At 40.2% G+C, this 121,896-nt stretch overlaps 3 long non-coding RNA genes across 5 annotated transcripts; 2 read left to right on the top strand and 1 right to left on the bottom strand.

Moving 5' to 3' along the window:
* Positions 1–1,244: 1,244 nt before the first annotated feature.
* On the bottom strand, positions 1,245–5,100 carry LOC148049179 (uncharacterized). The gene is made up of 2 exons (XR_015695632.1): positions 4,917–5,100; positions 1,245–1,668 (listed from the first exon to the last, which is right to left on the bottom strand). It is a non-coding gene; the product is annotated as an uncharacterized LOC148049179 (long non-coding RNA).
* Positions 4,410–42,500, top strand: LOC106540922 (uncharacterized). Of its 3 annotated transcripts, none has more exons than XR_001312926.2 (5): positions 4,410–4,559; positions 20,351–20,462; positions 20,541–20,589; positions 23,155–23,307; positions 42,462–42,500. It is a non-coding gene; the product is annotated as an uncharacterized LOC106540922 (long non-coding RNA). The 3 variants fall into 3 exon arrangements; XR_015695630.1 differs by lacking the exon at positions 42,462–42,500 and adding an exon at positions 32,052–35,350; XR_015695631.1 differs by lacking the exon at positions 4,410–4,559 and adding an exon at positions 18,985–19,621.
* Positions 42,501–42,503: 3 nt separating this feature from the next.
* On the top strand, positions 42,504–93,051 carry LOC148049178 (uncharacterized). Its single transcript, XR_015695629.1, has 2 exons — positions 42,504–42,541; positions 92,836–93,051. It is a non-coding gene; the product is annotated as an uncharacterized LOC148049178 (long non-coding RNA).
* The last annotated feature ends 28,845 nt before the right edge of the window (positions 93,052–121,896 follow it).

Here is a 121,896-nt window from a genome sequence, read left to right as displayed (position 1 = left end):
TAAGAAATTATTCACTCCGAACCAGCATCTGGCTCATTGGCAGACCCCAAAGGCAGTTGTGAAATTCCCAATGAGTCTGTGCAGTTGCCTATGGTAACACTGCAGATGGGATCTGTCCCTTTTTTCTCCCCTCTTCTCTTGCTTACTATGTTCCCCTCCATTCACTTTCATTTCTCCACAAGGCTTAGGCACGTTCAGTCAGTATTCCCACTTTACAAAATGTTATAGAATCCTCCAATATAAAAAAGAAAGGCAATTTTAGAAGCCTCTTTAAATGTTCTTCATAGGCAAGAAAAAATAAAATGACCTAAAAGAATACTTTATACTTTAGGCAGACCTTTCAGAGAAAAAGAGGCACTTCTTTGTTTCCGCATTGTTGATATTATCACCTTAGCTTTTAGAAAAAGATGTTCTTAAATCACCCATCTCCTAGAGTTTTAAGCATACCCTTTTTCTCCTGATGGATTTTTCCAGCACCCATACTTTTCCAGCAAACTATGTCCCCTTAAGTAAGTTATCAAACACAAAAATATATTTAATACATTTATATTCATTTTTTGTCCCAAAAAGTCCAGTTTAGCTTTAAATATTCTTTGCAAGTATATTAAGGACTAAAAGCAAATGAATATACTACAAATCAAAACACCACAACCACCCACAAACCTTGTATTCCTGTTTAGTGTAACTTCTCAGCTTCAAATATCTCATCTGAATATAGCATTATCTACTTGAGCTGTTTTTTCTATCCCAGAATAGTAAAAAGATGTATTTGCTGGCACTGTTTTTCCACTCTTATTTTTTAAAATCTTTTCTTGGAACTAGGGATACTCAAACATTTGATTTTCTTCCTTTTTTTAAAAAAATGTATTTTTTTGTTCCTCTTGGACTGTACATACTGAATGTGGTGTACATTCAGAAAACTGCTGCATTTCACAGTTCTTTAAATTCTGTGATACAGCTCAAATTATTATTTTTAAAACCACCTACACAAGTCCATGCTTAGTATAAAACATTGCTAAAATGCCTCCTTTGTGTGAAAATCTATTAAACATAGTTTTAATATGAATTTGTATATGAATTTGGCAGCTTACAAGAAAATTGGGATAGTACAGATGTATGAATAAAGGGATTAGAAATAGATACAAGCTAGAAATAGATTGATCCAGCCCTCTCTACAGAAAAATATTCATTTTTTCTGTAGAGATTGTTAGATAGGATTCAACAGATCAAATAAAACAAATGGATCTGGTAGACAGAACAAATTCTTTTTTACTTCCCACTATGTTGAAAGACTTACAACAGCATAGTACACTATCATTTGAATCTGACAATATGTCTTTCTTGTGAAGTTTAGCTTCAAGTCATTAAACGTTCACACATACTGGGCCATCTTCACACATTACTATTTTTCCTACAAGGAGAGTATTTTTCAAAATGGAATGGGTGAAGCAGCCTGTACTATGTTGACTAGGATTCAAACAGATGGCTTGAGTAAGTCCATCTGTCCTCTCCAGGATTCCTATGAGTAGCTATAGGTTATCTCATTTCAAAGAGATCAGAGTCACACCTTAGAATACTATACAAAACTTCCTTCTTGGGTTTCCTGTTATTGTTACAAATAAAGTTGAGTAGCAGTTAGCTGCAGTCTCAAAATGGGGCTCTTCAGTCCTGCCAAAGAAGATAGAAACATAATCTTAGCCACATTCTGAAAAAAAGGTACTTCAAAATTCAGGTCAGAAAACAACAACTAATTTATGAAGGATGAATATTATTCATAAATACAGTGATGGACATGAAATAAAAATATACGTAAGCTAATTCCATAGAGTATAACTGGACAAGAATGTTTGTTTATTTGTCTAATATATTGTGTTTAAAAAACCACCCATCTACCTCACAGAGAGACTCTGGACTGTGTACAATAAATATAAAATTTGTAAATCAGGAATATCAAACCTGATTTCATTGAGGACCACATCAGTGTTGTGTTTTACCTCAGGGGGATGAAGACAGGGGGGCATGGCCATCTTGACATCCCTCATGTTGGGGGCACCTGTGGTGACCAAGTGCTAAGGCAGGACTTCCCTCACACCCTCCCTCACTCTCATTATAATCTCCTTCCTTCCTTCCTTCCTTCCTTCCTTCCTTCCTTCCTTCCTTCCTTCCTTCTCTTCTCTTCTTTTTCCTTCCCTCTTCATTCTCCTTTCTTCTTCCTTCCCCTCTTTCCTTATTTTTCATTCCTTGCTCTCTTCCCATCTTTCCTTCTTTTTCTTTGTATTTCCTCTTTCCCTTTCTCCCTTCTTGTCCCTTCTTTCATGCTCAAATGCAAAAGAGGAAAAAACTCCTTTTGTTTTGTTTTGGTAGTCCTCTGCCAACAAAAACGGAGCCTGAGAGGGGCATGCACCCCACCATGCTCCATTTTCACTGGCAGAAGCACCATGGGCCTGTCCTTTGCTGTTTACAGGGGAGATCTAAGCATCCCATGGGCCAAATCCAGCCTGCGGGCCTTAAGTTTGACACCCTTGGTATAAATGATAACATATTATATGAATTATCAATGTGTGGTATGTAAACATTGTGGCAAATAAAGTTAGAAATAAATTTAGTTTAAATTGTTGTAATTTACCTTTAGTTCTAATTCTCTTTGAGGTTTTCCAACTATTTAAAAGTTTATTATAACTTTCACCTTTAGATCAATGAATGAAATAAAATGGTATATGTAATCTACCACAGAGATTTGAGGTTTTGAAAATTCAGACAAATGTAGGTATTGGGCATTTTTTTAAAAATCCAGCAAGAAATTGATGGTAAAATAGAAGGAAAGGAGAGAAAACATTTAAAAGGTAAGATAATTAAGGTAAAATTAAAATAATGAATTCACTAACTTCACCAAAGAGAAAATGAAATGTAATGGACAGAAAAAAATATCAAATTAGGAAAAAAATGAAATAGAAAAGATAAAAGAAGGACAATCCTACTGGGTACATATTAAAACTGTACTGACATTAATTCTTCCTGCCTCTTCACTGCCCTTTTCCCTATGCCCGTTTGTCTAGCCAAAAATAGTTTCCAGTTGTTATTGAAAACTATATTTTCAAAAGGAATGCCAGGCATTGAAAATTCTCCTGCAAATCAGCAACTACATATCATAATTTATATTTGATGTAATATAATATTTCAAACAAAAATTGAAAATGTTTCATTATGGCTCTCTTTTTTTGGGTTTCCAACTTCAAAAATTTTCAGAAACAGAGCCACGTCTGAAATATACGGCTCTTCCACATTGTAACTGTAAACGGCTGTACTCCCTTGTGTAAACCAGTTGAAAATAAAACTGGCTTAAAAAATAGCTTTCTGGATTTCATCCCATCCTCCACTTTGGCCACAATGATTGATGTTCTGCCCAAACCATGATTACCACAGCTCTTGTTTGGTGGATTTCCCTGATTCTTTACCCCTCCTGGACCAGTCAATTAAAAAAAAAAGAAACACCTTAATTTTGTTCTTTCTGCTATCACCAAGGCTAGAAGGGGAATGAAGAAGAATTTTTGTCAATTTCACTTATTAAAAAAAGAAATGTTCCATTTGTAAAAATCTGAACATTTTTTTAAACAAACCCTGTTTTTTACTTTTCCACATATGCAGTCGTAAAAAATATGATGATACAAATGGATCTGGCCAATGGACAAGATTGCTTTCTGCCTGTCCCTCTTCCACATTTATCATCTGCAAGTTGTACTGCATCAAAGGCACAGCTGAATTTCCTCCCCCTGCTTTTCCAGCTAGTTGTTTGATTTAGCAATCATATTCTAATAGACAGAACACTAATAGAATAAACACTTCCTTACTCAACAGCTATTTAACTGGCAAAACTAAGATGGCACATGTAAGGACTTAAACTCCAGCTTTTACTATCAGACATCTTCTGCGTTTCCATTTCAGGAACCTAGCTGGGATTTGGCTATATCCACCCTCATTTCTTCAGAAAGATATTGAAACGTATATTGAGCCCTAGGATATTGGTAGGAGCCTTAGCCTGAAAAATGCCACTTATTGACTGGCCTCAGGTCACCCAGGCTCTAGTCCACTCTTAGCCATGAAAGCTCATTGGGTGGCCTTAATTTTCTCTTGGCCCAGCTGTGAGAAACAGACTCACCAGTCAGAAATTTGACAGAATCATAAAATGAAGCAGCAAGCAGTTTATTGCATGTAAAATACGTTTGTCAGGTTTCTAAAAGATGCTCTAATTGAGTCATGACTCTGGAGCCAAGTTTCAAAAGAAAACTAGTCATTTATTAGGAGCACCATTTGGCAAGACCTTATGCAGTCAGATCTGAGCCTTATTTGAATTATAGCTGAACTTTACCCCTGTTCCTTCTCTCCCCTCAGTCTGTGTCATAAATCACAATCCCCAATGAGATACATCCCTCCCAAACCTTCTGCAGTAATCTGAGATCCAATTCTAGCTGAAACTATGCATAGAATGAGTTCCCCCCACTTTCCTCACCAAGGCAACTTTATGAGTTGACAACATTCTTGCAAGAGCAGGTGGCTAACAGGTAGGCATATCAAGGAATACATTTCTTCAACTTTTTATTCCCTCCATCTAAATCACAAATCCTTCCCTGCAGCTCCCTTTGACAATCTTTCCAGAACGCCTGTTTCTCATGAATTTCCCCATGCTTGAACTGTTTTCCGATGCTTAACCTGTTTCCCCATGCTTAACCTTTTGCTCTTTCCCCCTTTTTTCCATACTACCTTTTGTCCTTTTTTTAATTTCTTCACCTATATTTCTTGTTCCCTTACAATCCTTGCAGCATAAGTGGTTGAGGCAAGTGGTTAATTAATTTCTCCACTGTATTACTAGACTGTGTAGTTAAAACTGTAAACTAATCTGCTTGACCAAGCTGACTCACTTATTTAGAATAACAGTCTCTTCCTGTTTTCCAGTGTTGGAAGAAATGTCCATCTGGGTTCAGTTCCAAGTGGGGGGAAAACACTGGAAACATGGAGACTGCTTGGAAAGATGGTTTAATGGTCAGCAGGATCACATGGGTTGAGATCCTTGGCAAAGAAAAAAAAAGGGCAGAGATGCTGAGAGTGCCTAGGTTTTATGCCTTCTCTGGGCTTTTGAATTTGAGCTTGCATTCTGATTGGTTGTCACACTTCCATGGAGCCATGCAGGGGTAACTTTGTAGGTTGTTTTTTGAGTCCCAAGATTGGTTGAGCCTGGGTAATGAAAGGGCTTTGGACAATTCCTATTATGGCTCTTCCTGAAGAAGGTACATCTTTGTTATGTGGAATAGACTTACCCAGGCCTTAATGGCCCATTGACAAAGGTGGGGGGGGCTGAGTTTCTGCCTCCCTTTTAGGGGAAATATTCTGCCCTTTTAATATTTCCTAAAATTTCTCATTTTCCTAGGAGAAGGGTGGGTGCTAACTTCCTACACCAGTCTTGAATGTTTATCTTTAATGTCCCAATGTCCTACTGAAATTTTAAACCCACATCTCTCAAAAAAAAAATTTTTTTTTTTTTTGCAAAAACAACACTATCTTCATTAGGCTCTTACACAGCCAACATCAAAGCACTGTTGATATGGCAAAAGCAAATAGAAGGGGATACTCCATATATGTCTCCTTGAGTTCCTGAATGAAAAGTCAGGATATTAATCCAACAAACAAATGATTGCTTAATGATGAATTGGAAAGATGCTTAACTGTGGCCCTGTAATCCAGACAGGCCACTTAGTAGGTGGTTATGGATCCAAGAACAAAGATTCCACATCTCTGATTCAGAGCTTCATGACTATTATAACTTCCCACTAATTTCCCATCAGTTTGGGGCCAAATTTTCTTAATTTGTTGCTGAATTATGGGTTACTTGAAATCCTTCAAAGGATTTCTGTTTTTCCCAGATTCCATTTGCACTATTCTATCTGCTTGAATGCCAAGATCTGTAAAGTCATAATTTATAAAATTATGCTGGCAGTACTAATGGTGTTCCTCTCCAAGAATGTATTTGCTGATGCATGAAGTGTTAGGACAAGCCTGTTTAATGACACAGATATATAAATAATAAAAGATTTCAGAAATTGATAGGAACCAATCAATAAGCAAAATTGAGCCAGGAGAAAAGAAAGGGTCATTTTGATTCTGCTTCATTGCCAAAAGAACTGCTGACTTTCATAAGGAAAGTACAAATAAGATAAATATGAGATATAGAAGTCATTTTTTTCATTTTTATAAGATATATAAATAGAAATCCATGCATAACTTTAATAAATGTATTGCCGACACAGCAAATGGAGTGTAAAATACAGAAGAGCTACTTTGTAATAATATTCATTAATACTTCAGTTAAATCAACAGACTATGAAGGAAGGAGAAAGCAGGGGAAATATAAAATGTAAGTATTTGGGAATATTTAAAAAATTCCCATATTTCTTAGCACTAGCATTTGATTTTTCCACAGTTATGAGTCAGGCATAAGGAGAACTACATCATGTTAACAGCTGAGCTAGAAAGGACCACAGGGTGCACCCTTTTAGTTTCAAGCGAGAGCAGAACTGTCATTCTTGCTTTGTGTCTTCTGCTGTTTTAAGAGCCCCAGTGAACATAGTGTTTGTATCCACCCCCTCAGAGCACTTAATTTTCACAGGTTATTTTGCTCTCTCACCAACTTTCACTTCCTTATTAAAAACAAAAATAATATGAAGCTAAAGGCATGCATCTAGATCTTTATGTCTGGTCAAAGAGTTGGAACAAATATTCTCTTATTTCTCCTGGAAATAATTAATTTCACCAAGAGAGTGTGTATACTCTCTGTTTCACTACCTTTGTCCTGATATCTCATTGGTTACATTAGCTTCCCAGATTTTGGGAGTTTCAGGTGATTATTTAAATTCCAGTATATCATCTGCATAATTTTAAGGCCAGGACAACTGATATCTTCCGCATATGCTGAGTTCAGAAGTGGAAAGTTCACACTATCAATAGAGTCAGATAATCATGCTATAACAGCTGTTTACAAACTCATCAGATTTCCATGTGATCACAGTTGTCTTCCCAAGAAGCCAGGATGTGTCAGCAGCCAGTCAGGAACATGGAGTTGTGATAGTAAAATATGTTATTTAGCTCTTGGCCAGATTCTATTAAAAGCAGATGGCAAACTGATATCATCATAGAACTCAAGGTCACCCAATGGAACTGATTGGCAGTTCAGAACACACAGAATAAAACACTTCCTCACCCAAAGCATAGCCATGGCCATGAGATCTAGCAATAACAATTTCCAGGCAGTTTTAAAATGGATTTATCCAGGGCATGTTGGGTAGGACTATGAATAGTTGCTAGAAAGGCTGATTAAACAGAGCCTCCATGATCTAAATATTAGTTGCTGGAGGGATAATGGCAGAATGGTGTTTATGCCTGACTTGTGGACTTCTAGAGGTTTATTATGAGGAACAAGATATTGGAGCAGATGGGACCTGGGTGTAATGAAATACAGTACTTCATTATCGGGAGCCAGGCTTTGAAGACTACATTGATTTGCCAGATGGTGGACCACTATGTACACATGTGCATATATGCATCTATACACAAAGGCTTTGCCCATCATGCTCCCTGACAATTTTTAAATCCAATTCTCCAATTTGATAAAGATGCTTACCCAGCAATCTTGCTACCAGAAGCAAGAATAGTAGCAGTACCTGAAATAAACTGCACAGATCCAGGTCTTATAGCAACACATTTCATTTAATTAAAATGATGCAAAGATCTAATGGTTGCAGTTAAAGGGAGAGGAACTTTGATTCATTCTGCTGCCCATCTCTTTGTGATTCTAGCTTGAGACAGATAACCATATTTTAACGGGGTGGAATAGGTTCAGCCCAACCCCTCAAGCACAAATGCTATCCAGATGTAATACAATTCATAAAAAGGAAGATAGGTGGAAGTAAATTCATGGAAACTTCACTCCATTTCATACATAACTAAAATTAGTTGCCTGCCATGTACTGTTAATATGGGCAGATTGAATATTATTCTTTTCATTTTTGTTTGCCACCCATCTTTTTTGAAGGATTTTGGCAATAAGGAGTGAAATGGATACTTGAAGCATCCATTTTCATTTCAATTTTACCCAAAATGGCTGCTTTTGCCATGGAGAAGGGAGACTATGGGGAAATCAAAAGTGTAAGCCTATGCAAAGTGTAAGGCATGCATTTCTCATTATTCCTCCCAAATCTTCCCAAACACAAGCGGGAAAATATCCACTCTAATAAAATCATGACATCACTAACTTGGCCCTTGTGTCCTCTGAAGGAATCATCCCCCCCCCTTTTAAATAACAATCCTTGGCCACAAAAAATACCTACTATTCTGGTCCTTGGCATATTTGGTAGGAGGGCTTTCCAGACACAAAGGAACTCAGTGAGTTGAGAATAGTAAACACCCAAAATTTATAATACATACCTGAATCCTCCACAAAGTAAATTTTCACAGTAAAGGATCATTGACTCAAGATATGGGAAAGTGGTAGAAAGCCAACAATGGATAAGGGATTGAGAACTCATGTTTATCTACTCCCTTTTTCTCAGATGGCACCAGGAGTGAAGAAGCTATTCCAAAATGAGCTGTTCCCATTCTAATTTTTCAAATCGTTGCACTGAATATTCAGTATTAATAATTGTGCTTTATTTGCCATTACATTTTCAAGTTAGTTTTTGCCAGATGAGCTAATGTGAAATGTTTCCCACCACCCCCATCACTTTTTGGCTGAGGGCTGATTATGTTTCAAGCATAAAATTAGTATGAAAAATATTTCTTCGATATATGTTCCACTAAGCTTTGTGGACCTTCTGAATAAATGTGGGGCAGTCCTGCATATCTTCCAAATTCTAGATTCAGGATTGTCCAAAGTTTATGGTTTAAAAAGAAAATCAAGGTGATGACCACAACAGGGCATTCGAAGTTCTTCATGGTTTAAGTTGTAATTAATAAAAAAAAATCAGAGGGAACTTCAATTGCATCATCATGAGTTCCATCTTGATTTTTTTAAATCACTTGCAGACAATGAAAATAAAGTGGCAAGGGAATACTCTTCTGTGTTTGTGACATACACCACAATATAGTACAGCCATATTTGCATCAGCAGTCACCTGTACTTTGACAAAAATGGCATTTAGAGGTGGAAAAACCAGATGATAAGTTCATTCTTTGCCTGTGGGTGAAGAATTTCACATTGTGAAATGTCTCTGAAATTTTGTATACAATATTTCATTTTGCATCACCAGTTTACCTAATCCTAGTCTCTTCATTGATCAGTGAAGATATATTGCAATAATCTGATAGAAAGTAAAGAAAAAAAGACTGCTTAAAATTTCCACCCACTTTTTCAAAGAATCCTTTATCTTTAATTGGTTTAGACCCCCAAAATGAAAGATTCAGCTAAGAAGAAAACTAAATTTGATTTGATTTCATTTACATTTAATTATAATTCAGTATAGTTAATATAATTATTTAACCTTTTCCTCTCCTGTTTCATTAAAATTATATTTTGGTATTAACTACTACAGGATTTTGAGAACAGTACTTATTTTATTTTTTAATTCAAAACATTTATATAGCCACCCATTTTACTGTATATCGACAAGAGTAGCCAAGGATCTTAAGACTCACAAGATTCACTCAGACTTAATTTAAATATTTTAGAATTATGGATTATATTCTGTTTTTGGTGTCTATTAAAAGTGCTTCTTCTTCTGGGGGAACTGTGCACATAAATTTTTATCAATCCTTTCTGTCTAAGTAAATTAATAGCCAATATTCCATACCATGCTGTAATTTCTTCCCACTTTCCTGATTAAATATATACAGGAGGGGCAGGGATGCTGTAGTCAGTTCTCCATAGCAAGCAGGGAAAATCAATGCCTGCGTTGCATGTCTGCAAAACCACTACTGGATATGACTCAGTCTGCTTCTGAGATTTGTTTAACATAATGTTAACACTTTTCCTGTATATAACATCTTCCCATCCCACCACTTTACATTTTCATCCAAATACTTGGACCACAAAACAAGACAGTCAGATTGTATGGCTATGAAATAGATGGATGTTTAAAAACCCTCTGAAGTGGCTCTTTTCTACAGCACCAATAAGTGTTCCTTGCCAGAACTCAGCAGCAGGTTCAGTGAACAACTGAGAATATTCAAGCAAACATTCACTTCTCTCAGGCTTCCTTTGATGCTGGATCAGATTCTCTCTTGGACTTCAAGATCCTAGCACCTCTTCTGCTATCAGCTCCAACTGATGATGAGCTACATCTGGCCTGTGAAATGAAAACAGCAAAACCTTTGATTCCATCCAAGTGAAGTAGATCTTCAGCATCTGCTCAGTCAACATTTGCCAGGATAGATGATACCCTGTCAAAACTTTGATCATTTCAGAAGTAGAATTCCATTTTTTTAGACTACACTTTCAATATGTTGAAAATATGAGAATATCTACCACTTTACATAAGGAATATCCCAGCTTCTTTTTATGTATATTCTTAAGCTTAACAAATGTAAAGGAGAAAGAGTACAAATTGTTTAGTTGAAAAATCTGGAGAAACCATTATTTATTTGTAAGAATTACCCTCTCTAGAATCTCCCCTTGCCTTCTTTCACCTAACCTCCATGCATGCTTATCTTTATCCTTTTGTCACTTCTCTTGTGCCTGTAGCCTCTTCTTCTGCAATCCTTCCTTTTTGCGCAGCCTAACTTTCTGTCTTCCATGACCCAATGTATTTTGTATGCTCAGGATCTTTCAATATATCTGCTGCTTGCCTCTCTCTTTCATTCACCCACCCACTGTATATTCTTAATCTCTGCCTGTTCCACTCAAACTAAATATTACATGCCTCTAGAACAACTATTACATTTCCCTCACCCACCAAACGTCTTGCACAAATTATTCTTATAGTCATGGTGGGATTCCAATTTTTTTTACTACTGGTTCTGTGGGCGTTATTCCATAGAATCCATCCCAAGGACTTGGGATAGGCAGATGTTATTGTTTGATATTATTAAAGGTATTATTACAAGATGTAAGTTCTTTTAAGTAAAATTGCCTTTTGTAATTGAGTGATGATGATTTTGTCAATGCTGATGATATTCTAGTGGTATTCCATTTGGGGGGGGGATTGCACCCAAGGCACCTATTACTATTTGTATTATTTTTGCTTTCTTTTGCCACAGTCATTTGACTTTTATTGTTATAATTATGACTGTGATTAGTTGCATAATCTATCAGTTTAAACTTCTTATTATTTATTTAAATGTATATGCCACCCAATTCCTAGCAACCCTGGGCTCTGCATTATACTCTATATGGACCTGGACTAGAAATTGAAAGATCAGTGATGCACTAGAACTGGCTTATACCACTTGTGAGAGCCAATTGTTACATTTCCTGGAATTTTAAAAAGCTTGGGTATAGCAGAGTTGAGCCTCAGTACCTGGAGCATCAATCAGCTAATCCACATCTAATGGCATAGTAGCAGCAGTAGGAATCAGCAGGAATCAGTTCTTAAACATTACCGGTACCAACACTGGCAGAGGCCCAGATTCTAATTCTCCCTTAGGCTTGGAAACTGAACGGGTGATTGTAAGCCCTTTCTTTTAGGCCTACTCTAGAAAATTAAAAGATCTTTTTCTACCGAATCCTTCAGAACCAGTTTATAGATTACAGTCCAAAACCTTCAGAAAAGGGACCTTCATCCAGCAATGTTTTGATATGCACACATGGTTTGATACGTACAGAGCAAAACAAACCAGGAATGGAATGGAGTGGAGTAGCATGGAATGGAACAGCATGGAATATAATATCCTAACTGGAATTCTAAATTATTATTCAAATATTTAGTGTTTAATTTTCAATTTGTTGGTATTATTTCTAATTTGCATTATGTTTACCAAACGTCAGAGTCTGGTTGGCTGGAGGTTACAATCTCTGTGCATCTCCCCACAACTTGTCCTTCCAATTCAGGATTGAGGTCATTGGCAGAGTAAACCGAGAAAGGGAGCATCTGTTTCAAAAATACCTGGCCTGTGTATTGATTCAGTAACACACTTTTGGTTGCTGCCAATTTCACAACCTTCATGGGCACAAACACAAACCAAACCAGAAAAGAAATCAAACATGCACAAAGGTTTGGTTTAAAACAAACATTCAGTTCAGCTCTGGCTCCTGCCAAATAAGATTCAGGCCAAGAAAAGATAAAGGAAAGAATGCCCATTTATACTGAAAACATTCAAGGACAACTGGGGGCAGCAGCTCTATAGAAGGACAATATGATCTTTCCCTTTTAATTGTAGTGAAGACAAAGTACAGTTTTTCCATTGGTCTGGCCTCTTTCCTAAATAAAGATATTTTATTTTCATTTGCACCTCTATGAGATTTCTTAACATCCTGGAAGAGAAAATTAATTGTGTTGCTCTCTTTAAAATACTAGCCTGGAATTGTGTTCCATATAATCTACCACTCATACAGAAGTTTTGTCTATATATGTTCAATATACAACTTTCACTGCCTGGGAAGCTGTTGTCCCTTGACAGCAAATGATTATCCCAAAGGATTGCAAGGCTCTGGAGAGGCTGCTTCTCTTGGGCTACCTGTTTTGGCTTGCCTAAGCAACATTGATAGCCATATGTCAAGCTGTAGGAAAACAGATGCTGTTTTTCCATTTGTGAAATCAAGTTGTTGGAAACTAGTCAGATTCCCGATATATGAATGGCTCATCTAATCAACCTCCATGGAGATAGTGTGAGTTCTTTTCCAGAAATATTTGACAACATTTCCTACTTGTGGCAAGTAGGACAATATACAAGTGAGATGGAGGCGGATGGTAACTATTTTATTCCAACCATCACATTTTAAAAAAAACAACAACCCAGCAAATGACATTCTTAACCTTCACAAAAAAGATCTGTGGCTTGGTTTCTCATTGCCAAGATCGCTTCGGGTAATAATCTCTACAAGTGCTTTAAATTTAATGAAAACATCTTGATTGTTAGATAATAGCCTCTCGTATTACATTTCTCCTCATTCCTTGGCACAATATGTTGATTAAAATACAAATCACACACACAATTAGACAAAAGAAGATGTATTTTTTTTCTTGTCTTACATTTTAATGTTTTTTAAAAAATATAGGTTGTTGAAAAAATATGTTTATGCGTGTTTGAATGGGAATCTGTTTTTAGATTAAGACAGAGAAAACCACAATGAATAATAATCATTTTTCCTATATCTTTACCTACCCACCCCTTAAGTACAAGAAACCATTAAATTAATATTTTCCTTTACTTAAGCTGCTGATACATACAGTAGCATTTATTTATGTAAAACACTTATGTGGCTTCCCATCTTATACACAATAATACTGGATGGCTCACAACAATATTAGTAAAACAAAAAATATATATAAAAGAGCAATACACAATATGAAAAACACATTACATCCCCTCAATAACAATGCTTTCATCAAACAGTTCTTGTTTTGACCTAGGCTTCACCAAATCATGAAACAGACTCCTTGTCCCCCCCAAAAAACCCTTTTTATTTGGCCAATGTGAATTCCTAGCATTCACATTCGCATTCTCATTCTCATTCACAAAGTCCCTGCAAACAGTCTTTCAAGGGTGAATTGCAAACACAGACCTTATCAGTCCTTGGATAGTTGCCAGGTCAATAGCTTTCAGACTCAGACTGTACAGACTGTAGAAGGAAATACTTGGCTAGGAGTCTCTCAGATAAGCAAATCTTCACACTAATGAACTAATTGTCTCCTGCAAACACCACTCCCCTTTTCCTCCTATTTATTTCCTTTGGGAGGGCCATTCAGCTTCCCCTTGTGCCTTTATTCCCAAATCGACCTCTGTTCCTTAATTGTTCCCTTCTCCTGACAGGTCTGTGCAAGTGCGCATTGGGAACAGGCTCCAACTGTTCTTCAGCCCCACTTATCTCTGACTCCAAAAGTAGCTGATAACTGTCAAACAACCCTAGCCACATCTCTGCCTCCGGTGCAGAGCACTCATCAGAGCCTTTCCCTGACTCCAGGACTTGCCCATGTTCCTCCTCAACCTCCTCACTGCTCCTCTGGCCACTGGAGCCACAGCAGTTATATCCTATGTTTGCTGGATTCTATGCATACCTTAACACAAAGCCTGGGGGAAGATCCAACTTTTTGTGGCATTGCAGAAGACTTCAGTATTGAGATCTTCTCAACCTTAGCCAAGAGGCTTTCCACAGGACAGGGAAAGGTACAGAAAAGGCACACCTCTTGGTACCACCATATAGCAACATTTAAGGGGGGGAAACAAGAAGTACACCCATCCCACCAGGTCTGCCTGGAAGGCAGACACCCCAATGACGAAATAGTCCTGCAATTAATCTGATTCTGTGCCATGTAGGGTTTAAACATGATAACCAGCAACTTGAATTGTACTTGAAAAAAGTCTGGGATCTAGAGCAACTCACACAGCAGTTGTAATCTGGACAAGCAACAGGGTACCCAGAACTCTGCTCATTAGTGCGTTCTGGAACAGTTATAGCATCTGGATGGTCTTCAAGGAAAACCTCTGTACAATGCATTACAGTAACCCAACAAGGAAGTGAACAGAATGTGATTGACTATGAGTAATAGGTAATTGGTGCACAAGATAAATTTGTACAAAGACCCCACTAGCACAGTGCCATCAGGTCTTCAAGCAAGAGCTGCAAGTCCAGGACGTAAGTCCTATAGTTTCAAATTACATGCTATCTTTGCTTGAGGAAATGCTACTCCATCAAAAGTCTAAGATAATATTTTTCCAGATATAGAAATTCCAAAACCACAAAGCCACTCTTGATAGGATTGAGTCAGGATTGGTTTCTCCCCATCCATGCCCTCATAACCTCTAGATACTGACTAAGCACATAAATGACATTGCCTGACCAGTCAGAGGTGAATATATATAGCTGGATATCATTACTGTACAGCTTTTCATGGAGATGTTAAAGAGAAATGGAGGGTGACTAAAGTCCTGAGGCACAGCCCATATAAACAGCCTAGGGCTAGATTTCTCTCTCCCCACAAACACCAAATGGAACTGGCCATGGAGGGGGGAAAAAGAAATGCTTCAAAGCAATACCCTCCATTCCCAACCCCTGAAACCCAGAAGGATACTATGATCAATGGCATTAAAAGCCACTGAAAGGATAATTAGAGGCTTACATGTAAGTAGTTAACATTGACCAAAAATATTCACAAGAGCCCATTCACTTATTTTCCAATATCTTACTGAAAACAAATGATTGTACAATGCCAAACATATACTTAGTTTATAAACTTAATGATATTATAATATTAGTATGGCAAGTAGTCATTGTCAGCATTCACATATCACATTAAGATATAATGTGCTTTGTGTATTTTTAAACCCAGTCATTCCCATTTTAAAATCATAATTACGGTAATGGCTTAAAATTATATATGAACTTTTGCCGATTGTGTTTATTCATCAAGCCATACATTATTGCTTGTGTAAAACCAGACACTATTAATATTTTAGTATTCTTTCTATTATTCAATGTCATAGCACAGAATTAAGATTACTTAGATGCTTCTTTATGTAATTTTTAAGTATTGCCAAAGCTAGGATTAAGGACTTTGTAATGAATCCTTATAGTTTTAATCTATTGTAGCAAAATGGTTCAAGGTTCCAGTAATATTTATGAGATCCAAAGATCTGCATAGAAATCATACCATATAATATAGATAGACAAAGCACCTTTACAAAACATTTGCATAGACAGCTGAGTGAACACAATGAACATGTAATCAAAATGTAATCATATTATTAGACTCAATGAAGAAAGTGTAAAAACCCAACACTACAAGGCTAAGCATTGGAAATTATATGATTACAATACTTATTCAACCAAGAGTATTTCCATATGGCACCATTTTCATACCCCAATGATCACCTTCCCCCCAGAATTTTGTAGTTGACTATGTAATCTTCTTTATTCCAGCCAACTTTAGCTGAAGACAGGCAGAGAACACAATAAACTAATCTGAGCAACCTTCAACCAAGCAATACAAGACTGCAAAAACCTTTGTTTGGTCAAAATCATATGCCATGAGATATGGCAATTCTTGGAGTAGCAAAACCAACACAAAGGGAAACTTTGGCATACATTCTGTCTCATTAGTTTGCAAAACAAGACAAAAAGATGAACCCTTTATATTGATATAAAGAGAAAAGTGCATGGCCATCAAGACATCATTTTTTCTTGCAGATAAAATCCTACAGATAGTTTGGCTGATGGCAAGACATTTTCAGGAAGTGCAAGACCCTGATTCAAGTTCTAGAATTCCTAGCTACCAGGAAAGTTGGTTAAGCAATCAGGGTGAAAATGCAACAGATCAAAGGCACTGAACTATGCCACTTGCTTAACTCTCCAGCTTGTGCATTCTTGCACAACTGCATGACATTCTGTTAATTTGTCAATGCAAAAGATTCTGGAGAATTTTTCTTCATCAAGTACATGTAAAAAAGTGCCAAGGCACTTTTTTTCTTTTTTGAAGAAATTTTATTAGATTTTTTTTTGTTTTAGTTATAATTATAGAGAAGCAGATTTGTACCTGCTATTCTTAATTGAAAAACTTATTGAAGAAGTTATTTCTCTGCAGGAATACTTAATTTGCTCCACTTACAATTTTGAGTTCTGAGTTTTCTTCTCACCATTTCTGCAGCCTTGTAAAAGGTCATTGATGCTCTAAACCATTAGACTAGGTGCAGTTCCAGTAAACTAAACTTTTTGTATTTTGAAGAATCAGTATATTCTATGTAATAAAACACAATTGGAATTTCAATTAAATAAGTTTATTTATAGTTTTATAGTTTTATTAGAATTTGTAGGCCGCCCTTTTCCCTGAGGGGACTCAGGGCGGCTCACATAAAACTGGGGAGGGGGGAACACAAACATCAAGATAGAAGACATATAATAAAATAGTAGGCAACATACATTCATCATTCGGGAGGGGTAACTATCCTTATCCCCAGGCCTGACGGGCGAGCCAGTTCTTCAAGGCTATGCGGAAGGCTTGGACGGTGGAGAGGGTACGAATCTCCACGGGGAGCTCGTTCCAAAGGGCCGGGGCTACTGCTGAGAAGGCCCTCCTCCTTGTGGTTGCCAGCCGACACTGGCTGGCCGATGGGATACGGAGGAGGCCTAGTCTATGGGATCTTATTGGTCGCAGGGAGGTAATTGGCAGAAGGCGGTCTCTCAAGTATCCAGATCCACTGCCATGTAGGGCTTTATGGGTGATTAATAGCACCTTGAAGCGCATCCGGAGATCGACAGGCAGCCAGCGCAGCTCGCGGAGGATGGGTGTTATGCGGGTGAATCGAGGTGCACCCGCGATCACTCGCACGGCTGCGTTCTGCACTAGCTGAAGCCGCCGGATGCTCTTCAAGGGCAGCCCCATGTAGAGCACATTGCAGTATTCCAGCCTAGAGATCACAAGGGCCCGAGTGACTGTTGTGAGAGCCTCCCGATTCAGGTAGGGTCGCAACTGGCGCACCAGGCGAACCTGGGCGAATGCCCCCCTGGTCACAGCCGTTAGGTGGTGGTCAAATGACAGCTGTGGATCCAGGAGGACTCCCAAGTTGCGAACCCTCTCTGAGGGGTGCAAAATTTGACCCCCCAGCCTGAGTGTTGGAATAGTAGTCAAATCTTTGGGAGGAAAACACAACAGCCACTCGGTCTTTTCTGGGTTGAGCACAAGCTTGTTAACCCTCATCCAGTCCATAACGGCCTCAAGACCCCGGCTCATCACATCTGCCGCTTCATTGAGTTGGCACGGGGCGGACAGATACAATTGAGTATCATCCGCATATTGATGGTATCTAATCCCGTGCCTGCGGATGATCTCTCCCAGCGGTTTCATGTAGATGTTAAATAGCAGGGGGGATAAGACCGAGCCCTGAGGCACCCCATAATTTAGGGGCCTAGGGGACGATCTCTGCCCCCCCACTAACACCGACTGCGACCTGTCCGAGAGGTAGGAGGAGAACCACCGTAGCACGGTGCCTCCCACTCCCACCCCCCGCAGTCGTCGCAGAAGGATACCATGGTCGATGGTATCGAAAGCCGCTGAGAGGTCAAGGAGGACCAGGATGGAGGAATGTCCTTCATCTCTGGCTCTCCAGAGATCATCAATCAATGCGACCAAAGCGGTTTCTGTGCTGTAACCGGGTCTGAAGCCTGACTGGAAGGGGTCTAGGTAGTTTGCTTCCTCCAAGGACCGTTGGAGCTGAAAGGCCACCACCTTCTCAACAACCTTCCCCAAGAAGGGAAGGTTGGAGACAGGACGATAGCTATTAAGAACAGCTGGATCCAAAGATGGTTTCTTCAGGAGGGGTCTCACCACCGCCGCTTTCAGTGCGGCGGGGAAGTTCCCCTCCCGAAGGGAGGCGGTCGCGACCGCCTGGATCCAGCCTCGTGTCACCTCACTGCAGTTCGTAACCAGCCATGAGGGACACGGATCCAGAACACAGGTGGAGGTACTTACAGCTCTCATGGCCTTGTCCACATCCCCGGGGGTAACGTCCTGAAACTCAACCCAGAGCTGTTCTACTTGGTCCCCTTGTGCCTCGGCTGGAACTGCGGGGGTGGAGTCCAAGTCCGACCGAAACCGAGCAATTTTGTCCGCTAAGAATTGGGCATACTCTTCAGCCTTGCCCTGCAAGGGTTCCCCCGCCTCCCTTTTGTTCAATAGGGAGCGGGTTATCCTAAACAGGGCGGCTGGACGGGACTCAGCGGATGCAACCAGGGTGGCTATGTGCGCTCTTTTTGCTGCCCTAAGTGCTCTGGTGTATTCCCTGGTGCAGGTGGTTACCATTGCTCGGTTCGATTCGGATAAGCAGCATATTGACCAAGATACTTTTGCAGCAGTGGTGGGTTGCAAGCGATACGCCGCAGTACGGGCATACCGGTGCCTGCTCGGAGTACTGGGTCCCGTTCTGTTGCTGAAAGCTTCTGCGGGTAGAAGAATTTGCTATTTCTTTTATGAAAGTCCAGTTGCCTCATGAAAAAGCAGCTTTGGGACAACCATGACCTGGATGACTGAGAATCTCCATAGACAATTTTTTATGAGTTTGAGGACTAAAATGTTTCCCCAGACTGCATCATTAAAGGTAGAAGTATATCCACCAAAGAAGAGAACATAGATTTACAAATAATATGCATATAGTAACCATTAAATTATTTAAGATTTAACAGCTTATATAAAATATGCCATTAAATTAGTATTTATACAGAAATAACATATTTTTCTGGCATCTCATTTCCTTGACTAGATGTATATTGCAAATGATTAAATTCCAGATTCCTTTTTCTCATTTTATTATTAGGTAAAGGTAAAGGTTCCCCTCACACATATATGCTAGTCGTTCCCGACTCTAGTGGGTGGTGCTCATCTCTGTTTCAAAGCTGAAGTGCCAGCGCTGTCCAGAGACATCTTCGTGATCATGTGGCCCAACATAACTAAAGGCCAAAGACACACGGAACATTGTTACCTTCCCACCAAAGGTGGTCCCTTTTTTTCTACTTGCATTTTTATGTGCTTTCAAACTGCTACATTGGCAGAAGCTGGGACAAGTAACAGGAGCTCATCCCATTATGCGGCACTAGGGATTTGAACCGCTGAATTGCCGTTCTTCTGATCGACAAGCTCAGCATCTTAGCCACTGAGCCTTATTTTATTATTAGTATATAATATAAAATACAAACTCCTGAGCAGACTTTAACTGATGTCCCCCCAAATAGAGGATCCAAACTTATTTTTGTAGGTCCATTTTATGTATTTTTATTAAATTTGTTTGCTACTCATTTCACTTTGAAGTGAGTCTGGATGGCTTACAACATTAAAAACAATAGAATTACAATCCAAGTGAAGTTGCAGTTAACAGATGGGGAAGAAGGCAGCAGGACGTTGAGTCATGGCAACTGGACATCAATCACCTCCATTGTGATGCTCCCCTATTGGAGCTCCAAGCATCTGTCAAATTCAGGTCTTCAGCCCTTACAGAAGATCAAAATGGTGGAAGCCCATCTCATCTCAGGGACATAAGATGTTTCAAAAAGCAGGATTCATGGCAGAAAAGACTTTTCTCCTGGACCCTGGCAGCCAAATTTTCCTGACAAGGCCTGCAGCATGCCCTCTCTGCTGGTGTGGGTGGGACAGGCCGGTGCCATTGGGGTGTTGTTAATTGCAAAGTCTTCCAACCCATCGTGACCTCATGGACAATATTTCCCCAGGCCTTCCTGACCTCTACCATCTTCTGGAGTCCATTTAATCTCACGCCTACTGCTTCGGTGACTCCATCCAACCACCTCATTCTCTGTCGTCTCATTTTCTGTCACCATTGGGGTAAGACAGTTTCTTTCACCTCTACCACTAGAAAACTGCAATGTGATTTTTCTAAATATTTTCTTTCCCTTCTTCCAGAAATGCAGTATGGTCATAAACGGTTTACTATGCACTTCAGACTGATTAGGTAATTCAGCTTTTATATGCAAAACTTTTCATTTTATGGATATTACATTAGATTGCATTACATATCAAGGAATTGCATATCAAACAGGAATTAAGATTCCCCCAAGTGCTTTGTGTTGACTATTTCATTTTGACCTGTAGTTTGAATACACAAAACAAAATTAATCAATTAATTGTGGTTGCTGCTGTTATAATTAGTATTACTGCTACAACTACTACTTCTACCACTACCACTGCACAATGATTTGGTAATGTCAACATTCTGCATCCATTTTGTGTTTAGGAGTATATTGTTTATAAAACAACAATCCTGTTTTTTAAATAAGACAGATATAGATGTACAGTCTCTGTCTCTAAGATGTAAAATATGGCATCATTTTTATTTTGATGGGGGGAGAAAAGCTAATGAATTTGAGTGTTGTCTCCTGTCGAGGGTCATTGGTTAATTAAAAGTCTGATGTATATATACAGCTGATACTTCTCACCCTAATGAAGAACATTAATTCTAGAACATGTGTGGCTACAATCACATTGCTACAAATTACTACAGTCTTTCCTTTATCTGTTTCCAAGAAAGCCTCCCCTGGTTAGTTAAAAAGAAAAAAATGGGGGAAAAGAAAGAGGGGAAATATGAGCCCTTAGCTCTAAGCAGCATAAATTACATGTATCAATCAGAAGAAGCTTAAATTAAAATACACATTTGGCAAACAGATATGAATATGTTGATCTCATCTGTGAATCAAAATGATTTAATGCCAGGATTGAACCCCCCCCCCCACTGATCAACATGAAGGTCACTGGAAACTGATTGATTTTCATTGAGAAATGTTGTTCTGTCTGTTAAAAGTGCAATTTTATAATGTGTAGCTAACCAGTCATTCTAATGTTTGGCACTCTGATTTATTTTTACAAAAGAAAATGGGATTCATTGCTTTATTTATGTAATGCAAAACAGATAGCTAAATTAAAAAGTGGGAGAAAAGAAGAAAATGGTTTATGGTTCCCAGCTGAGGGCTTTCCCATGTGTTCATAATATTTTCCAATCCAGAAAACTACTATTTGATAAATAGAATGTTACACCTTTCAGGTATGGAAGGACCATAAATCAGTTTCTCCTTATCGTCCCCTACATGCTTCCTGAAGATGAGAATAACTACATGAGCATCATACATTATTAGACAATCCCTTCTAGTCTTTGTATCATGATAACATATTCTGGAAGATTTCTAGCAGTTAAGTGGGTAAGACCAAGATTCTGTTAAAATTGACCTGAGGTTTTGAGTTGTATCATTTGTGTGTCCTATCACCAAAGAATTTGGTTTGGTTGGTTGGTTGGTACAGATACAGACTCGTCCAAGCATAGATCAGCCACATAAAAATGCATTCTTAAGCAAAAGTCAGTGTTCAAACAATATATATATTGTTTGATATATATTATTGTATTTGTGCTGATATATATATATATCAGCACAAATACAACAAAAATGTAACAAAAGGCAACAGTAAAAATATTGGGTTTCTGCCTGGATGGTCTCTTGTGACGAGCCGAAGGACAGAGAATGGAAGTAGTGATCTTCCTCCCATATAGCAATAGCAATAGCAATAGCAGTAGACTTATATACCGCTTCATAGGCCTTTCAGGCCTCTCTAAGCGGTTTACAGAGAGTCAGCATATTGCCCCCAACAATCTGGGTCCTCATTTTACCCACCTCGGAAGGATGGAAGGCTGAGTCAACCCTGAGCCGGTGAGATTTGAACCGCTGACCTGCTGATCTAGCAGTAGCCTGCAGTGCTGCATTTAACCACTGTGCCACCTTGGCTCAGTGGGCATACCGGGGGTTGTGACTTTAAGTATATATATATATATATATATATATATATATATATATATATATATATATGTATGTATGTATGTATGTATGTATGTATGTATGTATGTATGTATGTATGTATGTATGTATGTATGTATGTATGTATATATATATATATATATATATATATATATATATATATATATATATATGTGTGTGTGTATGTATGTATGTATGTATGTATGTATGTATGTATGTTATATATACATATGTGTGTGTGTGTGTGTGTGTGTGCGCGCGTCCCTTCAATATATATTGAACCTGATTGAACCTTACTGCAAGGTTCTGTGCCTTTGTCTTTCTCTAATAATGTACTCAACCCACAAACAGTTAAGCATGTCCAAGATCAGCCTTTGAATGATTCCTCTATGTTTGGGTTTTAACATCCCATATTTTACTATGAAGGTGATGTGAACCATTCAAAAAGCCTCACACCATGAAAGGGAAATATATGCTAACTCTCACCTATTTTATTCTAGGTTATAAATATGTTATGACTCATAATCATTCCTGAAAGGAAGATAACAAGAGTGAGTAGTGCATAAATGGCTCTTTTTCAATAAAATCCTTAATCCAGTCAATCATTAATTGACTGGATCAAGTTAAGTATACTTATCAGTGTTTCTTCCAGCAATGGAGAACTAGGTCAACAGCCATAACCTTGAGAGTACTAAGGTCATGTACTTATTTTCCAGAAAATTTCTAATATCCAGGAGAATATTAGGAATTGCACCAGGGAAATATTGGCCAAGTTGCATGGTATCAGCAGGCCTACGATCAGCCACCCAGCAGTGAGAATGAAAGAGAAAGACAGAAGACCAAAAAGAATATTGATGAAAGATTGACATGTAAGACCCAATTTTCCAGTTTATTTATGTCTTCCCTTCTAGCAAAGCCCTTCTTCAAAGCCTCCATCACACATCTCCTTACATTCATGATCTGTTACTTTCCATTCCCCAATATGGCCAATGAGGATCAAAACCAAGCTTCTTGCAGGGTGAGGGGCATCTAGACATAAAAATGTGAAATGGGGAAAGGAGACTTGACAAATGCCATATATATTCTGCCTGGAGTAGGCCTAAGTGGTCTCATGGCATTACTAATATGTTGAAAATCAACTGCAAATCTTCTGAAAACTGCTTTTAAGGAATTGGGGAATGGAAGTAGAATGTTTTAACTTTGAAGAGGTAACTCCACACAAATTCATTATAATGCAGTGAAACATATTTAAGAGAATGAGAAAGACTTCAATGTACAAAGAGCTCATATGTTTTGGAGATAATTATGTTATTATCGTAAGTATACAAAAAGCTTTTAACAGATTCAAGTTTTGCTGATTTTTTTTCTCACATATGTACTGTTTGATACATGATCTGTCAAAAGTATAGGTGTATCCTGCTTCACATCTGATAATCTCTGAGATAGAACTTCAGGTATCAAAATTAATCTGAATGATATAGTATTTGAGGAAGAAGGAAGGAAAGAAGGAAGGGAGGGAGGGAATCATTCTTTCTTTTCACCTATGTTCCTCTGAAATGTAAAAATATCCATGGAAATAAAAAGGAGGGTATTCTTTCAGGGCTTCCCATGGCAAATCTAAACAAAGGCCACAGTCCAGCAGAAACTTAAGAATGTTTAAACTCATAAATCAATTATGATTTAACAGTTCTAATTCTGTGCAGGATTGTAGCAGTAGCTCCTTTTCCTCTCCTCAAAATCACAATAAGGTCGACAAAAGAATTATCTTTCATCCCTCCAATTCCATTCACTGCAGTGGGCAGTGCAGAATGTCCCCTGCTGTGTCAGCTGCAGCAAGTTTGGTCAAAAATATCTGGGCACAGATGGTAGGTAGGAAGACACACTTTGTCACTTGGAAAGGAAAATAATTGTGAGTGTGAAAATGTGTATTCAGGTTATCAACAACTTAAAAAAGGCAAATGTGGTGTAAATACTTCATTCAGGCAGTCAATCCAGTATTGGAAAGTTGTTTCTTGATTTTTCTTAAGCAGATTGTAAAATGTTTCCAAAACTAAAGGACAGATGCTATGTAATGCTAACTTAGCATATTATAAATTTAGCACAAGTGTCACAGTGGCAGGACAAAGTTCAGATAATAGGAAAGATCATAATCTTTAATGATTCAAATGTACTAGTCTAATAACGGAAAAAGTAAGATAATCTTACTTAACAACATACAGGCACATAAATGCCAGTCACACCTCTCCCAATGTTTGAATAAGAGGTGTTATGGCCCTGTTTGATATGTTTTTCAAGGAAAAGGAGGAGCCAAAGCCATAGACCTGAAGGGATAATAAATCTGGAAGTGGGTGAATCTAGCAGTGATTAAACATATGACTCCCCTCTGACTAAAGCAGAACAGCAACCCCAGGACTCTGTGCTCATACCCACTGACAGCCTCTCAGACTCTAAAGTCCAACCATTCAGTCCAGTGGTGGGATTCAAACATTTTTACTACTGGTTCTGTGGGCGTGGCTTGATAGGCGTGTCATGGCACGGCTTGGTGGACGTGGATTGGTGGGTGTGGCAGGGGAAGGATACTGTAAAATCTCCATTTCCTCCCCACTGCTGTGGAAGTTTGCTGCAAAATCCTCATTTCCTCCCAATCAGCTGGGACTCAGGACACAGAGAATAGATGGGGCAGTGCCAATCAGAGGTGGTATTTACCGGTTCTCTGAACTACTCAGAATCTTCACTACCAGTTGTCCAGAAGGTCAGAACCTGCTGAATACCACGTCTGATTCAGTCCCAAGCAGCCATACTTTATAGACCCAATTACAGAAGCCTGAACTTCATAGGTGAGATAGCCTGGCCAAGAAATTGGCCAGCAAGAGAATAGAATCTAATAAGTAAGATGCTTCAACTGTACATTTAGGAGGTGACTCAGACTAATTTCTTTGTTGGCCTTCTTTCCTGAGGGAAAATGGGGAGAACAATTTTTCAAGTTGAAGTTGTGAACTATGGGTTCCATTTCATGTAACTTATTTTTTGCCTAAGATTTGTTGTTTGTTTATTGGATTCCTGGTCTTGACCTATGTTAATTTTTTGGCCCCATTGTTCTAAGTTGTAGGTAATAAGATTATTTGTTTCTAAAAGTTCTGCCCGAGTTTGGCTATCTCTCAAGTGTGGCAGGCTTGCTGCCTTGTTGGCATGCAGTGAGAAATTCCAGCACAGAAAACTTGGTCTAGAATTATGATTTGACAGATCTAATTCTGTGCTGGATTGTAGCAGTAGCTCTTCTCCTCCCTACCTAAAAGGGAAAAAGGGCTAAAAGTGACTGAATTTTAGGAGGATGATAAATAAAATGAATAGTTCCTTCATAGTTGATCTTAAAATTTGGAAATGTTGATAGTTGATGCCCATCAAGTAAGTTGGAAATATACTGTATAAGGAAGGACCGATAATGGAACAAGTACTTTAAAATGGAAACGGAAATATTCAAGAATTCCAGTACAATCGATGTAGTATCAATACAAAAAATCCAATAACCCTCATTCTACTTCAATTTAAATGTATTGAATTTCTTCAGAGGCAGCTCCATTCAGAGTTTATGAACTGACTGTTACTACTGTAGGGATAAGTAAGACAGGGACCATGTTGTCCAAAAAAGGATCACATCAAAAGCCAGCTGAAAATGTCTGCATCGGTCTTCCTTACCAAAACAGGTGATCCTTGTTTAAAAAAATCACTGTTCGGGGACTGTTCAAACTTACAATAATACTGAACAGCAAGGCTAGTTAGGGCTAGTTATGGCTTGTCCTCAGAATCCTGGATGTTGCAGTGTTCCTACTATCATATGATTTGCTTTCCTGCTATCTTCCGACAAGCAAAGTCAATGGGGAAGTCAACATGTAGTACGTAGCAAGTTGTGGTCTTATTAGGTCCTTATTTAATGCATACTCTTCTTGCTCAACGAAACCTGGGACTACCAGAATTAAGTGGGTGTTGCTTAATAATGGAATGTCAAGCCCCAATTAGTGACATTGCTTAATTAGTGACCACAATAACACTTCCAAGACTATCTGAATTAGGTTGTAAATATCTAGATGACCACTGGAGGACAACAAAGAGCTAAAAGTCTTCCCATCTCCATATTCGTGTGTGTTTGGATTTTTAATCCTATTCATTTTGTCAAGCTTAATTTCCTTTTATTCACCTTCATGATGGTATTAATAATCACCTAGCCATGTGATAGTTTTGATCTAGATTTTCCTCAGGCTTCTTTTAAAAGGCCCAAAACCAAAAGAATAAGCTAATGAGCCACTAGAAGAAACCTAAAAGAGTGCTCAATAGAGTTATAGTTTATCAACTGTTTAGGATGCTACATAGTATTAGATAAATCAGGCATCTTGAGCCATGGTGACACAATAGTTAGAGCCCAGTACTGCAGGCTACTGTCTGCTGACTGCTGGCTTCCTGCAATTTGGCAACTCACCAGGCTCAAGTTTGATTTAACCTTCCATCCTTCCTAGATGGGTAAAATGAAGACCCAGATTGTTGGAGGCAATATGCTGACTCTGTAAACCACTTAGAGAGGGCTGTAAAGCACTGTGAAGCGGTATATATGGTAGGTCTAAAGTGCTATTGCTATCTTTTTGCAGATTTCCTCACAAGTAGTTCCTAAAGATTTTTCACCACCAACTTCACCTATTACAACAATTCTATCATGGTGTGTGGGTCTTTATCGCTACCACTATTAACACGATTAACAAGTATAACCAAGAAAACAGTGAAAGAGGTTCTCCCTTTGTTGAGTCACTCTTCAGTTGAATCCCTTTTCTGCCAATAAATGTCCAAAAAGAAGATGATGCAGTTTGACAAAAGTCATGAATAGACATGCTAAGGCCCCAGGGAGGGCTAGATGTGGTCACGTTAATACCCCCAAAATAATTTTAATAACCCAGAAAGATATTTTAAAAATATAAACTAACTGCCTTTAAATTAGATTGAGGTTTTTCTCCAGGGCCTATCTCCTTGTAGTTCAACTGGCATATCATTCAAAGGCCAAGTGAGAACCAAGTTGTAATTGTTTGTGACTGAACAACAAAGAGGCTATTAGTGATGATTAACATGATTTGATTTTATTGCTATTTTACGATGAGAAAAAATGTTTTGAATTCTCCAGTGAACAACGTCAAACATGCAATGTCTATGTTCCAAAGGTATTTTTTTCAAGAGACCACTGGACTTTCTGGTGTTTCTTTCTTACCAGAAAGTCCAACTGCCTCTTGAAAAAAGTACCTTTGGGACAATCATGACTGGATGACTGAGAATCTCTACAGACATTAAGCAATGTCTATGGCACAGTAAATGGAACATCCATTCTTTCTCTTTCCTTCTTCCCAAAAGCTGCAGAGCAGGGACAAATTAATTTATATCAAAGGCCTGAACAACGTTCTTGTATCATAGTTATTAGTCCCAGAGTACACGTGAGCATAGAGCTGCAAGTTGCCTCTGCTCTGTTGCTCCTCCCTTTCCTCCATCCATGAATCATGACTTTTCTGTAGAGCGAAATGAAAGGATAGGTGGACAATGTGATTAGCTTGCATAGAGAAAACAGTATAAATACATCCATGAAATTCTTTGTGTAGAGGCACAAAGCTTCCTCTTGTAGGGGTTTTCCCCCCTTCTTTTTATGCTTCTCTGTGTTACCCTCACTATTTTAATTATCAGTTTTCTTTTTTAAAAAAAACATGTTTAATTAGAAGACTTTAAATCCCTCATTAGTACATATTCTCATGCAGAACTTGAAATGGGAGTGATTATGAACTGTTCTAAAAAAACAGATTTCTCCTCTTAAAAGATTGGAATTATTGTTTATATCAATATGCATATTAGTTTATCTCAAGATGTGTTAGATTACATTCATTAATTTCACATCTGCAAGAGCCAACATTAACTATTTGTGTGAACCTAAGACTTCTGAATTTTTCAGTGCATACTATAATTCAGGGACGTGCAGTCACTAGAGGCAAGGGAGGCGGGGCCTCACCAGTCTCCTCAGGGAAAAGAAAGGATTTTAAATAATTTTCTTAAAATAATTAAAGCCAGGGTAGTTGCTACCAGATTTCAAGTCACAGTGGCTTGGTGTCTGCTCTCAGTATTAACTAGGAGGAGGCCAGAGAACTAGGGGCCTCTTTTGCATAAGGAATTTTTCACCTTTTAAGAGTTAAGCAAGGGTTAACAAGCAAAGAATTCCTTATGCAAATGAGGCACATATTCTCTCACCTCCAGTAGAGGACATTTTTAGAGGCTTTTTAGAGTTCTCTGGGAGCAACTAGCTCAGTCTGACAGAGCTCTGGCCTTTAATGAGGGCAGGGCAGGGCAGGGCAGGGCAGGGAGAAGCAGAATTGAAATCTCTCTGAAAGAGCTGGAAAAGGTGTGGGGGGGGAGGGGGGAGGAATTCAAAAAGTTTGATCGGAAGGCAGCAGGGGAAGTGGGGGGGGTATGGCAGAGGAGCTGCTTTCAAGCCTTTGGAAAATATATCCAATCCAACTTCTGTGTTTGTGTTTGAGAGTGAGTGAATGAGAGAGGGATCGAAGTTCTCTGTGTGCGTGTGTCTGTTTGAGAGAGGGGGGAGGGAGGGAGAGAGGGAGGAAGGAGGGTGAGGGAGAAGAAAAAGAATGGGAAAACTTATTTTGCAAGGGGGAAAAATGCTGTCGCTTTAAATCGGAACTGAGCATGCCTGGCTGTGGAATTCTGGGAGTTGAAGTCCACAAGTCTAAAAAGTGCCTCACCAGGGCTAAAGCTGACCGCACGTCACTGCTATAATTTATCGGTTGTTTTCTTTAGCTTTAAACTCGGGAAATGATCCAGTCAAATGACATATCTATATAGACTCCGTAGCCATGAAAGCTAAACATTGGTTATAAGACAACAAGAATTGATTTCAGGGCCAAACAAGATTTTATGTTAAATATATCAAGCATATCATGTCAAAGTTTCATTTCATTAATATCGGGGGAAAGGACTGGTAGATTTTATTGGAATTGTACTACCTGCATAGAGAAAACATCATTTCCTCCTTTTTTTTAGTCATAATGAAAATCAATCCTGCAATCATGATGACAATGAACAGGAAAAAATAGCTAAATGTTTTCTATCTATGTGCTACAATACCAGTGAAACTCCCATTTCCATATAACCATTACTTAAATTAGCAGAAAGCGATGGTTTTCCCAGTTGCAATGTACGACTGTGAAAGTTGGACCATAAGTAAGGCTGAGCACCAAAGAATTGAGGCCTTTGAACTATGGTTGTGGAGAAGACTCCTGCGAGGGTCTTGGACTGCAAGGCAATCAAACCAGTCAGTCCTAGAGGAGATCAACCCTGACTGCTCTTTAGAAAGCCAGATCCTAAGAGGAAACTTAAATACTTTGGCCACCAAATGAGAAGGAAGGAAGGACTCACTGGAGATGACTCACTAATGCTGGGAAATATTGAGGGCAAAAGAAGAAGGGGATTACATAAAATGAGGTGGCTGCAGAGGTAGGTTCCTACCGGTTTGGCCGAACTGGTAGTGGTATGGTGGCTTGGGTCAGGGGAACTGGCAGCACCCCAGGCTTTCCATGCTCTGAACCAGTTCTGGATGGATGCTGTGCACTCATGCACAGTTCAATTAAAATTGTTCTGTGCATGCTCAGAACTCAAAAACAAGATGGTGGCAACGGGGGCAACTGCATTCTAACCACTGTGCCACCAAGGCTCCTTTAAGCTACAGGAGGGCAGGTTCCAGCTACATATTAAGGGGGAGGGGAATCCTCCAACAGTAATTGATTGTGGAACCAATTATCCTGAGAAGTGGTAGTCTCCTCTTAACTGGATTTGTTTATGCAAAAACTAGATCACACTCTGCTTAAGTTGTATTCATTTGGATTCTTGCACTAAGAAGGAGGTTCCATTTAATAACCTAAATGATTCATCCCAACCCTGTGGTTCATTCCCAGATATCCAATGGTCAGGCTAATCTTACAGGAGGAAAACTTTTAATTTTTTAACATTACTACTTCTGATTGAGAAAATTGTAAAAAAGTACTAGATCTGTTTTCTCAGAACATCCTCAGAGTTCTATAAGAGGAACACTGCCCCAAGACCATTCAGAATAAAGATATTAATGATTTAACAAAAGCTTAATGTTTGTAAGTGCTGTGTAGACTGGGTAGAAGGAAACATTGATAATTTATTATAAAAGATATATATTTTAATACTATTCAGTATGTTAGCATTTCTCCTTGAATCCTGGCTGTTAGACCAGTAGTATGTAATAAGCATTCAAGCATCCCTAGGAAAGTACAAGGACAGCTGAAATTACTGAGGACTTTTTAATGGACCTTGAACATAGTTCCAAAACTTGTTCATACATTCAACACAGATAAACTAGTTTTATTCTTAATGTTAAATTACACCCACTGTTAGTTTCTTATTGTTATATTATAAATCTCATTGTGCAACTATTCCATCAATTATCTAAATCAATTAAAACATTGGTGAATCTGGGTCTTTTTACTTTTGATTTTTTTTCTTTTTACTGATTAAATTTGCTTTGAGTTTTCCATCAGTTTGTAACTTTAACCAATAAAGAAATAATGAATCCACTCAAAAATTGGTGTTCTTTACAATGTACTTAATCTTTAGACTTTTGGCATTCCATTCAGGGATTTTTTTTTTCTGATAATACTTATTTGCATTGATGTGTACGTGCAGTATACGCAGACCTTTTTTATCTAATATATATTTTGTAAGTATTTTGGGAATTCAATATTGCTTGGCAAAGTTTTGAAAACCTTAGATTTTAGCGTACACATGCATTCTGGTTCAATATCATAAATAAAATGACAAAATGTTATTTTAATAAATTCATATAAAAATAAACTTCACATCCTCAAAAAAAAAACAACCCTGCATAATGCCACAGTAAGTAACTAACATACAGGAAAAGGTAAAAGAAATAGGGAAAAAATACCTTTTTCATATATACCATATTATTCTCATTTTTGGATCAAAACCAGAATATTATTTTTCTGTTCATGATTATTACCATCTACACCTGAGTTATCAAAATCTTAAAAGTTAATTTATAAAAATCCAGTATTAAATGAAAATGTCATGAGAACAGTAGGTAGTACAAATTATATCTTAATGGCTTATGCACTGTTGTGGTGATTTGAACAACTTGTCTAATATTTTTAGCATTTCATTGAACTGAACTAGGTTTCAAATCTAACACCCCCTTAAGAGGAACAGCAGAAATTCACACCTCAACTGATGCAGTCTGTTGGAAATCAGAGCATTTTTATATAGGGTTTTTAAAAACCAAAAATATAGTCTACACATGCACAAGCAGAGAATTTGATAAAATTAATAGAGCATTCTTTGTTGTTTTATTTCTTAGGAGAGTAATTTGACTGCTAATTATATTCTTTTCTTAATTGTCAAATACCTTTAGTCAATTTAATTTAAAGTGAATAAGTATGCACTTTACAAAATGCTGCTGAAATAATACTTTGGGATCTATTCTAAATAACATTTGACTTATACTATAGAACAATGTTTCATAAACTTTTTTTCTTCTCAGGACCCCTTCTCACTTTTAACAATTATGAAGGACTCCATAAGAGCTTTTTTATGGTTTGTATTTATTTATCATATTAAAAATTAAAATTTGTGCACTTGCTGCCTCTACTGCTTCCCACAACCGTTTGATGGAATTTTAATATTGCATTATTTTTCAATGTAACTGGCAAGTAATTTTGAATTACTGAAGAGGGACCCATGTGGGGGAGGGCCCTCCACAAAAGGTCCTGGATTACACCTGGGGAATACTGTTCTGGACAATATTTTTCAAATAAGCTCACACTGGATATGTTGGAACTGGAGTGCCCTTTGAATGCTGGGGACATTCCAGGAAGTTTTTGATGAAGAACCCTATAACATTCTAATTATCAGTATAATTAAATATAACCTAAATATTATGTTTATCATGTGGAGTTACATCTATCTTGGAAACAATCCTCAGAAAAGATTCATTGGATGGATCATCTTCACTGTGGATAAAGATATTGGTGGCATACCATAAGTCTCAGTCATGGGTTCAGGACCCTTCAACATTTTAATGAAATTATTTGCTTAGGAATCAATCATGAAATGCATAAATAACAGGGAAGAGAGGACCAGGGAAGAGAGAGCAATTTTGGAGGTGTGGTTTATCAACAGCCAAATATGAAGCAACAGATTGACACTCCATCTTAAAATGCAAATGCAATCTTGGTCTACAACTGGGTACTTGAGAGACCGCCTACTGCCAATTACCTCCAATAGACCAATCAGATCCCACAGATTAGGCCTCCTCTGAATTCCATCCGCCGGCCAATGCCGACTGGCGACTACCCGGAGGAGAGCCTTCTCTGTGGCTGCTCCGACCCTCTGGAACAAGATTCGAACCCTCACCACCCTCCAGGCCTTCCGCAAAGCCCTTAAAACCTGGCTGTTCCGACAGGCCTGGGGCTAAAGAGTTTTTGCCCCCCTTCTCGAATGGTATGGTTGTTGTGTGTTTTTTAAATTTTGTATTGTTATGTCTCGTATTTTTTATTCCCTTGTCTGTACCCCCTTCCCTGATTGAATTGTGAGCCGCCAGGAGTCCCCTTCGGGGAAAAGGGCGGCATACAAATGTAATCAATCAATCAATCAATCAATCAACTATTGAAGTCTTTTCAAAGTATAGAAAGTAATTATTCCATTATGTTCTGTATTGGCCAGATCTGGCTTAGAAACAAAATTTAGTTCTAGACATAATGTTTTAAGAGAAATTAACAGAAAAAAATCAGATACAAAGGAAAGTGATGTGGATAATCAGAAGATTAGGAACTAAGATCTGATGGGAAAAGATTGATGGAAATAGCCTTAAGAAATAAAACTTAGAGCACATTGAAGCAGTTGTCAAGTACTTGAAGGGATGTCACATAGAAACAGGTCAAAATCTCTTCTTTCATATCCTAGAGAAGCATTATAGTATACTTCTCCCTAAAAAAAAAAAAATCTCATAACAATAAGAGCAGATCAACAGCAAAAACAACAGACCCATTTTGCTGAATTTGTTCTAATAAAGATTAGATTTTTGGGGATGCTTCAATTTGTATTCCTGAACAGGAGTAGGATGTTGGAGTCAATAGTTTAAATGCCAGTTCTGTGATTCTATCAGTTGTCCAAACTAGCGAAAAGTGATTTGCCTATTAATGTCCCATTTTTTCTTACGGATAGCTCAGGGTTGTCTCATGTTACTGTCACAGGGAATCATCCTACAATCCATAGATACTCATTTAGAAGGGTAACTTTGTAGTGAATAATATATGCATGACCTTTCAACATTAACCCACTATCATAATGAATCAAGAAGTTAAAAATAAGTTTTATTTTCATTTTTATGTAATGCTAATAAAGATGTTTGCATAGACCTTAGTTCACTAGTCCGTGAATATGTCATACCTCCAAGGGGTGGAAAATGCTATTATAGTTGACAATATAGTGCTTATCTATAGCATCACCCAATTTTACCTCCTAATTCATGTAAAACTAACCAATCTAATCTTAGCATTGTGCTAATATACAGAAACCAAAGAAATTTTTCACTTTGCATGCTAATTCTTCATCATCAATTTTCTTAAAATGTTTTGAGGAGATGGCTGGTTGTTTGGGGATAGAAGGAGTATCTTTCATAAGAACGATCACCTTCAATAACAGAAACAAAGCAGAAAATTGAACAGAAAATCCAGCTACTTTTATTGCTCATAGGCATTATTCATTTCCCTGACACATTATGTTTTTAATTAAAATTGCACATGAATTAATTAAAATGTTCATTCAGCCACTTTTCTCCCCTTATGAATGCTTTGTTACCCTCCCTGTATTTGAGTAAAACACATTTTAACAAACGGCTGCCTTTATCAGCCTAGACTTCAGCTGACAGACTGTCATGTTCTCTACACCTTTATCTTTACATATTCTTTGTTTTTTTCCCCCAAATATGGATCCCTCTGTATAATTTTTATTCTTCTGCCACCAGCACCCTCCACTGGTTATCCAAGCTAAGAGTTTATTAAATAGACATTGTCAGCAACTGACAAAACTGCTTCACAAGAGGAAAGGCAAATAGATTGATTATATTTCTCAATTCATATCTTGAAAGGCATGTGATGGTACATCAAGGTGTAGATTAACTTTCTTTCTTTCGGAGCGAAAGAAAGGGTGTCTGGAGGGTCGAAGAGGTACATTGGGTCTCTATTTTGGGGGGTATTCTTGACAAGAGGAATGGCTGTGTTTATTGTTTAATGTTATATGGCCCCAGTTATGCACAGTATATATGTGACTGTACCAAAATGAAAATGGAAAATAAAAACACATTTACAGAAAAAAAAAGGTGTAGATTAACTTGTAGATAACCTGTAAAGGTTAGTATCCAATCTTCTGCTAAGCAGTAGGAATCTGCAGAGCTTTGAAGGATTGCCTTGATTCAATTATATTTCAATTCAAGCTTCAGTTCAACAGTAAAAGAGACTGGAAAAATCAGATTCCCTTTGAATGCTGCCCTGGTTCGAACTGGGCTCCCCTTGAAGTCTGCTACTTCCACCAGATCAGGATCATTTACTTCCATTCAACACCTGGGAAATAGTCAATCAATTTTACAGATCCAGCTAAAGATGGCACCTCATGACAAAGCAGAGCCATTTTCAATAGGGCCATCAAATTGACACGATCATTATATTGTTGAAGTAGGTATGAGACTGTTAATAGGCAATTACAGATATCATCCACTTTTCAATAATGTTTGAAAAATCATTTTAAATTCTTGGCAACTATTTATTATAATATTTGTAACTACCAACTCCATGCGGATTCTTGGTATTTCATAAATCATTCATCAGTTGGATATAAAGGCAAATAGGTGCTTTGAAGTGCAGGAGTCTGCAACTCCTTAAAGTAGCTGTGTCTTTTCCTAGCTGCCCTTAGCATTTATAAGGGAACTTCAAAACTAAATTCATTGTTAAGAGGTTTTAGATAGATGTTAAATGAAAGACCAGACACACTTCAAAAACTCTTTTACCCTTTAAATATAAAGTGAAACACAGCAATACCATCTAATATGCTTATTCTATATCTGTCCATGACCTATAAGTGACAGGCAAAGGGAAATAATATGTATGAAACATTTCTAAATCCTAGTACAGTTTATAAAGATTGTAAAGCAATATGTCTGAAAAACAATAAGTTAAACATCAGTCTTGTTGATGTCATTGTAAAAGCTAAACTGCACACAATATAATGAAGCAGTCCTTGATCCTATATGAAATATCCTTATAACATGGTCAAATTTCAAATTGGATTATATTTGAAAATGAGCAAAGGTTTCTTTACTTCTTACATGTTTTACAGTTGTTATACATAGCAACATATATTTTAACCTTTTCAAAGTCTAACCCGGGGTGGCAAACTCAATTTCATTGACGGCAACATCAGGGTTGTGTTTGACCTCTGGAGACCTGGGAAACATGGCCACGGTGGGCATGGATATCTTGACATCACTGGGGTCAGGGGCATCTATGGTGGCCCAAGTGCTCTGCCATAAAAAATGGGCACATAAACTCTGTTTTTGGTCACAACAGCCTCCTGCTGCCCTCTGCCTCCGTAAATGGAGTGGGGGGGGCTGCAGCTCTCCTGAGCTCCATTTTCACTGACAGAGGCATCATGGGGCAGTCCTTCATTTTTTTTACGGCAGCCCTGTGGGCCAGATCAAGCCTGCGAGCCTTGAGTCTAACCAGTGGATTTATCTGCAGAATTAATGAAGATATTTATACGACAGCTATAGTAGTATATTCCTGAATGGGCATTACAATACCCATTTGCTGAGAGCAATCATCTGTAGGGGCTTTAAAATAGATAGGGGAAAACAGCTGAATTAGTAAGAACAATATTTTGTATTCAAGTTTGCCATATATATATATATATACGATTACATTTTTATGTCCTATTTACTAACTGATGGACTGTTGACCAACTTAGTGATAGAAATATATTCAATGTCAGGATGTAATAAAACCCATAAGTTAACAAATTCTCTGTTGTATTTTCCAATAATAGAGGAAATAACAACTTGAATTAACGGAGCAAAGAGGAATCAGAAATAATTTTCACAATGAAAGTGCTTCTATTATTTGTATAATTAGAAATGTTCAAGGTTGAAATATTCCAACCATGAAACACCCAATTCAGTTACCATTTTAAAGTCTACTATCCTTGAAATAAACAGCCACTCTTCAAAATGCATTTTGGAAATCTAGGTAATGAAGACAGATTATATGGAGACATCTATGAAAAATTTAGTCCTTTGCCACAGTCTTACAGCTTCCCCACTAATTCAGTTAAGTCAGTTTAAATTAATATAAGTCAAGGCTGTTAAAATCCAAACACTTTGCCTCAAATTTTCTCATATTATTTAACTAAAGCAGAACTATTTTATTTGTGCCTGTTCATAATCAGTGTAAATAGGTGTGTGTGTGTGTGTGTGTGTGTGTGTGTGTGTGTGTGTGTTATATGCTGGTCTTGTTATATTTGGGTCTTTTCCCATGTAAATTGAGATTGTCTTGGCAACGTTTCAGAGAAGTCTCACTCGCCATCTTCAGGCTGGGTTTTGGCTTAAAGCGTGGCCGGAGCTGCCGTCTTTCTGTAAATCTTGGTGGGGTGTGTGTGGAGTGCTGGCGTTGTTTCAGTAAGTGGAATGATTGATTGTGTGGTTGTATCATGATTGGTAGATTGCTGCTTCCATCTAGAAAACCAAGGAATTTACGAAATACCATGCAAAATCTGCCCTGCAACATACGTAGGACAAATGAACAGGAGAATAAATGCACGCATCGCAGAACACAAAACGCAGTTAGAAAAAAAGAAAAAAACTTCTCCCCTTTTCCAGCACCTTAAAGCAACAGGACATGAAATTGATTTTGAAGGAACCAGGTTAATCTCCAAAACTGAACACTTCAACAAGACAATAATTATGGAAACCATAGAAATAGAGAAACACTCCCACAACATGAATAAACGTGACAGTGGGTACGGTTCGTTTGTTGACTAGGGCTGGTTTCCAAATGTCTGGTAGGCAGAAGGTATCATCACATTTATTCATGTTGTGGAGGTGTTTCTCTATTTCGATGGCTTCCATAATTATTCTCTTGTTGAAGTGTTCTGTTTTGGAGATTAATTTGGTTCCTTCAAAATTAATTTCATGTCCTGTAGCTTTAAGGTGCTGGAAAAGGGAGGACGTTTTTTTCTTTTTTTCTGACTGCGTTCTTGTGTTCTGCGATGCGTGCATTTATTCTCCTAGTTAGTTTGTCCAATGTATGTTGCAGGGCAGATTTTGCATGATATTTCATATTTGGTTTTCTAGCTTGATCTTGTATTTGGGGTTTCTTAAGATGTTGCCTATTTTTTGGTCGGTGCTTAAGGCTGTGTTGATATTGTGCTTGTGGAGAATTTTGCTGATTTTATCTGTGGAGGGCAATGCTGTTGTCCTGTTCTGTGCCTCGGTTCTTGGGGGGGGGTGTCTCCCTTTGGATTAGGTTGGTAATTGTTTTTCTTTGGAATCCATTGGAGATTAATACGTTTGTGAGAGTGTGTAATTCAGTTTTCAGGTGGTCTTTGTTGGCTAGGCGTTTGGTTCTGGAGATGACGTCTTGACTACAAAATTGATCTGTGCAGGGTGGTGATGGGATTGTGCATTTAAGTAGCGGTTGGGGTGTGTTTTTTCCAGTAGGTGGTGTGTCCTAGGGAACCATTGGTTTTTTGTTTTTTTTTTGTAGATTAGGACATCCAAGAAGGGAAGTTGGTTGTTTGCTTCTATTTCCATGGTGAATTGTATTTTGGGGTGTAGGCGGTTGAGATTTATGAGGAAGCTGTCCAGTTTTTCTTTCCCGTGTGGCCAAATCATGAAAGTTTCATCATCATATCTAAGCCAGAGTTTGTGTTCGTGTTCAGATTTATATAAGGCATTAGTTTCAAAATGTTACATGTAGAAGTTTGCAATGATGGGTGAGAGGGGTGATCCCATGGGAGCTCCTTCTATCTGTTCGTATCTTTGTCCATTATGGATGAAGTATGTGTTGGTTAGGCAGTTGTTGGTCAGGTCCAGGATGTGTTTAGGGGGGGTTGTGTTTGTTCTGGATAAGTCTTCTTTATAGGAACTTGGGTGAAGAGGAATATGACATCGAAGCTCACAAGTAGGTCACTGGGTTCTTTATTGTTTCTATGAAGTGGACTGAGTTTTGTACGTGTGAGGTGATGGATTCTGTGTAGGGTTGAAGTTGTTTGGCGAGGAATTTGGCAAGATTCTGTAGAGGTGAGCCTATGGAGCTGACTATGGGTCTGAGTGGTGTTTCTTCTTTGTATATCTTGGGGAGGCCATAGAGTTTGGGGCATCTGGATGATTTCTCTCTAGGGATGATTCTTTGCTGTATCTCTTCACTGATGGGATAAGCTTTTATTTTGGATTTGGTGGTTTTTTCCAGTTGGTGGTAGGATCTGTGTTTAGAGGTTTGTAAGTGGGAAGCCATCGAAATAGAGAAACACCCCCACAACATGAATAAACGTGATGATACCTCCCACCTACCAGACATCTGGAAACCAGCCCTAGTCAACAAATGAACTCCACCCACCATCCAGGTTGTTACAACACAAAAGAACAACAGACACACAGCCAGCACTTCAGCCACACAGGAAAATATGAAACAGCCGACCAATCTACAAACATCAACTCCATCTACCAATCAGGATGTAACTACAGAGCCAATCAACCCATTTACACCAACAAAGCCAGCACTTCACCCCCACCAAGATTTATAGAAAGACGACAGCTCTGACCACGCCTTACCCGCACAAGCACAAAGCCGAAAACATCAGCCTGAAGATGGCGAGTGGGACCTCACCGAAACGTTGCCAAGACAATCTCAATCTTACATGGGAAAATATCTCAATCACCTGGAGTAGCAATGTCATTTATACTCTCCTAAACTATTCTAATTTCTATACATAAAAAATAAAATAAAATGGAAACTTACTTATGAATAAATGCATCCTTAAAAGAACAGGCATTTCTGCAACTTAACATTTTCATGCTAGCTTTCTTAAGGAGTGCAGTACCTCCCTACTTTGTTAAGCATAGTCATCCAGAATTTGTAAACATGATATAGTTTGAGCAGATATACATTTAGCACAAAAGTTCTTAACTAAAATTTAAACTGTTTAATAAGGCTTTATGCCCAGGTGGATTGTTGTTTCATAAAAAATATGTGGGATTATTCAATAAAGGACCAAACTGTGCACTTTTATAGATGCAGAAATTTAATAGTTTGAACTGTTAGGAATCATTTCCATGTCAGTAATTTATAATGCTATCCTGACATAATTATGACAATATAAAGTGTATCTTCTTCATTAGTGATATATCACCATAATAATAGCTGGACAATGCAATTAACTGCAATTAATAATTTTTATTTTATTTTATTGCTTTTCCGGAGTGGGGTCTCTCACAGCAACTTACCTACAGTATGATTGAAGCAGCTTATATTAATTTACAATGGAAGATTATCAAAAATTTTAATCACTGAAATCATCAAACTAAACAATCAAAACCCATCTGGTCATGAAACCTATTGAAGATCATGTTTCCTAATCCCACCAAGAAAGGCTGAGTACCGGACAAACTCTTCAACCTCTGATCATTTAGGATTTGACTTCATTTTTTGAAGTAAATCCTGATTAAACTCTAATTTTTAAAAATCAACAGCTAAATTCATAAAAAGCTAGAAAAAGTTTTAAGCTACAGCTTGTTCTTTTGCTTTTCCTGAAAAACAAAAGCACACATATTTTTGAAAAGTCTAACTGAAAATACAAATGCACACCTCTCTCATTCACTCACTAGTTCACGTTCTACAACTCTTCAACAACAATTTAAAAAAATGAATAAAGCAACTTACTCCATTTTGAGCTTGACCAAAAATAAAAGCTAGCATTTTTTAAATAATTCCTATGTGTTAACTACAAGTCTGCACAGACAGACCCTCATAATGATTGCAGGCATGCCCAAAACACGCCCTGCAAAAGGAGCTTATTAAATGTCTGGACATGTCCCCATGCAGGGCCTGGATTGTGGGAATGTATCTGCGTTCAGTCACAGACCTGAAGCACATCCATATGGGTGTGCACTAAGGGTATCTTGCAAAAGATGTTTAGTTACATGTCAATGCATGGCCTGATTAATCTAGGCATATGTAGAGAGCATGTTGGCAAGGCAGTGGTGGGTTTCCATTTTTTTTTATTATCGGTTCACTTGTGCACTCACACCAGTGGTGGGTTTCAATTTTTTTTAGAACCTATTCTGTAGATGTGGCCTGCTTTGTGGGAGTGGCTTGCTGGTCATGTGACCGGGTGGGAGTGGCTTGCCAGCCATGTGACTGGGTGAGCGTGGCCAACTTGTAAAATGTGGTGGAAGTCACTTTAACAACACTCTTGCTTAGCAACCAAAATGTTGGCTCAGAAACTGGCATTTGAAGCATGCAAGTCTTAAAGCTGTCAAGTTACAATATCCTTGCACTCCCAGCCTTTTAGAAAAAAAAAACCCAGGAGTATTCAAACTTGAAAGCTTTAAGACTTGTGGACTTCAACTCCCAGAATTCCTCCTCTCTCTCCATCTTGATAACGGGCGGATGGGCGGGGGGAGGGAGCTGGAACCAGTTCTAAACGGCACTGTAGATTTGTGGAACCTCTTCTATAGAAGAGGTGAGAACTGGCAGGAACCCATCCCTGACTCACACGTGCGCTCGTGTGCACAAGACACTTCTGCGCATGCACAGAAGCATCCAGGTGAGTGGATGAAGCCTCCCACCGCCGCCACTACCAGTTCACCCGATCTGGCCTGAACCGGGAGCAACCCACCTCTGATGCAAGGTATACATATCGTATTTCACTTAGCAAAGGGGGCATTGGTTACATGTCCTGTATATTTGTATGTTTTTATCCAGAGATGTTATGTAAGAAAGCAAAAAATGGGAGACAGAGGATTTCCTGAGGCTTACTGCAGCAATACAAGTTCCACAGAGAAATCTATGTCAGAAGGCATAAGTTCATTAAAAAAAAGCTCCATGCAACAATCAGAGAGCCCAAACTCAACAGACACACAAACTCTGGTGGAGGTATACTTGGAACAGATACAGACATAGAAGAGAATTATCTGGAATTACAGTGCAGTGAAATACTAGCACACTATAGATGTGTAAATCTTAATGTATCTGTTCATTCGCCCATGCCATAGGTGTCATTCATAATGAGATACAGAATCTCTTCAAGAGACATTGATGCAAGCCATTTTGTACAGGGTGGATGCAAATAGATTGAATCACATTCTCTTTTCTGTTAGGAATCATTGAGTGATTTAAATACTGATGAGTTCCTGGACCATGTTGAAAGCATGTTACTGAAATGTGTTGTAGAACGGTGATTTACAGTTTGTGGTCAGCATTGTTCTACAGGACAGTCTTAGGAAGATAGGCAACATGCTGTTCAGCCAAATCCTAAGGAAAAAAGTAGATATTGTGAGACAGATTTCAGTGTCATGAATGATGTATCTGTATCTATTAGATATTAGGTTATTTGCAAAATAAAAGAATTGTTATTACAGGCAGAGATTATAACTGGAGACTATTTCAACAGAAAAATGGTTTACCTGTCTTTGAAAAAAAATACCCATATTTGAAGAACAGTATGATACAATCATCAGAGTTTTGTTTTATAAGCAAAGGTTTGGGTGTTTTCTTCACAAGTAGGCCTAAATAGGTAAAATTGTTGGTTTTATTGTTCAGGACAAAAGCATCAAGGAATTAATGGGAAAATGTAACTTCCAATAATTTTGTCACCCACTCTATTGTCATAAATTCATCCACAGCTGCTGTATCACTGTTGGATGTTTCTGAAGTAAGAGTGCTTCAGTGTATCATGAAATGGATACGGATTGGACAAAATGTGGTAAGTGCACATTCTTTTGTCATTCTAAATCCTACCACCAAAATCATACTCCACTGGCAAAGAAGAGAAAAGAATATTAGGATAAGGAATTTGTAGTTTTTCCTTCAGCCCCCCCCCCCCTAAAAGTAAAATAAGGTGTAGTCAGTGCTTTATAAAACTTGAAAGCATGGAAAACAGTTTATATTTTCTGAATAAGTTTCAACTATATATGTATGTTTATCATGAACAATGATAAACAACTTTTCATTGTTTATGATTTTGAACATTGTCAAGTAACATGTCAAATTATGCCCATGCTATGATACCGATCAGCTGTGTGACAATCAGCTGTGCTGCACGATTTATATTTGCTAGAAAGCAGGAAATCCTGCTTTGCATACTCAGAAAGGGTTTTTTAACCCTCCTTTTTCAGCAGTAGCGCCTGTGGTGTGCATGCCCATGTGGTATGCATGTGTGCGAAGCAAACCTGTAGCAAAGTGAACTGGTAGCAGACTTCAGAGTATTTCACCCCTGGTTAAGATGCTGGGCTTGTTGGCTGGGCTTGTTGGCTTGCCAGCAATGTTCCCTCTAATTTTTTTTCAGTGTGAGCGGAAAAGTACAGTGTTTGAGCTGCACAGTTTCATGCCTGAGCACCTAAGAGAGCAACAGTTTGAACTGCTGTCACGTCTGCTGGACATTTGCGCAACATTCCAAGCGTCAAGCGCCGATTGCGAGCGAGGTTTCAGCCTGATGAATGCCAGGCATGAAAAGTGCCACTCAAACACTATTCTTTTCTGCTCACCCTGAAAAAAAAGGCTCTCTGCTCAGCTTTTAGATTGTTAGACTGGCTAGAGAGAGACATGGCACCAACAGCCTGGGTCCTGGCATTTTGCAGGCAACCTGTCCTCTCACATTCCTTTGGAATGCAACCCATCACATTTAAATTAGATTTTGCCAATTCTGCTATTAAAAGATAATCCTATTATTCTAAAATATGACTAACTCGATATTAAAAATGTAAATATTTAATGCTGATAAATAATAGCAGTAATTGTTATTTAGTATGATTAAAATCAGTATTGATATATCAATATAATATCTATCAAAATTGACAATAAACACTAAAATAACAATACAAATATATAATGTGGAATATAAATGTAATAAATATAATATATAAATGCAACATAAATGTAATAAAATAATTTATCATGAAACTCTCCCCCTTTAAAGTAGTAAGATCAATTAAATAGTCTAGCAAGTTTGGACAATATGCTATACGTTATGTTACTTAAGAATATATATACCTCAGAATCAGATACAACATCCACATCATTTCCAACTGAGTCAATAAAATCATATGCCATGCCAAAACTATTTTAAATAAAGATATGAAATTAATCAAGTATTGCATTTATTTTTCAAAATGAATGTACAATTTTTTTTATTATTTAAGTTTTGTACCCTATCTTTTCTAACTAATGTTAACTTTAAAAAGATGTTACATCAGACTACAATACAAGTAATTAAATGAAGACTAAAATAAGTGTTTTGGCATATTGAGCTTTTTATATTTCTTTCTTATATTACTTCCTTAGTTGAGAACTTGCTCCTCAGCTTACTTTCGCATTAACTGTTTGTTGCTTTTATGGTTTATTCATTCACTGCTCCATCTTCCGTTTTTTTCACAGGGGGCAGGGCTTCCTTCCTTCCCTCCCTCCACTCCTTTGTCCACCAATTTTGATCCAATTCTCTCACACACAAACACACACACACACACACACACACACACGTTCTTTGGGGGGGTGAATTACTCCACCTCACTGTGCAAAGTCGGCTCAGCATGTGTTCGGCCCCCGCTTACACCGAATCAAATCTGCAGCCGGCGGGACCAGGGGGTTGCATTTCAAAGCCGCCAGTCCTCTTGCTTCTTCTCCTTCACCGGCAAAGCTCCCGCTGGCGCCCCCACCCATGGCAGTGGCGGTGGTGCCTCCCCCTCCGCTCGGAGCACCTCAGCTGGGCTCTGGGTTACCCCTGCCGCCTCCGCCGCTTTCCTACTAGCTCCCGCAGCCTCAAAAGCACGGCAGAGGAGGAAGGGGGAGGGATAACGCGGGGGTCAGCTCAGGTGCTCCACGTGGAGGGGGAGGCAGCACTGCCATGGGCGGCTCATCAAAACAAGTCTGGGGAGGTCCTTTGCGGGCGGCCAGTTCTAGCCGCCTGCAAAGGACTTCCCCACGTTTGCTTTGGTAGAAATCTCTGTGCGGCAGTTAGAAACTGCTGCGCGGGGGTTTCTTTCCACGTGCGCGGCCGCGCAGCCGCGCACCTTAGAGGGAACAGTGCTTGCCAGTAACCCAGGTTCAAGATCAGAGCACCACTCACAGGTGAGCACCTTTTCTAGCCCTAGCTTCTGCCAAGTTAGTAGTTTGAAAGCATGCAAATGTGAGTAGATAAATAGGTATCACTTTGGTGGGAAGGTAACAGAGCTCTGTGAGGTCATTCTGGCCAAATGACTGCAGAAATGTCTTTGGTGAGCGCTGGAATGGAGATGAGCACTGCCTCCTACAGTCGGCAACGACTAACGGAGTAAAATCCAAATGGACTTTGTTATCTTTTTTTAATAGATTCATTGTTTCTAGATCGCACCTGTTAAAAGTGTGTAATTGAAACTTTTACAAAAAAAAATCACCATTTATTGCTTTATATACCCAGATATTTCTATTACAGTTACCTGTAGACCTATATTAATATAGATTTACATTAATAAAGCTATACAAACTTTATTTGTGTCCATTTGAATTGAACTTGGACAGTTAATGGAGACATACTGTAAGTGCAGAGTTTACACACCAAGCTTTAGAGTCTTTGCAGTTTTTATTTGGGGCCAATGGTAACATACCATGAAATCTATCAGAATAAAAAATGGAAACATGATCATTTCAATTATCATATATTGTATAACACACAACCTCTTAAAAAAAATTGCTTTTCCACCCAGAAACACTTATTCCATTTCCCTACTTTGAATAGAATAGAATAGAATAGAGTAGAGTAGAGTAGAGTAGAGTAGAGTAGAGTAGAGTAGAGTAGAGTAGAGTAGAGTAGAATAGAATAGAATAGAATAGAATTCTTTATCGGCGAAGTGTGATTGGAAACACAAGGAATTTGTTGCATTTGTTCTCAGTGTATGTAAAAAAAGACATTCATCAAGAATCATAAGTTGCAACACTTTGTGATAGTCATAGGATACTAAATAAGCAATCAAATCATACTAGAAAACTAAATAAAAGAATATAAATTGTAAAGATACAAGCAACAAGGTTATAGTAATAACTGTGAGGAGATAGGTAATAGGAAGGATGAGAAGAATAATAGTAATACAGTTTTAGTAAATAGTTTGACAGTTTTGTTGGAATTAGTTGTTTAGCAGAGTGATGCCATGGGGAGAGGGGGAAGTGTCCTTGTGTTTAGTTGTTCTGGTATGCAATCTTTATAGTGTTGAAACAATTTATGTGTGGGGTCTGTAAATATTTTCACGGCCCTCTTTTTAACTCGTGCAATATACGGATCTGCAATCGAAGGCAGGTTGGTAGCAATTGTTTTTTTATGCAGTTCTTATTATCCATTGTGTCTGTCTTGTTTGGGTTGCAGAGCCAAACCAGACAGTTATAGTTGTGCAGATGACAGACTCAATAATTCTTCTCTAGAGGAAGAGACACAGACAGACAGACAGACAGACAGACAGACAGACAGACAGACAGACAGACAGACAGAGGGATAACCAGCATCAATAGCTTAATTTCAAAGCCCAAACCAAGAAATGAGTGAAAGTTATCTGAGTCAATTTTATATCCTAACAAAATATAAAATAGCATTTAAACTTAAACTTATTTAAACTCATGTCAGGCATTTAGATCCCATTCCAATGTGTGAGACATAGGGTGAGAACTTTCAAGTTCTTTTTCTTTAGCACTTGTTTCAAAATGATTACAGTAAAAAAAAAACCCTTCACTAGAAATCAAAGGAAAGAGACTTTGCCGCATTTTTAACTGTTGCATATGCTCAATAGGACATAAAGTCACTTTCTTTCTCCTGTAGAAATTTCAACACTCAGTTCATTGAACTTACCAAACATTACAACAACATTTGAGGCAAAAGCCAAGCAGTTCTCTGAAATGAGTCCTGAGTTACACAGACATTTTTCGAAGGCCTTGCAATTTCTCAGAATCTGTACTGTTATGTATTGAATATACAAGTTGTGTTATAAGCCCTGCTATAGTGAAGCTAATCTTTAGATGACCCTAACTTAAGGTGACCAGATTTTCAGATTGGTAAAGAGGGACACCATTGACCGGGGGGGGGGGGGTCTTGATTAAAAATTTTATATTTTGTCAAAAGGTCACACAAGGCGATTATATGACACCAGGACACTGAAAGCATCATAAATATGAATCTGTTGCCAAATATCAAAATTTTGATCACGTGACCATGAGGATGCTTCAACGGTCGCTAAGTGTGAAAAATGGTCGCTAAGTGTGAAAAATGGTCATCAGTCACTTTTTTCAATGCCATTGTAACTTTGGTCACTAAATGAACTGTTTGAAAGCTAAAGCTAGCTTGCATTATGCTAGCTTACATTTTCAAGAGAGAGAAGCTAAACTCCTTATTAGAATTGAAATAAAAATGAGTAGAGTAGAGTAGAATAGTTTATTACCCAAGTGTGATTGGACACACAAGGAATTTGTCTTCAGTGTACATAAATAAAATAAAATACAATACATTCATCAAGAATCATAAGCTACAACACAGTGATAGTCTCTCTCTCTCTCTCACACACACACACACACAGACACACACACACACACACATACACAAACACACACACACACACACAATACACAAACACGCCTCCTCTGGATTCAATGGGGTTTAGGAAATCCCCCCACCTCACAGACTCCCTCTTTCTTTCTCTCTTCCCTCCTCTGGATTCAATGGGATTTTTAGAAAATCCCCACTCCTGTGCACACACTCCCTTTCTTTCTTTCTTTCTCTCTTCCCTCCTATGGATTCAATGGGGTTTAGGAAATCCCCCCAAATCCTTTCTTTCTCTCTTCCCTCCTCTGGATTCAATGGGACTTTTAGAAAATCCCCACTCCTGTGCACACACTCCCTTTCTTTCTTTCTCTCTTCCCTCCTATGGATTCAATGGGACTTTTAGAAAATCCCCACTCCTGTGCACACATTCCCTCTTTCTTTCTCTCTTCCCTCCTCTGGATTCAATGGGGTTTAGGAAATCCCCCACCCTCACACATTCCCTCTTTCTTTCTCTCTTCCCTCCTATGGATTCAATGGGGTTTAGGAAATCCCCCCACCTCCTTTCTTTCTCTCTTCCCTCCTCTGGATTCAATGGGACTTTTAGAAAATCCCCACTCCTGTGCACACACTCCCTTTCTTTCTTTCTCTCTTCCCTCCTATGGATTCAATGGGACTTTTAGAAAATCCCCACTCCTGTGCACACACTCCCTTTCTTTCTTTCTCTCTTCCCTCCTCTGGATTCAATGGGGTTTAGGAAATCCCCCACCCTCACACATTCCCTCTTTCTTTCTCTCTTCCCTCCTCTGGATTCAATGGGGTTTAGGAAATCCCCCCAAATCCTTTCTTTCTCTCTTCCCTCCTCTGGATTCAATGGGACTTTTAGAAAATCCCCACTCCTGTGCACACACTCCCTCTTTCTTTCTCTCTTCCCTCCTCTGGATTCAATGGGACTTTTAGAAAATCCCCACTCCTGTGCACACACTCCCTTTCTTTCTTTCTCTCTTCCCTCCTCTGGATTCAATGGGACTTTTAGAAAATCCCTACTCCTGTGCACACAGTCCCCCTTTCTCTCTCTCTCTCTGTCCCTCCCTCCCTCTCCCTCTCTCTTTCCTTAAATTCTGAAGCCTGAAGAGGGAAGGGGGCTTGAAAATAGTAAAGATCCTCAAGGATAAATTCTTCTGCTTTTGATTTGCATTACTACAGCACATTTCTACTAAGCTCCTGTAAATCTATGCTTTTGATACACATACTGCTGCATAGCATTCACTAAAGGATTCTATGTGTTATCATTTTTCCTAGCTGGGTCTTTGGTCCAATAAGTAAAAGAATTTGCAAGCATGTAGGTATGACATATGGTGAGCTCATGTAACTTGAGGCTGCCATTTGTTCCTCTGAAGCCATAGCCATTTCTTCCTCTGAAATCTCTTCTCTTCAAATCAAAGTCCTTTAAACATTATGCCAAGCAAATTGGGGTTCTTCAATTCAGATCCTGTTTCAATCATGATAATTGGCAAAAAAAAATTTACTACAACGTGCTCTGCATATTTCATTATCTGGAACGTCATTGGAGGGATCAGGATGGGTCTTCAGCATTTTAAAAACAGGGATGCTGGAGCTAAAAACCTCAGTGTAAAATACTTAGAGCTGGAGAGAAAGAGTTGGAGAGACCCGTGCTGTTTGTGAGCTTGGAAAGCGGGGGATTATGCCGTCTTGGCCAGCCGATCCCCACCCCCACCTCCATCCCTGTGCCTCAAACCCTGTTCCTCCCCTCCACTCCAAAACTCCTCGGGGCAGAAGGAGGGGTGGAGGTAGAAGCGTTCAGTTTTAAAAAAAAGACTGGGGACAAAAAGAATTGAATTGAAAACAGTAACGAGAGTGACAAAAATCAGAGTATCAAAAAAACCCCCAACCCAACGCTTTTTTTGTGCTTTTTTGCGCTTTGCTCCAGGATCCAGATGAGGTAGGCTACGGCCATTCCCAAAATTTTTCCCCTCTCCCTCTTTCTCTCTCTTTCCCCCCCACAAAAAGCAGGATGTAATAGAGCTGTTTCGAGTCCCGATCATTCGGGATCCATTCAGAATCCTCTCGCCACCAAACTCTTAAAAGCTTTATCAACTCTACAACAAACCCCTTTTTCTCCCCTCTTCTCCCCTCCTTTTCTTCTCTTTTTTTCCTTTCTTTCCTTTTCCTTACTTTCCTTTTCTTTCTCCCGCAGACACACGCCCCAAATTTTTGCTGATTCTTAACCGCCATTGGGGGGAATGGAAAAAGTGGAAAAGGCAATATTCTATCCTATCTGGAATAACACGGGGGATTCTCAGTCATCCTGGAGCTCCCTGGACATCGCAGCAGCCCCAAGTGCGTGGGATTTCAGCGTTTTTCGCATCGGGGCGTGTTGCAAGAAGAGGGAGTGAGCTTAACATCTCAGCTTTTCTGCCCAGCACTGGCAGAGAGGGTGGCTCCCCCCCTACTCAGAGCACCTGAGCTGGGCACCGCGTTACCCCTGCCCTGCCTACTCAGACCAGCTGAGCCTCCCTGGACATCGCAGCAGCCCCAAGTGCGCGGGATCTCAGCATCGGGGCGTGCTGCAGGAAGAGGGAGTGAGCTTAACATTTCAGGCTTTGCTGCCTAGCACTGGCAGAGGGGAATCCCGTCTCGGCCTCGGGTGGCTGCAGCAGAAGCAGCGAGCTTTCCCCACTGCATAGGGATGTGGGGGAAGGGCTCGGGCGCGGGGAGGGGGAAACGGGCATCTGTCAAAACCCCGAATCCCGTCTCAGCCTCGGGTGGCTGCGGCAGAAGCAGCGAGCGTGGGGGCGACACTTCACTGGGAGTGACCTCTCTTTCCCCGCTGCATAGGGATGTGGGAAAAGAGCTCGGGCACCCAGTTTTCTCTCCCCCCTTCTTTCCTTCTCTCTCTCTGCTCTGGGAAAGGAGCAGCGTTCTGGCGAGCCCCGAGACATTCCCCCGTTCTCTCTCTCTCTCTCGCTCGCTCGCTCGCTCGCTCTCCCGGCTCTTCCAAGCCGAGGCGGCGGGGGCGGGAAGAGGAGTCCATGAGGGAGGGAGGAAGGGGAGGTGGCTGCGGCGGCTGGGCGATGGCCAACAGCAGCCGAAGCAGGGGGAGGGAGAGCTAGATTTTGGCAAGGCGGCCGCGGGAAGGACCGAGGGAGGAGGAGAGGACGGGGCTGCTTGGGAACGGAGAGGCAGGAGAGCGAGGCGGCTGCCGGCCGTTTCACCTCGCGCAGAGAACTTCCAGTCGTTCCGCCGCCGCAGGAGAACCACAGGGGAGGGTGGCGGGATGCTACCACGCCTCGCGGACTCGCGGTGTGGTCGCTGGGAACCGCGCAGCACAGGTGCCGCCACACCGGCAGAAGCTCCGTGAGTCCGGCGGGGGCTGTTTCACTCGTGCAGAGAAATTCCACTCGGGTTCCGGAGCTTCTGCCGCCCGTGGCGGCGCAGCACAGGGGCTGGCTGTGACGCGAGGAGGTGAAATGAACTCCGCAAAGGGGGAGAAGGAGGAGAGGAGGGCTGTCTCCTCCCCCCAGTGCCTCCCGATTCCCACCGGTACCAATTCATAACATGATTACTCACCAGTGAGTAACCGCAGCTGCAACCCCAAAAGATGAAATGAAATGGAGACTCACGCAGGCGTGCTCAGCAAAGCGGAGTCCAGCCAATCAGTGAGCTGGTTGGGATGGAAAATTTTCAGCATGTGGCGTGCTGAAAATTTTCCATCCCAGCCAGCTCACTGATTGGCTGGAGTCCAGGCCAATCCAATCAGTGAGCGGCAGGCTGGGCTGGCTTAAATTTGTAGGATAGAATGGAATGATGAGCCAGCCCAGCGAGCTAGCAGCTGATGGGCGGGGGAGCGAGGGAGCTGCAAGCGCCAAAAAAAGCGTGTGTTTTTAAGAAGCGTGCGGGACGCGGGAAAATTTATGAAAAGGCGGGGCTATCCCGCCAAAAGCGGGACGTCTGGTCACCCTACCCTAACTGTTAACTTCAACTGTTTTGGAGGGAAACTTAAAACATTCATATTTGGGTGGGCTTTTTAAAGGGTTATAATTGGTTAACATCCTGTGGGCCCAGAATATAAATTACAGGGATTTGCCTGCAGTTCCTCAGTTCCAGTTTTGAGCCAATAAATGCTGTTGTACGTATGTATGCTGGTCTGTTCTTGCCTACTGAAGCCCACTACACAATATGTACTTTACTGTTAGCATATCTAGAACACATGTTTGAACTGAAAATCTTCAAAGTTGACAAGTTACCAGGAATAACTTGTCCTCCTTGTCATAACTGCCATCTGTACTTAGTGAAAAACCACCACTACTTTATGTTCCCTGTTTAGAATAGCACCTATGCTTTTTTTTTCCATGCAGTGAATAAATCATCTGACTTTTTATCTTCAAACTTATTTGTTTGTTACATCAGTTTCTGGAAATATCCTGGCTGCCAATTCATTGCCACTGTCATACCAAATAGCTACTTTCACTATTAGCACACAAACCAATGAACAACCTGGAAAAGTGTTCTGTTCATGCTATCCGTTGGATTAAGACCTCATTTCCGCTTAAGAGAATTATAAACTTTTGGCTTTCTGCATTTGTCCCTTGCCTCGTTGTATCTGTTCCATTTTGTTTTATTAACTCTGTCACAAGATATTCAAAGTCCAAAACAAATGCTACAAAAACAATATGGATATTGCTTTTGGAGGCAGATTTATAAATGCTTTTGCCCTTTGAAAAATTTGAGAAAGTAAATGCAATTTCTAAGGGTTTTTTTTTTCTAGAATTTCCACTTTAGAATAATGAAAGGATGTTTCTGAAAAATAGTGTTCTGGATAGCAATTCAATTCAATCTCTAAGCAGTCATGTAAAGTCTACCCATCCCATTTAAAAAACTAGGTTTTAGAGGTGTAACAAAAACCAGACCAACTAAAATCACTTCAGAATATTTTTCATCTTTAATATAACGTATCAGCTGTGAAATTTAATTGAAAAACAAATTGAAATCTTTTAGGAGGAAAATGAACCACAAAAAAAATTAACAACATGGTTGCCTAAGTGTGCAAACCCTCTTATAGGTAGGGATTTTGTAGTGTTCACAATTAACCAATCACATTCAAACCTATGTTAAATAGTAGTTAGTACACATCTGCCATCAATTCAAGTGACTCTTATCACACCTATATAAAATTCAGTTGTTCTAGTAAGATTTTTCTGACATCTACTCAGTTGCCTTCTACAGTAAAAACCATGGTCTGCAAAGAGCTTACAAAGTATCAAAGGGGTCTCATTGTTGGAAGATGTCAGTGTAGAAAAAAAATCCAGCACTTTAGATATACCATGGAAAACAGTGAGACAGTTATCAACAAGTGGAGAAAATATTGCATACCAATGACATTACTAAGAACTGATTATCCTTCCAAAATTGATGAAAAAAGAAAAAGAAAACTCATCCAGGAGACTGCCAAGAGACCTATAGCAAATTTAAGCAGCTGCAAGAACTGGTTGTACACTACATGTGACAACAATCGACTGTATTCTTCATATGTTTGGACTCTGAGGGTTTGGTGCCAAATGAACCTTTTTATTACACAGAAAAACTTCCAGTCCCAGCAGAGATGTGCAGTCAGGGGAGGCAGGGGAGGCAGAGCCTCACCACTGTCATCATGAAAAGAAAAAAAATGTAAAAGGAGAAGGCTGAGCTAGTTCCTGCCAGAGTCATAGTGGATGACTCTGCTTAGTGCTTAACTGTTTAAAAAAGCCTCTAAAAATCACCCTCTACAGGAGGAGGCAGGAGAACCACGTGCCTCATCTAGTCTCATTTTATGATCACTCGAGCAGAGTTAAGCAAGGGTTAAAAGCCAAAAAATTCCTGATGTAGATGAGGCACATGGTTCTCTTGCTTCCTCCTGTAGAGGGCATTTTTTTAAGAGGCTTTTTTAAAGAGTTAAGCAGAGTCATCCATAGCGACTCTGGCAGCAACTAGCCCAGCCTGACCTCAGCTCTTGCCTTTTTCATTTTACATTTTTACATTTTCATAAGGCAGGCAAGAGCAGAGTTGAAATCCTCTGTGAAACAGCTTGAAAAGAAAAGGTACATTTATGTGTGGGTCGGAGGGAGGGGGAGGTATTCAACTTAATCCTCCTGGTGCAACTTTGTGTCTGTGTGTGTGTGTTTGTTTGTTTGAGATGAGTGAAGAGAGGGAAGGGAGTAGGAGAGGCAGGGAGGGCAGCCCGCCAGCTCAGGCGGTTGAAATTCACTTTGTTTCGGCCGCCTCTGTGTCCGCAGCAGCCCGCCAGCTGAGAAGGGTCTTTCGCCTGCCTCTGCTAGCGGGCTGCCACGGACACAGAGGCAGGTGAAAGAAAGTGACTTTCACCGTCCTGTGCTGGTGGGCTGTCAGAGCTCAGGCAGGTGAAAGAAAGAAAGCGCTTTAGACAGTGGGATGTCGGGGGAGAGGACTGCCTCACCAGTCATAAACCTCACCGCACGTCACTGAGTCCCAGCTACATTTTGCAAAAACCTACATCAAGTCTGACAAAAGCATGTGGGAAAATGTGCTTTGATCTGATGAGATGAAGGTTGAATTTTTTGGCTATAATTCCAAAAAAGTATGTTTGACACAAAAACAACACTGTATAAAGGCACACCATATTTACAGTGAAGTTTGATGATGGCAACATTATGCTTTGAGGTTACTTTTTTTTCAACTGGAAGAAATGTTTTAGACAAGATGATAAAAATTGTGAATATTTCCAAATATCAATTTTGAAACAAAACCTCCAGGCCTCTGCTAAAGTGCTGAAGATGAAAAAGAATTTCATATTTCAATACAACAACAACCCAAAGTATATCACTAAATCAACAAAATAATGGCTTCACCAGAAGAAGATCAAAATTCTGGAATATTCCAGCCAGACCCCAGACCTAAATCGACTGAAAATCTGTGGGATGACCTGAAGAATCTGTGCACAGAAGATGTTCTTACAATCTGACAGATTCGGAGTGGGCAGAATTCCCAAGGCAAAATGTGTCATGCTGATAGGCTCCTACCCCAAAAGACTGGGTTCTGTTATAAAATCAAAAAGTACTTCAATAAAGTATTATTTTAAGGGCGTGCACACTTATGCAAACATGTTATTGTAAGTTATTCATTTTTATTTTTACCCCTAAAAGATTTGTTTGCTTTTCAATTGAATCATACAGCTTACATATGTTACATTAAAGGTGAAAAAATTCTGAAGTGATTTACCGTGGGACCTCGGGTCACGAATGGTTCTAATCATGACCAAATCGGGTGCCAACCAAAAAATCTGCTAAATGTTTCACTCTGTTCACGAACACACCTTCGGATGGCGATCAAACAGCCGCAGCTATTTTCCCTGTCACAGCGATTTCTCCTTCCGCGCCTTTTTGTGTGTGTGTGCACGCACATGAGCAGTCAGTCTTGCTTCTGGTCACAACCAAATCTGGTGTCGACTGAAATCCTGGAACGGATTACAGTCGTGACCCGAAGTCCCATTGTATTGTGGTCTGATATTTTTACATCTCAAAAAATGGCATTTTAATAAGGGAGGGTAGACTTTCTAGATCTACTGTACATGACTACACATATGGTTAAAATAAAATAGTAATCAAGTAAATGACTTTACTGGCTTCATTAACTGTCAACACCCTGCAAAAGGGTTTTCTGCTTATCAAACAATATCTGAGGCTTTGATCACACCACAACTTTGGCTACCCCAGCAGCTGCAATTTCTTTAATGTCTTATCCTGGTGTTCTGCCTCCCCTCCCCTTTATAACTGCAAGTCATGTGACAAGAGAGTTCCTTACATGATATCCATATTTGCAGTATTTTCAGGGAAGGTGTTCAGTCAATTATATTTCATGCATTTCTTCTCTTTTTGTCCCTTATGCCCTTCCCTCTCTGAGACATGTTGGACAAATGAAGGATTAGCTAGGGCAAACATTTGCTCTGAAGTGTTATTTGCTCAAAGAGGTTGTTCTAGGGCACTTGGAAGATAAAGGTTGCTGGAATTGGATATGTCTATTTTAATCAAAAGAAGGACTAGGAGAGACATGATAGCAGTGTTCCAGCATCAAAGGGGTTGCCACAAAGAAGAGGGATTCAAGCTATTCCCCAAAGGACCTGAAGGCAGGACAAGAAGCAATGGGAGGAAACTAATCAAGGAGAGAAGCAGTGACGTGCGGTGACGGTTACCGTTGGTGAGGCAAGACCGCAGCAGCGGCGAGAAGCAACGTCCCCAGCACTGTGTCCGACAGGCGTCTCGCATTTATGGCGGACATAAACGCAAGATGCCTGTCGGACACAGTGGCGGGGGTGTTGCTTCTCGCCGCTGTCGCGCTCCACCGCCTTGCCCCCCCCCCCGCCTCCTCCGACAAACAATCCTGATGCCCCGGCCTGCAGCCAGCCCAGCACCGAGCCTGGACTCACCGCTCTTCTCCTCCTCCTCCTCCACGTCCCCGCTCGGTGCTGGGCTGGCTGCAGGCCGGGGCATCAGGATTGTTTGTCAGAGGAGGCGGGGGCGGGGGCAAGGCGGTGGAGCGCGACGGCGGCGAGAAGCATCTCAGATGGAGCCAGGACACCCGGAAGACAAGCCAGCACTTAAAGGCATGCCGAAGTGCCGGCTTGTCTTCCAGGTGTCCCGGCTCCATCTGAGATGCTTCTCACCACCGTCGCGCTCCATCGCCTTGCCCCTGCCCCCCACCTCCTCATACAGACAGTCACAATCCTGCTGCCCCAGCCTGCAGCCAGCCCGCCCGACCTGCTCCCTGCCTGGACTCACCGCTCTCCTCCTCCCCGCTTGGTGCTGGGCTTTAAAGGGGTCTCCCCTAAGGTGACCAGACGTCCCGCTTTTGGCGGGACACCCCCGCTTTTCAATGCATTTTCCCGCGTCCCGCCCGCCTTTTTAAAAGGCACGCTTTTTTTGGCGCTCGCAGCTCCCGCCCATCAGCTGCTAGCTTGCTGGGCTGGCTCATCGTTTTGTTCTCTATCCTACCGATGAGCCAGCCCAGCAAGCTAGCAGCTGATGGGCGGGAGCTGCGAGCGCCAAAAAAAGTGTGCTTTTACCTACCTACAAATTTAAGCCAGCCCAGCCTGCCCGCTCACTGATTGGATTGGCCTGGACTCCAGCCAATCAGTGAGCTGGCTGGGATTGGAAATTTTCAGCACGCCTGCGCAAGTCTCCATTTCCTTTCACCAAAAGACGAAAGAGGTTGCAGCTGCGCTGACTGGTGAGTATTAAGAGCCGCGAGCGGATGGTGTGAGATCGCCGCCTGGTAGCCGCCAGAAGCCGCTCCCGGCCGCGGGCCCCTGCCCTGCCCTGTCCAGCGTGTCTTCAACAGCAAGCGGGTTGCCCGCCCGCCTAGCTGCGTTGCCCACATGCGCGGGGATTCAAGAAATCCGGCTGGATACTTTGAATCCCCGCGCATGTGGGCAACGCAGCTATGCGGGGGAGGGGAGCTTCGCTTGAGATGACCATGCTATGCCCTCCATAGCCTGGTCCTCCCAAGCAGAGCCCGCCTAGCTGCGTTGCCCACACACGCGGGGATTCAAGAAATCCGGCTGGATACTTTGAATCCCCGCGCGTGTGGGCAACGCAGCTATGCGGGGGAGGGGAGCTTCGCTTGAGATGACCATGCTATGCCCTCCATAGCCTGGTCCTCCCAAGCAGAGCCCGCCTAGCTGCGTTGCCCACACACGCGGGGATTCAAGAAATCCGGCTGGAAACTTTGAATCCCCGCGCGTGTGGGCAATGCAGCTATGCGGGGGAGGGGAGCTTCGCTTGAGATGACCATGCTATGCCCTCCATAGCCTGGTCCTCCCAAGCAGAGCCTGCCTAGCTGCGTTGCCCACACACGCGGGGATTCAAGAAATCCGGCTGGAAACTTTGAATCCCCGCGCGTGTGGGCAATGCAGCTATGCGGGGGAGGGGAGCTTCGCTTGAGATGACCATGCTATGCCCTCCATAGCCTGGTCCTCCCAAGCAGAGCCTGCCTAGCTGCGTTGCCCACACACGCGGGGATTCAAGAAATCCGGCTGGATACTTTGAATCCCCGCGCGTGTGGGCAATGCAGCTATGCGGGGGAGGGGAGCTTCGCTTGAGATGACCATGCTATGCCCTCCATAGCCTGGTCCTCCCAAGCAGAGCCTGCCTAGCTGCGTTGCCCACACACGCAGGGATTCAAGAAATCCGGCTGGAAACTTTTAATCCCCGCGCGTGTGGGCAATGCAGCTATGCGGGGGAGGGGCGCTTCGCTTGAGATGACCATGCTATGCCCTCCATAGCCTGGTCCTCCCAAGCAGAGCCTGCCTAGCTGCGTTTCCCACACACGCGGGGATTCAAGAAATACGGCTGGAAACTTTGAATCCCCGCGCGTGTGGGCAATGCAGCTATGCAGGGGAGGGGAGCTTCGCTTGAGATGACCATGCTATGCCCTCCATAGCCTGGTCCTCCCAAGCAGAGCCTGCCTAGCTGCGTTGCCCACACACGCGGGGATTCAAGAAATCCGGCTGGAAACTTTGAATCCCCGCGCATGTGGGCAATGCAGCTATGCGGGGGAGGGGCGCTTCGGTTGAGATGACCATGCTATGCCCTCCATAGCCTGGTCCTCCCAAGCAGAGCCTGCCTAGCTTCGTTGCCCACACGCGCGGGGATTCAAGAAATCCGGCTGGATACTTTGAATCCCCGCGCGTGTGGGCAATGCAGCTATGCGGGGGAGGGGAGCTTCGCTTGAGATGACCATGCTATGCCCTCCATAGCCTGGTCCTCCCAAGCAGAGCCTGCCTAGCTGCGTTGCCCACACACGCGGGGATTCAAGAAATCCGGCTGGATACTAGTCTCCGTGGAGAGCTTGGCAGGCAGCTGGCTGGACTTCTAAGAGGTGGGGGGGAGGAGCGGCAGCTCCTTGAAATGGAAAAAGGCTTGCTTCCTCCCCCTCCCCCAAATGAGACCGGGCTCCCAGCAGCGATTTGCCATTTGAGAGAGAGAGGGAGGGAGGGAGGGAGGGAGGGAGGGAGGGGGAGAACGCGAGTGTGTGTATCCCTCCTTCCTTCAGCCCAACACTCTAGCTCGGCTTGGCTCCCGCTTTGTCTCTCCTGCCTCTTCGCTTCTCTGTTTGATTGTTGAAAGTGGGAGCCAAACCGGGTCATTCCTTCCAAGAGGCAAGTTTCCCATTGATTGAATGACTCGCTGCCCTAGACCCTCTGCAGTCCCTCTCGTCTGGCCAGAATGCCAGCAAGAGTGTTGGGCTGAAGGAAGGAGGGATACACACACTCATGTTCTCCCCCTCCCTCCCTCCCTCCCTCCCTCCCTCCCTCCCTCCTTCCCCAGCCAGTCCCATGCCTTCTCCCAACCCCCGCCCCGTTCTCTTAGCTGCCCAGTTCTCTTAGCTACGTTCTGCCTTGTGATTGCTGTCTCCAGGCTCTCCTCTCCTATTATCGTGGAAGGTATCTCATTTGGGGGAGGGGGGGCAGGCCTTTCTCCATTCAACAGATCCAATATACAGAGTTTTATTTTTTGGCCCTAAAAATATTGTCACTGAGGATGAGAGAAATTTCTTCATCATTGCTATTGGCCTCAAGTAGCAAATAATTAAACGTGGTTTTTAGTGTACTTAGTTAGTGATCTGCTTTTTAACATTACATGGTATCAGTTTCAAGAATGCATGCAATCCTGAAAATTTGTAACAAACTTGTTGAAGGGCCTATGAAATATTTTCTAGTTTAGTGTAGAATAAGTATTCTTAATAAAAGAAAAAGTCATTTTTATTTAATCAATTGCATTCCTGTTTATAATGGCATTAATTAACTAAACTGGAAATAAATCTATGTTTTGCTAGAGTTTTAAAATTAAAAAAACCTTACATTTTGTTGCTATTATTTTAATCAGAGTTTTGCCAAGTGAAATTATATAATGGTTCCTCATGTCTCTGTAATTTTCTAAATCTCATCCAGAAGTACCACAGAATCTGGCATTTTCAGCAGAATGATGCTGATGCTAATAAAACATCCTGATTTTTGGTGAAAGGATGGAAAGAGGAAGGAAGGAGGAAGAGAGATCTAAAGTGCAGAAAGACAGAAGGCAGATAGGCAAGAGGAAGGAAGGAAGGAGAAAGAATGGAAAGGAAGGCTAGAAGGAAGAAAGAGGGAGGGAGGGAGGGAGGGAGGGAAGGAAGGTGAAAGGAGGAAGGAAGGAAGGAAGGGTACTTCCACTTGTAGGCCTGGGACTGAATGCAGGAGGAGTCTCTCCATAGGATCAGCTGCTCCTCTGATCATGGTCTATGAAAATGTTACTGCCTGCCTGATGCAAATTTAGACAGATGGTGCTTTGGGCTGCCCCTCAAATCCCCCCTTTACTCCTCCCCCTGTAGAATTCAGCCCCCTGAGTTTTGCCTTTGAGGGGCATGTGTGGTTATGGCGGATGGCAGAGTCAGCTGGAGGTTGAGAGGGGATTGGGGCTTTTGTCCGCCTGTGGAGTTCTCCCCATGGACAGGATGGGATGTTGGCATGAAAGGGATCCAGGCACAATCTCACCTGTTCCAAGTAAAGTTGCCTTTTGCAATTGGCTACCGGTAATCCTCGACTTACGACCAGGATTGATCCCCCAATTTCTGTTGCTAAGGGAGACATTTGTTAAATGATTTTTGCCTCATTTTGCGACCTTTTATTGCCACGTTAAGTGAATCATGGTGGTTGTTAAGTCAGGAACATGGCTGTTTAGTGACCAAAATTACAATGGCATTGAAAAAAGTGACTGATGACCATTTTTCACACTTAGCGACCATTTTCACACTTAGCGACCGTTGTGGCATCCTCATGGTTACGCGATCAAAATGTTGATGTTTGGCAACAGATTCGTATTTCTGATGATAGTTTGAAATGGTGACAGTATAAATTATTGCTGGTGTAATACTTAACAATGGTTTTTAAGGATTTCTTTTATTTATAGAATACCTTTTTTATTATTTTGGGGGGATTTTTACTTTTAAATTGTTTATAAAATGTATTTACTACAAGAAATGTTCCTTTTTGCAAATGTGATCTTTGCAAATCTTTGTGATGCAATATGTTCAGACCAGGTTTGTGTGTCTCAAAGTGGCTGCTATTCTATGGGCAGGCCAGGTTGGTGCAAGGCAGCTTTGCCAGATTTGGTGTGTTTCACCCTCATTGAATTTTATATCGTATAAAGAATGGAAGGAGGAAGGAAGAGAAAAAAGGAGGAAGGGAGTGAGTGAGGAAAGAAGAGGATGGAAGGAGGGAGGAAGGAAGGAAGAGAGGGAAAGAGCAGAAGACAGATAAGGTGAAGGTAGATAAGCAAGAGGAATGAAGGAAGAAGTGAGGAGTCTCGAGGAGGGGGAAAACATTTAGTGACCAAAGTTACAATGGCATTGAAAAAAGTGACTGATGACCATTTTTCACACTTAGCGACCGTTGCGACCATTTTTCACACTTAGCGACCGTTGCAGCATCCTCATGATCACGTGATCAAAATTTTGTTTGGCAACAGATTCGTATTTATGCTGGTTTCAGTGTCCTGGGGTGACCTTTTGACAAAAAAAATTTTTTTAATCAAGCCCCCCCCCCCGGTCAAGGGTGTCCCTCTTTTCCAATCTGAAAATCTGGTCACCTTAGTCTCCCCTCCCCAGCCAGCCAGCCCACCCAGCCAATTCCTCCCACCACCACCACTGTGTCCAACAGGCCAGGTGTCTCGCATTTATGGCGGACATAAATGCGAGATGCCTGGCCTGTTGAAACACAGCGGCGAGAACGTCCCTGCCGCTTCCGTGCTCTGCCGCCTCGCCCCCCTGCCTCCTCCGACCCCACTGCTGTGAAGAAAGAAAAAAACACACACACAAAACTCACAATAAAAAATTAAATTTTTTATTAAATTACAAATTACAAATTAAATTACAATAAATTTGAACCCCCCCTTCCCTCTGTCTGATCCACCTTTTCCAGCTGTGGAAACTCTCTCAACTCTCCTCTTGTCCGCCCAACGTAAGCGTGCTAACATAAGCTCATAAGGCATGATTCGCTGCTCCCCGATCAGGAGGGGGGAGAATCAGTGCCTCTTTTGCATATGAAAGTGTTCGCTTGTTAACTCCTCCTTAACTTTTAAAAGGCGAACAATTCCTTAGGCAAAAGAGGCCCTGAGTTCTCTGGCCTCCTCCCATAGTTAACACTGAGAGCAGACACCAAGCCACTGTGACTTTGAATCTGGTAGCAACTACCCTGGCTTTAATTATTTAAAAAAATTATTTAAAATTCTTCCTTTCCCTCAGGAGACTGGTGAGGCCCCGCCTCCCCTGCCTCTAGTGACTGCACGTCCCTGGAGAGAAGCAACCTAGAACTAAGGAGAAATTTCCTGATAGTTAGAACAATTAATCAGTGGAATAACTTGCCTCCAGAGGTTGTGGGTGCTCCAATACTGGAATTTTTCAAGAAGAGATTGGATAACCATTTGTCTGAAATGGTATAGGGTTTTCCTGCCTGACTATGGTGTTAGACTCGAACACAGGTGTCAAACTCACAACATCACATCATCACATGACATATTGTGACTTTTTGCTAAACCAAGGGTGGGCATGACGAGCACAGGACGTATCGAGCACAATGGCCACAAGTTGACACCCCTAGACTAGAAGACCTCTAAGGTCCCTTCCAAGTCTGTTCTATTCTATTTTAAATATGGTAAAAAAGCTATATAAAATTCTAATGCAAAAAAGCCAATGGCCTACTGCTGATGTCACTGCCCTAAATTCCTCTTTCTACCCGCAAATAGTGCTTTAAAACAACACATACCTCGCTGCCCCCAATACAGCCCTTTTCTTTTCTTCATTCAGTTAAATTGAGAATTCACTAACCAAACCACAATTTATCAGAAAAAAATAAGAGAAATTAGGGAGCCTACAGATTATTATAGGAGCTCCACCAATACTGGGCAGCTTACCAGAGAAAGAGAGTCATACTAAGAATGAGGAACTCTTTTCTACCTGGGATTCAGTTTTACGATATAAAATTGAATTTTGAACTGACCTAATTTGCAGAGCTAATCTCTGAAAAATAGTTGTCTATTGAAATGTGCACCATATTCCACCAAACACACCACCACCCCTTCCCAACATAACACTTCCCCTCTCAAAAAGTCATCCATATGACTGCACCTACTTTGCTCTGTTCTTTTCATAACAGAAACTTGGACAATGTGTGAAGTGCATGGATTTTTTAAATATACAAACTTGGAAGATTTAGTTGAAAACAGCTTTGCTCCTATTTAAAGACACTTGCTCTTTTGCATAGGGCTCTGCATTCACTATGGTTTCCATGGTTAAATGTAGCAGATTTACATATTGGCTTGCCAATTGTCTCTTTACAACCATAGTAAGTCAATGACATCATTTATTAGAGAGATAAATGAGAGCAATTAAGCATCATGACTCTAGCTACTGAAAGTTTCTGGAATGAGAGTGTTATTAAAATGACAAAGTGCCCAGCAGAATCTTGTGAAGACATGTTATTTAATTCCTCAATTCTTAGCTGGTTGGATGACCTCTGATAGCCTTTTGAAAGGTATGTTGTTTACACACATAAGTATGAAATGGCAGGCAGGAGTGACTAATGAATTATTTGATGTTAAAAGAGCTGTAATTTTAAAGACAGGCAGAATACATAAGAAAAAATATATTTCATTCAAGTATGTATAGAGTATGCTTAAAACTCATTCAAAGACATACAAATTATATGATCAGAAATAAATAGTGGGCTGCCTATTATACCCTAAGGTTGCTCCTGCCTGTGATTACTTTTGCTTTTTGTAAGTTTTAGGCTGTTACAGCAGAAAGTGGAGGAGAAAACAAATCTGTTTTGACTGCATTGAAATTCCCATAAAAACTTTTATCATGAGAGCCAGTGCGAAATTCTGTTGAAGTCTACCCATCTTAGAAGGGCTGAAGTTGAGAAATATTGATATTAGTCTTCAGAATGATAAATAGATGCAAGGGAACATGTATAGCAGTGTTGGTGAACCTTTTCATACCAAGTGACAAAATGGGACCGCGCATATGTGTGCCGGAAACCAAAAGAGCAGCCACCCGGTGAACATGCACGTGCCGGGAAGATTATCTTCTGGATTCCAGAGTGTGCATGTGCACTGACCATCTGGTCTTCTGGTTTCTGGCATGCATGCACACGCAAAGACCAGCTCATGCACACCAGACAGCTGGTCTTCTGGTTTCCAGCACTCTCATGCATGTGAAGACCAGTTGGCCAGCATGCCAGAACCCGGAAGAGGAACGGGTGACAGCTCACGTGCCTGAAGAGATGGCTCTGTGTGCCATTTCCGGCACACATGCCATAAGTTCGCCCTCATGGAGGTATAGCATCTAAACATGAAAATGTGTGCTCTGATAAGGAGCAAAAGAAATGTTCAAGTATTTGGAGCAATAGAAACAAGTTCCCTACTGAGCATTTTGTCTCTTTTCAGTGGCACTGTAATCTAAGGCCTTTATTCTTTTAATATTAAACAAGAAAATGGCTTTGTTCCATTGCATTCTGGAATGTAATGTTCTACACAAACTTTACCTAGCTAAAAATACACAATACACAATTCCATGAGATCCTGATTGACTTTATAGAAAATAGCTCTTTATTTGATTTAGATTTTGTTAGATATCAGTTCTAACTACAGTGGTTTCCACCAAGGTCCTTTGTTCCGGTGGGAACAGAGGTGTAATCATAATCATATTGGTCAAAGGGTCTGACAGCTCCCTATAAAAGGGCTGCTGTCAGACTCAACCTTCACTGGATTGTTCTCACTTGTAGTCAATAAAGAGCTGTTGTTACCGTTAAGCCTGTTTGTGCCTATCCATTACCCAATCCAACACTGCCGACGAGGGTGGGATTGGAAGGCAACTAGGTGAACCAAAAAGAGTGTAGCAATCCAGCAAATACATCCAGCCTGGAGCTTAGCAGGCTTCAAGCAGCCATTTTTGAGCAGCAAACTCAAATTGCCCTCTGTACACAAAATGGCTATGCATGCCCCACCGACTCTGTATGACCCAGTCACTGAGCACTGGGAATCGTACATGCTACGATTTGACTGCTTCCTCGAGGCAAACAACCTCATGGGCCTTCCTGAAGGCTGCAAGAAGAACATGTTCCTCGGATATTGTGGCCTGGAAGTGTTCGAGGCAGTGAAAAACCTTTCTGAGCACACAGAGCTTCAAGCAGTCACCTGGTCCGTGCTGCAGCAGACACTAAGGACCCATTATGCATCCAATCCATCCAAGCACGTTCGCCAGCATGAGTTTAATATCAGAAACCAGAAAGAGGACGAGTCGATTAATGAGTACGTTGTGGCGCTTCACAAGGCTGCAGCTTACTGCAAATTCCGAGACCTGGACGAGCTGATTCTGGACCACATAATTTGCAGCGTGTGGAACATTACCCTGCAGAGGAGGTTATTCACTAAATCTAACCTCACTCTGCAGATTGCCTTGGATGAGGCCAGGGTGTCCGAATCAGCCGCCAAATCTACTGAGACTCTGCAGCACCAAAATATTCCACAAGACGCGTGAAAGAGTACACATGTACATCGTGAGGCAGCAGAGCCCTAGAGCTCAGAAGGCGAGGAAGATGACAGCTGCTGCATGCGCAGTAGCCACTCCCAGCCAGCATGCAAATTCAAATCACCTCTCCCACCTTGCGCTAGCTGCGGAGACCATGTCAGATCGGCTTGCCATTTCGGTGACGCAACCTGCCAGCACTGCGAGTGACAGGGGCACATTGCCAAGGTGTGCTGGAGCGAATTCCCTGCCACTACCTGGCAGCCTAGAACACACAAGCTCCAACAGAGGCCTAACCCAGGGGCCTGGCAGAAGCAACCATGGTGCTCAGAGGGAGACAATAGAGTCACCTACCATATGTCAATCGGCCAAGTCTGCACCAGGTGGCCCAAAAAGCTGAAGGTCACAGTCCTTATCGAGGACTCTCCATGTGAGATGGAGATCGACACTGGGTCATCGCTGACCATCATGCCATGGTCTACCCTTAAGCAGGCTATCCCTAGCCCACAGAAGCAGCAACTACACACCCCTGACATCTGCCTACGCGATTACCAGGGAAACCGGGTCCCCATTGTGGGCCAGGGCACCTTTCAGGTGAAATTCAAGCAGTTCAGTGGGAAACTCCCAGTGACAGTGGTCAGCGGCAACCTGCAGAGCCTCCTAGGGCTAGATTGGTTCTAAGCCCTGGGCCTAGAAGTGACTGGTATCAACGCCTTGAAGGATGACGGTGCTGAGGCCATCTTTAAGGAGTTCGAGGACGTCTTCGGCACCGGTCTGTTTAAGTATGTGGGGACTCCAATTTCTTTTAGTTTGGACCCTAACATAGCCCCAGTTAGGCTAAACATGGACAGGGAGATCAAAGAATGGGTGGCCACTTGCAGACCGTGCCAAGAGTCCAGACTAGCTCCCCCAGAGGCGCCCACTAAGGAGTGGGAGCAACTCAAGCACCATGGTCTAGGGTGCACATTGACTTTGCTGGCCCAGTTCATCGCCAGACATTTCTCATAGTTGTGGACGCCTACTCAAAATGGTTAGAGGTAGTCCTGATGACCTCCACTACGGCAAAAGCGGTCATCAAGGTTCTATGGAGACTTTTCTCCACGCACGGCCTGCCCGACGTCTTGGTCTCAGACAACGGGCCCCAATTCACGGCCATGCAATTTGATACCTTCCTAGCCAGCTCAGGGAATCAGGCATGCCCTGGTCACGCCATTCCATTTGGCCTCCAATGGTCAGGCGGAGAGAATGGTGAGATCTGGAAAAGAGGCCCTCTCTAGGATGGGCCCGGGAGATTGGCAAACATGGGTTGATCACTATTTGCTAATTCAGCACATCACACCCAGTGCCACTACAGGGAGAAGCCCCTCCAAGCTTCTCCTGGGTCCCCGGGCTAAGGTCCCACTTAGACCGGCTACACCCCAATTATTCTTCCTCATCGCCCCCAGACTCCACAAGCAAGATTTGGACATTTAGCATAGGGGATTTGGTATACGCCCACAACTACACCAGGGGAACTCTGTGGATTCCTGTCACAGTGATAGGCATCACCGGCCCTTGCTCTTACCTCTTAGAGCTTGAAGACAGTAGGAATTGGAGAAGGCATATTGACTAACTCCGTGGCCGCCTCTCCAACTCCACTCTTAGACAACCAGAGGTAACTCCTGCCTGAGTTAGCCAAACGAAGCAAACACTCACTCCTTCCACAGCTAGCTCAAGTCCAAGAGTACCGAGAAACTTATCTGGTTTTGTTGCAGGCCCACAGTGAGCTCTGAGTGAACCGGCTCTAGAAGCTCCAGCTGTGGCCTGTGAAAGGTTCCAGGAGCTTCCACCAAACGGAGCTGTGAAGCAAACAGATCTGTCCGACCTGTCCAAGGAAACATCTCCTACTGAACTGTGCAGGTCAGGCAGAGCTACCCAAAAGCCCACCTGCCTGCGTGACTACGTTACAAGTAGGATTGTTCCATCCAAGAGAGGAGGGGTGTTAGATATCAATTCTAACTACAGAGGTTTCGACCAAGGTCCTCTGTTCCGGTGGGAACAGAGGTGTAATCCTATTGGTCGAAGTGTCTGACATCTCCCTATATCAGACTCAACCTTCACTGGATTGTTCTCACTTGTTGTACTCAATAAAGAGCTGTTGTTACTGTTAAGCCTGTGTGTGCCTATCCATTACCCAATCCAGCAGATTTAGAATAACTTTATTGTCACTTTGAATGTACACTAATTGGCATACATTAAAATAAAATTCCGTTTCATTAGCTGTCAAGGGTCTCCACCTCCAATATACACTACATAAACATGACTAAATAAATCAATATGCATAAACCCATATATATTATATGACACGGAGAAACAACGGTATAGTTTGGATGTGTACATGTACATGGCGAGTAAAATGAATCTTTTGAGTTTACCAGATGGATGGCATAGTGAACAAAGCTGTTACAGAATCTGGTAGTCCCGCTAGAATTTGGGTATGAAGAGTTGTCATATCCAAAAATAAGAACTGTAGAGAAATAAAAGTTTAATTCCTCAATATTATTTAGTTTCATGATATGACACTAACAGTCATAGGTCATTTTCCACATGACGGTGGGGATCATAGGTCATTTTCCACATGATGGACAGATATATTGTACCTTTATTTAAGAAATTATATAAATTTCTGAATATGTACTCATATAAATCAGCACTATAACTTGCATTAATTTTTATGTACTGCTATTCCCTTTGTGCTTTTTTTTCTTTGCTTGTTGGCAATCCAACACGCCTTCATGGGAACAGGAACAGCTCTTTTAAATAAGGATAACATCAAATATATTTGTACACCAAGAAATCCTGCTGCTGTCCTAAACATTCAGGATACAGTGAGCTGGAGATAAACATAGTATGCACGTTCTTTCTATTTTAAAACTAAATGTTCGTATTTTCCAATGAAAATAAGGAGGTGAACACACATATGTTGCCTATCACCTTCATCTCACCTTTGTGCAATTCTGATATAATATGGCAGAATGATTGCTACTATTTAATTAAACAGAAATCTGGATTAACTCCAGCTGCAAACCTTGTAATCTGTCATAGTGTGTTTGGGGAAAGGGGGTGTCCCCCCCGGCCCATATTTCATTTCAAGATGGAAATCTGTTCTGTCTCCAATTGATCTGCATGCTGCAATATGGCTTCTTTGTCATTTGAATGACTTTTTTCAAGTCTTCTTTGGAGTATCAGTTAAACTCTATCTTCAGCTTCCTTTGTTTTTTTATAGAAATGCACAAATACCCAGCCAATCATTTTAAAACCTCAACCATTCAGCCAAGGTCTGTTATTGAACCCAATCATCCAGAGAAATTCTTATAATACAGTCCTGTTCATGCAGAATTAGGTCCCATTGAATTCAGTGCGCATTATTTCCAGGGAAGAGAGATGAGGACTGTATAGTAAGTTATAAACATGATAGTTCTATGGATCTTTATTGGGAAATAAACCCTGCTGAATTCAACTCCTATCAGATAAGCATGCATAGAATTGCAGTTTATGTTTCAATTTACAATAAGGTGACCAGATTTTCAGATTGGTAAAGAGGGACACCATTGACCGGGGGGGGGGGGGGGGGCTTGATTAAAAATTTTATTTTTTGTCAAAAGGTCACCCCAGGACACTGAAACCAGCATAAATACAAGTCTGTTGCCAAAGAAAATTTTGATCACGTGACCATGAGGATGCTGCAACGGTCGCTAAGTGTGAAGCCTCTTGCTTATCTACCTTCACCTTATCCGTCTTCTGCTCTTTCCCTCTCTTCCTTCCTTTCTCCTTCCATCATTTCCTTTCCTCACTCACTCCCTTCCTCCTTTTTTCTCTTCCTTCCTCCTTCCATTCTTTCAGCTTCATTTCTTTTGCCTATCTACCTTCTCTGTCTTTCTGCTCTTTCCATTTCTCCCTTCCTCTTCGCTTCTGTTCCTTTCTCCTTCCCTCCTTTCCTATTTCTTGCTTCTTCCTTCCTTCTGCCTATCTACCTTCACCTTCTCTGTCTTTCTGCTCTTTCCCTGTCTTCCCCTTTCCTCCCTCCTTCCCTTCTTTCCTTTCTAGTTCCATCCTTTCTTCTTTCCTCTCTCCCTCTTTTTTTCCCTTCCTTCCCCCTTCCTCTTGCCTATCAACTTCATCCTCTTTGTTTTTCTGCTCTTTCCCTCTCTTCCCCTTTTCTTCCTACCTCCTTCCTTCTCCCTCCCTTCTTCTTTTTCTTCCTTTCTTCTTCCATCTTCCTCCTTCTCCTTCCATTCTTTCTCCTTCCATCCATCTTTTCTCCTTCCATCTTCTCCCCCCTCCCTTCTTCTTTTCCTCCCCCCTCCCTCCTTCCTTCCTCTCCTTCCCTTTCTCGCACACAGGAAGGGGAGGGGGGGCTATCTAGTCACTTTCACAGCATAATTTCTTTATCTAACTTTTAAAAAACAGTGTGCAAATCAAACGAGATTTTCGTAACCTGCGAAGCACCAAGTTATATTATGTTGTTACAAATTCGCAGGTACTCCATTCTTTCTGATAGGGAACTACATTTCCCAAGATGCCTCAGGTCCTCAAAGCGCTGAACGCAGTTTTGCAATTGACTCCAGCGAGGCCCGGTAGCCGCCGGCTGGGGTGGTTGTCAGGGCGCTGCGGAGCGGACGCGCCGTTTGTTACTGCTTCCAGCAATCAAGACGGACAAGGGAAGCGACTGAAACCGACGCTGGCCGCAGGAGAGCGAGGCTGCTGCCAGCCGTTTCACCTCGCGCAGAGAATTTCCACTGGGTCCCGGGCGGCACAAGCCCGGGAAGCGAATGGAAGTTTTCTGCGCGACTGAAACAGAAGCCGCGGCAGGAGAGCAAGGCTGCTGCCGGCGGTTTCACCTCGCGCAGAGAATTTCCACTGGGTCCCGGGGCTTCTGCCGGGCGGCACAAGCCCGGGAAGCGAATGGAAGTTTTCTGCGCGACTGAAACAGAAGCCGCGGCAGGAGAGCGAGGCTGCTGCCGGCCGTTTCACCTCGCGCAGCAAATTTCCACTGGGTCCCGGGGCTTCTGCCGGGCGGCACAAGCCCGGGAAGCGAATGGAAGTTTTCTGCGCGACTGAAACAGAAGCCGCGGCAGGAGAGCCAGGCTGCTGCCGGCGGTTTCACCTCGCGCAGAGAATTTCCACTGGGTCCCGGGGCTTCTGCCGGGCGGCACAAGCCCGGGAAGCGAATGGAAGTTTTCTGCGCGACTGAAACAGAAGCTGCGGCAGGAGAGCGAGGCTGCTGCTGACTGTTTCACCTCGCGCAGCGAATTTCCACTGGGTCCCGGGGCTTCTGCCGGGCGGCACAAGCCCGGGAAGCGAGTAGAAGTTATCTTGACGACTGAAATGGACTCCAAACGGACTCCACGGCAGGAGAGCGAGGGAGCAGCCGCCCGAGAACTTCCACGTGGTTCAGGGGCTTCTGCCGGGCGGCGGGAGCCCCGGAAGCGAGTGGAAGTTATCTTGATGACTGAAACGGACTCCAAACGGACTCCACAGCAGGAGAGCGAGGGAGCAGCCGCCCGAGAACTTCCACTCGGTTCCAGAGCTTTGCTGCCCATGCCAGCGCAGCACAGGGGCTGGCTGTGAACTCCGCAAAGGGGGAGAAGGAGGAGACGAGGGCTGTTTCCTCCCCCCAGCACCTCCCGATTCCCACTGGTACCAAATCATAACATGAACATGATTTACTCACCAGTGAGTAAGCGCAGCTGCAATCCCAAAACAAAGACGAAATGAAATGGGAGACTCGCGCAGGCGTGCTCAGCTAAGGAGTCCAGCCAATCAGTGAGCTGGTTGGGATGGAAAATTTTCCGCACGTGGCGTGCTGAAAATTTTCCATCCCAGCCAGCTCACTGATTGGCTGGAGTCCAGGCCAATCCAATCAGTGAGCGGCAGGCTGGGCTGGCTTAAATTTGTAGGAGGTAAAAGGCTAAAAGCACGCTTTTTTTGGCGCTCGCCGCTCCCGCCCATCAGCTGCTAGCTTGCTGGGCTGGCTCATCTGGTAGGATAGAGAACAGAACGATGAGCCAGCCCAGCAAGCTAGCAGCTGATGGGCGGGAGCGGCGAGCGCCAAAAAAAGCGTGCTTTTTTAAAAAGCGTGCGGGACGCGGGAAAATGCATTGGAAAGCGGGGGTGTCCCGCCAAAAGCGGGACGTCTGGTCACCTTAATTTACAATCACTCAGGGGAAAAAAAGGTGTATGGTAATAATTCAGCCCTTGTATTTTTACATGGGCTTCTTAGAAAGAAATGTTTGTATATGCAAGGTAATTGTGAGTTATATGAATTCTCACTCAGTTCAATTGCCTTTGACAACTGAATTTGTCAAAGGCAAATTTGATTTTATTGACACTCCTTACAAATTCCACTGCAAGAAACTTCCAGGAAAAATAATTTAAACGTTTGGGTTTAGCACGACTTAAGGTTCCTTTCCAATTCTCATTTACTAAAAACAACAAGTAATAAAAAGCGCTCTGTTCTTAGTGGATCTAAGCCAATATGGATTGATTATTCCCTCTGCTATCACTGTCTCATTTGTTTCTTTGTTTCAGACCAAAACATAGAGGAAATCATTAAAGTGTAAAGATTCTTTGCTCCCAAACAAATATTTAATTTTAAATTAGCAGTTTTTCATAGAAACTAGCAAAAAGCAAATTATATTCTTTTAAGTGGGATTTGCAACGTCACAATACCATCCAGTCATGCCAATTTCATTTCTGGAAAACTCTATTCCATAATTTCTCCTTCATTTTCTAGCCTTTCCTTTTCTTCAGAAAAAAACATGATTAATTCCTCCTTTTCCCCCTAAACTCTCTCTGGATTTCTGTAATTCTGATTTACCACTTCCCCTATGTGTTAGCATCTCCCTCTTCTTAATACATGGTACTTCCCCATCCCCGGAAGATCCACACTCAGAGAATGAGTTTATGATCAGCAGGTGTAACATAAAATGACATCTTAAGCACTGAAATTTCCACTAACAGCAGCTGAGTGCTTTACATAGGCATTTCATTTTCAAGAGGGTTAGAAATGCATCCAGACATATTCAAACATCTGTTTATTTCTTTGTTCATCTCATATAAACATTGTCACATTCCTGGGTGTACACAGGTTCATGCGCCAGCCATAGGGAGACCATTGAGTTGGGAAATTAATTCCCTTTCTAGACAACAGATATTAAAAAATAATGTCAGATGGGAACAAGTAGACCTTAAGTTTTGTTAAGCAGCAATGGATGTTTTTAAAGGAAGTTTTATCTCAGGTTGGGGACAGCACAATTAAGGTAGTATATTAGTAAATCAGAGACAGCTAAATGTCCCCATACAGAGATCCCCTGGGCCAAATGGAAAGTTTTTACTGGCCACAGGTTCCCTACCTGCCTTCTAATTACTTCACAAGACTAACTCTGAACATGCTTTTCAATGTAGTCAGCTGAAATGTGAAATTGTGAGTCATCAAATAGCAATAGCACTTAGACTTATATGTTGCTCCATAGTGCTTTACAGCACTCTCTGAATAGTTTACAATGTCAGCATACTGCCCCCAACAATCTGGATCCTCATTTTAGTCATTGGCTGTGGGCAGAATTAGCCTGCAATACTGCATTCTAACCAGTGTGCCACCACAGTTCTTGTTTAATGTTAATAAATTCATTAGTCATCATGCAATTCTGTACAGAGAAAGTAGATATTTTTTTAAAAAATGACAAACCATGAAATGAATTCTATTTGACAGTTGTAATTAAAGGCCTGCATGAACAGTCTGTATAATAGGGCTTCTAGGGGAGTCCCTCTGCTACATCTCACAGAATGTGGATAATTAGAGGGTCCATATGATATGATCTTCTCATGGCTTTCTCTGCCATTCTAGGAAGAAAAGATAGGATGGCGGCATTTTGAGTCATGATTGAGTGTACTGGGAGACATTTCCCTGAAAGCTTTTTGGTTAGAGAAAGTAAATTACACCAAGAATAGAACAAGAGGAAGAGCTGTGAGTTACATTTATATGCTTTTAAAATTAACTGTAAAAGAGGGATATATTTTGAACCTCCGTTTCTTTGAACTTTCATAGATTGAAAAATGAAGAAGGATGAAAACATAATTGCAGTTGGATAGAAAATCCAGTTTACAAGCACTAAAGTGACAAATTTCCCACTAAAAGCAGTAAACAAATCAGAGGTGGTATTCAGCAGGTTCTGATCAGTTCTGGAGAACCAGTTGTGGACATTTTGAATAGTTCAGAGAACCTGTAAATACCACCTCTGACTGGCCTCATCCCCATCTATGGTCTTGCCTCCCGAGTCCCAGTTGATCGGGAGGGAATGGAGATTTTGCAGTAACCTTCCCCTGGAGTGGGGAGGGAATGGAGATTTTGCAATAACCTTCCTGTGCCACACCCACTAAGCCATGTCCACCAAGCCACGCCCACAGAACTGGTCGTAAAAAAAAATTGAATCCCACCGCTGAAACAAGTTCATTAATTTTCCCAATTTCCTGCAAAATAGATATCTTTAGTTTTATTGTCTTGAAGGATTAAGATTATCCAAAAAAATCCTCATAGTTTGTCTAGAGAGCATCAACAGCCACATCAACAGCAGAAGATTGAAGGGGTCTCTAAATGAGTAATGATACCCTAACTAAAAAAAAGATTCCAACCAATTATGAAAATGACTGAAAATAGCTCTAATCAGTTATGAAAATGATTACACAAAGGTGAATAATGAAAAAAAATGAAAGGTTCAATTGTTCAAAATATATTACATTATTTTATTATATTCTTCATATTATATTCATCCTAAATGTTTTCATTTCATCTAGCAGCGAATTTCAGCCTGCAGGTATTTCTAACCAAACTCCTAAATTAAGCTCGTTGTCAAATACACAGATTCACTGTTAGATCGGGTAAAGGAGGCACAAAAGGCTTCAGTAAACAACAGCTCTTTATTGCAAGTCAAGTAAATATCCAGCTGGAGATCTGTCAGCTCTCTTAACCAATGAGATTCAACCTATGTTCCCACTGGAACAGAGGACCTTGGTGGAAACCTCTTGCAGTCTGTAAGTGGGGGGGGGATATCTAACACCCTCCCCTCTAGGATGGAACAATGTAACTAGTGACATAGTCACGCAGGTAGGCGAGCTTTTGCATAGTTCTGCCTGACCTGCGCAGTTCAGTCCTGGTGTTTCCTTCGCACAAGTCGGACGGACCTGTTGCTCCTGCAGATCCGTGGAACCTCCTGGAACTTTTCACAGGCTGAGGCTGGAGCTTCTGGTGTTGAATCACTAAGAGCTCGCTGTGGGCCTGCATTGAAGTCAGATAAGTCATCCAACATTCTCGGGTTTTCCTCAGGACTTTATTTTGTGTGTAGCTTCTTTCGGTTTGTGCAGGAGTTATGTTTGGCTGTCTAAGCATTGAGTTAGACAGGTGGATATGGAGTTGGTCGATATACCTTCTCCAGTTTCTACCATCCTCGAGTTTTACTGTGTACAATCGAGGACCGGTAATGCCAATTATAGTTGTGGAAATCCTTAACATTCCCCCAGTATAATTGTGTGCATATACCGAATTTCCTATGTTGGAGGACCTGACTTTGCTAGTGGAGTCAGGGGGTGTTGAGGTGGAATAATTTGGGTGTAGCCAGTCTAGGTGAGACTTAAGGCGGCGGCCCATGAGTTTAGCTGGGCTTCTTCCAGTGGTCGCACTGGGTGCGATGTGTTGTATGAGTAAGTAGTGATCAATTTATGTCTGCCAATTGGCTGGGCCCATCCTATTTAGAGCTTCCTTTGTGGATCTTACCATTCGTTCTGCCTGGCCATTGGAGGCCAGATGGAACAGCGAAACCTGGGCATGTCTGATTCCCTGAGCTGCTAAGAATGTTTCGAATATCATGGCCGTGAACTGGGGCCCATTGTCGGAGACTAATACATCGGCAAAACCATGCGTGGCAAATAGTTTCTGAAGTACCTTGATGACTGATTCCGCTGTAATGGAACTCATCAAGACTATTTCTAACCATTTAGAAAATGCACCCACGACTATGAAGAAGGTTTGATCATGGACTGGTCCAGCGAAATCAATGTGTATTCTGGACCAAGGTGCTTGCGGGCACTCCCATTCCTTGGCGGGTGCTTCTGGGGGAGCCAGTCTGGACTCAACAGGGTGTGCATGTGGCTACCCATTCTTGTATGTCCCTGTCTATGTTAGGCCACCAAACATAACTCCTTGCTAGAGACTTCATTTTAACGATCCCCGGGTGCCCTACTTGCACTGCTTCTAGGACTGCTATGTGCAATTGTTTGGAATGACTACCCTGTCCCCCCACAACAAACAACCATTAATAACCGACAATTCATCCCGCTTGGAAAGATACATTTTGAATTCAGTCCCAACAGGCCCCTTGGGCCACCACTCCACCCCTAGTTCAAAATTTGTTTTATTATGGGGTCCTTTGCCGAGTGGCGTGCAACGTCACTGGATGAGACAGGTCCGGTTTCCAGGGAGACGATGAGGAGGACCAATGTCTCGGGGGTGGGGTCATCAAGAACTTCAGGCAATGGGCAATGGCTCAAGGCATCTGCGTGCCCTAATGTGGTGCCCGGTCGGTGGATGAGGTGGTAGGAATAGGCTGGCAGAAATATTGTCCATCTGGTTATCCGGGGAGATAGTGATACCGGGGTGGGGTGGTCCCCAACCAGCAAACCTAGCAATGGCTTGTGGTCTGTGATCAATTCAAAATCCCAGCCATAGAGGTACTCGTGGAATCTTTTTACTCTTGCTACTGCAGCCAAAGCCTCGCGGTCCAGTTGGCTGTAGTTCCACTCAGCAGCGGATAGTGTCCTGGAGTAAAATGCAATGGGGGCTTCAGCACCATTTGGCATGCGGTGGCTAAGGACTGCGCTGACACCAAAAGGGAAAGCGTCACAGGTCAACACCAAAGGCAGGGTCTGGTTGTATTGTACTAGGAATGAGTCTACTGATAAGAGTCTTTTTATGGTGGTGAATGCAATGGCCTTGTTTTTGCCCCAGGACCATTTCGCGTTCTTGGCTAGGAGGCGATGTAGTGGTTCAGCAACTGTCTCTTTCTGTTTGAGAAAGATGCTGTAGAAGTTAAGGAGCCCGAGGGACGCCTGTAGTTCAGTCTGATTTCGAGGTGTGGGGGCTTCCTTAATGGCTTTAATTTTTTGTGAGGTCGGGTAAATCCCAGATGTATTGATCATGTACCCTAGAAATTCAACTTTTGGTACATTGATTTTACATTTTTCTTTTTTAAGGTGGAGGGCCTTGTCCCTGATTCTAGCCAAAACTGTTTGTATGCATTTTAAAAGTTGTGCTTCGTTTGCAGCTGATACTGAAATGTCATCAAAATAGGGGATGACTCCTAGAATCCCCTGCAAAAGTTGTTCCATTACGCTTTGGAACAGTCCGGGAGCGACACTAACACTGAATTGCAGGCGGTTGCATTTGACTGCACCTCTTTGTGTCACAATGGTTTGGACCTCCGCGGTAGTGCCATCTACTGGCAATTGTTGGTATGCCTGTGCCATATCTAATTTTGCAAAGATTTTTCCCGGACCGAGGGAATGCAATAGGTGTTGTACAACAGATACAGGGTAAGCGCTTTGTTGTAGCGCTTTATTAATTGTGCATTTATAGTCTGCGCAGATGTGTACAGACCCATCAGCTTTGACAGATGTCACAATTGGCATCTCCCAGCGTGCATGATTGACTGGTTCTAAAATGCCCTGGCTCACAAGCTTATCGATTTCTTTGTCAAAGGTACTCTCCTGGGCTTAAGCCTGATTGGGGCTATTGTGGGGTCTAAGCTAAAGGAAATGGGGGTTCCTTTGTACTCACCCAGATCGGTGCTGAAGACGTCCTCTAACTCCTTAAAAATGGCTTCAACAGCAGCTTCAGCGGCGGTTTCAGCATTGTCCTCCTGCACAGAGTTGACTCCGGTCACTTCCATTCCCAGAGCTTGGAACCAATCAATCCCCAGCAGGCTCTAAAAGTCGTCTCTGACCACCATCATGGGGAGTTTTTTGCAGAATTTCTTGTGGCTTACCCAGAAGGTGCCTTGGCCCACGATGGGGACTTGGTTCCCCTGGTAGTCACGTAGACGAACATTGGGGCTTCTGAGGTGTCTCTTTTGTATCTTGGGGATCATTTGCTTCAGGACTGACCATTAAATTATGGTCAGTGACAACCCGGTGTCAATCTCCATTTCGCATGAAGAGTCCTTGATGAGGACAGTGACTTTCAGCTTTTTGGGGCACCCAGGGCGGCTTTGTATGGCAGAAGTGAGGTTGGCAATTCTATCGTCTCCCTCTGAACCCCTTGAGTACTTTTGCCAAGCCCCTGATTTGGGTTGCTGTTTGTGGTTTTGGCTCCCTATTGGTTGTCCTGCGGTCGCATGATAAGCACTGTGGTACACCTTGTCAATGTGCCCTTTCTGCTCACATAGCTGTAAAATGGTGTTGCAGAAATGGCAGGATGATCGGACATGGTCTCTTCCATAGCTGGCACAGGGCGAATTTGGGGAATTGAATTTCCGCGCCGGCTTTGTTTGGCTACTGCGTATGCGGTAGCTGTCTTCCTACTCGCTCTCAGAACTCTCGGGCTCTGTGGTCTCTCAGTGGATGCGGGTTCTTTTCCATGCGTCTGGAGGTGCGCTGTGGTGCTGGAGGGTCCCCACTGATTGGGTTGTGGACTCAGATGCTCTCACTTCATCTAGTGCGATCTGCAGAGAGAGGTTGGATCTTGCCAGGAGCCTTCTTTGCAGATTGAGATCTCGCACCCCCAAAATTATGCGATCTAGAATTAAGTCATCCAGTTCACAGAACTCACAGTGGGCTGTGGCTTTTTGGAGAGCCATCACGTATTCGATTCGTCCTCCTTCTGGTTCCGTATATTGAATTGGTACCAGCGAACATATTTAGATGGCTTTGGTGGGTAGTGGGTCTTCAACGTTTGTTGTAGTGCAGACCAGGATACTGCTTGTAGAGGGGTTGGCTCTCAAAGGTTTTTTGCCATCTTGAATACCTCCCAGCCGCAGTATCCTAAGAACAAGTTCTTTTTCCAGGCTTCTGGAACGCCGTGAGATTATTCGCTTCTAGGAAACACTCGAATCGTAGCATGTACGATTCCCAGTATTCTATATGGAGTTGGTGGGGCATGCATGGTCATTCTGGTTCTCTCTGGGTGTTCAGCGATGGCTAGCTTGATGCCTCACGGAATCCTCCGGGATGTACTTGCAAGGCTTCGCTCTCTTTGTTTGCAAGGCTTCGCTCTCTTTGTTTGCCTAATTGCCTTCCAATCCCATCCTCGTCGCCAGTGTTAGATCCGGTAAAAGAGGCACAAAAGGCTTCAGTAAACAACAGCTCTTTATTGCAAGTCAAGTAAACATCCGACTGGAGAATGGTCGGGCAGCATCCCCTTTTAAAGGGATCTGTCAGACCTCTTAACCAATGACATTCACTCCCTAGAGATAATTTTTATTGTTGTTTTCCCTCATTATCATAGTGATGTAGTTCTATACTTCTGAAATAGCGGTTCTAGCTTCTATGAAGGACAGAATGAAAACTGGAAAAGGGATAAAACTAGTCCTTGTGCTTAAAGCTTGCAGATAAAATTTTATCAATGTTCCTGTTATAAACTGACAAACAGAGAGCTCAGTAAGGTCAAGTTGTACATGCTTGAACTGACATGCCAATCTGCCAGCAGTCATATGGTTTTCATATGGCACCACTCCACAGATGCCAGGAAAAATGTGAGAACTTTCTGGCTCATTTCATTTCCTTTTTCTGAGTACCAAGTTTTCCTGTGTAATATATGTACATATGTGTATGTGTGTATCTATGTGTATGACTATTACACACACAATACCAATAAAGAGAGATACAGAAAGATATGCATATCCATATGCAGTTTTTATTTGGAGTTTAAAATGAACAATTCCTTTCTTTGAAACAATGAGACATTTATAAAAGTGATCAAAATACACCCATGATCATATTTTGCTTGTACTGAGACTTGGAAACATCACAGGCATTTTATTGTGTCTGTTTAAAGAGGGGGAGGAATCAAAACAAAACCCTGTTGACCCTCCAATAAGGAAATTTAGAAATATCTGCCAGATTGAGAATTTATTAACATTTCAGGAACTGACCAATGTGTAGACGCAACACCACAGTTGTTACTTTCATCAACAAGTCAACAATGTCACAGCTCCATTTCACAGAACAACGTGATCCAATTGCATTTGTTAAATAGACCATAATGATTTACTAAAACTCAAAATTCAGAAATTATTAAGAAATATGTATTGCTACAGTTGATCGGCTAAAGAGCTGTTAAAATCTTTTGTGTCACATCCAATGCACTTCACATTTGTTTGCTTCCTTCTCTTTAAAGAATAAAAAAGAACATATACATACATTATTATTATTTTTCAAAATAAGATTTAATCCTATAAACTAAGCAGGTGCTTTAATATAATGCCCATGTTGTCATTAAAAGTACCTTTTTATAAGGTGATTAAATAAAAGACAAAACATCCTTACACCTCTTTATAAGTGTTTAAGTATTTGGACATTTTTTTCTAAGAAGATAACTGGCTTTCAGGGACACAATGAAGATTATTTTTTTCTGAGCCAATATTACTGTACAATGCCTAGAAAAATGCTATGAAAGATTCAAGTAGAATTAGTCCAAATAGGTTCTCTACAGTGATGTGCAGTCAGGTGAGGCAAGTGGGGCACAGCCCCACCTCTCATCATGAAAAGAAAAAAAACATAAAAGGAAAAAATAAATTTACCATTGAACTAGTCAGGCGAGAGCTTGCAGTGAGGCTTTAGCCAGCTCAGCCTCTCAGGCGACAGCTGAGGTGAGGCTGAACTAGCTGCTGAGGACTCTGCTTAACTGTTAAAAAAGCCCCTAAAAAAGCACCCTCTACTATGAGGCAGGAGAACTGCATGCCTCACTTAGACTGACTTTTTAGGCGTTTTATGATCGCTATGTGTGGAACGTGTTTCTTGTGCTGAGCGATCATAAAACACCTAAAAATTCAGACTAGGTGAGGAAAGCAGTTCTCCTGCCTCATCGTAGAGGGTGTTCCTTCTTCCTGTGACTCAGCGGCAGCAGGGTAAGTGACAGCAACATAGCGCAACTCATTCTGGATTGCTGATGGTGGAGGTTTGGGCTCCCAGCTGCTTTTGCTGCTTCCTAGAGTGCCGAGAACCTTTGCATGTGTGAATGAAGGAGACTGCAGGGCAGGCTCATTTGCTTCGGCTATCTCCTTTTGTTCTCCATCTGCCTCACGAAACAAGATAGCCTAGCCGAGGCAAATGAGTCTGCCCTGCAGCCTCCTTCATTCCTTCCTTCTATCAGCACCCACCAAAGTGTTCCCAAAGCATTCTCATGTCCCAGATTAGGAGATCCCAGGTGATTGCAGACAGAATGAAGAAGAAGAGAAATAAATTCCCCCCTGCAATCTCTTGGATGTAACTCTAAGCTATTGTCCATGTGACTGGCTTGATTGGCCAGTGGGATGAGTGGATTCCAAAAGTAATCTGTTCATCCATTTAGACCCTGGACAGATAAGATTTATCCCTAAGCAGACATAGTTTTCATAGGGTTAAAACAATCCCCTTAGTTAGTTGTATCAAGGGGACTTTTGACCATGGAGTTAATTAATCAGTTTTCTGTCCCAAGACGACATTGAAATTGCAGAGAAGCCAAGTAGAAATGAAGCCACTACGGCTGTTCTTTTCCACCTCCCCCCCCCCAACTATATGAGCATATGACAAAATGAGCAAAATCAAATCTACCTTAGACTGGGAAAAGGATTATTAAGCATAGCAAACATCAGCATGGATAGCTGGGGAGATATATAGGATATGCTTTATTGCAGCTTACTATTCTCTATGATGTGATGGTAAGATATGTGAGATATCACATTTTGGCAAAGCGTTTCCCCTGCTCGTCTGCCATCACTGTCGCCACACCCTCTCTGCATGCTCGCCCGGTGCCCAGGCATCGGCCTGAGTGGTAGCAAGCGATGACGGTGGCAGCTACTGCTCCTGGGCTATCCATGGGTCTGCCCTGCTCAGCGGGCAGCGACCCGACTCCCCCGCCACTGCCGCCGCAGCACCTCTCACTCGTAGAACTGAGACGGGGAAGAAGATCATGAGATGTAAAGCCACAGACTCTCATTCCCAATTTCATTGGTGAGCCTAAATATTATGTGTGTGAATTTCACTGAAACCTGCCTTTTAAAAAAGTAATTTATTCATTTATTTAAAACTATTCATCATTTTTACCACTTAAACAATACCAAAATATGTTTTTAACTCGTAGGATAAAATAGTAAATAATAAAAATTATTTATTCATTTTTATTTATACTCTGCCCTACCCTCAGAATACTCAAGGTGGTTTCTAACAACATCTGCTCACACACAAACACAAAACAGTTTCAACTGGCACAGAGCAGGACATATGTGTGTAGAGTAGACCTAGGAGCATATAAGGGAACATGGAGGTAATCTAGTCCAACCGCTTCTCAAGCCAGGAGTCCTTCCTTCTCTTTGAGAGCTGTCAGTGGCAGTCTGGCAGACATGAGGGAAATGGTGTGTTTGTGTGTGTGGTGTGTGTGAGAGAGAGAGGGAATGAAAGAATAAGAAAGAAAGTTGAGAGAGAGAGAGAGATAAGAAAGAAGGAAGGAAGGAAGGAAGGAAGGAAGAGAAAGGAAATAAATTGAGGAGAGAAATACAAGAAGAAAAGAAGGAAGGAAGTAAAGAAAGAAAGAGGGAGGGAGGGAGGGAGGAAGGAAGAAAGAAAGAAAGGGAGAAAGGAAGGAAAAAAGGAAGAAAGAAAGAAAGAAAGAAAGAAAGAAAGAAAGAAAGAAAGAAAAGAAAAGGAAAAAGCCCCAAATTTTGGTTGCTAAGCAAGAGTGTTGTTAAGTGAATCTCACCAGGTTTTCCACCCCACCCAGTCACATGGCTGGTAAGCCACTCCTACCCGGTCACATGGTCGGCAAGCCACTCCCACAAAGCAGGCTACACCTACAGAAGAGGCTCTAAAAAATTTTGAAACCCACCACAGTGTCAATGCCTCACCAGCCATAAACCTCACCGCACATCACTGGTTCTCTAGAATTTGAAGATGTCTGTTTTGTAGATAGATGGCTCTTATATTCAACCTTTTTCATTTTAAGCACGCGTAAATGACCAGAATTCCTTTGCATCTATTGTCTGCTCAAAAAGAATACATAAATGTTAGAATCTGTGTTTAGGTGTCTATAACATATTAATTTGATATTTTGAATCTCTGCTTTCTCTTCTACTTTTCTGTTCTACTGAGATTAAGTATTTTTTCTAAATAATCTTGGATGTTGTCTGATATTATGCCTCTGAGTAATTTAAGCATTGTAGACAAGTATATACTTCTATCAACATAGCAATCAATCACATCAGACCATCTCAAGCCCCTTTCCACAACAATAAAGTTCCATGGAGGGGACAATTTGTTTAAAAGTTAAAGTTACTACTAGTAGTAATACTACAACTATTACTATTATTATTGTTGTGGTGGTGGTTGTTATTATTATTATTATTATTATCACAATTGTTTCACAGCGGTCAGTTATTTCGCCGGATTTGGCATTGATTACTAGTCGGGCCCCACCCAGGGGCCTAGGACGTCATAACGTATTTTCATAATATGCGTGCGGATCCAAGCAGTGCAGTTTTTGCATTTTACTGATGGTGATTTTGTCAATTTTTAACTGTTTTAAATGTAATTCCAGTGCTTTTGGAATAGCACCCAGTGTGCCGATAATAATAATAATAATAATAATAATAATAATAATAATAATAATAATAATAATAACAACAACAACAACAACAACAACAACAAACAACAACAACAACAACAACTCCGCCATTGCCGGTCCCAAGCCCGGATGAGAAAGGAGGAGGGTTGGGATCAGTTTGGCAACTGGCCCCATAAAAAAACCCCGCCAACCCATACAATATGGTGAAAGAAACAAATAAAAATTTTATACTGCATCGGTCGTCCCGCGGGTTAACAAGGGCCGCGGCGGATGTTAGGGTCCCTGAACATCCATCGACAAGTGGGCTACAAGTGGACCAGCCAACAAAACGACAAAAATATAGTGCAGATGAAAACCGTGCCATAATGGCCTGTTACTACAACTCAGAGCCAGAAAAAAGAGGTTATTTAAAGCGAATGTATGAATTATGGAAAGAACAATATCCAGATTCAAATGTTAGTGAACAACGACTAGCAGATCAAAGGCAATTTATTATACAGAATAAAGTGTTTAGTGAAGTTGAACTTGAGGAAATTCAGGCAAATTGCAAAAGCAAAAAAACAATATCACAAGCAGAAATAACTGATATTCAAGACACAACTAAAGACATTATAGTAGAACTCCCAGAAGAAGCTCTCGGGGAGGAAATAACACCACCACCACTAGAACCAGTTATCACTGAACCAACTGATGAACTAACTCAAAAACAAAAAGAATTGAAGGATACAGTTGCAGTTGCAGTTGCAGTTGCAGTTGCAGTTGCAGTTGAGTTTATTTATAGGCCGCCCTTTTCCCTGAGGGGACTCAGGGCGGCTAACAACTTGTATGGGAGGGGGAGACATACAATAACATAAAAACACAATATATAATTAAAACCAAGCAACATTCATACAACATTCGGGTGGGGGCGGACTATGGTCTTACCCCCAGGCCTGGCGGGATAGCCAGATCTTGAGGGCTGTGCGGAAGGTCTGAAGGGTGGTGAGGGTACGAATCTCCACGGGGAGATCGTTCCAGATCATGGAGCATTTTCTGCTTAATGAGGAAAGACAACGTTTACCATCACTAAAAACTGTGCCTAAGAAAATTTTGGCCCCTATCATGAAAATGGTTAATGCAGTGTTTTCAACAATTGAATTGGGATCCATCTTGGAAACGAAACAGTTAATGTACAGCGCAGCTGTAATAGTCACTAATGAACTAGGCATTAAAATCAAAGTACCTAGTCACACAACAGAAAAAGCATCAAAGCCAAAGTGGAAAATCCAATTAGAACAAAAAGTCAAAAAATTAAGGGCAGATGCTAGTAACTTAAAGAACATGCATGAGCAACGGCTTAAAAAGAACAAAACCATAGATCAGCTAATCAGAAGATATAGATTGGATACAAGAAACATCAATGAAGCTGTAGAGATTGTAAAACAGCGGATAACAGCAACAGTTAGAAAAATTGAAAGATATGAGGCACGAATCATCCAATATAAACAAAATCAGAAATTTCGATCAGACCAACGGCGTTTTTATCAAAGTCTTAATGTGAATGGTGACACCAAAAGTGAAAAACCAGAAAAGCAGGCTACAGTTGAATTCTGGAAAGAATTGTGGGAAAATGCAAAAGACTACAATAAGGAAGCAAAGTGGATACATGTCTTTGAGAAAAGCATTGGCAACAAACAAATGCAAGTATTAGAAATAACAACTGAGATGGTCAAAAATCGAGTAAAAAAGGTAAAGAATTGGACATCACCTGGAAAGGACCAATTACATGGTTTCTGGCTCAAATATCTGACCAGTTTACATGCAATATTGGCCAGGCAACTGAATGACATTTTACAAAAGGGCCAAATTGATGAATGGTTGACAACTGGAAAAACATACTTGATTCAGAAAGATGCAACTAAAGGAACAACACCTGAAAACTACAGACCAATAACATGCTTGCCAACAACCTTCAAATTACTCACAGGCATTATTGCAGATAACATGATGGATTATTTAGAAACAAACAACATCTTGCCAGTAGAGCAAAAAGGCAACAAAAGAAGGAGCAGGGGCACAAAAGATCAGCTCCTAATTGATAAAACGATATTAGAAAATTGTAAGAACAGAAATAAAAACTTGAATATGGTCTGGATTGATTACAAAAAGGCATTTGACTCACTGACACATAGTTGGATCATAAAATGCTTAGAAACAACTGGCATTAGCAAAAATATTACATCCTTTACTGAAAAGGCGATGAAACAATGGAGAACTGAGTTGGCAGTAGGGAATGAGATCTACAGAATGGTTAATATCGAGCGAGGAATTTTCCAGGGTAATTCACTTTCACCTCTTCTCTTCCTCATCGCAATGATCCCACTATCAGGAACTTAAAAAAAATGAAATTAGGCTACCAAACAGCCAAAGAAGCTGAAAAAATTTCGCATTTACTATATATGGATGATTTGAAACTCTGTGGAAAGTCAGAAATAGAAATCCAATCATTGACAAACACAGTCCGAGTATTCAGCACCGATATTTCAATGCAGTTTGGCATGGAAAAATGCACCACTGTATCCATAAAAAGAGGCAAAATCACTGCATGTGAGGGAATTGAAATGCCCAATGGCCAACTAATTAAATGCAACGAAAATGAAGCCTACAAATACTTAGGCATTCTGCAGTTGGATAACATCAAGCATGGAGAAGTAAAAACTATTGTCCGGCGAGAGTACACCAACAGAGTTAGGAAAATTTTGAAATCTAAATTGAATGGTGGAAATACAATCAAGGCCATAAATACCTGGGCAATACCAGTTATAAGATACACAGCTGGTATAGTTAACTGGACACAAGCTGATTTGGACATTTTGGACCGAAAAACCAGGAAACTAATGACAATGCACTACAGTTTACATCCATGTGGTGATACTGATAGACTTTACCTGCCCCGAAAATCAGGTGGCAGAGGATTATTACAAGTGAAGCAAACAGTTGAAGAAGAAAAACATGCACTGGCTGATCATTTAAAAGAAAGTCAAGAAGATCTATTAATTGAAGTAAAGAACAAAAAACTACTGAAGGCCCAACAGACGAAACAAGAATACAGAAAAGATGTGATAAAATCAAGAATGGAGAGTTGGCAGAACAAAGCACTGCATGGCCAATTTCTGGAAAAATAAAAGATAAAGTGGACAGTGAACAAACTTGGTTATGGTTAACAACAGGTACATTAAAGAAAGAAACAGAGTCACTAATCCTGGCTGCGCAAGAACAAGCTATCCGCACAAATGCCATTAAGGCCAAAATCGAAAAATCCTCTGATGATGCCAAATGCAGACTTTGCAAAGAAGCTGATGAAACTGTTGATCACATACTCAGCTGCTGTAAAAAAATCGCGCAGACTGATTATAAATTGCGGCACAATTCAGTAGCACAAATAATCCATTGGAATTTGTGCAAAAATTATAATCTTAAAACAGCAACAAACTGGTGGGAACATCAGCCTGAAAAAGTCACCGAAAATCAGATGGTCAAGATCTTGTGGGATTTCCGTATACAAACCGACAAAATACTGGCGCATAATACACCAGACATCACACTGGTTGAGAAAAATAAGGTCACAATCATAGACATTGCAATACCAGGTGATAGCAGGGTCGCCGAGAAGGAATATGAAAAAATCGCAAAATACCAGGACTTAAAAATCGAAATTCAATGACTATGGCACAAACCAGCAGTGGTAATTCCAGTGGTAATTGGCACACTGGGTGCTATTCCAAAAGCACTGGAATTACATTTAAAACAGTTAAAATTTGACAAAATCACCATCAGTCAAATGCAAAAAGCCGCACTGCTTGGATCTACACGCATATTACAAAAATACGTTACGACATCCTAGGCCCCTGGGTGGGGCCCTACTAGTAACCAATGCCAAATCCGGCAAAACAACTGGCCGCTGTGATACAATTGTATAATAATAATAGATTTAATCTTCAATTTAATTCACAGTCTGGGACTGGTAAAAACTTAACAGTTCAAGTACTAACCAAGGACCTAAGAGCTGTTAAGGTAATGTCTGGCTAGTTCCAAGTAAGGTGGGTTTTTGCAAAGTCAAAATATTCAGGTCTGATAAGTTCAAAGTTTCCATGTATCTAAGCAGCCCTATGTATTGCCCAAAGGGCTCTTATTACTATTGAAACAACCATTGATTTCTTCCTCCATGATCGCTCAACTTCAATTTGCAGATCGTGGTATTTCATTATTTTTTTCTAGTTGTTTCTCTTCAATTCATCTATCACCTGGTATTGCAATATCAATGAACCAGACTTTTTCTTTTCCAGAATAGTGATGTCAGGCATGTTGGGCTGTTTGTCTGTCTGTTTGGATTCAAAAGTCTCACAAGATCTTGACCTATTAATTTTGAAGAACTTTGGCGTTCCCAATAATTGGGCTTCATTCAAACCCAAATTTCTGGCAAAGCTTCCCTTATATGATTTTGGCAACTTGATCATGACATTGTAGTTTGTGAGGTTTTTGCTGCCGCCACTGATAAGGTGATGCATTGTTTCATCTTTCTCATTGCAAAAGCGACATTTTTTGTTGTCACTGACTTGTTGAATTTTCGCTTTCATGGAATTGGTCTGCAGGGCTTGTTCTTGGACAGCCAAAATGAAGCCTTCAATTTATTTCTTCAGCACCCCTGTTTCAACCATCTCCATGTTAGCTTTGTATCTACCTTCCCTTCAATGTCCTTCAGGTATAGACTGGCATAGGCTTCTTTTTCCAGTTAGAAACTCACCCAATTTTTCCTTTCAAAATCTCATTGTTTTACATTTGTCCACCTCCTTCAGAGCAAAGGCTCTTTTGCTTTTTTTTACGTAGTCATTTAAACTGTGTTTTTCCTCTTCCATAGATTGTTTCACTTTCCTATTTTCTTATTTGTATTTTATACAATAAAAGATAAAATAAAAATGTTTTAAAAATTATTAATATTGATCATCGCACAGTCGGCCAGATGTTCAGACTGATTTTGCATTTTTGTCTACCTACTGAGTCCTTACCAAGGACATACGATAGGCAGATCTGGATGTTTGAATGGTGTTACAGATATAGTTGCAGGAAGGAAGTTGTCCCCAATAAAACTGCCTTTTGCAATTGACTGATGGTGAATTTGTCAATGCCAATGATGTTCAAGTGGTGGTCCAGTCACTTTGGAATTTTGCCCAAGGTGGCTATTAGTATTGGTACTACACTTGCTTGCCTTTGCCACAGTCATTCTATTTCTAATTGAAGGTGTTTGTACTTTGTTATCTTCTACAATTCTTTCTCTTCTACTTTCTCCAGATACCACCATATCCATTATCCAGACTTTTTTATCTTTCTTATAAACAAGACTTATCAGTCTGGGATCTTATGTGGCAGGTGCCTGTCTATTTGAATTCTAAAGTCCCAGAGCTATTTAACTTCTTCATTTTCTATGACTTTCTCTATTTTATGGTCCCACCAGTTCTTGCTTGTAGGCAAATGACATTTCTTGTAGATCTTCCAAAGCACCATTGTTGCTACTTTGTCAGGCCACTGCTTGTAGTCAGTCTGGGTGATCTTTTTGTAGCACCTTACCAGGTGGTCCAATATTTCTTCAGCTTCTTTGCATAGACAGCACTTACTGTCTGTTGCCATCTTCTCAATTTTGACTTTGTATGCATTTGTCCTTAAGGCTGGGTCTTGTGCAAGTCTTGTCCTGAGACTTGGTTTACGTCTCTTTCTTCAATTGTTCTGCTCTTAGCCATTGCCAGATCTTGATGTTACCAGTTTTCATTGTTGATGTTGTTGTTATCATTATCTGTAATACAAAATGATACACTCTAACTCTCAAATCCAACACAGAATCATTATTGTTTCTTTATTAAGTCATTATTCAAAGGATCTATTCATGGAACCCCCTTCTTAATATTACAGAAGAGTGGAGTTGCATGTTACATTTGCTTAAATATGAATTACAGATATGGTCCTTAGACTACCTAATGACAATTCCATTCCCTAGAATTTATATAAATCTAAATGTTCTTATTGTTATTTCCATAGCTGATGGCACTGCAAATGTTTTTATGGTTAAGTGTGTCTTCTAGAATATTTGTATTCAAACCAAGTGTGACACAAAGCAGTCTATGAAATATGAGAGTTCAGTAATTTTGCTGGCATAGATTCTAAATGGCCCAATGCACAAAAGGCAGGAAAGAGCAAACATTTTCCCCCACTGGGCTCTGCACAGTGAATCTGTAATGTTAACCATCATTGCTGATATTTTTCCACTGAGTGCAATAGAGAAGCCTAGAGGTTTGGGATGGACAAAAATGAAAAACATATTGCTTTTGAAAACCATAGAACTGAAAGGCAGAAATATTATAGTAGTGGGGTAAACAATGTTGGTCCTAAAGCAGTAAAATACAAAGCAGCTGCACTCTTTTAGCATTTGATGAAGTTTAACATTCCAAACAACAAGAACAAAAACCTTCTAATTAGTCTTACTATAATTTTAAATATACCCCCTTCCTTTCTGCTTATAGATCATCATCCTCATCTTCAATTTCAGTTGTAGCCAGTGTAAAATGAAATTATTTTAATTATAACCATTCCACAAATAAAAAACTAGATAAATAAATATTATAATGTATAAATTCTAACTATAACAAATGAATTTACTATCAATATTAACACAATAAAAATTAAAACACCTTGAGAGCACACACCTCACCCAATTTACAGAATATGTTTAACAGCTCAAAATGAGGAGATGGTTTTTGTGGAAATAGATTCCTAGTTCAGTCTCCAGCACTCTCTATATACATGACTTGACTTGACTTGAAGGGTGTCAAACTCAAGGCCCACGGCCCACATCCGGCCCACAGGATGCTAAGATCTGGCCCATGGGGTCACTCTGGAAACAGCAAAGGTTCAGCTCATGGTGCAGTGGTGACTTCCTAACCAGTTTACTACCAATTCACTCGTGTGAACATGCAATGCTTCTGTGCATGCACAGAAACATTCAGGTGGGTGGGTGGAGTCTCCCACCGCTGCTACTACCACTTTACCTGAACTGGGAGCAACCCACCTCTGCCGTGGTGCCTCTGGCAGTGAAAATGAGCTACTGATCCCTGTTTTCAGCCGGGACGGCCTCCTGCAACTCTCCCAAGCTCTGTTTTCACTGGCATAGTGTTGATGGAGACCGTCTCAGGTGAAAACGGAGATTGCCAGACCATTTTTGGTGGCAGAGTGCTCAGGCCACCACAGGCGCCCCTGACACAAATGACGTCAAAGTGGCCATGCCCATCCTGGCCCTCTGAGGTCAAATAAAACCCTGATGTGGCCCTCAATGAAATCAAGTTTGACAGCCCTAATCTATAGGAAATCCTTCAATGGAAACAATAGAGCTGAGAGCAGTCTCATATTTCTCTCTCTGGCTTGCCAAAAGATGCTCTTTGACTTCTTAAGGGTGAACAGAAAAAGAGGGGTTGGGCATAGGGGTATAACTGCAGTTTGTCTTTCAAAATGCTATTGGAGCCACTTTTTTAAAATCAAATTTCAACCATGCATATGTGTAGCTTGTCCAAAGCCCTTTGTTCTTTAAAAAAAATTAAGAACAAGAGACAATGATTCCCATTTTATAGCCAAAGGCTTTTCTTTCTCTTTGGTGTCACATATCTAAGGAAAATTCACAACAAAATGTCACTTTTTGCTTCAAAATTCAAGCTCAGATATTTTTGCAAACTATCCAACAACTTATCTCATTTTTAGATTTTTTTTTAAAAAAATACTAGGAATATTAAGAGACACCTTTACAAATACAACCAAAAAGCCACCCATGCCTATTATGACATCTTAGCATAATTAATTCTATAAGATAAATATTTATTGCTGAAGATTTATGTCAGTTGGTTTTGGAAAAACCCAGAAGAAATAAAAGCATGTTCTCAGCAATAATGGAGAATCTGAGCAAACATTTGTCATTTTATTTTGAAAGTATAGCCACCAAGGCAAATTATCCCAATGTACAATCTTACATTGCTATTGCTGCTTTTGTGCCTGCGTTTATCATTTCAATTCCCTTTGATTTTTGTACAGTCTAATTGTATTTCCACAGCTATTTTCTAAAGCAAATGGATCATTGTACAATAAGGTTTATAGAGCACATTCTGCTTCCCTTTTTGAAGAATTAACTATGCCTGTACATTAATTTCTTCTGTGTTGGAGGTTTGAGAAGGAGAGATAAGAAGTGAAAGGTTGCTGCTTTTTCCTTGATTTTGCCATATTGCCTGGATCACAGCCCCACTCAAATGAAACAGCCATCTGGTTACTGTGTATTAAAAAAAAGGATTTTGTCAAACAAAGAAGCTACCTTTTTTCTATCCCAGGCCATGCATTCCTACTCTCAGATTTTTATTTAATGCAAGCTGTCCTACACAAGCCCATTTAAGTGTAGTCTGATCAGTCCTAGATGTTCCTATAGAGTCAAAGCCATAATAGACCCTATGGCCAGCATTGTATTGATTCAGTGGGGACTTTGTTTTACTGGAGTTCTCAGGTCTCCACTCCTATCCAGCTGGCACACATTCCCCTTTTGCTCAGAATGCAAGGAGACTTAATACTGATAATAGGCCAGTATTCTCATGGGCTCTGCCCTGCATCTTGGCATTTTCACTCTTTTGATATCTATCTGAAGTTGTGCCAGGGAATCTGGAAAAAGCATGGCCAAGGATTGTGCATGCAGGACTTGGCTCTTTAGATTCAAGAGCTTCCATAGCTACCCTTTTTTAACCTCTTTGTTCAAGGATGGATCATTGGGGTAAGGAAGAAGGAAAGATATCAGCATTGTAAGGTGTTCTTTACCATGCATTTTAAGCATTATTAGTTTATAGTCTCATCACAGTATTTGTTTAGGCTATTTTACACCAACATCAATCCTTACACACACCTTTCCATATTTTTCTGTCCTTGCAAAGCATTTTTGCCTCACCTTGTCTATTCATTCTTTAATATGTATGTATATTCACTGCAAGATATAAATCAATGTATAAGCCCAGCAACATTACGGAAAGCATAGAGAAGGAATAAGTAATAACTAAGTGTGATTAGAAAATGGAAAGATATATAGCTAAATCTAATTTATATCAGCACAATTCACTATATCTCTGTAAACCATTCATGCCTCTACCCCATATATAGACTACCTTATTTTCATCTACTGCCTTAAATTATCACCTCCTCTTTTCGAGCATCTATCAAAACAAACCGTTCATGACTTCTGGGTCTTCCCCTTTGTCTCAGTCCAATGGCACTTCCTTGTTTTGTGATTGTTTTGTAATTCAGTCCAGATTTATTCTCTCTACATGATCAGACCACCCCCATGTGTTTCTTATTGGTCACTTCCTTTTACATTCAACTTACATTTATTCACCATCCATTCATTTTTGAACCTACACTTTCTTCTCTTGCATAGACTTAAGTACCTCATTTTCCACTGCATTCCACTTATTTTTAATGATTCCAACTTACCCAGTTGTCATTTCCATTCCACAAAGTAAATAGAATTTTACTATTAGACAAAGCCATTTTTGCTTTGAACAATCATTCAGTCTTCACAGCCAATGGTATATTACCAATTACTCTTCTACCACTCCTTGCATGTTTTAAATATTTTCTATCCATTTCACCACATTCTGTTAACATTTCTTCATTTTAATAAATTTCTGGGTTACAGCAGCTACACTTACATATTCTCAGGTTATTTATTACCCATTTCATCTTTTTTTCCCTTGGGCAATAATATTTTTATCAATCATTTCAATTCTACTTTTTAGCGTACAACTAACATTCCCATACAAATCTCTAAAATACTGTTTTTTAACATTTTTTCGTTTCAGTTTTAATTGAGATAGTTGTCACGCCTGCAGTTATATCCCTTTTAGGATCTTTGGCCTGCCACACTCTCTCTTATTTCATTATGCTGTTTCATTAGTGTAGTAGTTGGGAGGGGGAAATAGAAAGAAGTAGAATTGTTGAATGTGTTGTTGTCATTCTTTTCTTGAAGCCCAAACTCATCTTTTGTCTCCGCACCTCTGCACCTGACCGGAACCAGCTGGGTGTAGATGCCAGCGTGGAAGAAGATTGGACCATGTGATGGATTTGTGGGTGTGGGGACAAGATCATGAACTTTCAACTGGGTGGGAATCCTAGGTAACGTCCAGAAGTGGGATTCCACAGATGTGCCAAGATGTCTGACTTATTAAATTGGAACTTCAAGGATTGTTTTGCCTTGGACTCTGATTTAATTCTGCATGATACTTGGAATGCTGACAATAGTCTCACTTTCATTTATTTAATTTTTTCACCCTCTTCTAAAACATTTCTTTAAAATTTCTATTACCCTAATGCTAAAAATGATGTCTATGGAGATTCTCAACCATCCAGGTCACAGTTGTATTAAAGGTGCCACCAAAGGTGGTCCCTATTTTTCTATTTGCATTTTTACATGCTTTTGAACTGCTAAGTTGGCAAGAACTGGGACAAGTAACAGGATCTCACTCCATTATGCAGAGCTAGGGATTCAAACCACCAAACTGTTGACTTCTGATCAACAAGCTCAGCATCTTAGCTACTGAGCCACCGTGTCTCTGAGCTTGAGCTGGAAGGTCTTAAAATAGAGGATTTCCCCTGCAAAGACATTTAGCACCCTAATCATCTCTTGCTTATGTCATTCTACAGACAAATGAAGACCAGGACAGACTATTATGAGCTTAAAATGTTTCCAAAATCAAAGCAGTCATTTTTACTGTTGTTGACTCTGAACAAAACATAAACTTAAAAGTTTTGACCCAAGTTCCCAACAAGGCATTCCATAAATATTCTGGTTTAGGATAAAATGGGATATTTTATTTTACTTTAAAAAACATTTTGGAAATCTTGCTTCCATTGCTGTACTCTGAAAAGTTTTTAAAAATTAAAAATCACCCCTTTGATCAATTTATCCATAGGTCGGCTAGTAAGATGTACTCAGCAAGATTTTTTTGAACTATTTATTTTTATAATTCTTGGTTATAAGTTCCCATATGTTCTTCTCAAATCCATACATACAGTAGAACCTCTGGTCACAAACAGTTCTGACCACGACCAAATTGGATTTTTTTGTAAGCACCAATTTTCCTGATGTTTGTTTACAAACATCAGTGACCCACATCTGGCCACTGCATTCATTTTACATTAATTTTGGTTAGGTTTGGGTCATGACCAAATTGGGTTGCATCCAAAATTATGGAATGAATTATGGTTGTGACCAGAGGTTCTACTGTACATGAAACATTTTATATTTCAGGAGAGGAAACAAATTCATTCTCCATTTTCTGTGACAAATGGTGCCCATGGAGGGAACTGATATGGTGAACTCTATGAAGAGGCAGTTTTCCAGGAAGGAGAGCCCACATGCCGGAAAGAGGAAGGGAGAAAAGATATAGCATAATCCAGAGCTAGATAGAAGATAGAGGAGTTGGTAGAGATAGGTACTCTGTCAACTCTGAATCGAACCTGGCTGAAGCTAACATGTGCTGCTTCATAGTTGCCATGCACTATGGGTGGGGGGATGAGGGGGGAATAGTTAGACCATCTCAAAGACAAAATAAAGAGCTCTCCTGTGAGAACCAAGGTCATCCCAACAGGTGACAGTTGGAGTAGGAACAGAAGTGATCAAGGGAGCCTACTTTGATTGTACAATGTGACCTGTGATGGGATACTTTTGTTCTTTTAATTACATAGTAACCACGGGAAAGTTTTAGAGTTGGTTTTCACTAGCTGTGCTGATATGATGTGTCCAATAAACATGTTCTCTAAGAAACATTTCTGCCTTGGAGTTCTGATTTCTTTGGATACGTTACTTAGAATGCTGACATACTCCCTAGAATCCCCCAAGGTACATCTGTTAGGCTAAGAGTACAAAGGGTTTAGTCTGACAAGATTCCGTTTCATGTCTGTAAGAAAATAAAGAATTGAATTCTGCATTGGTTGTTCTATGGGAAGATGGTTCCTGCACAAATCCAAAAGCTTGGAAGGCAAAACATGTGGTCCCAGTGACTGACCTAGATTGGTTTTGCAACATTATTCTGGGACACATATATTCACCTTCATTTAGTTTGTTCTATGTCATACTTGGGCTCAGCCTAATATTTTCGTAGGGAAACAACTTCATTGGTTTAAAAAAAGATAAAATAAAAATAGGTCTCAGTGTAATGGATTATTTACAAGCTTGGGCATTGCAAAGACAAATTGTGCCCTTTCCCAAAATTGAAACTCATGAGAAGCTTTTGAATCAATATGAAGTTTAGCTTAGGGATGGCTAGACCCTAATCAGAAATATTGCTCATAGAAAATAGAAAACAATATTGCAGTAAGAGAGGATTCACTGTGTTACTGTCATTGGTAATATTTTTGGAATATACTGTATACTTAGATTTAGAATAGAATAACAGAGTTGGAAGGGACCTTGAAGGTCTTCTAGTCCAATCCCATGCTTAGGCAGGAAACTCTACACCACTTCAGACAAGTGGATATCCGACATCTTCTTAAAAACATCCATTTTTGGAGCATTCACAACTTCTGGAGGCAAGTTGTTCCATTGAATAATTGTTCTAACAGCCAGGAAATTTCTCCTTAGTTCTAAGTTGCTTCTCTCCTTGATTAGTTTCTACCCATTGCTTCTTGTCCTATCATCAGGTGCTTTGCAGAATAGTTTGACTCCCTTTTCTTTGTGGCAGCCCTTGAGATATTGGAACACTGCTATCATGTCACCCCTAGTCCTTCCTTTCAATAAACTAGACATACCTAGTTCCTCATATGTTTTAGCCTCCAGTCCCCTAATCATTTTTGTTGCTCTTCTTGTCTGGAGTAGGATGAGAAGAACACTGTTCTAAATGTTCTTCTTAATGTATTAGATTTAATCAAGTTTGTGTCTTTCCTTTTCTTTCTCATTCAAAACGAATGGGAAATCATCCTACTGTTGCTCAATTATACAGCTGAATTTCAGCAACATAGTCACAGGTGCCCCAGAAAACAGTTTTAAACATGTATCCCAAACAGGTCCCTTTTGTTTAATTTCAATAGAAAGTATAAATTATCATATATAAAATTCATTGGCCAATAAAACATAAAAGCGTCTATGTGATACCTAGGTTAAGAGACAATAAGATCAGCTAAGTTGGTATGTTTGATATATTATAGGAATCTCATTATTATCTTTGTATCTTACATGAACTATGTTGAGCCGTTTTGCTTCAAGCACAGCATGTTACAAGGACATGCCAATTCTGCTTTTTTATTCCAAGTTTAGCATTTGTGTGTTTTGTGAATGCCTCCACATAATGTTGATATATTATTCTCAATCTAATAGCAACTATTCCTGAATTCTACATTAATTATGTAATTTCCCATCTCTAACCTTCATTTTTCAATTAGCTACAACCATACCATGCTAGCTAGATTCTTTTTTCTTCTTCAAAAGCATATCAAAGAAATAAATTTTTTGAAATTGATTTGAATTATATCTAGAGTTGCCAGGACTTTGCCTAGATATGTTGCCTCACTTGCAGTGTAAACCACTGATCTGAAAGTAAATCTGCGCATTTCTAGACCTTAAGGGCAAATCATCCATTTTACCATGAGCAGTGAAGCCACATTCTTTTAAAATAAATACATGTGCGTTTCCCCTTTAGGAAGAAAAAAATGCCTGAATTCACTTGTGGAGAAAAAGAAAATGGTATTTATACAAGTGAGCATAAAAATGGAAAATATTAGTACTAAACAATCTGATTTTCTGCATGTGTGTGATTTCTTTGGATAGTTGGGGCTGTCCTTGGGCTCTGGATGAGGCATTTCAGCCTGCTAGGACAGACAATAGTAACAACAGTAAAGATTCTTCTAAATTGAGAGATAGAGATGATGTGATATTGTTGTAATCCTTAGTCAATGTGCTCAGATTTCAGCCTTCGGTGCTACAGGATGTGCTCAGGAATTCATTTAAAATTAGAAGTTAATCTAAGCTATCGAAATAGAGAAAGACCTCCACAACATGAATAAACGTGATGATACCTCCCGCCTACCAGACATCTGGAAATCAGCCCTAGTCAACAAACGAGGCCCACCCACTACCCAGGCCGTTACAACACGAAACAACAATAGACACACAGCCAGCACCAATAAGCACCAATCTACCAATCATGATACAACCACACAACCAATCATTCCACTTACTGAAACAAAGCCATCACTCCACACACCCCCACCAAGATTTATAGAAAGATGGCAGCTCCAATCACACTTTAAGCCCAAAACTCAGCCTGAAGATAGCTAGTGAAACCTTGCTGAAATGTTGCCAAGACAATCTCAATCTTACATGGGCAAAGACCCGAATACAACAAGACCAGCATACACACACACACACCAATGTGTAATTCTGGCATGAGAGAGCACTATGCCACTATCATTTTTTGAGATTCTAGTTAACACTTCTTCCAAACTATAGATAGCAATTTGGTTGAGCCTGGACGTCTGAATGCCTGCAGAACCATCTGCCCCCAATTTTGTCTGTTCATTCTATAATACAATAGCAGAGTTGGAAGGGACCTTGGAGGTCTTCTAGTCCAACCCCGTGCCTAGGCAGAAAACCCTATACCATTTCAAACAGATGGCTATCCAACATCTTCTTAGAGACTTCCAGTGTTGGGGCATTCACAACTTCTGGAGGCAAGCTGTTCCACTGATTAATTGTTCTGTCAGGAAATTTCTCCTCAGTTCTAATTTGTTTCCACCCATTGCTTCTTGTTCTACCCTCGGGTGCCTTGGAAAATAGTTTGACTTCCTCTTCTTTGTGGCAACCCCTGAGATATTGGAACACTGCTATAAGATCTAAGAGTGATTCTGTCCATTGAATGGTGTCACCTTATGAGGCTCCCTATGACACTCAAGAAGTGTGCCTCCTCTGTCCCTTCATCTGTCCTCTGGAACAGTATTCCCAGCAACATTTGTATAGTTCTGATTCCATTGTTCTTCAAGAGAGCCTTAAAGATTTGGCTCTCCTGCTAGAGGAACTGGACCAGGATGTGGTATGACTCCAGCAGTGAGATTCTTTTGTCTTTTTAATTGTTGTGGCTCTTTGCCCTAAGGAGGGCCATTTTATCACTACCTTATAATTGATTATATTGTTTTATTTCTCTGTAAACTACCCTGAATACTGGGTGGCAGTAAAAAAAATTAAATTACAAATAAATAAGTGGAGAAATGCATTGGAGTCTTATGTCACTTTTAAAATATGGTTGGATTTTAAAGATGGTGGATAAATCCAGCAATAAAATGTCCTTGGTAATCTCCATTGAACTGAATACCCACACTGCAGCAAAATCAAGAAGTAAGTTTGAGGTGAACAGGACCACAATTATTGGAATGAGTTCTAGGTAATATATTAGGGTTTCTGTATTCAAGAACATTGCTGCTGTTTTCAACTTATATGAGGCTACATAAGAAACTTGAATATCAATCAATAAATCCATCTAGTGATATAAATGAAAAGACAGCTTTTCTGGTAATGATTTTCAAATTTATTCTAAATTTTGTCATTGTTCTCTTGAGAGGAGTTTTTATATGTGTGTACCAGTGGTGGGTTTCAAAAAAATTTGGAACCTCTTCTGTAGATGTGGCCTGCTTTCCGGGTCCACTGGTAGAACCTCTTCTAACCGGTTGGTAGATTTGATGAACCGGTTCTACTGAATAGGTGTGAACTGGTAGGAACCCACCTCTGATGTGTACTTATTTATTACAGTAATGTGTACTTTTTATTGTTGCCCTCTTTTTGAATGCATAGTTTACATAACTAATTCATAGAAAATTATTATGTAAATAATAATGTTCAGCTTTCTTCTGTGGACAAGGTTCTCTTTGGCTCTATAAATTTGTGAGACTGGTCAGAATCTCACCTCGTTTTCTTAGGTATGGTGCTGTTTTATTATCCTCTAACAGTTATATAATCAGATCTTAGATGATGAGATCTTATATACTAATGATATAATAGCTAAATATAAAGATATTCAAACAGCACTGACATCAATATCATCTAAATTAGTACTAGATAATATATACAGGAAATAAAGAAAATGAATCCAGTATTCAAAATCTGACACAGAGCTCATTTCCAGTCTAATAAATGTCGTAATGCTTTCCCCTTTTGCATAAATTAGAATTTTATCGATCTCTGTTCTAAATCCGATCAAATCAGTTGAACTTATCCTAAAGCTGCAGGTCTATTTTTGGCATTTGGGTGTCCTAAACACCTGCCAGCTGTTTGTCTGCGGAATTGAGGACATCATGTTTTCAATTTCCCTCAATAAAGCTATGAATCTGGCAATTTGCTGGCCCGCTTCAGCTAAACAGAAAGGACAATTTGAGAAAGATCATAGTTCAGGCTCAGTCAGTTGGAAACGATTGAAAACCGAGAACTGGCCGCTATTTTGCCCCCTCCCCTCTCCCTCCCTGCAGTGTGCTGTCACAGTTTGATTGACAAACTGACTTTTTTGAGGTGCCCATGCCCATTTCAGTCAGAGTTTATTGAAGGTGATTTTGATCTTCTCCATGAGGCCACAGCAGTGGCCGTGCCATCTGTCACCTTGATTGCATCGTGGATTCTCTGGAGAGAATGCCATGGCTCCTGATCATTTGCAGATTGTGAGGCTTTCGCCTCCATAAGGACCACATGCACAGAGCCAGATGGTGAACATACACGCTTATTATAAGTCTTTATCTCTGTGCAGGAAGGAAAGAAACCATTAGATCTCCCTCAGGAACTCTGCTACCATCATGCTTCTTTCGACAAATACAGTCTTCTTCAGCTGTCATCAACCCACCACAGAAAATTAAACCACCACAACAATTCCTTCAGCTGAAGCAAGAGAGTAGCAAACCCCTCACACAAAGCTGTTCCACCACCTTACCCACGCACACACATATGTGTGTAAACACACTTCATGTTTTTCTTCCTGACTGTCAGCGCAAAGTAGAAGCAAGTTTATTTGTAAATAGATAGCTTTAACCCAGGCTTCTATTAAATGTAAAACTGGGTTTTGGGGAAGACATTCTATTTATTAAATTCTATGTTAATCAAAAAGCCTTCCCCCCCCCTACATTAACTGCTTTTATGTTCAATATAAGAAATGTGGAGAGGAAAACTTTTAGTTTGTGCCCTGGGTATATGTAAAACATGGCAAATTGTATGAGGGAAGAGTGTCCCTTTGCTGGTAGTGAAAACAGAGTACAGTAGTGCAGGAGACCCGCTGCAAGCTTATCCTCATGTCTCAAACAGAGAATAGAAGCAGGATTATTTGTTTATGGAAGGATTATTATTTGGGGATAGAATTTGTTTTTGCAAGTCTTTGTAATGAATTGACTTATTGCATCTCAAGCTGCCCTGATGAAAATCCACCTCAGTTACACTCTATTGTGGGGTTGAGAGGGGGAGGGAGAGTCACAAATGTATTTTATTCTGACTGTGAGCATACAAATATGTAGCTTAAAAAAATTATTGTTGCAAAGCACAATCCTTTCCAAGTAATAATGAAGCAGATTTAGCAAGAAAAAGCGATTGCAATTGGTTGTAGCATATATATATATATATATATATATATATATATATATATATATATATATATATATATATATATATATATATATATATATATATATATATATATATGCTGTCAAATTCAATATTACAGTCTTCCTGCTGCACCTGAACTGATGCCAAACAAATATATATTAATTCCTAACCTGTATTAAATCATAATCTGCAGATAAGTGCACACTACTGTGCTCATTGTTATTACATCCTAGCTTCCCAAACTACCCTCCTCTCAAAACGGAGCTGACAAAAAAAATGCAGTATGTGCATGTGAGGACTTTGCCAAGCCTGGAATGTCTTCCAGGGTAGAAGTCTGGCCTTCAGCCAATTTCAAGCATCTTCTCTAAAACACATTCCTGTTATTATTTTTCATCTTATTTCTCAAATATGGCTCTTCCTTAAAACTGGCTAAGAGAAGATTCTCCATGCTTATGAATATCAGGATCAGAATAATCTCAAATTTGGATATCAAGTTCAGGAAGCAAAGAAAAATACAAATGCATGACCAAAATACCATTTCCAGCAGGAAGTCTATTTAATCTTTCTTTTCACTGTATTTCCTGGACATTATTGTAGTCTAACTAAAATGATATCCTATATTTACCAAGAGTTAACATTAATGCAGGGGTCTGTGACTTTCATTAATGGCTATACACTTAATCCATGTAATTCATGTTAAATTAATTAATATTAAATGCAGATTTTATTTTAATTAACTGAAGTTTAACTGTTCAAAGATATATAGTAATCTCTCAATTAATACTCATGTTTAAAATAAATTAAGCATGTGGACTTTCTTTAAAAAAAGAAAAAAATTATATGCTTAATACCCCTTGTATACATACATAATTCTCATGTCCAGAGGATAAAGTAGAACAAATCAAAGGAAGGAAGGAAGGAAGGAAGGAAGGAAGGAAGGAAGGAAGGAAGGAAGGGAGGGAGGGAGGGAGGCAGGCAGGCAGGCAGGCAGGCAGGCAGGCAGGCAGGCATGTTATTATGTTGCTAGAGATGAATAAAATATACAGGGGATACAGGGTGGATGTCAGCACTCCTTCATTGGATAATCAGGAAAGAAAACCACAAGACTCCATTGATAGAAATCAAGTGTACTTTTACTAATTATAAATGAACAGAAGCGTAGCAAAGCAAAGACTGATTATTTAGGCGCGAAAGCAAATGATATATAGAATAACCCATTCCCCACCCCTTGGCATCCCAGTCACAGTCCAATCATAATTCTCCCAAGTGTCAGGTGCGAGATAACTTCGAAAGGCATCACCAAGATGGAATGTCGGTGCCGTTGGCCTTGGCGGGAAACCTCCTCCGCATGCGCAGTAACACAGGCAGCAGAAACTCCAGAATCTTCCTCCAGCACAATTAGTAGTCCCCTCCCAAATACCATGCCCCCCTCCCCGTTTCAATGGCAGCCGAAGCAGCAGCAAAGCAGAGGCTGACAGTGGGGCAGATGTAAAATCTTCAATGAACCATATTTAGACTATACCAAAATATAGTCTAGACTAAGAACTAGTATTCTCCTAAAAGCAATTTCAAAACATGATATAACATTAAACAATATAAATTATGGAGTTCATTCACCTTAAATTACTTTCTTGGCTTAGTATGAATTGTGTGCTATTCTAGTCAAAATTAACACTGAAGGTCTATGCTTCTCAATACAGCAATTGTACTATGATAGAATTTAGAACCCAAAATAACAAAATTTCATTTTCATTGTCAATCTGCTGCAGAATTAAGGCCTCTTTTGCATGTTTCCACAATTACAATACAATATATAACAGTAATCCCATATTGTTAAAGATAAACCTCATAATACCACTTCTTCAGCAGCAATTAAGAACCAGCCATGGAAAGGCTTGATGATGGCATACCTAGATGTTAGAACCTTCTTTTCTGGGCTCACCTGATGTCCAAAACCTGAATTTCTCCACAACACTTATGGGAAACACACAATGCCTGTGATAATGATGTAAAATGGAAAAATTGAGTTTTGTCGTTAGTACTCAAAATGCTGCTTTATGGATTAGCAGTGGCTTCCAAGTAGTCACCAAAGGAAGCCATATGTAGAATATATTGCAATAACACAATAGAAAGTGACAAAGAAAATGAGCCACTATTTGCAAAGTTCTTAATCCAGGAATTGCTGCACCTGGATCATAAGATGGAAAAGTCATCTTGGTCACAGTCTCTTCCCACTCCACAGAAGAAACTACGAGTCCAAGAAGTCTCTCAGATTGCAGGGGGCCTTCTATAATGAGATGTACAATTGTACTGAATTTGAATGGCTTCCACAGTGATATATTGCTAATATTGAGTCTATTTTCCTTAACCAGACTCAAGCAGTCTTCAGGTACTTTGACTGTATCGTCTGTTCCGCCCACAAAGGCAACATTCAATTGAGATTTATCAGGTTATTGATGATATCTCATGGCTTCATGTACTTATTAAACAAGAGAGAAGAGAGGCCTTAGCACCACCTACTGATCGTTCAATCACTCCCTTTCCAGGAATTGTCCATTCAGGAAGAGCCACTAAATAACATGCCCTCCATCCAGTTCCACCCCTCTTCAATAACCCTGGATGAAATATCCATCAGAATTAGAAGATCATACTTCCCTTATTCAAATACCATCATATATTATCCACAAGAGACACAAATTTCTAAATTGGAAGTTTCAAATCTATTCCATGGGCTAAAACTCAAATAATGATTCTCTAGAAACTCTCTCTCTCTATTTACCAATCATATTCTCTTTCCCCCAAGCATCCACATTAGCTGTTGATCAAAAGGACCAATCAGTATGCAATAACATGAACTTCAATGACATGTCCTTGATGATATCGTTTAACCCATTCCACACTCATAACAGATAAGGCATTTTGCCAAGAAGAGCCCACTGTGCCAACTCAAGAACAACCAATGCCATAGCTCAAGTTATATATGATGAATAATGCATTTCAATACTGTCCTTTGGCAGAGAGTTGAATCTCCTGATTATCCTAAACAGATGGCAGCAGAACAGTGCTTTTGCTAGGAAAACATCCAGTACCATACAGAGAAAGGAGGAGCATAATTACAGCCAGAATAGCCAAGCTGCTTATATAGAATAACCCAGAATCTGGGGCGGGGGGAAGCTTGCATGCAAAATCCATATGTTTCCAAAGTAAAGGACCAAGTTCACTGGGAGACAAGGTTGGTGTTTTTTTTAACCTCAAATTATCTCCTACAAAGAGAAAGAAAGAAAGCTTGCTATTTGGCAATAATAATTGATGGAAGATGACAGATAGCAGAAATAGACCTTACAGGTCTCCCTCCACTGTGGCCTCATTCAAACTTGTCTAATCAACTCTTCCTATTTTGCTTTATCTCATTTTGATATATCTTGCTTCTACATGTAAATACTTTTTCTTCATCAAATCTAACCATTCTCTTTTATTTCATGGTGTTCTACTCTGCATTCATCACATTTAGCAGTAACTAGCAGAGTCACCTCTCCAAAGACAGCATCTATACCAGGGGTGGGTTCCTGCCAGTTCTAACCTCTTCTATAGAAGAGGTTCCACAAATCTACAGTGCCGTTTAGGACCGGTTCCAGCTCCCTCCCCCCGTCCATCCACACATCATCAAGATAAAGAGCAAGAGGAGGAATTCTGGTAGTTGAAGTCCACAAGTCTCAAAGCTGTCAAGTTTGAACACCCCTGGGTTTTTTTCTAAAGGGTTAGGGGTGCAAGGGTCTTGTAACTTGATATCTTTAAGACTTGTGTGCTTCAAATGCCAGAGTTTCTGAGCCAACATTTTGGTTGCTAAGCAAGAGCATTGTTAAGTGAGTTTCACCACATTTTACATGTTGGCCACGCCCACCCAGTCACATGACTTCCATGCCACTCCTACTCAGTCACATGGCTGGAAAGCCACTCCTACCCAGTCACATGGCTGGCAAGCCACTCCCACAAGCAGGCCACACCTATTGAAGAGGTTCTAAAAAATTTTAAACCCACCACTGATCTATACTGTTAGGCAACCTGATGCTTTGGATTTCAGCCTCAGCCACCAAGACTAACATCAAAGGACCTTGGGAATTGCAATTAAAAACACCTTCAGATCACTAAATGACCTTCACCAGATATGGATTCTAGACCTCATGAAACTACATATTTATCATTCTTCTTATTGTGCATCCCCTTCTATCCTCATTAGAACATGGAGATATTACCCTGTCAGTGAGAAAGTCAGTTCTAAAAGGAGCTTGGAGAATGGGGATATCTATTAATCTGTTTTTTGGTGTTCATAGAATCTGTTCTTCCCATTATTGGTCTGCTACATTAGCATCATTATATTAAATTAAAATCAAATGCTGTTTTGAGCAAGTCATAATTACTTTTTCCTTTGCCAAATCTATTCTGCATTGAGGAATGTGCTAATGCAAATATTTAGAGGGAGAATGTTTGCCTTTCTAAACAGCTGTGTCACACTCCTGACGTAAGGCACTTCCATCGAAAAACCAGGTCCAGGCCTCAGTGCTTCCTAAGCATTATCTGATTTCTGATTCAGCTTTGGTATTTTTCAAACATAGTAGCAATCTTTTCTTTTAATGTTCAACTCTACTAAATGAGTGGGTGGGGTTCCCTGCTCCCTATTTTCAAATTCTGCCACCTCATCTTAGTTTCTAGCTTTATCTACCTTAAGCAAATCTTTTAAGAAGAAAAGTGGCTTGACTATTCTGCATTTCTCCAAATTCAATTATTTTTGCCCAGCATTAACTATATTACACAGCATGAAAGAAGGGCATGGATGTTAGTTAGTGCTAGCACTTAATTTTTATAGGGATGAAACAATTAATTGTATAGCAAGGAAGGATGTATGGCAACTCTTGGGAGGGCAAGTATTCCCCATTATAACTTTAGACTTAAGTAAAGAACTAAAGAGCCAGTTTGGTGTGGTTGTTAAAGCATTAAGCTATAAACCCAAACTCTGGGAGTTGTAGTCACCTTAGGCCCAAAGCCACTACATTGATTAAGAAACTTTTTTTTCAGGCTAAGAGACAATAGCAAACCACTTTGGAAAAACCTTGCCAAGAAAACTGCAGGGACTTGATCAGACACAATGGAAGGAGGGGGGGAAAGAACTATGTATTTCTGCCCATTAAATTCTCTATTTTATTTGAAAAAGAGAAAATCAGGGTGCTATTCATAATTATCTGCTTATGTGCTAGAGAGGTAAGAGAATACCTTCCATAGGATCCAAGAGAAACACATAAGATTTTTAAAAATTCTAATTGCAAACATACCTTTTGTTTAACAAAGAAATAAGATCTTCATGTTTAGATATCATAAATGCATACAATTTGTCATACATCTTCAATACTAAAACTGTCAAATGTTTACAAATACTTGTTTTCAATATTAATTTTGCTGGAATTAAGTTGGGTTAAAAGTCCTTCTTTTGAGATCAAATGTTTCAGAAATACAAATTTTGAAATGAAAAGATTTAGAAAGGGGTAGACTTAAACGTATATAGAAAAATATATCCAGACACATATAAATACATGTGTAGATTTTCCTGCAGTTTTTTTTAAAACTACAATCAAATACAAAACAAGTCCTGATGAGTAAATCATTAATGTAACAGTGTCTTTCTGACTAAGGGCATCCTAGAACTACTGTTCCATAGGCTCTATTTGAATATTTGGATGATTTTTATTAAAAAGACCAAAGTTACACCAAAATGCAAATAAGTTAAAAAATAAAGTAGAACTTCTGGTAAAATTTCATGAATAAAACAAGATGCAAAATATTGAATACAGTCGCACTACATTGTATTTTTGTTTTGTTTGTTCTCCTGCCCTTTCCAACATAGGAGTTTATATGGCAAAAGTTGAAGGACTCAGCAGTTCATATGGTATATTGTAATTCTAGACCTATTTTATATTAATACCACAAGTATAGACCACCTCAGGTGGAAATGCAATCCATAATGCTATTTTGTGCAGTCAAAAAAGACCATGAAACCCCAATTTGCATTGGGTGCTGAATGGAAACCAGAAATATGTCAAGGAAGGATTCAGCATGTATATATTAGTACAAATGAGCAGTAATTGCTAATATGTTGGGATCATTTTTGCATCAGCTGGTCTGTCCCGAGAACCCTCTTTCAAATTAGGCTACCATGTGGCTATCAAGTATCCCCTCTTGTAACCAGAGTTATATACTGTGCTCAATCAGATTAATCTGATTAAGATAGTGAGTGACTAATCCGTTAAGCTCCACATGAGTGGTGTTATGCCTGCTGAGCATCAGATTTGAAGCTAGTAATCAGCTAAGAAAAACGTTCAAAGTTAAGCAAAAAAACCCCTCTTTCACAGTTATCCTTGACTGTGCCTTTGTCTTGTGACCTTTGAAGTTAAAAACTGAAATTAGAACATTCATAAAAACAAGAATAAATCAACTGTGATGACAGCCCAGCTTTCATAAGGATACCAAGGACCTTTTAGCACTTTTCTTTGTCTGAATGCTTAATTAATAAATTAACAGCTTTGGGGGTTTTTTGTTCCCATTCCAACAAGTCAATAGAAAATAGTTTAACACCTGAAATTTTAAAAAAATCTGACCATTGCCTGCAATTGGAACAAATCTTTGATTTCCATTCTGTTCCTAAGAAAGATTTTGATCCAATAAAAATTCCTATGCAGGAATTAAATCTGCAAGTGTCATTTTCATAATCTAATATCCAGTTATCAAAATCAAACCAGTTGATCAAGATCAATGTTAGGAATTTACTTTTAATTTCTATAATAACTTATCTAGTTTTACTTGTAGTATGAATTGGGCTTCAGAGAAAGAGAAAAATATCCTGGAAGAGGAAGAAGGGGCGCTAGTGGTTAAAGCAGAAGAAAGGAAGAAGGAAGGGAGGAAGGAAGGAAGGAAGGAAGGAAGGAAGGAAGGAAGGAAGGAAGGAGGAGAAGGAGGAGGAGGAGGAGGAGAAGAAGAAGAAGAAGAAGAAGAAGAAGAAGAAGAAGAAGAAGAAGAAGAAGAAGAAGAAGAAGAAGAAACAACAACCAGGAGAATCATACTCCTCATCCCTATCAGTCTAACATCACACAAGGAAGGAAAGTTGAGCAAAGCCTCTTTTAAGGATTCTGCTGTAGTAGGACTTTGATAAGAAAGAAGGGATATCTTAAAAATATTTAGTGCCAAGTTTTAAAAAAAGAACTTTGTATAAGTCTATGAGATAACCATGCAATGCTCATTTTGGCCTTTTTCCAAAATTGCTGCATGGATTTTCCTAGACTAAACAAGCAACCACAGAAGTAGATGAATCAGAATTGTCCAAGGTGAGGATAACTCAGGTATGTTTAACAACAAACAAATTATCTTCCTCTAGGAATTGCTGCAACTGGAGAACATATTTTTTTATCCTCAAAAACAAATCAACAGGTGATTCTTCCATTATGTATAGTTTTTAAGCTACTATTCAAATATAATGGTGCTTGACTAATAGAACCAATCCTTGAAATTCTAGCTATTGCAGCATCCCACAGTTATGTAATTACAATTTCCAATGTTCTCTGTTGACTTTCCACAAGCAATGGGAAAGCTTGCAGGAAGTCAGAAGTTACAGTCAGGTGAGATCCTTGCTTAATAACCCATGAAGACTTTGCTTAATAATGACAACCATAATTGCCAAAATTGCCATTAGTAAGTGATGCAATCATGTGACATCATGCTTTCTAACTGTATCTCTTAGCAACTACAATTCTGGTCCCAATTGCCATAGAAACGCAAGCATTACCTGCAGTTATATTAAAAGGTTACATTAAATAGTTACATTAAAAGACTATCACCAAAAGGAGTGCAGAGCAAAACAGAAGTTCCTTAAATATATCTCTTCCTTTCAGAAAAGTACTAAAACCCTCCTCTTACAACTCAGTTGGCTAAAATCATTTGCTTTGTTAAACAAGCAGTAATGGCCAGGTCAAACAGTGATAAAATTAGAATGTGCATGTCATTTGCATGACGGCAAGTAACCATCATGACTGGGGAGGTTACTGTTTATTCAGGACTAACAGGTGGATTGCAAAAGGCTCAATGACCACTAGGTGTCAACAAAGAGATACAGAAAGATCTGACAGTTGTTGCCATCTAATGTGGATTCAGACAACAGTCCTAATTTAGGGGAATATATAGACCCAGCATTGACTCTTCTAGCATCATTTGTAAAGGTTATCAGATTACATTATTGTAATACTGCAACTACCACTTTCTAGCACATTTATGATAATCAGTGCACTTGTTGCAAACCAAGATAGAAGCTGATAGTCACTGTCTTAATAGTGTTTGCCCATAATTTCTTTTCCTTATGTAGACAAAATAAATACAGTACACAGCTATTAACACATCTGTTTTTAAAGTACTTGATAACTTGTTTGAGCCTAGATCCAAGCTGCCTCATTTCCCAATGTAAGAAATGATTTCTTAACACACACATTGCAGTTTTTTCAAAAAAAATTAATCTGAATAAAATCAAGCAAGAACTGTTTGCCAGGTTTTGGATAGTGTTGTAAGCTAATCATTCTCTCCAGGTTCCTAGTACTAAATTATGGAATAAATTAAATACATAATTTGGTGGTGTCTTTAAAAAAAGGTAATTACCAGCTATAATCCATGGAACAGGGCCAGTTAAAATTGGGCCTATATCAAATGGAACAGATAAAACTCTTTCCCCAGAGAGTCAGTTTTGAGAAACCCCATTTCACATTCCAATATTTTAACCTGGTTTAGTAAGAGATTCTGTTGCATAATCTGGTGCTTTCCCCATATATTTGGACTACACCTTCTAAAATTCCAAACTAGCATGGCAAGTTCCTTCATTAGCTGAATTTTATCAGATCCATTATGCCAAAAGCCCATGCTAACTTTGTGATCACCTTTGTATAGTCAAGCATGTATCCATAAGCATCTTACAAAACATGGTATCTAACATACTCCCTTCAAAATAGAATACTTTATTCATTTGTGTTTGTCATTAGCCTTGGGAGGCTTTGCAAAATAGTCATTTATTAAAGTTTTCTTCTTTGCTGCACTTCTATATGTAGACCTAGGAGCAGAAAATACAATTAGTTGTGGAAATATGTATTGGCAATGCAATGTACTTATTGAACAGAGTCTTGCTCATGTATAAAGATGGCTTTCTCAGTGGACGTATCTCAGTTTGACAATGCATTCCACATTGCTATTTTACAGGCATTTTAGTACCAAATTCAAATACCTTTATTCACCAGGCATTTACATTTATGCAATTTCTAACTTGCCCATTCAGGTTTAATTTCTTTTGATTGTTTAATACTTGTGTTATTGCATTCCATTAAGTTTTGAATATCCACAGGTTGGTAGATGCTCTGTTGGTGTCAGTTTCCATGAAATACAGCATAGAAACTCACAATTCATTATGTTCTTAGTAATTATGGCATTACATCAGGATCAGATTCATAGCTACCATTGTTCCATTTGAGTGCCTTAACAATTAAAGAATGAGGAAATGAAGAAAGCATTCACCTTGGGCTGTCTATTGAGTTAAATATTTAGTTACACCAGGAATTTTACTCCCATAACCTGGAATAGAAGATTGATGGGACTTTGTTGGGAGGGAAAAATAAGTTCTGGGTATAATTAACTTCTAATTTTCCCATTTCTTCTGGACAATGCTGTAATTAAGATAATAAACCGGTTACCCAGATTCAAGAGTTCAGCAGCATACCATTGCAGTACCTTCATCATCAGGAGCTGCATCAAAGTGGAGAATTTTTTGTAATCCTCACCTATAGGCTTTAGGCTAGGATTACACTTAAAAAAATAACTGATTTACCTTGGTTAAATAATTCTACTTAGTCATAACAGCTTGTCTCAGTTAAAAAAAAATGCTGTATGGCTTACAAATTTTTTAAAAAGGCAATTAGGGAGTGGAGAAGGAAAAATAAAGGAGAGTGGGCAATCTGTCAAGGACAGAATCACCCATAATGTAATATTTACATCTTGCCCAGACTAGGTTAATGTTGTTCTTGTTTGAATGATTTGGGTAACTGATTAGCAATTAATAATCAATTGATAAATAATAAATGAGGTGATGTTGCCCTTCAATTCTCTTCAAAGCCTTTTTAAGTCCTCCAGAGCAATGGTGGGTTATGGCCAGTACGCTCCGGTACGGGCATACTGGTGCCTGCTGGGAGCACCAGGTACCATTCCAGTACAATGCTTCAGAGAGCCCACCCGCCCACCGCCGTTCCTTACCTATATTTGACCCAACTGGGCCATTTGTACAAGCACACACAGCGTACGCCACCTGCGTGATGCTCCACTGAGCAGCTGGAGTGTTGCAGGGCAGTGGTGTGCACACATGCACAGCGCGTGTCCATGTGATGGACACCCAGCCCCATCACAGCGTACCGGTTGCGACAGAATCTGGAACTCACCACTGCTCCAGAGACCTCTGAAAATTCCAGGAATAGAATATTCATTTGAATCCTTTCTTATAAGATATAAAACTATATCCTATTTTATTGTTACTTCATTTTAGCTTATCAAGGACAATCCAGGAAAAAGTTATTTGTTGAGCTTATGTTCATTGAAACTAAACTGTTTCAGTTTAGTTTCAACTAAACCCAACAAACTATACTTTAACTAATACATTTTGTGCCTTGAATAAGTTTATATTTCAACTGATTACTTTTAGTGTCTTGAGTAGAACTCTAATTGAACTGATTAACTTTAGTGTCTAGGAAGTATATCTATATAAGAATAGATCTAGCAGATTGCTTCAAATGTACTACATTGGATGTTCAATAGCCCTCATTACTTTCTGTTAAAGAGGACTCTGAATCTCTAGTTGCAGAGCAGATATCAATTCAAACTATTTGGAAGGAAATCTTATGCCCTGAGATTTATAGATACAGTAAATAATTAGTTAGAAGTTTAGAGGTTTTATTCAACTTGTATGCCGCCCTATTCCCGAGGGACTCAGGGCGGCTAACAAAACCGAAAGGGAAGGGGAACAATACAAAAGAAAAGAAAACAAAAACAAACAACAATACAGAAGCAATTTAAAAGGTCTCAACAAGCACACCAGTTCGAGTGGGGATGGAACTCAGCAGCCTCAGGCCTGCTGGAACAGCCAGGTCTTAACGGCTTTACAGAAAGCCTGAAGGGTGGTGAGGGTCCGATGTAGACTACATTAGAGTTTATTTTGGATGTACTGAAAGTCTTGTTCAATTTTTTCACAGTTATTTTGACTGCGGCTTGGTCTCCATTTTGGAGACTAGACATTTTATCTTTGCTGATACTTCCTCCTGAAAGTTAGGTCTTTTCTTGAGCCCAATACTCAACTGTATTTTTCCTATACTTTTTCTTTCTTTTATTAACAGGAAGTTGAAAGTATATTAAGAAGAATAGTTTTGGTCCTACACCTTTAGCTTGAAGGAAAGAAAGAGAATGTGGTGGTGGCAATCGAAACAAGCCTTCAAAGTCTCAAAATAAGATGGTGCTAGTATAGTTGGATGAGTAAAATTGTTCCAATATAAATGTCAGACATTATACACTATATTGCCAAAAGTATTCGCTCACCCATCCAAATAATCAGAATCAGGTGTCCTAATCACTTCCATGGCCACAGATGTATAAAATCAAGTACCTAGGCATGCAGACTGTTTTTGCAAACATTTGTGAAAGAATGGGTCGCTCTCAGGAGCTCAGTGAATTCCAGCGTGGAACTGTGATAGGATGCCACCTGTGCAACAAATCCAGTCATGAAATTTCCTCGCTCCTAAATATTCCATAGTCAACTGTCAGCTATATTATAAGAATGTGGAAGTATTTGGAAAAGACAGCAACTCAGCAACGAAGTGATAGGCCCCATAAACTGACAGAGCGGGGTCAGCGGATGCTGAGGCACATAGTGCGAAGAGGTCGCCAACTTTCTTCAGAGTCAATCATTATAGACCTCCAAACGTCATGTGGATTAGCTCAAGAACAGTGTGCAGAGAGCTTCATGCAATGGGTTTCCATGGCCGAGCAGCTGCATCCAAGCCATACATCACCAAGTGCAATGCAAAGCGTCGGATGCAGTGGTGTAAAGCACGCAGCCACTGAACTCTAGAGCAGTGGAGATGCGTTCTCTGGAGTGACGCATCGCGCTTCTCCATCTGGCAATCTGCCATCTGGCAATCTGATGTTGTCACTACAAGCTTATTCCTACAAAGAGTTTAACAAGCATCCAACTCTTTGATTTTTATTTCTGATGCTGCAAGAAATACATGCTTATGCAGCTTTGTAGAAGATGCTATGTATGTGAGTAAGCAAGTAAATAGTACCCTGTTTCCATGAAGATAAGATCTCCCTGAGTAATAAGCCCAATCAGGTTTTTGAGTGCATGCGCTAAAATAAACCCTCCCTAAAAATAAGCCCTCCTGAAAAATATTGCAACACAACAGCAGCCACAAAGTACTATGCTCACCATTTTCTGCACCTCAAAAATAATAAGACCTCCCCAAAAATAAAGCCAAGCACTTATGGGGATCAAAAGAAAATAAGACCCTGTCTTATTTTTGGGGAAACACGGTACTTGTAATGATTTGCAATAGTTTCAGGACTAAAGAGAGTTAGAAAACATAATGGAAGATATCAATAGATATTTATCTTCCAAACAGAATGTTTCTGAATTCCAGTGGTTGGAGAACATGAAGATATGAATGCTGTTGGCTTTATGTCCTGTACAAAGGATTCTGGTGGCAGCTGGTTAGCCACTGTGGGAACAGAATGATGGACTAGAAAGACCTTTGATCTAATCCATCTTGGCTTTACTTATATTCTTAGCCACAGATCAGAATCTACTTGTGCCATTTATTCAGCAGTTGGCCCACATTATCAGGGCATCCCCAAACCAGATGGAAGCCTCCACAATATCTCAGATATATACTGCTTTAGATTGAACAGATCCTGCTCAAATCTGCTCAGCTTCAAATGAAAGCAACCAAGGGTTTGTAATTTAAATACTGTATCTGTAAGTATCTTAAGAATACTGGTCACTTTACCTACTTTTCTACAAATTAGAGGAGAAAGTATCCAGCATTTTTTTAATTTCATAGTTTTGATGTGAGGAACTGGTAAGTCCTAGTACAATATTATCTGCCCTTTTTTTGGTTGATTTTGTCATTTAGATTCTAATTCTTTTTTTAACATTATAAAATACAGACTTTGCCCTTCGTTGGCAGCCTACTTAATATGTGACAGAATGTATTGCTTTATTAGTCTAGAAGAAAACAAGTTTGCTTTTAATGTTGTCTGCAAAGCTCTGTTTTTTCTTTGTACAACATCTGCTTAAAATATTCTAAGACATGGTTTAAAATCATATCATTTCATGCACACCAATAGCATGGCTGAATATCAAGGCCTTTTTCTACCTAGTGTGATCTCAGTCCCATGAGCCAAAATCTAGTTGTCAGGAGACTTGTTGTAAGTAATGGTCATTTGTGTTTCATAATTATCTTGAATAAACACAATTAGTTCCACATTCCGCTGTTTTCTTCCTAAGGCATCTGTAAACATTCTGTACTATCCTCACAAACAGCTTTTGGCAATCATTAGGGGGAAAAACCCCAAAGCAGAATTATTCTCTATGGATTCTTTTAATTTATTCCAAGGAATGTGCCCAGAGGAATAATGAGATCTACTACAGGAAAAAATAGTGATGGAATATTTTACTATTGTTGTATGTCATCACTTGAATGTAACTGGGGGAAAATAAAAAAGGACAGTTATTATAATTATAGTCAATTCTTGGAATTGTTCCCCATTCCATTATAAGTATCTTAAATATTACAGATTTAGTTTCAGCATCATTTTGTACATACTGTATATAATAACCACTAAAGTCAGCAGAACCTGACCTCATAGAAATGTGTAAAGAAAAGAGCCCTTTTATCTAGCCTGAAAATTTATTTTTGTGGTTAAAGTGTTCATTTTGAGAAGTAGGAATTCACATTTTCTGTTACCCAGATTTTACTGCCTTGTTTGGGGAAACATATTTACAATAGTGCAGAAGATGGACTGGTGGTCACAAAAGGAAGCTGAGATATATAGCATTGAGGCGGTATTTTTCTGTTGAAAATACCATGGAATGAAATGTATAAAAAAGAATAACTGAATTCTGGTAAGATATTAAGACCTAATAATAAAGCAGTAAATTTTCTTCCTGTTTTAAGATGAGTGGATAGAGGTCACATTTTCAGTCTTTCAATATTGATTCCCTATGGAGATATCTATAATGAAGTAGAAAAGAGAATGGCTCTAAAAAGATCTAACAGCAAAAATAAGCCAAAAATAATGATGATGATGATGATGATGATGATGATGATGATGATGATGATGATAGATAGATAGATAGATAGATAGATAGATAGATAGATAGATAGATAGATAGATAGATAGATAGATAGATAGATAGATAGATGAGAGAGAAAAATGATAGATAACTAGATATATATAGCACAGTAAAATCTTAATATTAATTGAAAAGAGAAGAAAAGTTATGGCAACTTTTGTCCTACAGTTGGATGATCACATCTGAAACAAACTTTTGGAGGCACATTGCTGAATATTGCCAATTTAACAAGCTGTTCTGTGCTGCAAGGGACATATTTATGGACATACTTTCAACAAGACATACCTAGTGTGACCAAGCTGTGCTGTAGTAAAGAGCAGAAACTATTAGAAAAATAGAGGGTTTTTTTTTTTTTACATAAATGATTTCACACATAGAAATTATTAAGTTCAGATCCACTGAGCAAAAAACACTTAGTGATAAGACAGATTTGTCATAAGTAAGAAGCTATTATATGGAGAAGAACAAGCAAAATGGAGCACATTATTTCACTGTTAACCCATGCTGTGGTGTCGATAGTTCTTAATTGATTCTAAGGAGCCTATCATCTCTAAATTTATGAATTTTCATGCTGTTTTTTAAATAAGATTTTTAATATTTTTTCCAAGAGCTGAATGCAATGAACACAATATAAATATATTGATTACAACAGAAAAAGTATGGAGAGAGGGGGGGAGGGAGGATATTAAAACCTAGAGTTACCTTCAAACATTTGTTGATTTTGCAAATGGCCATTACGATTAAATATCTAAGTTATTTCCAAAACAAAACTTTTGGAAAAATTGGTGTTACTAGTGTATTTCTGTGCATAGTTCAAAGAAGGTTAGATTTGATTGGTATAAAGTCAGACTATTGGAGATACTGCATCTTCTGTAGCACTTTGGAACCACTTTTGGCATGAACCCACCAGGGCCTTTTCAACAGCCATTTTCTGGATCCAGATGCCCTCAAAAGGGACACCAGTTTTCTGAAATCTGTTGTCTCACACCAGCTGGGAAGAAATTTTTTCAGTTTTGATTTTTAAGCTGAATCACTTTCTAAAATGGATTTTAGATAGCCAGGAATGTTATCTCCTATTGTTGTATTTGTAGTTAATTCATTTTTGTTTTAGTCACAGTTTTTGCATCATACATAATTCTGTATGTTATTACCTTGTAGAGCTCGGTTTTTACTGGAAAGGCAAGTTATGAATTTGGTCAATGCCTGAAATGCTCTACCTCACTCCATTGTTACATCCTCTGAGCCTCACAGCTTCAATCTTAAACTGTCAGTGGTGGGATTCAAATTTACTACCGGTTCTGTGGACGTGGCTTGGTGAGCATGGCAGGGGAAGGATACTGTAAAATCTCCATTCCCACCCCACTCCAGGGAAGGTTACTGCACAATCCCCATTCCCTCCCAATCAGCTGGGACTCGGGAGGCAGAGAATAGATAGGGGCAGGTCCAATCAGAGATGGTATTTACCGTTTCTCTGACCTTCTCAAAATTTCCGCTATGGTTCTCCAGAACTGGTCAGAACATGCTGAATATCACCTCTGGTTTACCATGGATCTTACCTAATTCCTAAGAGGTCTGTAAAGGGTGCCTGCATAACATCCCTGTCCTACTGTCCCTATCTATTTGTATTCATTTCATTTGTTCATATTCATGTTTATATTTATACCTGCTATCCTGTACACGTTTGACAAACTAATAAATACAAATAGGATCTTCTCTGGATTTTGAGTCTGGAGAAGAGCACAACAGACTTTATATTCTCAACCTATTGGCTCTGTGCATAAGTCTATTTGTCACCATCCATTATGTATACAAAGACCAGCATATAACATGATGTTTTCCTATCTGCTGCCACCCAGAATTATGGGATAATAATTTCCAGAATTCCTAGTCACTATAGCCAAATATAGTTTAAGGAAAGTGATGAGCACAACTAACACATCTGCTCTCCAATCTGTAGCTAAATAGGATTTAATCACTGTAAAGTATGATATTAATTTGTGCTGTTGTATTATAGAATAGCATCACTACCTATCAGAGATCTGTATTTATTTGTAAAGTTTTACTAACTGAGAGATTAAAAAAAATATATTATCACTTACAGGTAGTCATCAACTAATGATAATTCAGTTAACAACTATTCATTGTTACAATAACACTGAAAAAAGTGACCTATGATCAATCCCCATTCTTATCACCATTGCAGTGTCCCAATACTCGTGTGATTGTGACCCTTGGCATCTGTTGCACATCTATGACTGTCACAGTGTCCCACAGTACATAATCCCCATTTGCAACCTTGACAAGCAAATTGTGGTCACATGATATCTCACTTAATAACTATGATGATTTTCTTAACAACCATGACAAAAAAGGTTATAAAATTGGGTGTGGTCAAGTGATACGTCCCTTAACAATCACACTGCTTCATAACAAATTTTCTCATCCCTATTTATTTTTTATTTATTGTTTTTTGATAAATCACTCATTAGGTTTGTTCACTCAAGGCGATGAACAAACCTAATACTACTTCCTCCTCCTATGTACTCCATAACTACCACCCTGTGAGTTGGGCTGAGAGACAGTAACTGGTACACTTAACTGGGTTTCATGGCTAAGGTGGGACTAGAATTCACAGTCTCCTAGTTGCTATCCTGATGCCTTAACCACTAGCCCAAACTGCCCTGGTCATAAGTCCAGGCTACCTTATATACCTTAATATTCCAAAGAAGTATTATAACATTAGAAAGGATTTTTCAGAAGTGACAAATGAAAGGGATGGTTGCAGAGGTAGCAATAGCAATAGCAGTTAGACTTATATACTGCTTCATAGGGCTTTCAGCCCTCTCTAAGCGGTTTACAGAGTCAGCATATTGCCCCCAACAACAATCCAGGTCCTCATTTTACCCACCTCAGAAGGATGGAAGGCTGAGTCAACCGTGAGCCGGTGAGATTTGAACAGCCGAACTGCAGAACTGCAATCAGCTGAAGTAGCCTGCAGTGCTGCATTTAACCACTGCGCCACCTCAGCTCTATGCGGTATTCAGCAGGTTCTGACCAGTTCTGGAGAACCGGTAGTGGAAATTTTGTGTAGTTCAGAGAATCAGTAAATACCAGACTGGCCCTGCCCCCATCTATTCTCTGCCTCCCGGGTCCCAGCTGATTGGAAGGAAATGGGGATTTTGCTGTAACCTTCCCCTGGGAGGGAATGGAGATTCTACAGTATCCTTCTCCTGACACGCCCACCAAGCCACAACTACCAATCCATACCACACCCACCAAGCTACACCCACAGAACCAGTAGTAAAAAATTTGAATCCCACCACTGGATGGTTATGACCGCAGGTATTAGTAAAATCCACAGAGAGTAAGTGCATGTTTAGTTGGCTATGGATTCCACCTATACACAATCAGAGCTGACATTTAACAACAATTGGATCCACAGTAGCAATATAGTGAAACAAACTGAAGCCAGAGACTTCATATTCTCTGCAACACTGACTTTATCTTGTCCTCATGGCTGTTGCTTCCATTTTATTTCAGCAAAGTCTTTTAAACAGATAGAGCAGCTTGTTTCCTTGACAGCACAGAATGAACTATTTTGGTTTTCTTTGATCTGTGTCTGTTCAGCATACTGTATCCATAGAAATAGCTTCTGTCCCAAGACTACAAGCATGTTGTATTATGTATGCCTAAAATAGTGTGTTAATACTGCATTAAGTTGGCACTGTTCAAGTCTGGAAAGTCATGAAAAGAAACTTTAAAGATCCTCAAAGCCTTGTTGTAGAATTTGTGTGTCTTGTGCCTGATTATTCCATTAACCATCAATACCATAATCTTTAAAGAAAAATCGTAGATGCTACAAAGCTTGCGCTTATTTTAAAAGTTTGTGCATGCTTTAAAATATACATTGACAAACTATTATAGATTGTATTCAAGTATAATCTTTTACATGTATGTTATCTATGTCCATGACAAATAAGGGGTCGTTGTGCTGTCTGACCTTCGATATTTTCTTGCAGATGTTTCGTTACCCAAATTAGATAATATGAACAGTACTAACCCAACAAAATATATCTGGTTCATGCCTAATGACCAATACATTTTCCATATAGAGCATGGGATACAATTCAGATACAAAATGCATCTGAGAAAATGAGTAGTAAATATGAGGCAATAAATATATTAATTTTTGACATACCCTAAACGCCCTTTACTGTTTCTGTTGGTAAGTTCAAATATGCCTATTATTCTAAATAATAGATAGATAGATAGGCAGATAGATAGATACTGAACATCTGTCAGAATATTTTCATATTTAAAAAATCAACTTTTCAATTGTAGCTTCAATTAATTTTCTTTTTAAAGCAAATAGCAATTTTGAAACAAATGTTGCCTTTAATTTCAAAATCTTCTGATATTTTATATGTTGGAGCCTAAAGTCTTCTTTATGCACATAGAACATAAGAGTATTCTTGAGAACAGAAATCTAACCAGAGCAAGGATGTTTGAAACAAGTTTTATAATTGTATTATAACAGAAATAAGATGAGCAAATTCTAGCATCTAGCTAATGCATTCTGCAAAGACATGCATTAAAGTGTGTTCATTCTCTAAGACTATGACTGAAGAAGAAATGCAGAAAGAAGTAACCTCAGATTACCAATCACAATTACACATTCACTATTCTAAGAGAACAGAAAGTACATTCTCAACTTTCTCTTTAGACCCTATTCCTCCCAGGCCATCCTCATCCCTGGCAGTAGATCATGAATTACTGAAGAGTGGCATTAGATTTGAACCAATAACATCCCTTCTCAGTGGTTCATGCAGCAGCAATACACAACTCTCTTTTGTTTAGTCACCACATTAAAAAAGATGATGAAAAGATGATATTGCTTCGGTGGCTTTCATTAGGAACTTGTTCTGGAAGAAGTTGGCTGCTAAACTTGTTATGGCCAGTTTCTGTCTGTCAGTCCTGTGTTTTGCAACATGTACCTTATCATTTCAATAAGGGGGAAATACTTCCTCTCTAACATATCACCTTATTCTGTGACAAAGGTTACTGTGGTTTCACAATTCCCCTGCTGTTTCAAGTATAGTTTACATGTATCTTGTTATATATATTTACCTCATTGTCTATGTTTAGTACTTGAGACTTTCCTTAAATATGTTTACTAAAACCACATGTTCTTTATTTTTACCGTACAAAGAAGCATCTGAGACTCTGTGTCCCATTCACTAGTGTCATTTGGTTACACAATTTTTGTGGTTGCAATTCTTTACTGCCCTTGCTTTCTCTTCTACACAGTTTAATTCTAATTTTCTAGAGTAAGTATTTCATAAGTAATATTCCATTTTCTGTCACATAACAATTATTATCTTTAAATTTTACATCATATCCAGAGGTGGGCTGCTCCTGGTTCGGCCTGGGTAAACCGGTAGTAGCGGTGGCAGGAGGCTTCGCCCACCCACCCAGATGCTTCTGCGCATGTGCAGAAGCATCACACACGAGCATGCGCACGAGCGAACCAGTAGGAAAAAAATTAGAAACCCACCACTGATCATAGCCTTTATGTGTTATGTGGTTTACAGACAGTAGACGTGATCCCAGATCTAGGCTTATAACCCTGTTGGCAATTGAAACGTTTTGTTTCTACATATCAGTTTCCTGAGAGTAGGAAACTAATCTGAGCAAGGATTAGTGAAGCAGATTTTCTAACTATAACACAGGGGAATTTATTTACAGTAGGTATAACACAGAGATATGCAAACTCTTCCTCCTACTTGGAGAAGAATCCAACAGTATGTGCTCTGAGCATGTACTTAGGAAGAAAGGCTGAAAGAACTGGCCTTAGAACAGTAATATTATAGGCAAAATGCAGGGTGATTGACTAATAAAGAAGGGACATGAAGTTACCTATCTAGAGATAGTTAAGCTTGTGATCAGTAGGTAATAAAATATTAGGCACAAAGAACCAAAAGAACTTCATGAACATCAAGAACAACAATTCAACCTATTCTATTTCCCGCGGGACAGCAAGTGTACTATTGATGTTGGACTTGAATCAATGAAACAAGAATTCAAGTGAGCATTTAAATTAATCACTCCCTCTCAGCCCAGCCTAGCTTTCTACTTCTATAGCTTTTCAAGCCAGGCAATGATTTAACAGTATCTTGTAATGATATTTGACAAGGGGACTAACCTTACGAAGCAGGAGAGGCACCCACAGACTGTACAACCAATTATAAAAGATATCTCAGCCCACAGAAAGGGGATAATGTAGAAAATATTTTAGAAGGGACCCTCCCTAGTTCTCAAAAGAGTGGAAGGAAATGAGAAAGGAAACTTGCAAGACTCTTGTTAATGTAACCATATAATAAAGATAGAACTGGTACTTTTGATGTGCTTCTTCTCTGGACTACCTTGCAGGTCTAGCAAATAGTAATATAATGTATAAAAATTCAACTGTGAATCAAGCCAGTTATTTGTATTAGAATATAGATAGATAATAGACAAATGACAGAAAGGCAGATAGATTCTCTAAATCGATTCTTTTTTGTCATTTAAAAAAACTCTGCCTGTGAAATCAATAAACAAAATCCGTAAAGTACCTTTCTACATCCCTTGGGGGGAGAAGGGGAAGAGGAATATGGCTATCGGGGGTGGGGGGGGAATATCTTACTGTTCATGTCAGCATTATTCTATTTTTTCCCCAAATTGACTTTCTTCTAATTGCTTTGCCCATTTTGCAGCAAGCATCCTTATGTACGAGGCATGTGCATTCCGGTTCTAGTGTGCTAAAGTGAGGATGAGCCGTGGGGAGCCCTGCCTGTACCACTGTCCTTTGCTATTCTTGATTCCATGGCCTGAGGCAATGGTTTACATTTTTAGGACAACAGCCGGCTATCTGCAAGCAGCAGAGCACTCGTCAGGCTTCATTACTGCACACAAAATGACACAAGTGAGCCTGTGGTCACAACTGTGCTTATGGTACACTG

This window comes from Thamnophis sirtalis, unplaced genomic scaffold (genome assembly GCF_051295495.1).
Source record: "Thamnophis sirtalis isolate CommonGarterSnake01/CBP01778 unplaced genomic scaffold, rThaSir2_p1.2 scaffold_2, whole genome shotgun sequence".
Lineage (NCBI taxonomy): Eukaryota > Metazoa > Chordata > Lepidosauria > Squamata > Natricidae > Thamnophis > Thamnophis sirtalis.
The sequence above is the reverse complement of the archived record's forward strand: the minus strand, read 5'-3'. Positions and strand labels throughout refer to the sequence as shown.